Raw genomic sequence first — 144179 nt, 5'->3', positions numbered from 1 at the left:
ATTGACGTGGCCCCAAATACACCCATTACTGGGGAAGCTGGGGCTGGGGTCTGCATAAAGGATATGGCAGGTGCTCTACAGAGTGATCTGATCCCAGTTAGCTCCTTCCACCCAGAGCTGACCTTGACCCTGGCAGAAGACTAGAGACTAGATCAATTCCAGACACTACCTTTCCTTAACTGATTATTGGAAAAGAGAATTTCAAATCTAGTTGTGATTTTGTCCAGCAGCAGGTATTTGTCTTTGTAGTCTGTTGTGAAACTTGGCTCATTGCTTTTTATGTTCTGATTATTTTTTTCTAGAGCTGTACTCTGTACAGTTGTCAGTGTTAACCAAATACACTTTAGAATTCAATTTGGCTTCCCCTAAGGAAGAAACACAGGAGTTGGAAGAGGTTTTTGCATAATGCTGGGTCATACTAGGCAACTTCTCAGCACTTTGTACATTTAGCAGATTCTGAATCCTGGTTCTTGTAGAAGGAAGTAGTAACCCTCACAGGTACTGAATGCTCCTGTGACTGAAGACAAAGAATTACCAGTGGGTTGCATGATTCATCTCTACCCTCACTGCTGAATATATGAGACAAAAATAAACTGTTTCAAAATCATATATCCTATCCCAACAAAAAATATAAAAAATCAATACTAAAATAGTACATTCTGAGCAAAGTTCCCCTAAAACAGTAGGACAGCAGTTTCTATTTTTAAATTGATTGTCTGATTTAAATTTTTTTTTTTTTTTCAGTAGAGGAAACAGCTGCACTTTGCTATAAGAAGGGAAACTCAATCTAATAAAATGGAAGAGAAAAGTATCTTGTCTTTACATTAAACACATCCTAGAGGTTCTTTACTAACATAACTGTGTTAACAGTTTCTCATCATCACAACTGCTGACGCAAGCCATGGACTCATTCTGACTTAGAATACATTCTGAGAAAAGATATGGAGTGAGGTGACACCAGCCTGGACATTCTGCTCCCGATGTAGCAACCTCTGGAGTATAAATTAGACCTTGACTTTATTTTAGCCACATGCTAAATACCAATTTGATACCAATGCTTTTACTCTTTTGGATGTCCAGAGGACACCATAACAGTGTCCTACCTGCAAAACCTAGACTAAACATCAATGGATTCATAAGGATGTAAATGGCAGGACAGATATAATCTCCTGCAGATTGTCTTTAGAACAGGTTTCCCAGGAAACTGAGTTATGCCCCGTCCCAGACCTACATTCCTGAAAGAATTAACTTAGTGGGCTGAGGAAACATCCCCCCTACTCTTCTGTGAGCAGCCTTTTTGTCAGCCCCAGTGGCTCTTAGCCATGTTTCCAGCACACAAACCTGTACAATGCTCAGCTTGTTGTAAGATGGAGTCTCTACAATTCCATTGCTTTCCAGACATCCTATGCAGGCTATTCTTTGGTCTGCTCCTTTTTAATGCCTATCATGATGGTGGTCTGAGCTATGCCTTTAGCTCCATGATTACTCTTCACCTCAGTGGCTGCCCACCTGTAGCTGTGAGCTATATCAATGCATCCTGCTGTTGCTGTTTGTCCCTGGGAAGCAGCATTTTGCTTGAGATTGGACCTTGCTGTGTTTCAGTATCCCTCCACTTTCTTTAAGGCCTTTCACTTAGGCCCAGTTCTCCATGGCCACTATAACCCCAGTACTACAGACAAAATGAAAAAGATGAAAGAAATAAAGAGTAGAGAGGGAATGTGTTGGTTTTGACAATGATCCTCTATCAGGTGATGATACAGCATGCATCAGGGGTGCTCCCTTCTCCCTTGCTGACTGCAATCATCAGGTGTTTGGCTCTGTGCACTCTGGGAATTGCAGGCAGGTGCAGGTGAGAGCACAGAGGGAAGAGCTCTTTATTTCAGTATACTCTATTAGCAGAACCTCCTGCAGTGAGACAGTGCTGGCTATGGCTTGTGTAGGTTTCTATCTGTAGGCTTCTGTGATTAGAGCTCTAGGCTTCTGACATGTGGCTGCCCCATCCTACTACATCCAAGTTCAGATATCAGTTCTGGAGCACTTGGGAAAAGTAAATGCCCTCAAAATGTGAATTTGCCTCCTTCTGGTATTTCCCTACTTCATACCATATATTTCAGTTGAGCAGCTCAGTTCCTTGTCCTATCTTGCCACTTTTTCTGAACTGATTTAATGCAAACAGCCCTTTAGGTAATATGGAAAGCACCTAGTAAATGAGCTGTACAATGAAGGAGTAAGCCATTACCAGCACTGGTTACAGCCTAGCAAAACACTCTACCTTAACAGCAAGAGAACATTTTAGTTTGTAAGAATTAGAATCATATAGTTATCATAGTACTGACAGGCAATTATGATGATGATCTCTGGTCTGGGTGGCAGTGATTGTCTCCAGGCTCTGGCATGGATTTTGACCTCACTCAGTAAGTCACAGAAGGGCAGAAAAAAAAATGTGCCTTTTACTGCTGCCAGCAAATGCCTTGACTCTCCCAGAACTGCATTGCTGAAGATCCGTGTACTAGCAATCAGTAAAGAATATCCCCTGATGGCTGAGATATTGCCTCTGTATCATGTTAAATAACCAATGGCAAGACACAAGCCAGGTGAGCTGGGAAGTTATCAGTTTGTGCACAGGTTATAATCAAGTGGAAGAAGTGCTTTTGTTTCATCTTTGTGGGTGAGTCCCTTGTGAGCTCTGCTCTGCCTATAAAAAAGTAAAGAAATTCCTGGGAAAATGATAAATACAATGTAGGAAGGCAATATCTTGGCTGATTGAGGGTTATTTGTGCTGCTTTTTTTTTCTTCCAGCCTGCAGTGTTATTTTGAGTAACAGAGTTCAAGATAAGGACTCTTTTGGAGATTTAAAACATGGAATTCTTTGTCCTCAGCTAAAGGCCTTAGAGCCTTAATTTGTTTTCTCTTTCTCCAAATGAACTACAGCAAAAACACATGGTAGTTTGTTTCCCATTTGTTATTTAACAGCCCCAGGTGAAGTGTGTACTCTGGCATGGCACCAGCTCAATTGGTTGAGCTACTGGCTAGAAGGAGGACTGCTCCCATCAGGTGACTGAGGTCACAGCTCCACTCCCCAGAGATCCCCAGCACTGCATTATATGACAAGTATAACAGAAATAAACATACTTACCTCATGTTTTTCATGCTTGCAAAGCGAGCTGTATTTAAAACAAAGCAAAACAAAAGTGGTTAACATGGGCAGGTCTATTCAATTTTCATTTTGATTCTGGAACTTGGCTCACATTGAGGATTTTAATTCTTTTCTAGGAACACTGGTATTGCTGTCAGGAAGACCCTGAATCATAGGATGGTCACCTTATTAATGATATCTTCTCTTGAACTGAGAAGGGGTAGACAGAGGACCCATCCCAGATGGTGTGGCACCTTCTGGAAGGATTTGACTAGTGAAAAGGAAAGGAAAGAGGGGGTATGTATGACGTAGCTGCTTAGGTCTGGGTCTGAAAACTCAAAGAGGAGTTCATATGGATGAAGGCCAAGTAGACATATCTCCTTGGAAGAATATACACACAGTCTAAACCTGTTTGGCATAAATGACCCCAAGTGGTACTCCCCAAAATAGAATAGCAGCCAAAATGAGCACTTTTTGTCAAATTTTGCCAGCAATATATATCTCAGTCATGCTGATTTGCTGATAAAAACTAGATGACCTTAACTACCAGTGCTACAAAACTAATCTCAAAAACTTTGTCCAAAAAATAAAACTTGTCCTATGTGCTCATAATCACCAACTGCACCAGCTGTATCTATTTTGGAGGAGGAGTTGTTATACCACCAATGATTGCAGCATAATCAAGAGGGGAGGGGACATGGAGACATAACATGGAGGGGAGATAAGACAATGTGACTGCCACTTCAGACTGTGTCTCAAGTAGGGACCACTGCCACTAAAAAATGCCAGCAGAACTTTCAAATCTGTACAGTCTTCAGATACTTCCACTAATTTCCTTTCAGTTTCAAGAAACATTGGTCACACCATCTTCTTTCAGTGCTGATGGAAGAACTGTATATAGCTGAAAACCTGCACTTCTCCTCATCAGTCTTCTAAGCAGAAAAGATTGCTGATATTGAAGGACGATGGTATCTTGTTCAGTGTATCCTCAGCTGCTGCAGGCAGTACTGCTGAGGTCAACAGGATGGCCTATGTCACCAGCAATAGCAGAAAAGCGCAGAAGTGGATCTCAGAGTGTCCCCAGAGTAAGGGTTTTCTGAAGAGCCTTGCACTGTCTGCTGTACTGTCCATTTGCAGACAGGCCTGTTCTGGAGCACCGACACTACCCTCCCTTAAGGCATGAGAATGCTGTCACAATGCAAGTTCTCTCTCTGTACTACCTCTGGAAAATACCTCCTTTTCTCACCAGCCTTTCACCCATTTGGAAGCACTGAAAGTTCTTTTCTGGTGTGATTTTTTTTTTTTTGTTTTGTTTTGTTTTGTTTTGTTTTGTTTTGTTTTGTTTTGTTTTGCTTTGCTTTCTTCTGTGTGTGACACTGAGAGCAAGGAAGAGGTTTGTAAAAACTTGAGCCTAAGATGCATTTTTATGCTTGGTTCATACCTTAAAGGGATTTAACTTGCATATTAGAACCAGATGCTTGCTGTAGCTGAGAATTTTGCACAAGGTCAGTGCCAAAGAAATTGCTTCTTTTGTTTCTTAGCAAATGCATGCTGCTCTCCTCAAATAAAGTGTTCAAGAGAAAGGCATAGTAATTCTGTATTTAGACAGGTATACAAATAATACAGTCATGATACATTGTATTTCCCTGCTCCCTGCTTATAAATTATTTAATTTTTAAAAAGAACTATAAAAGGTTAATAGGTGAGGAGTTTTCTCTCAGCATTTCCACAGTTAGGCAATTTTCCTTTTTCCATCTTCTTTGGTCTGTAACTGGATCAGTTATACAATATAATTTTAATTATCTGAATGCAAAATTTATTTCAGATTCTCATGACTCAGAAAAATATGAGCCTTCTGAGTCTGCAAATGCTACAAGGAAAAGCTCAGATACTCTTAGAACTGCAGGGGAAAGGGTTTTGCCTTGTTTTGCTAGGATTATTTGCTTGTTTTGATTTGGTTTTTTTTTGGAAGCATTATTATTGCTGTTGTCATCATCATCATCATCATTATTATTATCATCAGACTTGTTTGGATTTTTCCTCATCACCCAGGGAACTAGAGTTAACCTGGGTTTGGATAGCCAAGGTTTTCAAAGTACACAGTGACTAGGAGACCATATTTTTACTGCAGAGGGTACAGCACTCTGCCTCACCTGCCCCTACTATAGCAGCTCTACAGAAACTTTCCACTGTGTTTAAAAGATAACTGCCTTACTTAAAAGATTTTTTTTTAATTAAACTATTTGTTACTGTGTCTTCAGCCAGAATGAGACCTGTAAGTAAAAAGTGGAAGCCGTTTTGTGCCTGGAAAACAGATGGTCTTTTTTGTGTTCACCTATGCAGCTATGTTTGTGCTACAGCTCAAAGCATTCAGTACCAGCAAGTGGCAAAACTTACTCTGCCCTTCTGCCTTTAAGCCCTTCCCAAAAGATGCACTTTAGGGTAAGAGGATACAATGGCAGGTCATTCCAGTATTTCTGAGGGCATTAAACACATACATTTGATATTTCTGTTTTCACTGAGGCTTTCTTCATGAAATGAGACACAGACTTGAGGTACTCTAGAGAGGCTTTGTATGAATATGTAGGAGTATCAGAGGCTGATATTTCAAAGCTCTGTACCAGTGCTGTAAGAAGCCTGGAAGACCTCCTGCTTGGCAACACTGCCCTTAAATGGCAGGTGAGTTGCAGCCAAGTAGTGTTACCTTCACCAGAAAAAGCCCAGCCAAGTACAGATGCAGTTTTCAACTTAGTAGGCACTACCTCTTTTATGCTTTTATTGTCCATAGAGCTATTATTGCCTCCATGACTTAAAAGAAGTCCTTGCTTTGAAAAGTGTGGATGGATGTGTTATCCTGTCTTTGATTCTCTTTTCTGCAGGGCTCCTTTATTCTCACTTTAGTGTCTCGACCCTGTCCTAGTGGAACTTTTCTCCCACAGAGATGGATAGGTTATGCTTACTGTCTAAAGAATCATTTGGCTCTTGGATAAATTATCCAAGATTATGAAGAAATTTCCTGTTGTTTTTGCATTAATTTGCTTACAGTTGGCTTTGCAATATCCTTTAAAAAACACCCTTCTGCATGCACCTAATCTTGATATTGTAGTGTGTAATGCTTGAACTTTAAAGAATGATGAAAAATAGTTTTCCTCCACAAATAGAAAAAGGAAAAAAAAATAAGGCTGCAGAATAACTTACTGTTGCAATTCAAGACTTCAAAATATTAAACAATCATTTTTTTCAGTATATTTTAGTACAAGAAGAGGTACTTATCACAAATAAAGATATTTCTGAGGAAAACCTTATTAGTGAATCTTTTGATTATGATGATGAAGCATTATTGTCATTCCAGTTCTACTAAAATGGCTAGGAAACATAATCAAACACCACTTTGGAATGTCATATACATTGTACTTCAGTTTCACAGTAAAGCATTAATGTTGGTCTGTCATTTGCAAAGAGGAAGTCTTAGTTATTGCTTCTGAATATAGGATCTTAGTGTACATTTATGACTGTTGATTACATCTCACTGCAATGCAGGACAAACAGATATAGACATGAGCATCCGGTGCTTTGTAAGAAATGCATTAATGTTATATTAATGTGTAATATATTAATGTGTTATCCCTCTCCTCTCCACTTAGTGAAGAAATGAGTACCAGTGCTGTCCTTAAAACCATTAATCACACCTTTCTTTGTTTATGTCAAGGTTAATGTTACGCTCCCACAGAATACAGTGATTTGAGGGGCATAAACACTCACATTATAGGTAGACTGTAAATAATAAAAGTCCTAAAGTCAAAACCTTACACAGTTTATTGATAACGTCTGTTACTTTTTAGATAGCCTTTCAGATTCTGTAATGCTACAGCTTTTGCCAAGTGTGTTATGAGACTGTAAAGTGTGTGTGCCTGTTGAGCTTCCCTCTGAATTACCTTATGGCTATTTAGTGCAGCGAGCATGTGCCATACTCTGCCAAACACCAGGTGACGTGAAGCTGGGAAAGCAAACAGCAAAATGATTTATTATCAGTCACAGGGCAGAGAAAAATAACTATTTACTGTCTTCCATCTGAGTGATGGTTTCAAACATTTTGTGATATATATGGTTGCCTTCTTACCATGCAGGGAACTACACTGCTAATATCCAAAAATATTTACAGAAACAAAGCATGTTCTTCCCTGTATGAGACAGGAATATATTCCTGTGGTTGTATTTCTTTGAGCACATAAAACATTCCTCCATTTCTTCTATGATGATAGTTGGTCTGGAATTTTTCACTGTAAAGTCTGAACTGCAGGGAAGGAATGGGCAGCCAGCAAGGTACCTACTCCAGCATCAAGTGCTAAACTGTGTAATGTCAGGCCTCCTTCATTGCAACTGGGAGTTGTCCTCAGCAAAGGTGCAGTAGTCTGCTGTGGTGTTTAGTGTCACAGAAAGAGTGAGTGACAACTAGTAATGGATCTGGATACCAGGATTTATATAAAAACCACAAAGATTAGAGCTTTTACGCTTTTTGATATCTTACATGGACATTATTTGCTCTTTGGCATTACATTTTTGAGGTCTCAACTGCTCTTCCTGCAGTGAGGTTTTTGCTAGTGCAGGATAGTCAGGCAGAAAGTTGTGTTGCTTTGTGCTGTACTACTACACAGAACTTCCTAACTCTGGCACCAGCAGCTGAGGACTGTGGCCATTTAACTTCATTTTTATCCATCTGTCTCTCTGATCTCTAGAATCCTCCACTACTTTCAGGATCTTTCATCCAACTAGGCGCTTTAGCTTCTTCCTTTCTCATCCCCTGTTTTCTTTCTAAAACCACCTCTTTTTAGAGACCTCTTTTGGCAAGAGGTCTCCTTTCTGGAGACTCTAGCACCTGATTTTCTCAATTCAAAGTTCTACCTGCAGAAACATAATATATAATAAACCTCCTAACTGGTGGTGCTGTCTTATCACCCTGAAATTACAGCCTTCTGATTGTATGGCGTATTGTATTTTTTCCTGTTATTTATCTTTTGATTGTTTATAATGTTGCTAGTTTCTTTGTTCATTTTTCTTTTTCTTTTCTTTTTATTAAACTGAAAAGGGTGAGATGTCATCCTGAAAACTCAGCTTCTGAGCTTGCTAACATAGTTTTCTAAAGACTTTCCCAGGACAGTAACTGTAAACATAGATATGTGTACATTCTTTCTGTTACACATCTTGTGATGGACATCTCTCATGGCCAGTGCAGTGGAAAAGTGTTATCCTGACCATTCAATCCCTGGCGGTGGTCAGAAGCCTAGAAATCCTGGGAGGAAAAATAAACTCTCTCTTTCCTTCACCACACCTCGATCTGTGTCCGTGTGATCTATTCATCTTCAGCGGCAACACTGTCTGATGCCTCTGTACTCATTGGGTGATTTGGAATGTGCCTCTTTTCTTTAGTCCAGCTGCTGCCAAGTTCACAACCAGTCTGTCCTGATGGTGGATAGTAACTCTCAGGCTTTTGCCTGTGCATTCAAAAGACAAATTAGAGTCTGTCTTACACACCCTTACACATAGGCTATTATTTGCCACCTGTGATACCATGTCTGCTCACTTCTCACCACAATGCAGCACAATGTTTGACACTTGAATATTGGGCCACCATCTGCTCAAATGGCTTGTTATTCCTGTGCATCTGAAAAGGCTCTGTGGACTTCTGCTACTACCAGCTATCAGAATGCAACTATATTCCAGCATCATCTGAACACCTCTCTAGGCACCACAGCCTCATTGTAGGGCTCCTTGAAGCCAAATGCTGCTTGCCACCTTCATGGAAATCCTGCTTAGGTGTATTTACAGCTTATTCATGGAAGACAACTGTAGCACAGCAAGTAAACTCTAGCAGGTTTATGCTTTCTGTCACAAGACAGCAAGTGAAACAAGGTTTCCTCACACCATCATTGTAAACATAACACTATGCCCTGGAGAGACATGGGGGTGAGTGGTGAGAAACAGCCAAGAAGAAGTTCCTTGGAGCTGAACCAAAGCCAAGTGTCTTTTCGTGCTGTAGAGCTAGATGACTGGATGGGCCCTGAGAAGTTGCCTGGATCACACCAAGAAAGGCTTCAGGACAAATGTAGTCACATTTATACTGAAAAAAGTGAGGATTCAAATCTATGTATAATGTGTTCTGAAGGACGCTACATTGACTCCTATTAAGAACATTTTTTCTAGGGTCCAATAAAAGTTTTCCTGCTGAATTATTAAACTGTGACTTTTTGTTCTGCCCAGGAAGGATAAGAAATCCTTTTTCAGTTTGCAAATTACTCTTATGCCTTTTATGTGGCTTGTAGGTTGTTTCTGTTCCAGTCTCTGCAGGAGTTGTCCAGTCCTCCATTTATGCTGTAGAAGTTGACATGAGTCACAGTAACATTCTGAAAATTTTACTGGTTTGAAGATTTTTGGTTCAATGGTTTTTCCAGGTAGTCATTTCTTTAGAAAACTATGCAAGGTATTAACTGTGCTATTTTCAGAGAACTTACATTTTGGATAAATGTTAATATTAAGCTTGCATTGCCATTGCTCTTCAAAGCAATAACTCTGTGCAATTCCTTTCAGGTAGTTCAATCCCTCTATAAGAATTGCCGAATATACCTTACTATAGCACAGTAATTCCCTGTAAAGACTGCTATTCCAGACAAAGGGCTTGGTTATTCTGTAGGTGGAAACTGTTTTGCAGCAGGCTCTCCATTCCATTTCCTCCTGCGGTTGTTCTTTGTGCACATGAAGTGCAGCTTCATCTTAGAGAATTTAAAATCAAGCTTAAATATCCAACTTTAAGACAAGTAATAGGGTTTTATGTTTTTGTAGGTCACCAAAAGTTTGCAGCTTTATGTTTCTAAGCATCAACTTCTGCATGGAGACAGCTCTGAAGATTTGTTTCCTCAGATTCCGAGAAACTAACTTCTTAATATCTCCTTACCACAAAAAGTACAGAAAATACCTGTTCAACTGAAGAAAACCTGGGTTTTTTTCAGTTTTCCACTTGATCTGAAAATAATTAATGAATGAAAGCAAGCATTGGATCTCTTTCTAGTTCAGAAATTGGAATTACATGTCCAGTGGAATGGAATGGAAATAACATGCAAACTCACAGAACAATTTTCCACCATCCCTGAAAACTGCTAATAAGTTCTCAATGACTGTCTTGGAAGCAACTAGGAAAGAACAAGGTATATCTCATAGTTAGCCAAAGCATTAAATTTCTATAATGACATGACATCAGTGTAGCTTCATCAGTACTAGAAAAATTCTAATCCTTATTCTTGTTATTGTGCCCTTGCAAAAAGTCCCCCTCTGTCTTTGCTGCAGGCTCCCTTCAGGTACTGGAAGGCCACAGGTAGGTCACCCTGAAGCCTTCTCTTCTCTAGGCTGAACAAACTCAATTCTCCCAACCTTTCCTTATAGGAGAGGTGCTCTATCCCTCAGATCATCTTCATGGCCTCATCTGGACTCACTCCAGCAGTTCCATGTCCTTCCTGTGCTGGGACCCCAGAGCTGGATGCAGGGTTCCAGGTGGGATCTCACCAGAGCAGAGCAGAGGGGCAGAATCCCCTCCCTCCCCTGCTGCCCACGCTGCTTTGGATGCAGCCCAGGACACGTTTGGCTCTCTGGGCTGGGAGTTCCCATGGCTGGGTCATGTCCAGCCTCTCATCCAGCAGCACCCCCAAGGCCTTCTCACAGGGCTGCTCTCCATCTCTTTATCCCAGCCTGTGTTGATTTTGGGGGTTGGCATAATGAAGGATAAATAATTGAGTCTACAGAAGAGGTACCACGGAGATAAGGGATACATAAATCACAAGGGATTTTGGATTTTAGTTTTGATGTGGGACAAGTAAGGTTTTTTTTTTTTTAAAAAAAAAGCAAGGATAAAGAAGGAAGGTCAATATCCTGGAGGTTTCTAAAAAGGGGTTAGACAAATACATGTTGAAGTTGAATTTATATTCCCAGGAAATAAATTACATTACCTCCAGAGGGATTTTCAAGAGTTAGATTCCGGCAGCACACTTTCATTGGAAGCTCCATCCATGAAGAGACTGTGTGGAAGCAGGTTACCTGGGCCAACATTAAAATTCAATTCCCAAAGCCAGACTGTACTGTCCCTGCACCAGCCTCTCCTCCTCATCACAGGACAAACAGATAGAATGACAAAGGCTAAGCTTCACACTGACGACATCAAGGACACTACTTTTATAAAAGCAAAAGATAAATACTAGATTTTGCTCTCATTCAAGTCTATCTCTTTCTCTGTATCCGCTTTCCTGCAGACACATTGCTGCAAATGACAGCCCATCTGAACCCCTTGTGCAGGGAGGACTTTAGCCCATCCATCATATCCCGAAGAATCAGGTAGTACTGGGTCAGTGCATCCCCACCACAAGCATGCTACACCTGCATGGTACAGAGAAGAGATTCCTGTGTATGGGATGTGTTGTGGATGGGTAGTGAAGCAAGCAGAGTTTTCTCCTTGTGTTGTCTCTTTCAGGGGTGTGTTTAGATGCTATTTTTCATTTTCCCAAGCATCTCTTCTGAAAGATGAGATGTGAAGGTCCTGGAGATATCACTCTAAATGCTGGGACACCACAACATGAAGGCAGTGCTTTATGATAAGCACATTTCTTTCCCTTTGATCTTCACTCTGACTTCCATTTCAAAGCCTCAAATCAAATAGATAATTGAAATAGTAATTAAAAAGCAAGACCTGGTCCTGCTTACATTCAGAGCTGTGCAAATCTGGTGGAATTCTGGTGCAATTATTCCTATTTAATTGCTGTGGAAATGAATTAAGAATTAAGTCTACTGTGTCTATGCCTTTTTACATCTGCAAAGATCAGTCTAACACTTTTAGATGTCTTTATGGCTTTATGAATCACAAAATCGTAGAAAATGGAGACTGTGAAACCCACAACAAAGTTTCAGAATCAGAGGACATTCCAACATTCAGTGATGCAATTGTAGTTTTCAAATGCCTGATAAAGCTGCCACTGATTAAAATGGGAAGACCTGGCACTGCTGCATATATATTTTTATACACATACAAAGCCAATCCTAAGCAAGTTTTGAGGTATAGGAGGGGGAAGTGACTGTATTTTTACATCAGATTTGTCCAAATTTCTATGGCTTTAGCCTTATCATTTCTCAGGAGAAAAAAAATTTTGATTATTTAGCAATAGAAGCACATTTCTTCCATTTTTATTTTTTTACCATTTTTATTTTTTGCTGTATACTGACACATACATGCTTTTCAAATTCTGCTTTTCTGTGCAAGGAAAGATACCCAGTTCCTATTATAAATAGACAATTACTATATTTATGCCTTGTGCAGAGGTGACAGTTCATAAATGTACAGGTGTGCTGTATTTGAACTATGCAATAAGATTCTACAAGCACTTAAAAATTAGCAAATACTACAGTTTTGTTTTGTTTTTTTTTTTCCATTCAGATTATAACAACTACTACTACATTTAATCTTAAGCACATTTTTTAAAAAAAAAAGCCACAGGGGAAATAGAATGCTTTGGAAATATTTTCATTGACATGAATTCTGTGCACTTAAGCTAGAGATCAGTATATTGAAAGGGAAATCCAATCAGCTTGTGTCCAAAGACACAGCAGTAACTGGGAAGTGCAGTGAGAGTGAGCAGCTGGGAAACGATAAAAAAACATGAGTATGGATGTTTAAAAAAACTAAATCTCTCACTGACAACATTTCTGTGATTTTCTTCTTAAGAGTTGAACATAGGATCATGGCACTTAGGGACATGGTATAGAGGTGAACTTGGCAGTGTTGGGTTAACAGTTGAACTTGATGATCTGAAAGGTCTTCTCCAGCCTGCATAATTCCATGATTTTATGGTTTTTTGATCATGTTGAAGTTACACCAGCCTTTCAGCCAGATTACTTGTGTGTTGAGTCCAAGCAAGAAAACAGCTGAAGTCTTCAGAAGAGCCATCAGTGATTTAATTAAAGGAAAATCTACTTTGTGCTTCAAGTGCAAGGCAGGCATAAGGAGGAGGTCAAGGACTTCCCTCCTTTGGTTTCCTAACATTCAGTCATAGCAAGCTCTCAGCAGCTCTGGTAAGTGCTGAAATTCAGACGGTGCTTCTGAAATGCAGACAAAACACAGTTTTCAAGAGAACTAGTGCATAAAGAGACCAAGAACTCCCTAAGGCTGGGTGAGTACCCCAGGGTCAGGATGAGCAAGGCTCCTGTGCAACCATGTGTGTTCACTTTGCTAACACTCACACATATTAATGACATGTTTTTAATTTTCAAGCAGAAAGTCTGAATCTGATAAACAGTGCAGTTCTTTGCACTGAAAGAGAAACCTCTAATGTGAGTTAAATACTAGATGTTAATAAATTATGAAAATGAAATGTTGCCATTTCAATCAACAGTCACAACAGGCACATCTCTATTTTCACAGCAATAATAGGTTTTCATGGTGATATAAGTGGTTTGCTTCAAAGAGATGATTATGCATTTTTAGAGTAGGTAGGTCAGACCTGCAGAGAGCAAGGGAATGGTAAGTCTGAGTCAGAAATGGCTTTTCTTGAGAAGGAAGACTGATTTAAAGTCAAAGTTAATGCTGAAGAGAATCTAAATAATTGTGGCAACTTGGTTTATTCATCAGCAAAATTATAAAAAAGAAAAGTCCTGGAACTTGCTAGAGCAGATTGTACCCAACTGGGAGGTGTTTGCCTGCAGACTTGCCATGGAACAGCTCCTACATAAACAGGAGCTCTCCCATCGGTGTGCGTGTAGCAAAACCCATACCTATTAAGCAAATAACATATGTTTCTAGATAGGTGTTGGTACTTGAAAGTAAAAACAAAGCTTACATATTTCTACAAGATTTCTGTCAAGATACTCTTTTAAACTGAAAGATACATTGCAATTTATACTATGTCTGCATTCAGATAGGCATATGAAAAGTTGGTGAGCAGTGCAAGGAGTTATAGGACTTGGTCATTCTGGTTGAGTGACATATAGGAGTCATGTCTGGCTCTTGGAAAGATACTGTTTTGTTAAATGATTTTAGTTATTTCAAATTCTTCTCCAAATCTTTGATGTTTATTGTGGCCATTATATATTTATACTGCAAGCTGTTGAGAGATGTGATGAACATCATCCACTAACCGCAGATTCTCCCTGCTGACTGGATGATCTTCAGTGGCAGGTAGCTCAGGAAGGAGCTTGGTGCTTTGCCTTGTTTTGTGTGTGTTTACAGCCTCTCAGTACACCCATGACTTAAGTTACATTATTTCAACCAGTTCAGCTAAGTGCACTGAACTGCCAGTTCTAGTCAAAGCTTTCCAGGAAAACTTCATGCTTGTTTTCAGAAGGGAATCTAGTGAATGGTCTGACTGACAGAAAGGAAGAGATTGGTCTCTCCTGAGGGCTACTTGGGTAAGCCACCCACGCATGTCCCCCATGCATACAGAAGGAGAAATCCAAAGGGACCCTTGATGCCTTCTCCTGTCATGCCTGTGGACAGCAAGACATGCCCATCATACCCACAGCTTACCTTTGGATATGAATGATTCATTCTGTGGGGAGACTGAAGGTGACGTGATGCACATACAGGGTGGGGAAAATTGTGTTCTGCCATTTGCACACCAAGTGGCTTCAGAAGCTGCAGTTACAGGTGTGGCAGATGGCTGCTTTCTCAGGGCTTTGTGCTAAGCACTAAGGAACAGTCATATAAGACTGCTGCACTCACTGTCAGGGATCTGGGAAGCAGAAATTTCCAAGCTTTCTATGAACAGACAGTCCAGCTTGCCTTGGACTTTTATTGCAACAGCTGTCACTGCTGCAAGATCTGGAGAAAAGTGTAGCACTGTGACATTCTTGAATAGTCAGCCTAGCACAAGGTTCAGCCTAACCACTTGTGGTGAGATGGGTCTAAGAATTTGAAGCATGGCATTTAGTAAGTATTGCTCTGCTCTCACCACTCAACACGGTCGTTAGCTGCAACAACTACAGATGATAAAATTATGTACAATTTACCTCTGTTTGCATGCTCAGCACCAGTAATGATATCTTTATGCTGTTATTCATTCAAATATTTTGAAATGTGCTATGCGTCACTGCTATATAAAAATTCATCATTTAGAAATGAGTTTTTGTGGTATGACTTTGTCTACACGTAGAAGAACAAATGCACTGTATACGTCTGCAAAAGAAAGCATTAAAAGTGCTTTAGACAGATAAAGACAATTTTAAATAGGTGACAAATGATGTTATGTATTTCAAAGTATTCTTTCTTCACATTTTCCTAATGTTTTATCATCCCAGATGTATAGCTCACTACCTCTAGAGAGTACCAGATATCCTTGGGAGACTTTTTTGGAGGACATGCAGGACATTCAGGGTTCAGAGTGTGATACAAATCTTCCATCAATAGAAAACTGTGTTCAATTTGAAGACTTCTTTTGCACAGTGTTTGGCATGCATTTCTGAACAGGCAAAATGTGTCTTAAAATTAATTAGGAAGCTGCTTTGCTCTATGGTGTTTAGTACTCACTGATCTAGAGCAATGGTGTAGGATAAAAAGCCAAAAAAGGAGAAAAATCACATCCTCAGGAGCTGACTGTTAATCAGAAATTGTGCAGGTTGACCTGGAGATCTTCCTCTCTCTCCATGTCTCACACGAGATAATGTAATTGGAGCTGCCATTCACTGGATCATGTTTTTGAGCTATGACTCATTTCTCTGTATCCTGTGATGGTTTTATTGTTGATTCAAACAAAATTGTCCGTGTCTGAAAGCTTTAGACTTTGGATATCTGGTATGAGCAGCACTAAGTCAAGAACACCATTGGACATCTGTCTTTTCCTCTAGCCAAGAAAATCCAGACGACATTGTACTCCTTAGTCACAGAAGATTTCTGTAAGTTACCAAAGACAAAATTCTTCACCTCTTTGAGGAATGTTGGGGCAGAATGTTGACTGTCAGGATAACAGTGTTACTGCAGAGATACTATAGTAAAAGTGAAATGGCCTTTATGAGGATTGGCATAGAATTTTTTTAAATTTTTTTCCCTTTCCCTTTCCCTTTCCCTTTCCCTTTCCCTTTCCCTTTCCCTTTCCCTTTCCCTTTCCCTTTCCCTTTCCCTTTCCCTTTCCCTTTCCCTTTCCCTTTCCCTCTTTCCCTTTCTCCCTTTCCCTTTCCCTTTCCCTTTCCCTTTCCCTTTCCCTCTTTCCCTTTCTCCCTTTCCCTTTCTCCCTTCCCCTTTCTCCCTTCCCCTTTCTCCCTTCCCCTTTCTCCCTTCCCCTTCCCCTCCCCCTCCCCCTTCCCCTCCCCCTCCCCCTCCCCCTCCCCTCCCCTCCCCTCCCCTCCCCTCCCCTCCCCTCCCCTCCCCTCCCCTTCCCCTCCCCTCCCCTCCCCTCCCCTCCCCTCCCCTCCCCTCCCCTCCCCTCCCCTCCCCTCCCCTCCCCTCCCCTCCCCTCCCCTCCCCTCCCCTCCCCTCCCCTCCCCTCCCCTCCCCTCCCCTCGAGCAGGGCAGAGCAGAGTAGAAAGAACATCAAAAGCACCTTAGAGAACGCCTGAGGCATTTGATTTGTGGGACACAAAGACAGGGTGCAACAGCTGACCATTACTACTGCAGCGAAAAATCAAAATAGACTTTGTAAAAAGCTTTCTTTCTACTTGAGAAAAGTTTAGAATTAAGTAATTTACCTTCAAGGAAGAAGACTGTCATGTCAGGTAGCTCTGGCAAGTCCTGGGAAGTAAATTCTATGTGTGGAAAGGCCTGTTTCCAGTAACACCCCCAGACAAGAGAGTTTTCACAGCACTGAGAATGTGATCATCAGTTAGTCTGTTGACGGTATATCCATAGGGCAGCCCAATTGGTTGGTTAGCAGTGAAACACCTAAGAAACACTGCCACAAAGGACACATCAGTACAGCAACTAAAATCCTGCTGCCATCTGCAAAGTCACAAGCCCCACATGGGATATGATGAACCGTCATGCCAGTAGGTTGCTGAAGATGTTTGGATTGTAAAATCTATGATTTTCCAGAAAAGAGTGGAGTCAAACTTTGGAAAAATCCTTGGAAGGTCTGGCCTAGAGGAATCAGAGGTAGAAAATGGTTTCCAGCTCATACAGAGGTGACCTTGCAAGAGGGGAAGTGAAATTGCCATGGCCAAGGAGTGAGGATGTAAATCACCAGCCATTAACCAAAGAAGGGAGAAACATTGTCCTTTTTTCCTCTTCTCCACCCTGTGAGGCTGGAGGAGGGAGAAGAAATGCAATTTTTCATGTCTGGAGACAGATGACAGAGGATTGTCTGACAGGCCAAGTCTCCTGACTCTGATTTAAATATAATTGTATGCCTTGTGCATACTAAGCACTGCTCTCCTTCCTATAGCTTAAGTCTCTCTACCCCCTACAGACACCAAGCACAAGTAGCCACTGCTGGAGAGGATGCAAGCAGCAGCACAGAAGAGAGATGGAGTCTGGATCCACATGAGAGGCTGGCATTTGCAAGCTGTGATTGAGCCCTGCTGTGAAACTGAAGTCTGCATCTCATTGAGCAGGTATAGCTCTCAGTGTGCATTTCTGAGGGCATAGCTGAGATACCGTGCCAGCACAACACTCAGCAGCAGCAGGATGTTCTGGGGTAACCGGAACTCAGACTGTGAGTCTGAGTATCTCACTGGACTGCCTTTCCTGTTACGTTGCAGATAGTTACGGTATTACTGTGTACCAGTTTGTTTTCTAAGCCTATTCTCTGGAGATCTTACACTTTCTGTGACTTCTATGCCTGAAATAAGAGCATAATAAAGTTATGTGTCTCCTTCTTCTCAATCTGGATTGCCCCTGCAAGCAGCCTAAATTGCTTACAGTTTGGAAAACCCTGGCCTATGGGTATGAGGAAGGAGGAAGCATTAAATACAGCAAAGTTCAGAAGCATTTGTCTCAGGTGATTTAAAGTAGAAAATTGTTGGAGTCTGGAATACAGTGTGCCCTTGTTTCTGATACTTAGTTATAAGATCCAGAAAAACACTGAATTTCATATAATATGAGATTCATGAGCATGTTTTCATGGTGATACATGAAAACAACACCCTAAATCCTCCATCTTGTCTCTTGTTCTCTAAACTAACCTTTTCACCCAGTGATTTAAAAAAACTTTCTAATCTACACACTTACACTTTTAGCTTTTTCCATCTAACTTTAACATTTGTTTTCATGTATCACCATGAAAACATGGTCATGCATTTCATATTATATGAAATTCAGTGTTTTTCTGGATCTTATAACTAAGTATCAGAAACAAGAGCACACACTCTGTATTCCAGACTCCAGCAGAAAGTTTGCAAATCTGAATTAGCCCTTCCAATTTGCTACATTTGAGACCCACTCCCACTCAAGGTTTTTGTGGACATTGTCTATTAATTGGCAATTGCTGAAAACAGTGAGGTAGGATTCCTGAGAAAGAACTGCTTCCTTTCGCTAAGAAGATAGTATAATAATGTTACATGCTGTTTTATACAGTTGCACAGTGTCAAGGTTTACTGCCTGAAAGTCTCTTTCACTTCTGCTTAATCAGTAGTGGCGTTTACTGAAGATCCCTAGGAATTCATGCTGAGTCCAAAGTTCAGTAATGTTAGTCAGATTGATAACACACGACTTTGGTATGATCCCATGGTCTTCATGAGGAATTTGAGACCACATCAATTTGAGTTCAGCTCCTGGTCAGCTTTCATAACCTTGAATGTAGGCAAAATTGTATTTTACAGATGTATTATTTTTGAAAATTTCCTGTCTGTCTGATGTTTACCCATATACAAGTAAGTGCTTAGATCCCCATATGAGGTACAGATTGGCAAAAGCAGCAAATTGTCTGACAAGGCTCTTTGCACCTCAAGGAGTTTCCTTAAGGAGAAGGTCATGCCCTCAGCTACTATAAATCAGCGCAAATCTCCTGCAGTCTAGCTGAGCAGCTCTGGAGAAGGATTGGGTTCAACCTTGCTTGAACCTACTTTCAAGCCCATGATGATGGTGCTGGCTGTGGACAGGACAGGACAGTTCTTCTGGAGAAGCTGTGTCAGTTTTCACCAGCTGGGCACACAGCCCAGGGCCCTCTCTCTTCCATCTTTTCCATGCTCAGGGAAACACATCTCAGTGTGGAAATAAGCCAGAGACCAGGGGGCTTGCGACGTGCAGAATATTCTCTCAACATGGGAGAGTATCCTCTCCCTTTACTCTTTGAGGGAAAAAGCTGATAGCTGAAAAGCTTTGTTACTTTGCTACGGGTTCAGCACCTTCCTCTGCTCATCAGTGTCCCTCTGGGAGCAAGGGAGTTTCCAAAAATGTTTCTGATTCTGGGAAGCACACAGAATTTGCTGAATTTTTTCCCTGTCAGCTCCCTAATTGTGCTCCCACTGAAGCTGGCAGACTGTCTCTGTGCACAGAAGTGCATCTGCTGAGGTGGTACCTCCACTGTATGCAGACAGTGAGAGAGTAACCTCATCCCACACCACACACTGTTTAGGGGGTCAGGAAGTGAGTGCTGCTTGCAAGCTGGTGGCATGATTTGTTCAAGGTCTCCATACTCTCACAATAGAATAGCAAACGTGTCTGGAGTTGAAAAAAGGAGTGCCTAGTCTAATCCAGTCTCGCAGAGCTCTTGTGCCCCTGGCTCCAAACCCTGTAAGACCGACAGACAATCTGACCTGCATCCCTGCTCTGACTGAAAAGCTGATTTTGAGCTCTGCAGGTACTGGAAGATTTTAGCCATGTAGAAAATGTTCCCTCTTCACATGATTTCTTTCTTCTGTGTCTTTGTTTCTCTCTTTAACACAAGACATGATCAATATTTAATTTTTCTCCTTATTATACTCTGCACTGCAGATCTGGCTTTGCTTCCAGTGTTGCTATCTGTTACTCTTGGTCAAAAGTTAAGGGATATTTTGCAAAGGGCATTTTTCAAAGCATGCTTTCCTGTTTTCCACTCTTCCTCCCTTGAATGTTTTGAAAAACTCCTGCTCTCTCTTCATAATCCTCTTCCCTGAACCTTAGTGAGCTGGGCTGTTTTTTCTTGCAGCAAAGCCCAGACAATGAATACACAATGGTGAGAACTGGCTGAACAAAAACACCAACTTCAGTTTATGTCAATTGCAGATAGAGTCTGATAAAGTGAAGGTGCTTCCCAGGTGAGGGGAGCAGTGGGTAGAAACATATGTTTGACACAAGCCAGGCAGCTATCTGCATGTTGAGCTAATCATCTGGGTTGCTGCATGATGATCATTATTTATAAGAACAGCACAATACTGTGAAAAGAGGGCAGTCTGTCACAGTTTGTACATTTCCATGTGGCCTGCTGAGTGTCAGTGTCTGCTTTGTGCTCTGGCAGAGTATCCTGCTGCCTAAAGATGGTGCTGACTCACTTTTTTTCTCTTCTAAGTAACACAAGTGAGAGGTGAACCTTTTCCCCCCCCACCCACTTCTTTTGACTTCTTTGGCCCTTGCTATAGACAGTTTCTTCTGTTGTGCTCTGCAAATATGTCTTCATAAACATGCGTGCTTGTAAAAGTGTACACTTTCACTCCATCATACACAGTTTATTTGCACACTGGGATTTCAGGGACTTCCACCTGTTAAGTGTTTTTCCATGGCTTACATCTGGATGAAATGAGCTATGGGGAGATGAATAGTTTATTTTGATATAGCTTAAAAGAGTTTGGTTAATCTTCCTGTAGGGTTTTAAAAGCATTTTTGAATCAATGCAATGATTTAACTATGTATCTAATCCCTTTGTAATTCTTTGTAAGTTCTGGAATGTATAAACTTTATTTATTTAATACAGAAAAATTTATATTGGCAATATGGGATAATGGATAAGGTATTTTGGTCTGCAGGAGGTACAAATCAGAAGGCAGACTGATTTCCAGCAGCTAAATTACTTGCTCCATTGACTGTCTCTTTTGTAATAGGCTGAGCTGAAGGCTCAGAAGCATAAATTGGTGGAGCTCAGAAAATAACAAGGAAAGGGGAATGCAAAACCTGACTGGAGAGAAAAGGTTTAGGAAAAATTATTCTGGGACATTGAGAAAGATCTAAAGTTGAGAGAGTGTCACTACTTTCCAAGCAGCACAAATAGGGATGTAGGCAATGATAATGGTGATGACAGGACATGAGGCTACTGGAGAAAAGTACTGTCAAGAGACCTGCAGACCACACCAGTGTCCTGGCTCTGGCTAGAACGGGGCTAATTTTTTTGCAGTAGCTGAGAGGAGGCATGGCTGGAACATTCTGTACATTCTGTACAACCTCACATCATTGCTGGGGCAAAAGAACTCTCTTCTGGGGAGAAGTTCTAGTTCTGTCTGGAGGAGAAAATGTGGTGAAGGGAGTTGTATGGCTTTGTTTTATAAGGGTTTCTTTGTGTCTTATGCCTTTTGTTATTGATATTGTTGCTGTTACTGTTTGTTTTCTTATCTCATTACTATTTTCAGTAAATAGTTCCTATCTCAACATAGTCTTTAGTGGTAATACTAAATTGGAGAATACCATTCCTAAATTACAAAAACCAGTTGCCTTCTAAGTTTTGTCTCAGCTTTCTCATGTTGCCAATGTGGACTTCACTTCTTCTTAGTGCACTGCAAACAGAGAAAAGAGGTGGGGACAGGCCTTTCCTTCTCCCTTGCTCCATGAAATATGCCCATGAAGAAAGGGGAGAAAATTGTGAAATATGTAATAGAAACATTTCAAAGACATGGGACAAACAGAGAAGATGTAAACACAAACTCCCTTGTCACCTTTGTCAACAGTAAACCTCTTAGTTTCTGCCCTCCATAATTTTGGCATCATCTTCTACTTGTCTCCCTTCTTGCAAAGATACCTCTCTTCACTTGTATCAGGCTTATCAGCCACCCATGTTATTCTGTTGGAGGACTCTTTTGTCAGTTTACTCCTTAGTATGCATTAGTATGCATTAATTTCTGTTGGATTGAAATGCCAAGATCCTTTAATTCACTTTTCTTTTTTTCCCTTTTGTTTCATGGAGCTCTCACTCTTCGATGAAAGTTAGCATTTTTTGAAATTTCATGTATTTCAACCCATTTGCAGCTAACTTCAATCTCTTGATGATACAAATTCCCAGTAATTATTCTGAATTTAAAATGTCTGGTATTTTGGGATTTGGTTTGTCACTTCCAAAAAACAGGTTGAGAGTGTTCTTCTGAAATACCCTGAGTTGCCTTACAGACAGTTGCAGCCACAGGTTGTTTTCAGGATCCAGTACAGGACTCTTCATTGAGATACTGTGGCTGAAAGTTAACATTCAGAGAAGCATGTGTGAATTATAAATTTAAGATTGAATCCCCCATCACTGGATCACTGAAACAATTGCTCAGCTGTCAGTTTGGAGCCAGAATTGTCATCTCCACTAATGGTTTTCATAGGTAGCCATTCCTGTTGCTTATTTCAGAAAAGGGCTTGTGAAGGTGACATTTGAGTTCTGACAAGCATCCCTTTATTTTTCTTGTTCAATCCTCAGGATCTGACAGCTCATTTTCAGCCATTAACTGGTCCTGGATTTCTGGTGTGTCCAGATTTTTTATTACCTGAGAAACAGACTTGGAGGGTGTTGAGGAAAGCCTCAGTTTTGACATGTTTGCTGGAAGTTATGTTCATTCCAGACCATTATGTAAGGTATGGTAAACCTAGGGAAAGAAAATGGTTTTGCACCTGCATTTCCAGGTGACACACAGTTTTTAGAGTGTCTGAGAAAACAAAACCAAGCTAAACCAAACCACTCTGCTCAAAAGCATTGTGATGTTAGTTAAGGAAAAAGGTGATTTCCCTGCTCCTCAGTAGGAATGAACTCACTTGGTTGCTCCATTTTTAATTGTCAAATGAAGAATACATATATGTCTACACTTGGTGTACTTTAATAAAGTCATTAATTTACAAAGCACTGTCTAAATAGTAAACTGTAATCATTTATGCAAATGAGTAGCACAAACATATTGAAGCCTTTTCTAACTCTTTTCCTGATGAGTCTCCAAAGCTCTTTTCCCTACTGCATTTTTCCCAGTTACACTAGCTGTGCAAATCCTGAACTCATTTGTATTACCTTCCTGAAGGAAGCAATGCATTGAATATACAATTTGAGTACCTTCTACATTTTTTTCAATTCCAAAGCATGTGTTAGGCCAAGTTTTGTGACTATTTTTTTGTTTCTTAATGTTGCTGCTGTGATTCTTATTGAAGGAAGCAAAAAAATTTCAGCCGTTGGTGGAGGTTTTGCAGCCTTAGTAATTCAGTTGATTATGCTGAAAGATGTGGGTTAGCATTCACAGCAATAAATGAATGGATGACTTTGACAGTTGTGATTTACATAGCAAACTTCAAAATTTAGTCTTTGAAGCGAGAGTTGTTTGATTTGGGATGGCAGGAAAGATTGTCTGGTTTCACTGATTCGTTGGTTATGTCTTTCTAACAAAACACAGGATGACATGACTGGTGACTGGTCTCAGCGAACTCTTCTGCATGCCACATGTGCTGTGCCTCTGTGCTTTCCTTTGAATTTGTGTATCATGGACCCCAGGGCATTCAGTTGACACATGCTGCTGCTAACAGGAAGTTCAAGTAATTTTTCTGACCTATTTTGAGATTGCTAAACCTCATAATCAACTGAACCTGAAACACTTCACAGTCACAAATCTTGGCATCGTGCTCCTTCTTTTAGAAATCCTTGCACTAGATTGTAAACACTAGGAGCACAGGGAGAAAAAGTAATTTAAAGACAAATTTGTTTTGAGAAAGGGTGGATGTGACTGGGATTACTTTAGAAAATGAGGAGGCCAGCACAACAACACTGCAGCATTAATGTGGTATCAGCTGCCAGACTGTCAGTGGTGGTGGCCACAAAAGTCTTGGATGGCTTTGAATGCCCAAGTCTAACTGTTTCTGAACTTTTTTATACCTGCAAAGGCAGGGGAAATGCTGCTGTTAGACAAAGTAGAAAGACAACCAAAGGAGGGGAAGAGGATGTACCTACCTTAATGATACTGGCACTCACTATAATTGCTACCATTTGACCACTTTTTCCTTCATGAGGGAGTACTTTGAATAATAGAGATATTCAGGAGTATGAAGTGCCATGGGACTCTTTAGTGTCAGACAGGACTTCCATTAAAATAGGTGTGAGGACTTCTGTGTACTTTGATCAGTAAACATATGGATATGGGATACAGGATCTCCTGTAGTCTGTATTTTGTTACAAAGTTCAGCTTCTGGTTTCTGCTGGTTTTCCATGTTCTTTTAAAGATCTCCTGTGTTCTACAGCCTGTGGCAGAGTAAAACTTCCATGTGGGTGAAGAACATATTGAGTAACTTCTGTCTTTACTGCTTTATGTCAGCAGACCTGCATCTAGAGCAGTTTAGGCCTAGCCTTGCTGCCGTAGGAATGGCTACCCTGCATGGATTTTTCTGTGAAAAGTGCTGACTGCGGTATCTGGTCCAATGTTGGTCTGGATTGACAATGGGTTGCAAAGGTCTGAACTCATCTGCAATCTGTTCTTCCTCTTGCAAGAGCATTCCAAACATCAGTGCCTTCAGCTACACAGTGTGAGAGTTCTATTGACTGTCTCACATTCCCATCTCCATGGCTGGCACTATGGCCCCTTCTCCATATTCTATGGCCAGGTTATGCACATATTCACTGCTGTGCTTTGTGGAGTTTTTCAGGTACCTCTGACCTATTCAGCAATCTCAGCTTCTCCTTCCTCCTACCCTGAACTTCCTTTACATGTCTGTGTTTATCCACAGGCCTTTGCCCTGTCCAGCAGAGAACAGTGCAGCACTTCCATGTACATTATATCACCTAGCCAGCTGAGATACAAGTGCCTCTGCATTAGCAAAGCTGTAGATGAATTTTGTGTTTCTGCTAAAAACAGGGTAGTTTATGTTTCCAGACATCCACACAGTCCATTATGAAGATTTCTACCTCTTTGCTTCTTGATTTTTCTTCACTATGTAATAGCACTGTCACCCTGAAAAGTTAGGTACCTTAGTACTGCAAATATGCTACAGATGTGTTTTAAATCTCAGTACAGATTTAAATGGAGTATTTGTGTTCCTGTATCTGTTTGGTCATGGAAAACTGTGATCTTCACTCTGTGGAAATTCTCAGCAGAAGGCACCAGAGTCAGCCATAGACAACTGGAACAGGACAGAGGAGAAGGTCTGCTCTGACACACGGATGTTCCAGGTCTGGGTTGGGCTGTATCCTTGGGGAAGCAGCCTGAGATTCTTGCTTTGCTAGAGCCTGTGATGTTTCACTGCTAAGGAATAAAGACTTTTATCCCTTGAGTCTGCAATTCTTCCCTTGAGACAGTACCGGCAAGTGGGATTTCAAAAGCACAGGAAATTGCTTTACCCTCCTGCCACTGAAATCACTGAGTGTTTTACCCTTGGGATCAGTAGGAGGAGAATTAGGCCCATACTGAGCTCTTCTGAAAACCCCATTCTTTAATGAAAAGAAAAATGGGATGTTGATGGTTGTGTTCTAAAACCTCTTCATGAAGAAGGAAATTAAAAGGCATGGACGGGTGCTGCAATTCCCTGTGTGACCTGCCATTTCATTCCTAGATGATAGTTTTTCCTTTGTGAATGATACTTTTAATTGCTTGTGAGATACTATGCATCATCTACTGAACATTAATGTGACAGAGCAGAGACCATGGAAAAACTGGTACTCTATAGTAACAGAATCTGGCTATTCTGAATCTGACTTTGTGTTGCAGCATGATAACAGAGAAAAAATAGGCCTATTTTGTGATTAGCACTGAGACAAATTGCCCTTTTTTTTTCCTCTGTGAATACAGTGGTCAAATAAGCAGTCGTAGTTCCCGTAACAACAGAAAACAATTTTGAAAAAGCATATGTTTCCTCTTAAAATATTCTCTAACGAAGCACATGTTATACATTAATTGAGAGAACATCTGTCTAGGTGAAACTGTTTGGCTCCATTTCTGCAGAAATATAGGCTAAGCAATTATACAAGTGGAAAAATTGATGTGCTGTTCTTCTGTTATGAAATGGAACAAAATGAATGGCATCCACCCTTTGAGAACCCATTACTCAAGACAGTCAAGAATAATACAGCCCCTATACCCTGAAGTTTTTCTGACAGTATCTGCAGAGTGAAAGATACAAAGTCTCAAGTTTATACCAGTTCATCAGTGTTTTGGGATCCTTCCTCCACAATGAGCTGGAATTTTGCTCTTTTCCCCCAAGCTCAGTGGACTTCTGCTCAGCAGTGTGGCCAATTAAAGTTTTCTTCAGATGGCCTCCCCCTTCTTCCCTCATCTTCTTTCTTCTCATTACTGCACACTTCCTTCTGCAGACTGATCTGAGTGTCAGAGTTCTGTAATGCACAACTTATGCACCAAGGAGGTGCATCTGGCACATGTGCAACCCCTTCAGTGGTTGTTTGCTCACCTTTTCTAATTTCCAGCTAAGAAGCAATGAGAAGGAAATTCCATCTCAGTTAAGGTAACGGAGAACTTCCTGGTATCTATGCTGTTGTATTCACTCCCAGTGAGCAGAGGAAAGAGTTAAGAAAATCCTGTGCCTGACTTCTGATTCTTTTTCAGACAGGTGAGCAGCTGCCCTGGAGAAACGTTCATTAATGCTGATAATGTTGAAACAAGACTCCAGGTCTTAAATACTCACCTTGGCCCATCTCTGCCTGATCCTGGACTCTGTTTGGTAAAAGACAGCGTGTGAATCATCTTTGCCTTCCAGCTGTGCTTTGAATGCATTATGGGTCAAGGCCGGCTCATTAATTTTTCCTGCATGTTCCATCTTACTCTTAGCTTGAGCTGTCATATGTCCCTCTCTGTTTGCTTGAAGACAACCAACTAAATCCCCACTGCACAGATATACAAATGCATGAGAGCTGCACAGTGTGGTTAAGATTCAATCAAAAAATACCAACAAGTATGTAGAAACTTGCATAAACTACATCAATTTCTTCCTTCTTGTAATTTGTTACTCACCTAGGATGTCCCAGTCTATGCCCTATCTCACTGGGACATGCAGGTGGCAACAGGGGCTGAATGTGAAAGGGTCACACAAGAAAAGGCTACACAGTCTGTTAGAAGAGTTCTGCTGACTTTTTTTTAAAATATAATTTTGCCAGTGAACTTCCTGCAATGTTCTTGGTTTGTACAACTTAGTTCTCTTTAATTCTGCTGTGCCATCCTGTCACTGCAAGCCAACATCAAAACAAGGAAGCATTTTAACATTTTTAAATGTCAGGTCTCTGCTGACCTCAAGGTGACAGACAATCCACTTTATGTGTAAACCCTGATATATCAGGCACTGGGAAGCCCAAAGGCTTCCTCCTGGGCTGAGTAAAATAAATATAGTCTGGAAGTACAGTCTGTGCTCATTTGTTTCTAAACACACACAGTGTTGCAAACACTTCAACCTCTGGGAAGAGGTCAATGTGGAGCCAAGTTTTGACCAACACAAGATTAGTTTGTGAAGCTAAGGAGAGCTCAGTCCTTCCCTTGCTTTCATAGTTTCCCTTCCCTTCCCTTCCCTTCCCTTCCCTTCCCTTCCCTTCCCTTCCCTTCCCTTCCCTTCCCTTCCCTTCCCTTCCCTTCCCTTCCCTTCCCTTCCCTTCCCTTCCCTTCCCTTCCCTTCCCTTCCCTTCCCTTCCCTTCCCTTCCCTTCCCTTCCCTTCCCTTCCCTTCCCTTCCCTTCCCTTCCCTTCCCTTCCCTTCCCTTCCCTCCCCTCCCCTCCCCTCCCCTCCCCTCCCCTCCCCTCCCCTCCCCTCCCCTCCCCTCCCCTTCCCAAGGGAGTCCCAAGCGGCACTCTCAGCTGAGCTGTGGTTTTCACTCCCAGCACTCGAGGGCAGTGTTGGTTTACTTTTGCAGCAGCTGCGGTCCCACAGGGTTGTTAGCTCGTCTCCTCGAATTCCACGGGCAAGAGCCCAGCCTACCCTAGGACGTGCAGTTTTTCGCCTTCTCCAGGTAAGGAAGTCCCATTGCTGTGCTACTCGAGTCTGCCTCTTTAGTTTTGTCTCTTGATCCTTGTGGAGGTAAATGTGATTGCACCAGGAGAAACAAAAACTTCTCTGTGTGCTGTGGGATGCCTTTGAGGACTTTAAATGTTGGCAGGTTTGAAGCAGCTACATTTGCATATAACAAAGGCTTTACTACGGAGATCACTGCTGCAGGAGCAACTGGAGATTTTGAAAATACTGACGTTTGTGTTGAACAGAACACTTAGGAGCAATTATTATACGCTTGGACAATTTAAACCAATTTAAAGGGTCATACTACATTTCCCTGGCTACCATATAATAAGGTAGACTATGTTTATGAGGAAATGACAGCCTTGAAATCTTACAGGCCCTTGAAAAGACACTCGGGACCTATGGACACTCTGGATGTCTTCAGGAGCACGTTGTGTTTTGCCTTAAACTTAGCACCTTCACAAGGCGTTAACTGCTACAGACTCCCAACACTAGGAAGTGCCTGCTGCCCTCATTTCTTCTGGACCAGCCCTTTACAACCCTACAGGCTGGCATGAGACATACCTAGGCACAGCCGGTCAGCGTTCTCCAGTTAGTACTGCACTATTTAGTGAGGTCTGGAGAAAGTCTGGAGAAAAGCTGTGGTACCAAATCTGCTTTCACCTGTCAGAAGGCTAATTGAGATGCTGAATCACCCAGTATTTTGGCTGAAATAGGAACAGTCTCCATGCAGATGTGCGCAATCTGACTTTCCCCTTGCATCCATACCCTAGTCACTTTATCTGTGCTTGGATATTTGTGTCTATTCATGCATAGATGTAGGTGGTGATCTTAGCACTAAGTGGCAAAAACCATTCTCTGGAACATGTTTGCTGGGCATCAGGGACTGCACAATTATTTCAGCCTTTTTCATTTTTCATGAGTCCTGATTTGTGTTTGAAACCACCTGTGTGGCCTTATGACATTATACCATATTACTTAGTTTTATTCCTGGAGATGGAACATAATATTTCTAACAGTCAAGAAGGCCATCAACGAAAGTGGTAACTGGTGTATTTATTGATGACTTACCAACAGGAGCCACAGGACCAGATATATGCATCAGCTACACCAGCTACATGGTCTAACAGATGACAGATCAGTCAGATGTTCATATGAATGTGCTAACAAGATAGCACTATTAACAGCACTTCACACTGCACTTCCTCCTGAAGCTGTTTTTAAAAATAGGTAAAACTCATAAAATTAAAGTGGAACTGGAGGCCAAAATAAAAGTTATAAGGTCAAGTGGACCTGCTGTGTTTTAAATCGCAAAGGCTGATTTTCCAGACATCCTAAAAGCTTGGGAGTTTTGAACAGTGGGAAAACAGTTCGATATTATTTACTTTAAGTGCATCTATAAGCTTGGATATATTTTCAGACAAAGGCTAGACTTGTTGGTTTAGTTGTGTTTTTTTTAATCAAATCCTCAGTCTTGAGCATTTCTAAAACCAGACATGGACAATACCATCTATAAGTCATGAGGTATGGAAGTGTGTTATCCTAGTGGCACTAGTAAAACTAAGCATAAATCCAAAATCTAGTTTTTTCACATCTATACAGGAGGAAACATAATTATTTTGTTCTTCAAAAGAAATCATGGCTCTACCATTTTGAATTTCTCAGAAGACTTTGGTTCAGACCTTGTGTATCTTACAGCCAATAGACTGACTCATCATGACTCCAAAGATAGGGACAGGGGATGATTTTGTTGTCCTTCTTATCAAAGGCTTTTTGGTTTGTCCTCAGCTGTGGGAATTGCACACAATTTGGACTTGTTGACATTTTTGAAGGAGCAGGAAGCTGAAGCTGCTTTGCCTGGTGCTTGGCTCAGTGAATAAACCTTCCCCTGAGTGTTCATCACTTCCTGCAGCCACGCTGTGCAATGATAACATTTCTCCTTTGAAACACAGAGACTTTTTGCACAAGTTCATGAGATTTTTACTGGTAGTATGGTATATTGCTTTTCAGACACTGGAATTGATTTTTACTAGTACTAAGCTACTCAGTGGGCTGAAATGAGTAGCAATCTCCACCAGTGCCTAATCCTACAGCATTCAGACTGTGTTCTTACTGAGAGTTTTCCTTCTTCCTCATCTTTGGGGAGCCTTGTCATGCACTCTTTGTCTTCCAGGGGTTTGGGAAGATATGGCAGATTCAATCCCATGGAAGCCAGAGGCACCTCTGTGTGAGGGGTAGGGGGCCAGGGGTAAGGTCGGGGGCAGGAGTAGCTTGAGTGGCCTTCAGGGGTCTAGTTATGCTGCAGCACAGAAAAACTTGCCCAACATCAGCCCTGAGGATGTAAAATCTGGAGGTTAAGGTCTCCTAGGAGACATGACTCAATAGACAACACCATGGAAACAGAAAAGCTTATCAACTCTCAGACTTTCATGTCATGCATGTCACTACCCTCAATAATTGTGCTCAGTGTATTTTCCACCAATAAAGTAACTTCCAGGCATCTTGGAGGAACACATATACTATCATACACTGAAAGGTAAAGCATTCCTCAGAAAAGTACATACAACTATCAACATTTGGAAAGGCTGACTTTTCCTGTAGGAGTTTTTTGGAAGTATCTATCGAGGGATACTTGGCTTGCCTTACCCAACAAAATGAAGTCCCAGAGAAAGCATGTTTCGCAGTAAACATTCTGGGAAATATGCAGAGGAGAAAGTGCTGCTCAACCCAAATGACATGCCACCAGTAAAAAAGGTGTACGCTATCCTAGGATAGAAAAAGGGTGACAGTGGAAAGGCTTCTGGTCTCGGATGAAAGAACATAGTGGCAGGTGGGAGGATGAGATGTTTCTGCGTTGTTGAGATGGGACTTGATCCCTCAATAAGCAAGCATGCCACATGTTAGTCTGCAAAATAAGGTGCAGGAGTTCTATCCTAGATGTCCTGCTAATCTCCTTTCCTGTATTCACCAAGTGATTCAGCACATGGAATGTCCTTGTTGTGCACAAGAATAGTGCTTGGAGCACTGAGAGCAAGGAGAACCTAAGACTTGTCTAGTATGAGTAGCTTGAAGACACTTCAGCACTCCAATACAATTGTGCAAGTTTCCTGATGCAAATGTTATTTCATACCTCAAAAAAAAAAAAATAAAATCAGGCAGTACTCAAGCAGCTTAGCAGCACAATGTGAAATGTGGGGTGTTTTTTGTAAAAATTGATATGTTACAGTGAAAATCGGATGGCAGTCCCAGAGCTCTGATAAACTGTTGAGACTGTGATGTCACTCAGCCTAGCTGGCAAAGACTGGTAAGGACCACAGAATCATACCGGGGTGCTCATCAGACTGCTGCTCCAGCTGTGTCCTGCATCCATACACACCACTCCTTCCCTCCACCTCTGCTCAGGTGACTTAAAGCAGCTGATTAGATAAGAGGCAGGCCTATGACCTAATGCAGTCTATCAAATACACCACAAGTCACACCTCTGCAAGTACATCCATATATCAGATACATCAGATGATTCAGGTCTTTTAGGCCAAATACATCAGTTTCATGCTCAAGGTTAAGGATGCATGTCTGGCCAACCCACAGTGATTTAAGTCCTGTCCTGTGTACTTCTGGAGTTTCTACCCTGCCTCTGGATGTTTTGGTCCATTTCTTCCTCATTTATTAAGTAAATTTATCATGGCATACTGAGATGCAAGATGTGCCTGAAGAAGTCTACAGACTGCTTCCATGGAAGTGTCAACATTCTTCATGTTAGTTGGTGTGATTTCTTGTCTTTCTAAATGGTGATGGCTGTATGTCACACAGCACAAAGTGACAATACACTGGAAATGAGAATGACACCACTGAGGACAAACAGCAAGCCCAGACCTATCTGTCTTTCCTCTTTTTCCCTAGTCTTGAGAGCAGGTGCATTACAAAACCATCTCTAATAGACTCCAGGATAAGATCTTTTGGTAGGTTACCACAGCACTGGTGTAATCAGTTCATAGAAGACTTTTTCTGAGTATCCATCCTTTCTAGGCAATTTGTCACAAGCTGAACAGGGCTGGCCTGCAAATTCATAAAACTGCAGAGAGTTATTGGACTTCTGGAGATCTCCTTGGGCATCTGCTTCCACATGTTCTGAGTTCTTGCTGGTAACACTGACTGGGGACACCTGCTTGCCCTTGCATCTTAGATTTTACCTTACATTACATGTGAATGGTCTTCAACAGATCTGCCTGCTCTAGCTGAAAATTCCACTTCATCAGAACTAAGCAATTCTAATGAAGTTCAATAGGGAGAAAGGGAAGACAAAAGAGATAAACATTTTTTTTTTAAATGTTGAAAATGTGATCTAGTGAAATGTTTTAATAAGAAATCCATATCCTCTAAAATGACTTCTCATTCATCAAGGTTCATGAGGTATGTCGGTATAAGATTGGCCCTTCCAGAAACAGGCAATAAAGAAACTAATTTCCCAGAATTGAAATGAAAACATAACAATTGTTATATTGTTCCTTTCACCCGCAAGTAAATAAGCAGTGTAGACCCAGTTCAAGATAACACAGGGAAAAGTTAGTATTAGTAGGAACTCCAGCGTTATCCGTGAACACTTGAACTGCAAAACAGTGGTCAGAATGTCAGCTTTTTCCATAAGCTCTGGTCTTATGGAAGAAAAAGAGCTGCAAATATATTTTCTCTGTTGAGCAACGAAAAAAGGTCACTTGATTTTGTGTGTCATACCAGACCTTAGTATTTACCTGATTTCATTCCTGCCTGCAGTTAAGTATCTTTCCTTAAACAAGAGCACAAGCTTTTCTGGGCCTTCCTAATGACTGTGATATCTGTTCTCTGCACCACATTTCTGGTTCAAATTTATCTCAATTTGCACTGCCCAAGAGACTTCTATGTCTATGCTGCTGCCAGCTCAGAGACCTTGTTATGATCAAATTTCCCATGGATGCATTTTGAGCCTGTTGATCAATCTCTCCCTCCCTTTATGCCCAAGGAGTCTCTTGTGTTAATGCTTCTCAGTTTCTAATTGTTCTGAGATTTCTTACTAGATGTCTCTGCAGCTAAATGCCATTCTTCTGGAAATGCTGCTTCCTGAATTTGTTCCTGTACTTTTCATTTGTACCCTTTTGCACTTCTTACATGAGGCTACAAGACTGGAAAAGTAACATGAATATTATAATTGTTTCCTCAGGGAAGACTGCCTCTGGAAATCAAGATCTCTTTTTTTTCTTGCTATACCCTTAATTTTTATTTTTTTGGGGGGGAGGGTGGGGGGGGGATGGGGAGGGACACCTTTGGCAAATCTTATTTTATCTCTTCCTTTGCCATATGGGAAATAATCTTCCCTTCACAGCAGAAATTATACTCCATGCACAAGTATTTCTTTTGCACTTAATGCTCCCTATAAATGCAGAAAAAGTAATATTCCCTAAGCTGCAACTTCACTACAATGCATCTGTCATTGAGAATGGTGAAAACATCTGACTTGTAGTCATGTCTCCTGAGCAAAACTCATGCCTATAGCTGTAACTTTAATGGCAGTGCTTTCTCTTGGGACAGAAGTTGGAATAAATTCCAGAAGTCCACAACTCCTGCTTGTTGAATAACTTTGGCTGAGTCTACATGTCTCAAACTTGTAGGCACACTACTCAGCTTTGAGGATAATATTGTTTTCACATGCCAGTCTTTTCCATGCAGCAGATAACTTTTCTAGAGCATCCATGAACTTTCCACTTTGTTGACATGACTGATATTATAGAGAGTCACAGAGAAGTTGTGGATGTCCCATACCTGTAAGAATTCCCTGTCAGAGGACAGACTGAATGGGGCTTTGATTGCAACCTGGTCTAGTGGAGAGTGTCTCTGCCCATGGTGGGGGAGGTTGAAACAAGATGATCTTTAAGGTCCCTACCAAACCAAGCCATTCTATGATTCTCTGAAAATTCACTCTCTATACAACAGAAGTGGTGAGTTGTTCCAATTATTTGGAGCTCTATTCTTTCCTGCCTCAAGGCCATGCCTCCCAGACCTGGCCCTTGTGACAAGCTTCCCTCACAGATAAATATTTTTTCTGTCACTAGTTTAATACACAAAATGGTTGTTTTGCAGATTAATTCCCAACTTCAGAGGCCTTGCATATCTTGTAATGTCAGGCCCTCTCACTGCATTGCTGACACAAACAGAAACATACACACAGAAGTTGTATACAGACACTTTGCTGTGGTGCCCAGTCACTGGACAAGGGACAGCAATGAAAAATGGGAGTTTCCTCCTGAACACCAGGAAACCCTTTTCCACTGTGCGGGTGACCAAGCACTGCACAGGTTGCTCAGACAGATGGTGGAGTTTCCTTCCTTGGAGGTATTCAAAAACTGTCTAGACATTGTCCTGGGCTACTGACTCTTGATGGTCATGATAGAGCAGTGGTGTTGGACCAGATGGTCTCCAGAGATCCTTTCCAATTTCAGCCGGACTGTGATTCTGGATGGTTTAGTGTCACTGAAATCAGCGAAATCAGAATCAGAAATTTCTCTTCTGGAAATATTTACCTTTTGGTAACTGTGTTACAATTATGTTATGGAAAGGTTCTGCCTGAAAGGTTCATGCTACTGTATTATAAGCACACCACACATGTAAAATATATATATTACTTTGAAGTACATGCTGAATGTCATACCAAGTAGGATACTGCACAGAAACCACTCCTGGGATTTCATGCTATAAATATATTAATGAAGCAACTACTGTCCTGAAAATAGATAGAAAAGAACCCCTAGCCATTGCCAATGTCTCTCAAAAGTTATCTTTAGCAAAAAGTTAAAATTTTGTAGCGTTAAATATTTATAGGCATATGGGAATGCCAGTACTGCCCATCATCAAGATGGCTTTGAAATAAGTTATTTGAGATGGCAAATCTATATGACAGGACTCAGGAAAATGAAATAACTAAATGAGGTGAAGCACATTTAAAAGTGTAGAAAGAATTTACTGCAGCGTGTAACGGAGCTGTCAGGCTGACTAGATCCCTCACTTCTTGTTACTGTTGCTTCATTGCACTTTCATGTGACAAGTCTCTGCTTTCTCTAAGGAGACTGACTGCTGTGTTCTGACTGCATTGGATTCTGTAACAAACATCCTTCCCCCAATGCAAGAAACAGCTGGGTAGTGGCAGGAATTGTCTGCGTCTCAGTTAACTTGAGAGACTTGTCAGAAATGGATGCAACTGTTTAAATGATCCTGTCAGTGTGAGCAGTTTCATCTACAGCAACAAGATGATGGAGCAGGCTCCTGGTGCAAATAGGAGGTTGGGCTCCTACTTCATAAACGTGTGTCTTCAGGGTTTGGTGAGATGTTGAGCTTTTTTAGCTGTCTAAGGCTGTTTGAATGGCTTGACCATGATGCACAGAACATGAGCTGTCAGTCACCAAATACTATCCAAACCACCATTTCTCCTTGTAGCCATTTGGGACTAACCTACAAAGACTCCAGGACCATAGGGCATGGGAGAAACAGAGATTCCAGCCAGTCAGCAGCTGTTGTAAATGCAGCCAGTAAACTGTTGGCTAGTAATCAAATGAAAGCCACAGTGGGCAGCTGTTCACAGTGCACAGACTTTGCTGGTTCTGCAGGACCTGATGACTGTGCTGCTATCCCTTCTGGAGATTCATCTATCAGGATTAAGTATATGGAAGCAAAGTGTACTCTTGTAACAATGGCGTTTTTCACTGTTGATAGATCTTGTCACAGAATGGACTTTCTTGTACTATAAAGCAGTTGGATACAATGGGGCTAAGCATAGTGTAAATACCAAGACAGATTACAGCAAAACAGAAAATTTAAAAGGGCTGGACCTTGATCAGCCACTGCATAGCTGTGATAGGAAACAGCTGGGGAGACCCACAGCTCCTGACTCTTTTCACACCTATCGGTCCCATATGGTAGGGTGCAGCCAGCTGAGTGCACCCCTCTCCAGTGAGACTGCTGTGGTTTGCCTTTGCAGTGGTCTTCCACACCACTGTACTGGCCCTGCTCCCTAGAGGCAATATTGCATGTAGCTTGGTTCAGCTTTTCCCACACAATTTAGCATGGAGCCAAGCATTCAGCCCTGCTGCTGCAGAAACTGCCTGACAGTTGATGCAGGGAGTAAGGCAGCAGTCAAATTTTTCATTCCATTAAGAATTCACACTTTCTTCCCCTGTCTTGCTGTTGTTGTCTCTACACATGACAGACAATAATCAGAAAACGAAAGCATTTACATTCTCTCTGCTGGCAAAGCAGCACATTCACAACCAACATCAAAGGTGGGTTTAGCGATCATTAGTGCAATACTGCACTTCAACATGATCAAAGCAATCAGTGCCCGAACACAATAAAGAAAATGGAGCTCTGATTCAGCTCTTCCATAAAAGGCAATGATAAAGTGATCTGGGGAGAAGGTGAAAGCACAGTTAGTATATGAGGGCATGTGGCTGAGATATTCTTTTACATCAAAACAATTTCTCATTTCATATCCAATTACACCTCTGAGCTGTTCAGACCAACATTTCTGTCATCTCTGGCTTTCAATTGACATTGCAAATTGAAGAATTGAAAAAAATTACAATAAAGTATGTCTCAGTTGAAATAAGCATGTCAGTGCAGATGGATAACTGTTTGAGAGCTGGGATACTTGTGGCCTTACTGATGCTGCCAGCCAGCTTCAGTCATGTTTGGGTGAGGAACTCTTTACTTACCACCTAGTCAATGAAAAAAACCTTTTTGCTTTACTTTCTTGCTTTTTGCTTTACTGTCTAAATCACAGAATCGTAGAATGGTCTAGGTTGGAAGGGACGTTAAGAATTGCCTACTTCCAACCCCCCTGCCATGGACAGTGACACCTTTCAGTACACCACATTGTTCAGAGCCTTATCCAACCTGGCCTTACACACTTCCAGGGATGAAACATGCACAACTTCTCTGGGCAACCTGTTCCTGTGCCTCACCACTCTCACAGGAAATAATCTCTTCCTAATATCTAATCTAAACCTACTATCTCTTTGACATTCCCCTTTGTCCCTCTCCATCTTTCTTGTAGGCTCCTTCATGTACTGCAGAGTTGCAATTAGGTCACTCCAAAGCTTTCTCTTCTCCAGGGTGAACAATCCCAATCCTCTTAGCCTTTCCTAAGAGAGGAGGTGCTTCATCCCTCTAATCAACATGGTGGTCTCCCAATCTTTCCTGAGCTGGATGCAGGGTTCCAGGTGGGCTCTCACAAGAGCAGAGGGGCAGAATCCCCTCCCTCCCCTGCTGTCCACACTGTTTTGGATGCAGCCCAGGACACGTTTGGCTCTCTGGGCTGGGAGTGCCCATGGCTGGGTCATGTCCAGCCTCTCACTCTGCAGCACCCCCAAGGCCTTCTCACAGGGCTGCTCTCCATCTGCTCAGCCTCAGCCTGTGTTGATTGTTGCCCCGAACCAAGGCAGAAGGTTCAAAGTAGAAAGCTCTAAGTGCAAGGACAATTGACTTTGTGATGTTGGGCATCCATAGCCAGGGTAACAAATGTCATTGAAGGCAAAAGTGTAGATAACACATTAATCAAGCCACTGTAATGGACTGATCTTTTTGTCTCTTGGACTTTTGCAGCTCAGGCCACAAAAGTGCATCTTGAAAATCCCATAGGAAGCTCTCATTTCCTGCCTGAGTGTAACTCTGAAATTCTGAATTCAGCTTTGTCTTAAAATCATTGAAACAGTCTCTTCTATGTGAGAGAGGCATAATTTCAATGCTTTGCCACAGCAGTTATGTCTTTTCCCTGAATCAATGCTCAAAATTACTGAGCGGGGGTGGGGGAAGGGAGGCTGTGAGAACTTGTGGTTTAGAGTTTGGGAGTGGGAGGGGCTTTGTAGAGGGCAGGTTAGATGAACAAGATCTCAGATCCAGGAGTCCGGTCCCTAAGTATGTTGCTTGTGACTGCAACTGAGTCACTGTGTCTTCTTTCCTGACTTTTCTATATAAAAGTGACTCTCCCCTGGGAATCTTGCCTGCCTGTGTCGGGGAAGCAGGCTGCAGCTTAGGTAGTGTGTCCTTCTAGAAAATACTCTGCTCACATTATTCTTTAGGAATTGTCTGCTTATTTCTGTTACCCTCTGCAGGAAATACTCAGTCAATAATTTTTAAATTATTACCAATGATAGTCCCTCTGCATTTCTGGTATGGTGGAATTCTGCCTAGGACTTGATTTCTGTGCAAAACAGTAGTATGTCCCCACCTTGATCAGCCCCTTTTATGCTCAAGTTCCATATCCAGGCAAAGTCTATATAGCAAAGATTCCTGTCTCCTTGCTGCAAGTGGGGAGGAAGTGATGAAGCACTGGCACAGAGGGTAGCTCAGCTCTTCTTTCTCCTCCTGAACTGTCAGAGAAGCAGAGGCCAAGTGCATTGGATTTTTGCTGCAGAATAGTGAAGCAATACAACAGAGAAGAACAGACCAGCAAATATCCATTTTCCAAGAAGTGGGTGTTTACCAGCTGCTGTCTGTTTATGAATTTGCCCAAAGCTACCTTCAAATTCAGATTTTGTGTGTAGTCTGTTCTGTGCCCAGAAAAAATACAGAAAGTTTCCCTTTCTGCCACCTATTTTTGTGAATCTTACCACCATATGAAAAGAGCTGCTACAGCTATGGGACAGATCACCCTTGAAAAGTCTGTATATACGGAAGAAACATTTGGTATGGTCCTGCAAATAGAAGAAAGGGGCATGTATCTCAAGGCTTAGCTCACACATGATTCCATGTTTCTTATGTTGTCATCACAAATAGGTCCTGCCCCTCAACAGCAAGGGAATTTTAATAGCACAGTTTTACACAGCAAGGGTGTGCAGAGCTTCGCTTCAGGCTTGTATTCGTGTAATTGCTGAGGTAGTGTGACTGCTGCTGTCAGAGGTCTGAAACAGAGAGTGAAGCCTTGGGGGAACCCGTTCCAGCCTACCCATTCTCCCAAGCAGATTTTCAAGTCCTCTGTGAGCACCAGGTTATCTAAATATACTGTTGCCTATTTACATTGATAGACAGAGGTATAATGCACCTATCTCACACAAGCTGAATCCCTGTCCTGACAGCACCCTCATGAGCAGAGCTGATGCTGTAACTCAGGTCTAAGTACAGTGTGGTATATATTGTGGAAAAAAGGCAGGCCCTGTGCCATCTCTGGCTTTCCCGTTGGCCTTTCTCATCTCCATCAGCTAGGGAGACTCCAGTCTGACAATGGAAGTATATTTGCCTGTCCTTTGATGGACAGCTGGAGGCAGAGGCCTGGCCTTTGCACGCAGGGTTGGAGTGCGGATGTGCTCATGTGTTATCTCTGTATGGATGTGGGGAGAAGGCCACAGGGAAGTGTGGGTGGGTGGGCTGCAAAGCCCACCCACGTGCCAAGCAACCCCACCACAAGGGGAAGATGTGCAAAAGCAGCAGTGGTTCTGCTGGAGGAGCAGAGTGCTTTCTCCACAGAAGAAACAGGCACCAGCTGGAGTTCCTGGGAGGCAGATGCACTGTGATGGAAGAGTGACACCACCAACAGCAATTGTGTATTATCTTTCAGAGCAGTGGTTTATTTGAAACCTGTTTCCAACTGACCTGACAAATTCATTTCCAAAGCAACAACAGATGGCAGCAGACAGATGGCTCAGTAATTTCAAAGCCTCTCCAGAGAAAGGAAGTGTCACTATAAGCCTGCACTATCTTAACACTAAGAAAGAATGGGATCTTAACATCTGCATTAGCTGAAAATAGTGTGAGGACACATGTTGTAGGCTGGATTTTTCCAGTTATTCTTGTGGTTTCCATTGGCATAGCTCCACAATTCTCAGACTTTCTCCTTATCTCAAAATGGCATTTTGAGCCAACATTTAAATTATTTATTTCATGACTGTATATGTCTATCCTTCATCATCTTGGTCCAGCCACATAGTTCTCGATGCTTCAGTTTCTTGCCTGTAAAACGCAGATAAAAATCCTGTACTGGTCCTGTGCTTTTAGACAGCAGTCTCCTTGACAAAGTATTTTTCCACATTTCCATTTATTTGATTTTTTCGTTTTTTGTTGGCGCTGGACTCTCCTTTGCTGGAACGTTATCCCTGCAAGAAACTATGCTGAGAGGGCTGTATTCCTTTGCTATCAACTGATAGTAAGTATCAACTGATGATGAGTCAGCGAGCCTCAATTTTGACTTTTTTTTCTTTTTAATTTTTGCCAAGGGTTTGCTTTTCTTAGTTGCAATGTTACTGCTGCCTGCCCCATGCCAAAACTGAACTCTTCTGATAGTTTTTCTTTTTTCATTTCTTCCTTCCCTTATATATTTTACTGCTGCAATTTTTGGAAATAATTAAATTTATCCTCCCTTCTGCATCCTCATGACAGAAGGCCCATTAAATGCTAGAACCAATAATTAAAACATAAGATGTGACCTCTTCTTTCTGAAGCTGAGTCTAATACATTCTCTACTCTGACCTGTCCTCCAGAGTACATGTAACTTCCTCATCTTCTGAGAAGGTAATCAAACATAATCAAAAGGAATCAAAAGGTTGACTCTGTCTTGTCATCTGGTGCATACCCATTAAGCAGAATCAGGAGACAGGAGGCTTGTGGCACAGCATAATTGATCTTTGGAGAAATGAAGTCATGGGCATGGATAAGACTCTTATTTCTCTCGCTTGAGACTATTCACAGCTCAGCCCAGGGGAGTTATACCCTTATGAAGTTTGTATAACTGAAAGGAGCACCAGACCAGTTTTCCTTGTTCCAGGAAGCCCAGTCCCTCTGTACCACTGTGGCTGTACTTCAGGGATTACAAGGCCATTTGCTATCCTGAATTTTCCTTTCTCATTTGCTAGTGAGAGCAACTTAGGCCTGTTGGAATTACAGAGAAGGTAAGGCTTTGCCTGGTGGTGATGGGGCTACATCAAGCTCAAGCCCACAACTCCATGAGGGTTTAAAAATCAGGAAGGGTAGAAGTGGTAGCGTGGGTATTGTGCAGCCAGAAGGAAAGGTATAAGTGTATAGACTAAATGAACATGAAAATATCCTCACTGTCATCAAGGAGAAGATGATCATTGATGCAGGAGAAATGTCTTGTAGGAAGATGTAAATGAGGAAGGAAGGAACCAGTCCTTGTATGAAGACCGTGAGTAGTGGGATAAGAAAGGGATAAGCTGGGGAGCAAAAAATGGCAATACCTGTTGAAACTAGCATGCAACAAATGAACTTCAGCAACAAACAACTTCAGCAACAAAAGGGTTGTTTGCTGTCCACACTTTAGACAACCCTTGGTTAGGTGTCGCAATACAGGCCTCCAGGACACAAAAGGACAGGTCACCCCAAAATGGAGCATGGCTAGCGAAGATTGGTCTGGCACAGCTGTGACACAAAGGGGCAGAGGTGCACTAGGATGGCAATGCCAGGCCTCCCATAATGTGGAAGGGGTTATCTCTGCCTCTTGAGACACACAGGCCAGGGAAAACTTCTGGTTCTGCAGAGAGGATATACAAGCTTAAAAGACAGAAGATGCTGGGACAATGTCATTTCATTCCCAAATTTTACCAAAATGTACTTAGCATTCTCTTGCCTCTCATTTTTTCCTCATCAGCTCTGAGTCAGTAAGAGCTATTCTGTTTTCAGAATGTACCCTACGATCAAGCAGGATCTGGGGACCAGCTGTATTCCTCTAGCAGAGATCTGTGCTCAGGCTTATGACTGCTCACCCAAGTCAAAATTTTGATGCTCAGTTGGTAGCTAGATGAGATTAGTGGGTTTCCACTAGAAAGCAATTGTGTCTCCTATACAAAGAAGTCTGCCTTGACAGCCGAAGGAAGGACACTTAAAAAAGTGTATGAATAACCATGGGGGTTGGCACCAGCTGCTGTAAATGGAAAAGACACCAGTCCCTGAGTGGTGGTAAATCCCAGCCTAAAAGCACAAGGACTGAGTTCACTGTTTCTGGACCAGGAGAAGGCAGGGGGAAAAGCATAGCAGTCTTATTTTCTGTGAAGCCAGCACTGCATAAATTGCAGTCTTAGGTCCAGCAAATGTTCATCTGTCTCCACAAAAGCTGTGAAAACAGAGAATTAGCTGATGGGTCCATCAGAAAGATCCTGAGTAAAACAGAGACATCAGAAAATATGCCATAAACCCAAATGTAGACTGTTGATACAAATAGAGCTTCCACCATTAGGAACAAAGTGTGGAGGGGAGCCCAGTCACTACTCCAATGACTTCAGCAAAGTGATGTAAATGATGCCAGGTTATTTTTCAAAACTTGTGTTACTGACTTTTTCCTGAAAATTACATTTCTGCCAGAAGTCTTCCTCCAGTCAGGATCCTTTCCTCAGCAGACAGGAAGCAGGCACTAGTCTCAGCAAGCATCTGGCTGTGAGGCTAGCTGAATATTACAGCAGAGCAGGTTTGGGACTCATCAACTCCCATGGGATTTAAAATGAGATTACACAGTTCTTCAAATAAAACAGTTATATTCTAGTCTCTAAGAAAATGCTACTGCTGGATGAAACTCTTCTGGTTTTTTTACAGCAATAAAATAGAGCAAACATGTTGTCTCTGCTGCCCAGTGCGGTATTCACCAGTCTTGAACATGTGCTTGGAGGTCTTGCAATCACCACAGGTGAGAAAGGGAACTAATTCATGTCATATGACAGTCATGTTCTCCTGTTAAACCTTCCTAAGAGAGGTGTTAAAGTTTCAGAGCTCGAGAGAGAAAGTCCGACAAGAGCTGGACTTGACAGGATACTCTTCTGTAATTACAGAAGTTGTCAGTAGTTCTGCCCACAACCAAATGAGACCCGAGTTCTTTCCAGGCAATAAAAGTGACTTGTTGGTCATGAAATGTGTGTTTTGCATGTTTGTCCAGAACTTGCCATCAGTCTTGCTACCTTTTGTTTCTGATAAGCCAGGATTGCATAACTCACTGGAAAAGAAATTAGCATGGCAGATGATGGGAAATTTTTAGGGTACGTTTAAACACACATTTTTGTTTAAATATAAAAGAAAAGTTTAATGAACAGTTGTGGAGGCTAGCTTTGGAGCAAGCTGCAGGCCCCATGGCCTGCCAGCCCTGCCTGAGAAGCTAGCCTGGGAATTTAATGGGAGGATTCAAAACAATCCTCAAAGACAGAAAACAGCCTGCAGGTGCTGTTTATCTGTTCCCGTGTTTTCCTTGCAGGAGAGGGTCAGGGGGTGGTGAACCCCACTGACCAATGATGGTCAGCACTTTACTAACCAATGTAGCACTTTACTAACCAATAAGAGTTTCCTTTCTGTACTTTCGACGAACTAGTCTATATAACATGGCTGTAGCAATAAACTAGAGATTCTCTCCTGTTCTGACTCCCTTGAGAGTCTGTGTCGTTCTTCCTGCCGTTCCCAATTAGAACGACAAACAGTACCCTGAGCAGAGTCCTACAGCAACAAGATGTTCTACATAGACTGCAAAGCTGTATCACAAGTACACTTTTTACATACGCTCACAGCAGCACTGATCCCAAGAGCAGATGCATGGGACATCTCAGCCCCGCTGTGAGTATATTCCCCAGCCTAGTTTTGCTGGGTGTTCCTTGAGCTTGGGCTCCTCCTGGATCCCATTTTACGATGGCTACATACTAGTGCTGACGCTGTTGATTATCTCATCGCCAAGGGAAACTTCACACCCCTCATGAAATCTTTTTGTTTCTGTCATTCCTGCTTCCAGTCAGATTAACACCTCCTTCCACATGGGCCTTTTTGTCCTCTATGCCACATCATACTTTGGTCACAAATTCCCACTACTGAGCAGTTACAATTAGATTTTCCCCTTCCCCTTTCCCCTTCCCTAGATCAAACTGGCTGATGAAGGGAGCTTGAAGCTCTCTTAAGGTCTCTCAAAAAATAATCATGAGGGGCATTTTCAGTAGGGGGACAGACACTCTGACCTGGATTTTGTGCCAAGAGAAGAAACAATGTATACTTACTTTACCCAGTACTGTTAAGGAGATGGTCACCAGCCATTCACAACTTTAGGCCTGCTTAAAGAAAAAGGAAAGAAAAGCTGAGACCAGGCTGTTGAAATTGCTTGGGAGGCAATAGAAACAGTATATGGGAACCAGCTCATGCACAAACAGGCTGTGACATGCCATGTACCCCCACCTCTAACCCCTGTGGTATAAAATGGCACTGACAGAAGCCTCAGAGAGGCTGTGTGCATTGCCCAAGTTCATAATTGTGCCTGAGCAGAAAATCATGCCCTTGTCCCCTGGGACACCACATCCCTACTGTACCAACCTTCCTGCTATCCCGAGCCTGGCTTTTCTGTGCTTAAGCAATAATACATGCTCCCATTCCCCTATAATTAATTAGCAAGAAATAATTTATTCTCTGAGAGAAAAACATCTTTCTCAGCCTGCTGTGTGTTTAGACAACTATAAATCTCTTGAATAAATTCATACTATAACTATGCTGAACTTCTAAATCCTTATGGAAAATAACCATTACAGTTTTTTATGTGTTTATCTATTAGCTCAACACCTCCTCAGGGAAAATGAGAGATGTCAGCTCTGAATGGGCAGCGGAATTCCAGGGAAGTGAGAAACAGGGCTTCGAGTGCCTTGCTGGCACCACTCATTACCTACCACTTTGCAGGAGAGATGGTGCCTTATGCTGCCTGGGGCTGTCATCTCATCCCCTCATAGGCAGGGCGATGCAGCCCACGGTGCCCCCAGGTAAGGAACAGGTCTGAAAAGCAGTGGGTTTGAGGGGCACAGAACAGAGCCCTGCCCGTGCAGAGATCCCTGTGGCACACGGACCATAGCGGCCACTACGTGCTGTTATCCTCTTCATGGCTGTGCTCATTTCAAAGCAGCTGCATCTTCATTCTTTCAACAGAGTGACGTCCCTGTGTTGACAGGGGCGTATTGTGTTCTCACGCTGGTTTCTGGGCCCCACTCACTAAACTCAGGCTCTGCAGTCTCAGAATCTGTTGCACGAACCAGAAGAAAAACATTAGTGGAACAGGTGGTGCCATCTACCGGGAATCGAGATTTTTACAGACAAGACCACAGACTGATCTGATGCAATCAGTTAGACCGCCTCCAGACCTCTTCGGACACCTGTGCAGCAAGATGTTTATGGAGAGCCCAAAGGCACTGCTGAAACTCAGAATCCAAATCTGTCTGTTTAGAAATTTCTATGGGGCACCTCCCTCCACAAAATACTAGTGTAAGAGCACATGGAAGGGCCAAGAAGAACTGCTCCTGGCTTTTGGACCTAGGAGGAGAATATATTCATGCTGCTGTGCTAAAGTGGAGATTAAATGCCCTGTAGATGTAACAGACAGATGTGAGTTGTTTTGGGCATCTCATAGGAGAGCAAAGTATTGAGCTTTCAAAAGAGTCTTGGAGAGATTCTCCCTTCTGCTTTTGCCAAAGTTGTTTCCCAAAAAATTTGATATAACACCCTTATAAAACAGGATATAATTTTGTCACTAACCTTTGCCTCAGTCCCTAAAGTGTGCAAGAAACAGAGAACTCTGGGGCCTGGTCCAGAGTTTCGCAGTCCCCTTTTCTAGACACCTGCATTACTGGATTTGGCCATAGTTTTGGTTATGGAATAGAATGGGGCTCACACTGCTAAGAAATTCCTCTGTCATTTGGAGCAGCAATTTCTCTTTTCTGTTCAATTAAACTCCTTCATGTTTATAGTACTCATAGCCAAATACTGAGTCAGATTTTTGCCGCAGTGTGCTATAATTTTGTCAGATCCCAAAGCAGAGAGAAACCATCAATAAGCCATTTGCTGCTGGCCTAAGACTGTCCATATTTGATTCAGTGGGTGTTTCATCTCTGATTTCTGTGGGAAAATTATCATGAATGTCTTAGAAAAATCACTTCTGAACTGCAAATTTCTCTCCTGGTAATATTTGAAGCCTCCCTCCCTGCCTCCATTCATTGCTAACATATTGTCAAACAAGCTAAAACCAATTAACTGCTAATATTTTAAATGCTGTCTCCAGCAGTTATTTTAGATTAGCTATTTGCTGTATTTGCTGTATTGCTGCAGGGCCCTGTTTTTCTTTCTAAAAAAAAGTCACAAATTCATCGTGTTGGCCTAGTAACAGAAATTAATCAATGCTTTAATGCCTTGAGAAACAGACCTGAGACATTCTCAGAGCAACAAGTTAACATATGGTTTGGATCCTGACTTGGACTGCAAGGCAGATAGAGCATGGATGCATGAAGGTTCACTCCAAATCCTAATCTAAAAAATTTTTCTTTAAGTGAAAGTCAATGGAGGGACTTGAAAGCAGCCCTTTCCAATGCTTTCTCCTGTGAGCTAGGATGGGCACGCTTCACCAGAACAGGACTTCGAAGCTGGCTTTCCTCACTGATGGGCTCCTGTTTAGAGATGGATCATTCACCCTTCTCCTCTCTGTTTTGCAGGGTTTGCTAGTTTTTTGTGGGGTTTTCTGTTTTGGTTTTTTGTTTGTTTTTTTGTTTGTTTGTTTGGTTTTTTTTTGTTGTTGTTTTTTGTTTGGTATGTGTACCCAGAATAGGGGCTTTTGTGTATTTGGGTAGAAAAAAACCCCAAACCCCAAGACTGACTTGAAAAGGTATTAATTCTATTTGAGACAAACCAAGATAAAAACTGAGGAGCCCCCTGGTCTGTAAATCAGTGTAAATCTGTAAGTCAGTGTTGTGACTTTTAGATGTGTAGGTGAGTGAAAAGCCCTTTCAAAAGCTCTAACCTCAAAATCCCAGCCTGAAGTACTAGTGTTCCTAAGAGAAGCCAAAAGCATCTGTAGGGAAATTGCCTTTGGATCTCTTGTGCTACTGTTTGATGTAAATGGCAATATTCTTCCAATTTCTGTGCTGCAAGACTTCTTCTAAGAGCTCCAAGGGTTTTTATACCTGAGACTGGTTTTCCTCAAATCCTGAAAGGGAGACTTGTAGCCTGCCTCTTAGAAGCATTCAAATGCATAGTCCCATGTGGAAAAACACCCTTAATGTTCTCCATTTATTAATCCTTGACTTTGAGAGGGTTTCAGTGTGTCCTTAAAAGGAAGAGCTGGGAAAAAAAATCTTTATTTGGGAAAGAAATATAATGCTACCAGCCCTAGGAAGTGGAAATGCAGTGCTCTTCTGAAAATCATATGTAAGAGGAAGAGGGAACAGGGGTGAGTGAAAGTGAACAGGATGAGAAGGCTGGGAAGGGCAAGTGGGGACAGGATACTTTAAATGATTTCCTGCTTAGCCATGATGCTAATCTGTGTGTCACAAATCCTCTTTAGATAGAATTTTAAGTGAAAACATGTCTGAATAATATGTGTGCTTTCTTTCAAGAGGATAAGTAATCTCAGAAAGAAAAAAAAAACTTGGGTTTTTTCTGGCTATTAGAAGTGATTTATTTTCAGACTCTGATGCCCGATGCCATTCTTGTTTATGCAGCTTTCACATTCATGAAAATTATTTCACCAGAACTAACAACTTTGCTCCTGATTTGCACTCATGTCCAGTGTTTCAGCCAAAGAACAGTAAAAAGATTTAGAGGGCAGGAGCAAGGGTAAACCCAGAGGTGAACAAGAATGTCCCCACAAGCTTCAGAGCTGGAGCTTAAAGCAATGTAAAGCATATGTCACATCCCATGCCCTGTAAGCCAGTGACCTCAGTTTATACACCTTCATCCTTCATTTGCTAAAAGGAAAGGGAAAAGATTGTCATGGTACATTAACATGAAGGCTATGCGTGCGAAAGGCTCAAGGGAGATTTATAACCTTGGAGCTTTCTTTACAAATAGTCCTTGACACAGTCATTTGGGAGGGGGGATGTCAAATTTTCCTCCAGTACCAGATGGAATAAGCAACTTAGATATTTTTTCTCCTCTTTTTGTGATCCAAGGAGAGTAGAGCTGATCTCGTCTGAGCAGCCTTACAGAGGCAACGGTAATATTGACACTGATTTGTTCTTAGATATTGCTGGAGTATTTTCTGGGAAGAAAGGGGGATGTTGTCTCCTCCTTGCCCCCTCTGAAGAACAGCTTTTATTAAAAATTGCTAGGGGGAAGTGGACCTGTTCTGAAAAGCATGGTATGGGGTATTAGGAGCAAAGAAGAGACTTCTACTGCTTTCAAGTGCTTTTGGGCCAAGACCGTAATCCAGCCCAGTTCAGGCTGAATTGTGTATGTGTGCTGAAGGTCTGCCAGTGCAGCTGGCAGCACTGCTTTACAGCAGCAGCCTGGTTATCAGTATGTGCTAGCAAAGACCTTGTGCTCTGACTCCAGTAAATGGTTAACTCTGTGTCTCTGGCAGCCATGTGGACCATATGCCTTTGCAGGGTCCTGCTGCCTGCTCTGGGAGCACAGTGTTCATTTCCCTTACCTTTCCTCACTTTGCCCGAGGTGGGACTTTCGTGCTGCTTTCAAGAGTGCTTTTGCTAAAGGTGGCCTCATTAAAGGGTGAGGTTTGCTCCAACATGCATGGGAGTCATCAAGAGCCACAGAAGCCTTCACATTTGGTGACACAAGTGTAATCAAGTGGAGAGCTGAGTGAATGCACTACCCTTTATTTCAACAGTTTTGTTATGGCAAATGATGTCACAGGTTGCACACAATCCCTCCTGCTTATGACTCTGAGTGGCACCTGCACCCCCTTTCACAGAGAAGGCTTCTCTGGAACAGGCTTACAGCTGGCAAAACTTTGTGGAACATGTGATGAAGAGAGAGTACAACAACAACAACAACAACAGGAATGCTGTATTTGAATCACACAGAAAAGGGCATACAGGACTTGAGTCATCACAGGAGCAGTAACATAATACACACCTTGGAAGTGTTCCACTTTCAGTGGGTGAGTAACTCTACTGGATATGGCACACTAGAGGGGAAGGGAGGCTGGTGATATGTATCTGCTTTCCTTCCCCAAGTAAGCTTTCCTGTAGTCACAAACACCATTCAACAAGCCTACGTGAAGCTGTGTCAGACTAGTAACATTTCTATGCTGTACCTGAAAATTATGCTTTGACTTCCAGTACCTTCACACAGTAAATATTTGCATAATATAAAGTAGCATGCAGAGGTCCCAGCCAAAAGCCTTCCCTGCCCCTTCTTCATATGATACATTTTGGTGTAGCCACACATAGCCCTGCCCATTCCCCAGATGGCCATGCTTAGAGTTCTCTAGAGACCACGGGATGTAATTTCTGGTAGGACTCAGTGAGTTAGCCACCTTGGAAACTGGAATTCAGGTTAGCAACATTGTAGGACACATTTGTGAATATTGTGTTTAAGTGACAAACAAGCCATGTTTCAAATGCAGTGGCTTATAGTCTCCTTCAGGTGTGAAGATTCCCAGTTACAAAACTCCCCCTTCATGTGAAGCCTCTCATCTTCCACTGGGTGCTTGGTCCCAGTAGCTCTCCCCACGCACTAATGTCTCTACCCCCATCTTCAGGCCAGCTGGTGGTCCTCCATGCCCTCCAGGGTCACTGGGGACTAAGGGGGAGTAGACACAGCTGTATGGATGAAGTAACTCCCTTTCGTAATTGCAAAATTATACGAATTGGCTTCCAAGCACCTTTCCTGTCCTCTTTCTCTGGAAGCAAGAGCAGGCTGCCTGTCTCTGCACACCAATCTCTTTGCCAATGTGTTGACTGCACTGTGAAGGGCCCAGGTCCCTGACATGTCCCATGCTTCCTTCCTGCAGCTATTACCACCTGCCAGCTCCTCCATTTTCTGGGAAAGTGTTTCCCTATGTGCAGTGTGTCTTAAGCATGGCAAAACAGGTGCTTGCCCTTATTCCCTTGCTCTCCCTATGGCCTTTAGCAGCCTAGGTTGGTTGTAGGAGTCCTGAGCAACCCAGTAATGTGAGACTGCAGTATCACAGGGCCAGGTTCCCAGCTCTATCTCAGCAAAGCACTAGCACCCATGTCTAGATTTTCAGCATGTGAAAACTTTTGTTGGCTACTCTGCATATTTAAGGAGTGCAGGGAATGAGGGGCAAGGCCAGATAAAGCCAAAACGGTTATCTGTACTTTTCAGTGTGATGGATAAAGAGCATCCATTTCCCTTTCTGGAATAACAGTGCTATGCTTGCAGATTCATTCATGCCATCAACTTTTTGCTACCAGGTACAGCAACTTGGAAGTGGGTCTGTTTTAGCTCTTACTGTGGAGGTAACACTCCTCAGACACTAAAACCTACCATGCAACTTCTGGAGAGGTCTGCAGAAGTGGCATAAGATGAAAGGACCTGGAGGAGATAATACTGCAGGGATGCATTGTCATGAGGTTTGTCTGAGCGCACCACACAGTACACACTTTGGTGTTTTCTTCTTCTGCTCTGACATCCTAGGTATGTATGGAAACCACTGGAACTCAGGAATCTCTTATTTAATTCCTTGTCTGTTTCACTCTGGTCCCAGGTGCCTTCACTTCCTCATGTACTTTCTGTGATCTTTATCTCTGTGGGTACATTGTCACAGCCAGGACTTGGAGACCATGTCCAAGGGGCTTTGTAGTGAAGGTGCAGCTACACTCAGGGCTGAGACATGCCATCAGCCTGGCATCTGGGGCACCTCTACAGAGAAATCACTAAGCAGGAATTGCATTTAAGGGACCAAGTGTTGGAGGCCTGGCTGCACATCACCATGCATTGATTGTGTTTTCTAAGGAAGGAATGTGAGTACTTTAGCTTGTTGTCTGGAACATTTCTGTGATGAAGAGGTGATTTCTGATGATCAGGAAGTGTTCAAATAATATTAAGAATTTCAGGAAAAAGACATCAGATGACTTGGTCCTTGATGAAAGTTCTTTGCAATGCTTAATTTCTACATGGTAGCATGAATGTAGGCTGTACAGGGCCAGAGCATAACTTCTGTCAATGGTGGCCTTTGGCTATGCCTAGTTGTGTCAGGAAGAGCAGGTTTGTCTTAGATATCTGTCTAAAATCAGTATCCTGCATGTTTGAAGGAGAAAGGGCAAGACAGATCACTTCTCTGAGTAACACACTGGCATCACAGTGAAGACCCATGCTGTCTGCTTTAGACCCTTACAAGCCAGGTAGGGCAAGAGTTGAATTTCTATCTTCTGGTTCTTCTGTGGGAGTGTTGTGGGTGCAGGGAAGGCCATCAGCCTACCACTTGGATACTGTAAGTGATCTAGGACACTTGCTCTTTGGGGGTCCTGAGGCAGTCAGCTGTAGCTAATATCATGGTTGCCTGCCACAGACAAGTAGTTTTGATAAGTATTTTTCTGTATTTAGAAGTTTTTTGGTGTAGGATCTGTTAGCTCCCATGAAGGTAAATAGGTAACACGTAAAAATCCCAGAATTCTTGGTGACAACTGGTTTTCATAGAGCAGGCTCTGGTAAGAGCTGTGATCTTGAAGAAAACCGAGAAAACTTGATTCATCGAGTATTCAAAAACATAGAAAGCAAATTCCAGCTGTATTTATTTTCTATTTGATATTTTCAAGTCTACTCCATGATTTTTCAAGAACCAGATTGATGGCACAGATATTTTTAGTGCTAAACTAAAGACTTCGGTACTGCCAGGCTGATGGTTTGTCACACCCCAGCTACCGTCCTGGTTGTAGCTGTAACTTGCCCACATCGCCCCACAGACATGCTCCTCAGCGGTCTGGCTGAACCTCCCCACTGAAAGAACAAGCCAGTTAAGCAGCTGTGACTTTGATTTCAAGCACAGCTCTCAGTATTGGCTGATAGTCGAAATTGCCTTTTGAACAGCTAAAACAGTTTCACATGCTTAAGCAATGGCTTCAGGGATCTTCCTTTCATAGGAGCAACACCTACAATGCAACCAACTGCAAAATCCCACCATCCTAGCTGAGAGTCCCACTTTAGTTTTCCTAAGAGACTGCTGCTCTGCCTGACCAAAGGTAAAATGCATTAATTTATAAACTTATTTACAGCAGGTGGAGGAATTTCTTTCTTTTTTGCAACATCTGTGAATGATCAGCATCAGAATTCTGTCTGATTGCTGGATAGCTAGCAAATCCAAACTGAAACATCTGTGCATCAGATATGCATCATTGCTGATCCATCTGCAAAACACATCAGATGTCAGTTGATTGATTTGAGCTTGATAGGGCTGGATAACCAAGCAGTAAGAAAAGAAAACTACATGGCACAGTGTCCATTCCCCTCCTTCTTTTCAGCTGTATATAAACTGTTTATCTTTTTGCAGTTATTTTTCTTACATGGTGTCCTAGTTTAGGGCAAATTAGGGAGGAAAACTCCAAAGGGGGGTTTCCCCAGGGAAATGACCCCTCCCCACCAACTGGTCCGGGAAAGGAAAAAAAATTCCTTGGAGAGAAGTGGAAAAAGCTGTTTATTTAACAGAAATTTAATAATATTAAATAATAAAACCTCTCGCTGTTTGATGGGATGGCACATCCAGGAAGAAAAGTCCTTTTCATGTGGTGTAGCTCAGCTTGCTCAGGTTCTTATCAGTCCCTCCGGCGCTGGAAAGTGCCGAGGCCCAGGCCCCGGTGGGCCACAGGTGTGAGCTCCCGTGGTTTGTCTGGGTGTTCAGTCCAGAGCAGATTTGAACAGATCCAAGAAAAAAAAAGAGAAAAAACAAAGGTCCAGGGAACTCCTCTGCCTCAGCTAGCTAAAGCTAACTAAAAGCCAGAGAGAAGCTCTGTCCCGCTGTCTGTCCATGCTGCAGACACCACAGTCCAGGAGCGGGATGTGTGGGAGTGATGTTTTTCTTTAACACAAACTGCGGCTTCTTCTTCCCCCACTCTCGCTTTCAGAGCCAGTCTTAAAGGTGCAGAACTTAATATATAACATAAACCAGGTGATTGGGGATACCAGTATCATAAAGTCACCCCAGGACACATGGTGCAGTTATTGGGTTGAATACAGATAGGAGAATGAAAGCCCACATCTCAGAAATGTGGGAACACATCTGTCCTTAGCAAAAATAACTTTATTTGTGACTCTCATCATCAAAACCATAAATGAAATTTATCACAAAAGCTTCCAGAAACTGCCTGTGGGATTTCAGTGGGAATGTGAGGGGTTGCATTCAGGTTCTGTAACAGGGATTTTAACATTCTTGGGTGTTGTGTCTTTTAGGTTTTAAATCATGTTTATTCAAATGCAGTTGTGACACTAGAGATTGTTATTTGAAGCTGAAATCTTATTTGTCTTCCTAATCCCTGATTGCATTTACACTGGTCACCACCATTCCTCATTGCTTCATACTGCCCACTTCCTATAGCATGTGCACATGCAGTTACTGCTTTTCTGTCTGCTTCTTTATTGACTTCTGGAGGTGCAGACATGCATGATGATGATAAGGAAGACTCTCATTTTTAGTATTTTAATGTGGTGTGCAAGGAGATGTGGCCTGTCCTATGACTGTGTTATCTGTTGCAGCAACTACAGTGTTCTCCAGTGCCACAAAATCAGCCTAGACCTTGGGCTTGTTATTGCCCTTCCAGCAGTTAGCGAAGGATTCAGCACTATGACTTGAATAGCAGGCCTCCAAACAGTGCCTGAGAGGAGAAAATGAAAATCTGTCTCACTTAGCCTTACATTGCATCATCATGGGAAGTGATAGCAGCAGGTTGCTGTGAGGTTTTCAGGCAAATGTGACTACCCAGACATGACACAGGCAGCAGGAGCAAAGTTAGAAAGTGCCACCTTTATACAGACATTTTTTCTGATTTTAACTGCTGTTGATGTGCCATATCTGGATAGCCAGCAACCAAATCCTCTGCATCATGTCATGCTCTAGTTTTTTTATGCTGCTCTGAAAGCAATGAGTATAGAGTGTTTCTGCACCAGCAGTACTAGTAAAACCCCATTTCTGAGACAGGGAGAGATGAGAGATGAAGCTTGCTTTAGCAGCCTTGTGGGACTCTGTGACTATTATAGCTGACAGAGGGGATCTGCCACACAGTTTAAAGTCACAGCCATCAGCCAGCCTGCTAAATGATCTCCCCTCTGTAATTCAAGGGTAGCTTGTTAGCACAGTAGTTCAAACTTCTCAGTATGACTGTGATGTCTAGATAAGTGCTTTGCAGACTGTATTTTATTCCTGGTAGGAGCAGAGCAGTCACTGAGCAGCTGGCTGGCCTAGCAGATGAATTCCCTCTTATGTAGTCATCCCCTGTGTGAGATTACAGATGTCTACACAAGAAAGGAAATGTTCTCCTTGAAGGCTGTGGCTCAGGTATTATGCATAAGCTGTTTAATTAGTATCATGCCATCTGGAGGAAAGGTCCTTCTGCATCAAAAGAAACAAGTAGAAAATCACAAATGGGGAGAAAAACATGGATCTCATAACTGTGTATAAATACCTGAAATGTGCAAATATTTTTGAGCTAATCTCTTTTCAGTGATCCTGAATAAAAGGACCAGACACAATGGTCACAAATTGAAAGAGGTTTTCTCGGAACTCCAGGGAACATTTTTTTTTTTACTGTGAGGGTGACCAAACAGTGGTACAGATTGGCCAGAGAGGTGGTAGATCTCTGTCCTTGGAGATACTCAAAAGTCATCTGGACTCAGTCCTTGGCAACTGGCTCTAACTTGCTTTGCTTATCACCTCCAGAGTGATTCTGTGACAGTGAGTGAGGGCATCTTTTCAGACTATGTGAGCATGGTCTTCACCCAGGTAATGGGAGTCCACCAGCTCGGTGCCACATGGCAGTGAAATGCCTTAGCCATGATCATCTTTTAGCAGCAATGCTTCCTCTTGTGCAGCTTCTCTTTGTTGCAGACAGAGAAGCACATCAACATTTCACAACCATGGGAAAATGAGGCCCTGGAAAGTTGATATGGAGTTGTTTAGGTGTAAAACAGCTCCAGAGGCCAACACACTAGGCAGTACCATTTAGCTTGTGAGGTGGTTATGCAATGTTGTCCTAGGGAATAAAAGAAGCAATGCATTCCAGCTTTTTCTCCTACAAAAACTCTGTGACATACCCTTTTGCTTCTGTCCTTTATGCCTGGGGGCAATTTAACTGGTAACTGACAAAAGTGAGATTGCTGCAAGCTGCCCTGCTCAGATCTAATAAATCACATAAAAGTAGAAGAGAAACAGAACTGGAAATGAATAATCAGCAGATGAAAAACCTTTTACAATCTACTAAACTTGAAACGCAGGCAAAGACTTGGTCAGTTTTGTTTCAGAACTAAGTAATTCTGTGGTATAAATTAAATAAAAAGCCAGCAAGAACATTTCTTTTCCACTGTGTGGGGGAAATATGCTCCAGATGCTTGCAGTCTCTTGGCAACAAGCAGCAGTGTGATGGACTGGATGGATTTTGAAATTATGCCTCTAACTGATCTAAAGAAAAAATAATGATAAAATGTTCAGCAACTGGTGAGGTGGAAACAACTAATGGAATGCTGTAACCCAGAGATGCCTCTTACTGTGCTTCACGTGTGGCAATTTTCAGAGACAAGACCCAAACCCCGCCCTAATACTGAGTGATCTATTCTCTCAAGGTACTGGTAAGTATAGGGAAAATTTTCCAGTGACTGCCTGGTCTAAGACCTAAACCATGGTTCTGAGCATGCAGCACTGGAAATGCAGAAGAGCAACTGCTCTTCTACTGCTGAGATAGCTTGCTGTCTGTGGAAATGAGCCCTGACTCTCAGAGCTTTTGGGATCTTTGCCACAGCAATCATCTTCTCTTGAAGAAGAACACAGAAGAAAAAACACTGCGAAGTGTTTAAGACATGAAGCTGATACAAAAGGGAATTTTGTCTCAGAGCACCAGCTATGTGAGGTATCAATGCCATTTTGCAGGGTGTTTCACCCTTCTGATGTTAAGCAGAGTTGGGAATTCTGGTGCCAGGATCAATCTAGACTGTGCATAATTGGTCGCACAGTAAGACCCTGGGATCCTATATTCTCACTGGTTTTTACTTACCGAGTATCTTTATGATAACTGTGTCCAGAGTTAGCAGAGTTAGCAGAGGTTTTATGGCGAGAAGACAAGCAACTGGATCAATGGGGTGACTTTGAAGAAAAGCCCTCTTACTGCTCAGCAGACTACTGCAGCAGGGATGTCCCATTTCTCCAGTGGCTTCTGTGGCAATTGACTTCTGCTAAACTCATCTGTGCCATTCACACTTGCAAAGGTGCAGCTACAATTTTTTGTGAGATTGAAAACTTTTTCTTACTATCACATATGTTACAGTTATGTAGTTACAGTTATCAGCCATTTTTTCTATTAAAAATCCCATTCCTAATATCTTGGTTTTGCTTATATCAGCACAAGATAATGATTGTGACAGTGGTGGTTGCCACAGATGTATCAAGATGCTTGACTACAATGCTTCACTTTGGCACACTTTTCATCCTCACTCTGGATAGGTCCAGGACCCTGTCCACCACAACAGGTGGTGAACACACCACACAACCTGGCCCCTGAATATGCTGCCGTATGTGCAGCCCTACCAGCCTGTGAGCTAGCTTTGTTATCTCAGCACAACACTACATGTTTATTTGATGTTCACCCCACTGTCTACCAAGGACTTTTGACCCCTCTATACTTCCAAGCAAACCAGCAAACTGGTTGTCAACTTTTCTGAAAACACAAACTGTAAAATTATGATCCATTCCTTCACAGGGTGTCTTCTATTGGTTAGTGAGGTGACCAGTCCCAAAGGCTGGTTAGACTCTTCTGACACAGCAGGCAGTTTGAAAATATGGATTTTCCCAGCTTTTCACTATGTGCAACAAGATCTGCCTATGGAGGTGTGTGAGAACAGACAGGTAGGAGAAATTGTTGTGAAAATGTTTCTGGAGGCCAGACCCTGTTCTGGGGTGACAAGCAGTGCCTTAAAACTAGACAACAAGGGGCAAACCCACACTAGGTCTCCTCCATCCCTTCATTGAAAATTTTCTTGAAGGGAATCAGAGAGAACAATCCCATAGAAATCTGCTGGAGTCTGTCAATAAACTGACCTCTTGGTAGGTGCTAGTGAGAAAAAAGGGTGTATTAAAGCCAGAAGGATTTGAATTCCAGGCAAGGAGTGACAAGGTTTCATTGTGTCCCCAGGAGTGATGGGGAGAATCCCAGGAAGTGGGGTGTAAATTATCCAGTTTCCTCCACTGGGGTCTAGCCAAGAATTTAACACCCTTGTTTGTTTAGGAGAGGTCCTGCAGTGCTTTTAGTGTCTGTAAGGGCCTCCACACTGCTGCTGTCTCATGCAAATGTGCTGAAAGAGCACTCCTGAACAAGTGTCATGAATCAGCACTGGCCCAGGCTCCCCAGGAAAAAAATAGTCAGTCCTCCAGACTTTACTGATGGTGTCTCTGTAGTTTATGGATGCCTGGAAGCATACCTCTTGAGGAAGTGCAATCTCCTCCTTTCGTTTAGGGTTACAGCCTGAAGGCCATTTTTAGAACTGGCAGGGATGTGTCCTGTGCCAGCACAGGAAGAACGTGTCCTGAGACACTGCATCTCATCATGGACTCCACTGTAGGCATGTTAGCTGGTCCTGATGAGCAATTGGAGGGAGCTTTCTTGCAGGATGACATTTCTGCACAGCCACAGAATTGTTACCACAGAGGTCTACTCTTTAAGTGATGATGGTTTTTTTAAACTGATTATCTTAGGTGGAAAGGCTGACTTCATGAAAGCTTACTGTAAGGAAAATCCCTTTCATACATATATAACTGGAATCCACACCCATTTAGTCAGCCCATAGTCACTTCAGGAAGCCCCGTGCCTGGGACTAGGGATTCTCCTGTGTGTGCAAGGCACACAGCCCAAAATCACAAGCCCTTCCAAGTCTGAAGTGTCATTGTGGCAGCAATGCCAAGAAGAATGGAGGAGCAAGAGGTTGGGAAAAAGAAATCCCTACCAGCAGAGCACCTTGAGAATGTGTTAAGCGCAAACAGGCAGAAAACTTCTCATTTTCTAGAGAGGGCCAGGAAAGCAATCTTGTGGGTGATGCAAAAGGTAAAAAGGCAATGCAAAGACTGGAGGATGCAGCAGATGCAGCAAGGCTGCTAAGCTGGTGTGCAGAGCGTTCAGGGGGTACAACAGGTGGTGAACAAAGCCAAACTCTGGCACCACAGGTTTTGTGACATGCAGAAAAATTCTTGCGCCCTAGTCCCAAAATACAAAATGAATATGTTTGGCTCTTTCGTCTTTCCTCACCAGAGGAAACAGACATTTGTCTGAATTCTCATCCAGGCAAAAGCTTTATACAGGCTGGAGTAAGGAACCATCCAAGCTGGTTTCCTACTCCAGCCTGTATATAGCTTTTAGAGGCCCAGCCTAGCAGTAATAAAAGTTTTTGTTCAGTTTTAGCAACTAATTCACTGTCAAGCATTTGGGGAAACAACACAACCTCTTCCTGCCTTAACTTCCTCATCTATCCATTCTTCTGACTTGACAATGACCAGGATATATCCTACAAGACTTGGTATTCATCCAAAAAGACTTAATAAAATTTTAGACAGGAAATGCTATTGTCTTTGATACTGCTTCTCCCCCAGATTTTCATATCTTTAGGACACAGTCTCTGTATTGTTGATGTTAAAACACTTGCTGTCTCTTCAGTTGTATGACTGCCACCCCATCTCATTGTTGTATCTATGCAGAGACAGACTGACACATCTAGATACTCATTATTCTTGTTTTATTGTCCTATTGCTTGATAATAGAAGGAGACACAATCAAGAAGACAGCAGAGGAAAGAAACATTTTTAACTGGATTTTAAAATGTTAAATAGGACCAGGAAGTTAGAGTAAAAAAAAAAAAACCCAGTGCCATCCTTATTTCTTCTAATGGAACCAGTCAAAATTGTTTCCTGTTTGAAATCTACATGGATTTTATTTGAGCATATGTTCCTCTTGACTTCTGTGCAGAGCTGTGAGAGCAGGTTTGTAATGGCACTGAATGTTTGGTACGAATCCGCACTCTTTGTGTGGAGTCTGGACGTTGCACTGCTATTGGGCTGTGATGTTGGCAGCTATTGAGCAGAAGGACCCAAAGACAGATGGTTCATAATGTCTAAGAGATACTGAGACCTGAAGCCTTCCACAGTGGGGAAGGCTTATCATCTCATGAAGATGGATAAGGGGAAAGAAACCATCCTAGGAAAAGTACAGTGCTATGCTTTAGGACGACTCCACAGACATCATAATGCCATGTTCTAGTCAGAATATCTTTATGGATCAGAAGAAGAGGAGAAGCAAACAACAATACATCCCAAATCTCTTCACCTGCAGAGGAAGAAGACTGGAGTCAATGTGGAGTGCTGTTCAAAACCCTGTCTGCACAGTATCTTGTGCAGATCCCATCTGTGCATAGGTGTGCACTTGGGCTGCAATCCTGTGCAGTCTGGGCTGGGAAAGTAGCCATGGCCCTTTGTGAGCAGATTGAAGGAAGCAGATGAGATGAGCCTATGAGCTTCTGTTACTGATGAAAGCTGACCCCATGGCCTGGGAAGAACAAGGGTGGAGCAGCTAGCTTGACTGCTTCTCAGGTGTGGAGAGGAAGTGGCCTGGCATATTCATAGAAGTCCTGCTTTGGATCTTGCATTTTTTAGTGATGGCTTAAGTGTCCCTGTCTGTCTGTAGGAAGGCTACAGGCCTCATGAAATGTCAAAGCTAATTCTAGCAAATGCCTCTGAAGCTTAAAAAATGAGGCTTTGGTTTAAAATAGTTGCAGATAGTCATGGTAATTAAGTAGGAGTGCTGACCACCACCGGAAGGCAAATAAACAGGGTGAAGTAGCTTCAGTGCATGTGCAAGGGTCAGGGGATGAATGGATTGTCTTGCTAATGGTTTGGCACATATGGCTCAGAACCTGGTCTTTAATCTTCACATGGGGAAGAGATATCCTTAGGAAAGAACTTTCTCCCCAGGAACTTCCCTCCTAAATGTTTTTACATGTATTCAGTATTAAACACACAGACCAATGGAGGGTTCCATTTCCTTTGATTGTTCTGGTTTGGGTTTGTTTTCTGCACAACACAGTGTTTGACTGAATTTCAGCCTTAAGCGGAGATCTGGTTCAGCTGTGGTACTGTCCATCTGCTCCAAGTTAAGCATGCTTCCAAGAACCCTCCTGGCTTGGAGGAACAAGTTGGTTTATGTCCCTGGTAACTCACTCACTTGAAAGACACCACAGTGATGAGAAAAATTTGTTTTATGTCATCATAGTGGGTGCAGTGGAGGTAATTTGGCCTGTTTTTGTTTTTGTAGTACATCTTTAACACAGGATTTAGGGAGTAATCCTGTGGTCACTGAAATTCTGGACAGAACTGTCAGTGGAAAGAGTGCAAATCAGATCCAGACTGGCTAAGAAAGTTACATAGCATTTCTAGCAGAGATGTTCATGGTGCCTGATAAGGTTTGGACAGTGTTTCAGCTCTTCAAGATCACCTGCCTGGCAAAGTGAGGTGCAACAGCTGTGACTAAAGGCAGTTATTAGTCCCTTCCCCACTCAAAAATGCTGTTTCAGCAAATAAATTCAGTATTTAGACTTGTCAAGCTAGAGTTATGCCATGTCTTGGAATAAGTAGAAAGCACATTTATTGCCTCTTTTAAGTTTGTCTTCTTTAATCCTGATGAAGAAGCATAGGCATTTCCTTCAGTATTTAGTGGAGAGAAAGAAAATTCCCAGTTGACAGAAAGCAAAGCAAGTGCTGACTAAAAGAAAATTACCCATGAAAATAGAGCTAGAAAAAAAACTTAATTTCAGCTCTGCTACACTTGATGGGCTGACAAGAAACAAGAATCTTTACAGTCAAGTAAAGGATAATCACTGACAGGCTCATATGTGGTCTCTTGAGAGAGATCAGGGCTAATCCAGAATTGCATGAAACTTTCTCAGTATGCTGTTTCTTGGTTTTCTTGGGAGGACATTTTGCAGTTAGTGAAACAAACTGTCTGTGTTACAAGATCTGAGCTTTAAACACCTTGAGGCAGGGATGGCCATTAGCTGTGCAAGTCTGTATAGCAAATAACTCAGCAGGATAAGCAGTGGCTCACTGCCGAGCAAGGACACATTCAAGTGCTTCTCTGAAGGCAGGTCTGAAAGGGTTGGAAAATACATGGCAATTCTGTGGTGCCACAAATGACTGATCTGACCTTCACCACCCCAAAGAAAAATTCCACCCCACTGAAGTCAGTATCCTGAAAAACACCAAAAATTGTTTTCCCTTGTGCTGGAGCTCCCAGGATGCACTCTGTGGCTCTGTTACTGCCTCAGTAAATGCAAACAGCGTTCATGATGCATTTATCTGCTTAAAAAAAAAAAAAAAAAAAAAGTCACCTTACACACTGTTAAGACCACATTTTGTAACAAGTTACTGTTGCATACATATTGTTTTAAACTCTGACATGCTTGGTCATATTTTTTGCAGCAAGTTACAAAACCAGGAGAAAATAAGTGTTATCTCTTGGAAAACTCCTCTCTGCTTTGTGGAAAATCCTTAATTACAGTTGCTAAAAAATGAGGATAGCTTTCCTTCCCCAAAGACATTCTGGAAAAAAGAGTTAATTTAATGGATAATCTGAATTCAATGCATATCTAAATGGTTTAAATTTCCTTCAGTTGTTCCAAAGCAAAGCTATCCTGATATTTCCTAGAAGACATCAGAAATAAACCTATGTAAAACAAAGATTTTACAAATTTTGGAGCCTTCCTGAGGGGCCCAGTCTTTCCAGCTGCTTCCCAGATGGATGCTTATGTGCACAGGAGTAGGGTTAATCCGAGTTTTCTGGAGTGATTTCTTCTGCACCTTTCCTCCAACCCAATAAAGGGCTTGAGAAGGGAGTGCAAAGCAAATAGGGACTGTTGCATCCCTCCTTTTCAAGACCCAAACAGCTTTTTTTCTGCCAGTAGGGCTGGGGACCATATATAGGCTAGAAGTGGAGCTCCAGTTCCCACAGAGAGAGAGAGACTAAATCCCTAATTACTGAATTTTATAAAATTATGCATTAATCACATTTATTTTTTTCAATCCTTTTTATTTTTTCCTTCCAACATAATGAACTACTAATTGACTAACTCACACTACTTTTTACTATTTTGTTAGCACTTTATTCTCAAATTTTAAATAGTTTGGGGTTTGATTGCACTCTTATAAAAATACTTTCAGATCGGGAAAAGCAGTTTGTGAACTGTCATTTAACTCCTTGCAGCCTGGCTTCAAAGGATCCTCTCCTTTATTTCAAAAATGCTGGGGCTTAGCACAATTCAGAGCTCCCTGTAATGGTCTTGTACTTTCTCTTCACCTCTTTTCAATGTCAGAGAGATTTATTTTTGTTTAGCTTTCTGTCTCCATTCAAACTGAGATAACTACTATTAAGATGCATTTGGAGAACAGAATTCCTCTCTTTTCTGTTTATTTTTTGGCTTTTCGCTAACTATGCTTGATAATTACATGTAACCACTTCACTCTGTAATATATTCCCCCATATTTCCCTTCCAGCTGACCTAACACTTTCATACAGTAACATACTACAAAGTTCACTAACCCTTTTTTATCTAGAAGCATAATTGGGACTCTGTGTTCATGAATCTCTGAAGTCCACATCAATCCTTCTAAGCAAACTTCCTTTCAAATGCAGATACAGTACTTTTTCTCAACTTGAAGAAAAAAGCTCCTTTACTCTTCTATTATGTGCTTTATGATATGTGTTTCATAATGTTAAATGGTGAAAAATACTCTTGCTTAAATGTCATGGTCTTTAAAATCAGTTTTGAATTCGTGTTCAACAGTGGGTGAATCAGAGCTGACCTGCCTGTTAAAGGACTGTGAATGTAATTCTGTCCTGAACTCTCTGCAAACCTTTTTTGTGGTCTTTCACTCAAGGTTCACTGTGCTAGGCTGTATGAGGTGGCTTTCTTTCCCACTGCAGGTTAATGTTAGATAACAAAGGCAGATGCATAATCTGGAGGTCTCTCAGGCATGTGTGTGCTGTGTCACATGTACACATGGATGCATGCCATCCCAATTAGCACGTGCAGGAGTTTTGGACTGTGATGCTTTGCAGATCTGTCATCAGTAACATGCACTTGAGGAGACTTGTGCCTCTGACAGCCTGTCACTTCCACATAAACGCTTTTATGGCCTGGGAAACTAACTGAAGTTAAGCATCAGATGATGTACAAAAAAAAAAAAAGGAAAAAAAGAAAGCAAGAAATATGCAGCCTGTTTCTGCACAACACAGTTCAGGTCACCTCTTGGCCCCACCTCTAGGCATACTTAAAGCTTGGGATGTGAATGTGAGCAACTGCTTGTGCATGACAGCTGCTTCAACAAAGTGCTCAAACTGCGCTGCTATAAGAGACACAGCTCCTTCAATCACCTTGAAGTACCAACTACTGACAATTCAGGACACAGACTCTCATGGTCCAAGATCCTGATCCAGAAAAGCATTTAAGTGCGTGCTTGTTTAACCTTTCTGTACAATGTTCATAAGCACATGCTTAGATGTAAGAACATTTTGAAGTCCTATTGAATTATTTTTGCAAGGGACTGGGATAAACAAATGCTGGCCATGCTACAGACAGAAATTGTTAAATAAAAATGTTGGGTTTATCTCTTAGGTTTCTGCTAATAGAGCTAGGGTGTGGCTTTCTACTGAAATGTTGCAACACAAGTAAAAATTACTTTGGAAGTCTCTTTAAGACACTGCCTTTGTCGTTTCTTGTTCCCTATTTTTCATTAGCAGCTCACCACAAAGAATGCATTTCCCACCAATTCAAAAATAAGGCCAAGCAGCATGTTAATCTGTATTGCCTGTAGGCCTGTGAGCTCTATTTCAGAAAGCACTGTAATCTATTTTGCTACTTTAAAACTAAAAGCAAATCAAATAGTGACACAGAAGGTACCTAATCAGTCTGCCAGCACACCTCTCTGACATGAAAAGTTTATTCTTATTCTCTATGGATTGATCAGGGTTGTATGAATGCTAATTCATGAATGCATGAAGCTCTGGCTTTCATGCTCACACATACATATGACCAAATGTGTGTCTGGTTTACAGCATTCCAGGGCAAAGAAAATGTTGTTGTTACGTTTTATACTGGGCTGCTAAGACTGATGTTCAGAAAACCTGCTTGACTATCTGTGACTGGTGGGAAAACTCACTATTTGAAGTTCCAGTGTTAAATCAGGGTTCTTTTTTGGGGGACAGATGAAGAAAGTACTATCTGCACTTCTTGCTCTGATTATTAAAGGGGGGCTTGAATGGCTGGCAAAATGCTAGTAGTATTTTTCCCTGCTGAATAAATAAAATAAAATAAAACAAATTATTATTATTAACAACAACAACAACAACAACAACCATAATAATAATAATAATAATAATAATAATAATAATAATAATAATAATAATAATAATAATAATAATAATAATAATAATAATCGTTTGGGACAACTACTACTATTCATTGCATAAATGCCATATTCTTGGTCATATCATGCTCTTTGCTCTAAATGGTTGATATGGCCTAAGAAAAGAAGATGTATTATTCCAGAATAATTCTCCTCATCAAAATCCACAAGATTCAGATATAAAGTAATGCACATAAAAGAAGGCAATATCATGAAGGGTCTTGGCTGTGCCTCCTTTCTTCTGGAGGTGGTTAATTTGCACCAAAAAAAAGCAGAGCTTCTTTCTTTGAGCTGAAGGAAAGTTTGCCATGGACTTTCAACCAGAATTTAACCTTGGAACAGATATCTGGATTTCTGGGGTAGAAAAAGATGTGTTTACAAGTACGAATGTGGGAAAGCTAAAGAGACAGTAACTATCTGAGTCTGCAAACAGCCAGAAATGCTTGTCTTTGTTGCTTTATGCATTGTATTTTCACATACACAGCTTTGGAAGGAATGGTCCACATTAATAAAGAAATTACAGTGGCATTTTAAGACCACGGGTAGGTCAGGACCACCAGCAATTTAAAAAAAAAAAAAAAAGCAAACTCAAATCAGAAGAAATGTCATTCAGCCCCTCAGGACAGTGAGCACTATGATCACTACTAAGGTAGAAATTGTAAAAATACTATTACTGGATACTGTATATGACTAATATATTAATACAATATATATTGCTAATATAATAGTATACATTACTAGTATATACTATATTAATAGGTAACATGATATGTAATCATACTGAGAAAAGATGGAAAAATTCATCATAGAGAAAGAGCGGCATAAAAGGAACACCTTATTCTTCTACTTAAACAAAAAGATACTGCTTTGTAGAATGGCATGCCTTTTACCTTTCATTTGACCTCTACTGTCTTTTTATTCAAGGCTTCAATAGATTCTGGCTTTGTTGTTGGGAAATAATTAAAACAAGTAGGAATGATGCAGGAAGGATTGTTCCATACAATAACACCATACACTTTAGTCAGAGATCTTTAGCAGTTTAACTTTAAAGGTTTACCCAATTTAAGCCTTAAAAGTGCTAACAGCTTTGCTATATATGAATTAGTTACATATGCCATAATAAAATTATCATGAGGAGACTACTGAATATTTTGAGAGCTATGAAGGCTCATTCTTTTAATTTGCACTGGCTTAAAACCTGGTACATTTCTGGATTTTCTCGATATTTTAAAGACTGTGCTTAACAGCAAGGTGTACTTTTGTGAAGATTTAAACACTAGCCTCTTCGGCAGGAACGGCTGAATTTCACTATTAGAGACTGATACATTCTTCAGCATATTTTTGGTCATATAAGGATCACACTTGAGCATGGTACTTATAACGGCAAGGTCACAGGTTTGATCCCTGTGTACGCCAATCACTGAAGAGCTGGACTCAACGGCCCTTGCGGGTCCTTCCAACTCAGAATATTCGGTGATGCTGTGAGCACTGCTTGTGCAAAGCACACTGGACGCACAACTTTGGAACGGCCGCCCATTAAACAAGAAGTCAAAATAATTCAAGCCGACGGACAATAAAAAAGCTTGTGAAGAACCACAATATTCCATTTTGCATTCACTTGAGTGGAGCCGTATGAAGGGCAGGGACACAGGCGGGCAGGCCCAGAGCTGCGGGACGGGGGCGCGGCCACCCCAGCCCCTCGGGGCCAGGAGAGGTCCCTGCGTGGCACTGCGGGACCCCCCCGCTGCCCCCTCACTGCCCGCCCCGCTGCCACGGGGCCCGCGCCCTCCCCTTCCTCCCCCGCCCCGCAGGGGACCTTTTAAGAGGAGGGGGCAGAGGGAGACTGGAGGGCTTAGCCGGGGGCCGGGGGACTGGGACTCTGCTCCTGCGAGAGTTCTGGGGTCGAGTCGGACGGCCAAACCCAAAAACTAACAGGGAGGAGAAAGAAAAGAAAAAAAAAAAAAAAGAGGCAAAAGAAGTAAAAAAAAATAGTATATCGGAAGGTGCGGAAGCAGGGAAAGGTGGGGGGACAAACCAGAAACCACAGGGGACGCGGTCTGCAGGCTGCGCTCAGCGCGGGGATGGTGCGCCCCGGCGGGCTGTGCCGCCTGCTGCTCCTGCTGCTGCTGCTGCTGCTGCTGCAGGGCTCCCTCCTCCTGCTGGCCACAGCCCGGCACGGCCGCTCCGCCGCCTGCCCGCTCCGCAGAAAGGTAAGCGCCGCCCGGGGTGCGCTGCCGGCCGCCCCTCCCCGCGCCGGCAGCGGGGAACGCGGGCCCGGTCCCCTCGGGGTGCGGTGACGGGAGGGGGCGGCGTGCTGGGCCCTCTGTCAGGCGGGCCCGGTGCGCCGAGCTCGGGCGGCAAGCGCTCGGCAGCGGCACCGCGGCTGCTCGGGACTGTGCAGCCATCCCTGGGTGTTGACGGAAGAGTGTGACGGGGGAGGAGGACCCCGGGATGAACCCCAGCAGGATCTTTTCCCTATGCTGAGTAGGACGAGCTGCTCTGCTCTCCAGGAGACGGACTGGCCGGGAGCGACTTGCTGCCATCATCCCATGCAGGGGTACCGCCTAGTCCCACTTAGGAACGCCGAGCGTGCTGGAACAGGTTCGGACTAGCAAATGGCCATTCGGTGTGAAAACACGGTGACGCGTTATGTGAGGTTTTGGTCGTCCCCTAAACTCAGCAGCTTGAGTGCAGTCGCCAGGAGCCGTGTACACTGACTTAGTTTCAGTGGGTGGTTAGCACAGCAGAGGATCCCTGCTGCAGATTAGGGGTGATGTTATGGCCAGTGTGAAGCTTGTGTAGATGGTGTCTGACCTTTCTCTGAAAAATCAGAAAAAGTCGTTCTCGTTGAAGCTTCTAAGATAAAAGTACCAAAAATCATGTAGGAAAAGCCTTCTTGAACTTACTTTGTGTTAACAGGCCATCTGTGCAGTCTGTTGGCATCTACTTGGACCTGACGTACTTCTGGGATATGTACCGCCACCTCACCTTCCCTCCCAGGCAGGGTTAACTCCGCCACCACAGCTCTTAAGGAAACTGGAAGCCCTTAGAAGTAAGTGTAGACCTGCTGCACTGGGGAGTGCCAGAGCCACAGCAGGCTCACTGCAGGGTAGGTGTGAGAAAGTCTTGCAACTGAGAAAGGTCTGCTCTGAGACTTTCCTCCACTCTCTCGCCTGCTCGTGCACCTACATGTAGCCCTTGTTCTCGGGGTCTTCCTGCCTCTGTGAGCATGCTGGTTCCTCAGAATATCTTCTCCTAGGATTTAGGACATTATGGACTCAGCCATATGCCAAGCTACGTGTGCTTCACTGGAGGTGTCTGCCTGAGCTTGAGTTAAACAGAGCCTAGCACTGCCTTGTGGGATGGTGTCTTTACAATTTCCTTGGAACCAGTTTGTCGGCTGTATTTGTAGGTGGCCGGCTGTGACACTGCCATAAAGCCAGGTCAAGCCTTTGGAGTGGATGCCCCCTTTTCCTTGAGGGCATAAGGTGCAAAAGCCTGTGGGCTGGTAGGAAACTACTGCAAGGAGCTAGTTGAGAACGAGGACAAAGAGGACAGCTCCTGGGCAGAAGTCGTACTTGTGGAAATGGATAACTTCACAGGTTGGGTGGGACATGCAGGAAGTTTTTCTCAGGAACAATTGAATGGACTTCTGCCAGTTGCTAGCAAGACTGGAGGTGCAATGTGTTAATGGTAGGTAATTATCTGCTGATTACTCTGTCATTAAAATGTGAGACCACCTGTAGTTCTGGAAGAGGCAGGCCGTTTCCGAGGGTCATTAGGACAGTGGTAATAACCACACTGTCTAGGAATGGCAGTGTCTGCCTTATTTACAACTCTCTTGAGTTTATCCTTATGAATATTTACATGAACTCCTTAGGAAAAATACACTGTCTTGTTCCTGCATCACCGCGGATGGCTTTTCAATTTACTTTAGGTCTTTATAGGATTGCTTTTCTTACCTCTCTCAGACAGGTCTTTCTTCTTTTTGTCAGGTTGCCTCAGTCTCTGCCATGAAAAAAAGTATGTGTGTTGTTGCTTGAAAAACTGCTGTTTTAAGGAATGACCCTTCAGTACTTCAGAGGGCTTTCTCATCATGAATCCAAATTATAGTTAAAGCTACAACCAATACTGTGCCTTATCATTCTCGAAAAAAAGACATTGAAAACAGTTAATTTAAAATAAAGTATGCTGGAATCTTTTTGGGTTGTATTCCAGATACTAGGTAATATGGTCTGGTACTTCTTTCCTTTTGCTTAACATTGGAGTGTATTGGCAAAATCAAAGCCAGAAATCAGGGATTAATTGTGGAATGCTTGGTGTTGTAGTTGGTTAGTATTTTATGATGTGTTTTTTCTGATAGAGGGCCAGTTAATTTATATGGCTACTTTTCCCCATATGTGCTCTTCAGCAGAGCAAGTCATTTGTCTGTTCTTAACCTGTAGCTTTTTAGTAAAAAACTTTATTTTTCATTTCTGGCACTTTGGATGTGTTCTTTTAGTTGCTGTAGCCAGTGCAGTGTTTATCCCCAAGTGAATTCTGCTTTAAATCTTAAGCTGAGTTTGAGAGTGTCAGTAATGCAGCCGGGCAAAAGCTCGAGATAAGTACTATTAAAAATGGGGCTAGCATTTTTGTGTGCATTATCATAGTTGCATGGGCATGTAATAGGAGAGTAAAATCTTTGCCTCAATTAGGTATAAAGGAACATGACAAGATAGGATGCCAGGATAGATAAGAGAGAGGGAGGAAGCCATATAGGGAGGGTTATAGGGCTGCCTGCTTGGGTGATATATTGCATGCCATGTGCTTTGGCTTCCGTAGCGAGCAAGAAAAATAAGGCATGAGAATATTGTGGATTGAGAAACAGTGCAGTTCTGGGCTGAGGTTTGAAAGGTGTGGTGGTGAGGTCAAGTGGTGAATGTTAGGGGTCCTGAAAGACAATGGAGCTACAGAGGGCACATACCTGCGCAGACAGGTTGTGCTTTGAAATGTGTAGTTTACATAGGTGAGATAGAAGATGGAAGGACGCATAACTCATGTAGAAGGAAGCAGACCAAGTGTAGATTGTCCGTGTCTGGAGTTCCCATCCAGTTCTTCAGTCTCTAGACAGCAGATTTCTTTCGCTCTGAGTCTTCATTCCCTGCATCACTACAGCCTTCTTTCTGTCTTTTCTGTTTAGTTTTTTATCTCCCATGTCCTTCTAGATGTTGGGAATGCTGTCACTAGATGAATTCTTTGTTCCTCCTGGTGTTTTTCTGAATTGTTTTCTGGAGGTTTGCCTATTTTGCTTTTGTTAGTACATCATTCAGCCCAATTTGAGCTAGTTTCTCTGAAAAAAAAAAAAAAAAAAGACACTTTCTCTGATTTTCTTTGGCACTTCTCTTCCAGAAGAATCATTGCTGCCTCACTTGAAGTGATGTATGAGATCTGACAAACACTGTAGTATTTGTGTGTTTGAAGACCACAGGTTGCATCCTCTAACGGATCTATAAATAGTGCTGCAAAAGCAGGCTGTTAGTGCTAGTTAAAATGAACAAAATCTGAGGCTTGGGGCTTTTTAATCAAAAAACTGGAACCTCACCTCCCAAGGAAATAAATACCCTTCATGTGCACCATGCTTTTTCAGATTTTTGCAGTGGCTGACACCATTTTTCTGTCATGTTAGGGAAGTGTTGTCTGTCCCTGTGTGTCCCTGTTGCACCTCAGTGGACAGTGGAGTTTGTCTCCTGTGCAGCCTTGGTTGAGAAGGAGGCTTTCCAAGTCTTGTGGTTGGGAGTGGACCCCACAAGTCCCAGTGCATTCTCTGTGCAGTGTAAGCTTTTTCACCTGGGGAGGTAAGGCAGAGGAGGAGGAGGCACCATGCTGTAGTGCTGAGCATTCAGAAATACCGTGATCTCATGATTCCTTGGACCTTTGTGTGGCAACAAGTTGGGAGACCTGTTTCTCTTGTGAGACTGCTGCTCTTTCCCCTTGCTCAGGGTTATTCCCGTGATGAGTAATGCATTGAGTACCACCTGAAAATCATAGTGGGGACAGAAATACTGTATCTATGTGTCTTCATCTATTTATGAACCTTTTTGTTGCTACATGCTGCTGGAACTGAAATTCCTTGAGCTTTACAGCCCAGCTGCTGTAAGCCTCCAGGACAACACTAGGACTGTAAATTGTTTTAAAGCAACTTTTTTTGTTGCAGCAGCTATGTTAAAGGATCTTACTGCAAAGGAAAATTGGGCTGTAGCACTTTTATCTACTGTGTGCTCTCAGGGAAGTGAGGTGCTGCTGTGATGGTGTATGGTGTGATGCTGAACAAGCTTTGGCACTGCTCCTGTGCTATTTCATAGCTAAGAGCACTGTTTAACAGCTTCCCTTTTATGGTATTGGGGTGAGATTATATCCTTGCTTTTCTCTCTCTGAAGCTGCATTGAGACATGTGAGAGCTCCAGGAGGTGGGCAGGGAGATTGGAGTGCCTGAAGGTACAGTGGGGAAACAGACTTGCTCAGGCACACCAAGGGTTTTGCTCCTTCCCCACTCGCACAGAGCAGTTAACAGGAGGCTGTTTTCAGGGGTCTGGCACAGAGGCAGAGCAGTGGTGGGATTCCAGTCTCCACTTCGGAAGGAAATGGAAATGCCAAAGGGGTGTGAGCCACTAGCATGTCCGGAGCAGCTGTAGTGGCACCTGTTGGAGGGAGAGTGAGCTTTGTGAGCTCCTCCTGTACCATCACTTGCTGGTGCCCGGAAACTGATTCTGGGGTATGGGGAGTTTCCCATCAGTGGTGAGAAACTGAGTTTTCTCTGTCCCCTCATGCTTGCTCCAAGCTTTCTGTGAAGGAAGGTCTGAGTGGTGCTTAGGGTGGTTTCTCAAGTTCATGACTACTCCTTTTGACATGCAAGTGCCAGCAAGAGTGCTCAGCTGCTCTGCTTTGTACTGTCAGGCTCTGGAGAACTGTGTGAAAATTTCTGTTATGTCTCAGCCTGCTGTCCTTCTGCCTGTGCTACAGGCTCTTTAAAGGAAGACTTCATGTACTCTGTGCCTGATGGCCTGTTTTATTTCTTCAGAAGTACCACTGGTGGCTGGCAGTATTTCTCTGCTTTCAGTATCTGATTAGGAAAGTCGTGGGGATAAGCAGAGAAAAAAAAAAGAGTATAAAGCCAAGTCTTTCTAGCTAGGCTGTGTGCAGTCCAGAGCGGTGCTAATGATCATGTTAAAATGTGATACCAGTCATCTGGCCTTGAGCCTTCTTGCTGGATTTATTGAGGAGCTGAAAAGCTGGCTGGTGACCATGTGTTCTGTACAATTCCTTGGAGTCATAGCTGGTTTTGTGCACTCCCACATACATGGTCAGACTTGTGTGAACAGAAGGAGAATTGACCTCTTAACCTCATGCCTGTCCCAGGTGCCTCCTCTGTCTTTATACTTGCACTAGATAGAAAGCTAGTCAGGCTAGCTCCATGCTGCCTGACCACTACTTCCAGTTCATTTCTCACCACAGTAACATGCCCTTCCATTTTCCCCTTCTGACTAATGTCGGGGGGGAGCCCTGTGTCATCTTCCCTCTTGTTTTACATATTAATTTTCCCATATTCTTCCCAGGTCTATGTTAATTTTTATTCACCTGTTGCCCTATATCTTTTTGTACCCCCTGGTGCTTCTTCATGTTTGTTCTCCCTTCTTCCTATGGTCTTCAGGAGAGTTTTTGTGCTCTGTAATTTAAGTGTGCATTCCATTTCCTGTAGGATTTGGAGTTGTAGAATGGTGTTGCCAGGGTCTGAAGTATTCTTCAGACTCTTGATATGCTGCAGAACAGTCTGAAAAGCCCTTTGGAATATATTTGGCTTGTACAATGCTCTTGGGGCTCTCCTGAGCAGCTCCAGGAATTGGACTTCAATGATCCCTTGTATCCCTTTCAGCTCAGGCTATTCTATATTCTGCAGTCCATGCAGGCGAAGTGGACTACAGAAAGTGGTAGCACTTTGCCAAAGTGCTGCCTGATCTGTGGCCTGATTTTGATGTACAGAGCTGCTGGAGAAGGTTGTCTGGGATGAGCTGTTGCAGAGCAGTCTTTAAGATTAACCTTTCTGACCCTGAGTCTTTAGGGTCAGAAATTTATAGGCAATGTGCTTCCAGTAGATTCCTCCCAGCAGCCTGTTCTGCTTTTGGCAGTCAGGCAAGCTTCTTAGATCAGCCCACATGCACAGTTAGCCCCAGTGCTGAGGTTAGAGTTATCTGCTGGCTCATGACTGACCAGATGTTTGAGTGCATCTGGAAGCCTGTTCTCTTACTTAGACATGCAAAGGCTACCTCTTCCTGTCTGTGCAGACAGACACCGCTTGTGCCCATTGCTCCAGTAAGTACTGCTGCACAGTGGGGTGCTGTGGGTGATGAAAGCTGTGCCTGCTGCTGTTGTAAAGTGAGTTGGAAGGATTCAAGCAGGATCCATGTTGTCCTGTCTGCTCTTCTGTCCCATGGGAACACCACAACCCTGTATCGAGGTATCTCAGGTGATGCTGTGAGGTGTATTTTCCAGCAGAACAAATTTAAATCTGATTCTGACTTCCTGATGGCTGTGGGTTTTGTGACATTATAAAAGCTAATTTAAAAACAAACATGCTTTTTCTTCATTCCTCTGTGTTTACAAGTGTATACCCTGATACCACAGGCCAAGTCTGACCTGCAGAAAAATGTTTTCACTTATTTTCCAAGGTATTGCATGCTCTTCTCTGATACTCAAGAATGAGTACTGGACTGTGAGGGGTCTTTCCTGGGTGTCTGTCTGCCATGTGCAAAACTTTATTTCTGCCTGCTCCAGCAACTCTGCCTGCCAGCTGTGTTTTGTGTTACTCATTTTCTTGGTGTCTTGCTGTTGTGGTTTTACTCCAGCTGTCCACCAAGCACTGCACTCATTAAATTCCCATTCCATGCAGGAGAGGTTGTGAGAGAGCACTGGAAGGGTGAAAGTGTTGGATTCAGATAATGACAGCTTAGTAGCTAAAGCAAAAGTCATGCACACAAACAAAGCAAAACAAGGAATTCATTCACCACTTCATGGGGCAGGCAGGTGTTCAGCCATTCCCAGGAAAGCAGGCTCCGTCATGCATAGCAGTGTCTTGTGAAGACAAACCCCATCATTCTGAATGTCCCCTCTCTCCCCTCCCCATCCTCCCTGGTTTTTTGTGCTGAGCATAATGCCATATGGTATGGAATATTGCTAGGGTCTGCTCTCCTGGCTCTATCCCCTCCCAGTACCTTGTGCACCCTCAGCATGCATGCTTGCAGTCATACAACAGGGAGAAATGGCCTTAGCTCTGTGCAAGCACTGCTCAGCAGTAACAAAAACGTCTCTGTATTATCAGCACCGTTTTCAGCACAAATTCAAAACTCATACCAGCTGCTGTGAAGAAAATGAACTCCACCCCAACCAAAACCAGCATGCTCAAAGTGGGAAGTTCACCCGTGATGCTGTGCCACCTTCTGAGTGTGACAGCAGTTTCTTTGATGAAATGTGCATTCCTGTGCTGAAATGAGAGGTAAAAGTGGGAGAAACCTTGCTGTCCTGCTTTGCTTTAGCAAAGTGATGCCAGTTTTTGACTTGATGAAAGGCAGAAGTTGGGTAAGTGGTGTGCTTGAATCATGGCGTGCTAGGCCTACGCTCTGCTGCTGCTTTTGGCAGATACCCAGATAATGTATCAGGTGATGCTACTGTTGAGAGGATGCAGTGTTACCTTTCAGGAGGAGAAAGCCAATGCCAATATCCTTATGTTTTTATTTAATGAAAGTGGAATTTTTACTGCAGGACCTGAGAAAAACAATGGTCAAAGAGGACTTTATGTGAACAAAGTCACTTTAGGAAAAGTCCATGCTGGCAAGCTGCTGAGCCAGGTGACCCGCTGGCTTGGCACCATGTTTTCCTTAAGCCCTCTGCTGCAGTGGCCTGGCATAAATGTGTGTACTTACTCAGCTGTATCTCCCTCTCTCCCAGCAAAATGAGCTGAACTCCTTCCTGTGGACAATCAAGAGAGATCCCCCATCTTATTTCTTTGGCACCATCCATGTCCCATACACACGTGTCTGGGATTTCATCCCAGAGAACTCCAAGAAAGCCTTCCAGCAGAGCCACATTGTGTACTTTGAGCTGGATCTCACTGATCCCTACACCATCTCGGCTCTCACCAGCTGCCAACTCCTGCCACAGGGGAAGAACCTCCAAGATGTGCTGCCCCATGACATCTACCGCCGGCTGAAGCGGCACCTGGAGTATGTCAAGCTCATGATGCCATCCTGGATGACCCCAGATCAGCGGGGCAAAGGGCTGTATGCTGACTACCTCTTCAATGCCATTGCTGGCAACTGGGAGCGGAAGAGGCCGGTCTGGGTGATGCTGATGGTGAACTCCCTGACAGAGGTAGACATCAAGTCACGAGGTGTGCCTGTCCTGGATCTGTTCCTGGCCCAGGAAGCGGAGCGGCTGAGGAAGCAAACGGGCGCTGTGGAGAAAGTAGAAGAGCAGTGCCACCCGCTCAATGGGCTAAACTTCTCCCAGGTGAGGCGGAGTGGTGTTCTGGGTGCCAGGCTAGCTGCTGAGCTGGATATCGCAGCAGCAACAGCATGGGCTGGGGCGTGGGGTAAGTGCTTTCTACCCAGAGACTTGTGTCTGCTCCCTGCAGCCCCTGCCTTTGCCTGCATCTTCAGGAGAATTTGCTAGCACAGGAGATCAGGCCAGAAATGAATTCATCCAAGCTCGGCCTGGGAAGACCCCCTGATTTCTTCCTTGGGTATGTTCCACCCTCAGAGACACTGGACCTTTTGGATGTGCTTTCTGACCCTGACTGGGCTGCCCTTCAGGATCTCAGGGCTGGGCCTCAATGTCCAAACTTGATTTTGTAATAGCAAGTTAAAAAGAAAGGTGTGATTACTTGGGGAAAGCAGGCATGCTGTGAGTAGTGCTGAGAAGTAATTGCTAGTTGGAAAGCGACACAATGAATATCTTGATGCCCTCAGAAATAGGGGCCCAACATCCACACTGGGAAAAGGGAAAAGTTGGGGTTTTTTTGTGTTTGTTGGTTTGTTTTTTTTTTCCCTTCGTTACCAGGGAAGGGTCAGCACAAGACAGCTTTCTTCAGGGAGCTTCACAGACTAGTACAGGCCCTTGTGCAAATGCTGTTGTATTTGCAAACCTGTTGGAGTTCAGCACTGTGTTCATGCAGCAGAATGACCTCTATGTTGTCCATGGGTTGGATGAGGTGCTTCTCTCTGAATAAAATACACCAGGCAGTAATGTCTGTTGTTGTCTCTGCCCAGTGGGATCACAGGCATAATGTTGCTCTCTCATGTGTGGTACCTTCACTGCAGGGCAGTGCTAGTTTGGGGAGTGGAAGTGGCATTTGCTTAGGAATAATCAAGACCTGCATTTTGCAGTATGCCCTAGTAGCACAAGATGGGAGGACCTTTAGTCATAGGGCTGGGGAGTTTTGATTGATGCTCTGCTCTCTCCCCTGCATCCTGAAGCCTGTCCTGTCACTGATGTACAGTTTGGAAGGGAAGGAGGAGAAGGGAGGGCGGGGACAGCAGCTCAGGACAAATGCCTGAAGTGTCTGAATGCTGCTACCCCAGACAACGATGGTGGGGGGACCATGGTGCAGGGAATGCACAACAGCTCATCACCTGAGCAGTCTTTAACTGCAGGCAGGGCTTCTTCACTTCTCTTTTCCATTGTTTGGAGCTGGCAACCTGTCGTGGTTTTAAAGCAGTAACTAAAAGCTATTTACTTTTTTGCTGTGAGATATGGATTAGAACAAGAGCAAAACAGGCTTAAAACTTAAAAGGAAATAAAGAAAGTTTATTAACAAAATTACAAGAATAAAAACACCAGAATAAACTTCCAGAAACCCTTTTTATCTCCCACTACCCAACCATTCCCTCATTTACATGACAACATAGAGACAAAAAACTTTGTAACTTTGGTGTTTAAAACAGTCCCAATTCCTGCTACAGTCTTTTCATCAGCCTTGGTAGAGAAACAGAAGTCTTCTTCTGCTAATCTATGGAGTTTCTCACAAGAAAACTATTTTTGTTATAGCTTTCTATTTCTCTGATGTCAGCTGCCCGGAAATCTGTCATCAGAGTTCACTCCTCCCATTTCACATCACTCTGAGGTGTGTATGGGCCATGAGTTTAGGGATGTCATTTTAAGGAGGAGTTATTCAAAGGCAAAAGTTCTCTTCATCTGTCTCTGTGAGCTGCGCTGGAAAACAGTTTTCTCATTGCCCCCAAGGCTTCAAATCTTCGCTTCACTCTGTTCCAGCACCTCACTATATCACAATTACTCTATTTTTTGCTCAAAATCCAAACTTAGAACACTCTATTCCTCCCTATATACTCTGTAATGAATTAAAGGAGTTTTTTCAGAACACTATTGTCCATCTCCATAGCTTTAACAGAAAAATATTACAGCTTATAAAGCATCTCCTTATTCTCTACCTCTTCTGAAGCTTAACTCTTTTCTTCACTGTTTTCTTCATGTTGATTGTCTCTCTCTCTCTCTTTCTGTCTCTCTGGGAAAAAGGAGTAATCTGTATGTTTTATCCAGGTAATAAAAGAATTAAAGTCTTGGAAAAGCTGCAGATGTTTATAGTGTCAGGTTTCAGTCCAGCAGCAGAAAGTACAAACTAAGCCAAGCCGGCCGGCTCCGTTTCTCTTTCTCCCCCCCCCCACCTCCGTCCTCTGCGGCCTTGTCCGGCCTTGTCCGGGGGGAGGCCAAGACAGAGCCTTGTTACCTTGTCAGAAGCAGGAAACACAAAAAGAGCAAAAGAGCTCTGACTTCTCATCTTAAGGGGGTGTTCACAAGTTGATCTCACTTTTCAATGGTCAAAACTGCTGTCAATTCTTAGAAATGACCGATAATTGGTCAGGAGAAAAGACTCCCATCAGCCACCAGCAGCTTCAACTTCCTTAGCTCCCAAAACCATCTTAAAGGTAAAGTCACCCCATGACACAACCTCATTTGCATCTCCAATCTTTTGCTTAACACCGTGCTTTGAATCCTTATGCTGTTGCTGTTTGCTCCCAGCTAATCTGGGAATAGACTGGGAAGTCCCTTCTTTTCCACCACTTACCTGGTTAAGGATTTATAGACATTATTGCCCATGTTTTTCTTTTGCTGGCATTGCCCCTAAAGTTTATCATGATAGAAGTGGAGGCATGGGCATTTTTCTCCACTGCCTTGTAAGAAAGTGGTAGGGAGACTGAGAAATTTTGATTGCAAATCATGTCCCTGCTAAGCTCATGTAAGTGTTGTCTCTTAGGCCTTCTTTCCTCAAAGAGCAGCTGTGTTTGTGCTGTTTTGCAGATGGGATAAATACCAAGTGATCCATAAAGCTGCATGGGCAAAGGACACAGAGCTGCAACATCCAGAATTACCCAGCCTTCTGACAAGGCCAGAGAGACAAAAACTGCAGGAGCAACTTGCCTCTAGTTGGGAAAATCATACCCCGTGTTTGCCCCGAGGTTAGTGGAGGTGTGCATTTGCATCACAAGGCTGCAGCTCCTCCCATGCCTGCTCACTTTTCGGGGAAGGAGTGTACTGTTCCTTTACTGCAGCAGCTACAGCACTGCAAATTCACGCCTCCACTCCTGCCCACTATTGGATTTCCAATACAGGCAGCTCAAGGAGAAGGAGAACCAGAGGTAGATGATTTCTGGGCTTCTGAGCCAATTTCATGGCTGTTTCAGAAACTGACTTGTGAACTCTTGTGGTTGGCAATCATGTAAGTCTTTGACTTCAGAGCTTTCTTGTCTGTTTGTACAGGCAGTAGAGTTAATTAGGTGTTTAACAGAAACCAGACAAATAGGCTCTTTGAAAATTATTTTCTTTGGTGTGATGTTCTTTGCAAACTCCCATTACTGGGCCACTCCTGTGACTGCTTTTCAAACAAGCAAACACACAGGCATGACTTAGAAACTTAGGTTGGGAAAAGTGGAACAAAATCCATAAGGAATAGTCTAACACAGTACAAGAAATATCATAGAAATATCACAGAATGGCCTGAGTTGGAAGGGACCTCAAAGATCACTTAGTTCCATCCCTTCTGCCATGGGCACAGACACCTTTCACTAAGACCGGGTTTCTCAGAACCCCATCCAACCTGGCCTTGAACACTTCCAGGGGTGGGGCATCCACAGCTTCTCTGGGCAACCTGTGCCACTGCCTTACCACTCGCAGTAAAGAATTTCTTCCTAATATCTAGTCTAAACCCACTGTCTTTCACTCTGAAGCCATTTCCCTTTGTCCCTTGTAAAAAGTCTTTCTTGTGGGCTTCCTTCCCATACTGGAAGGTGCATTACAGGTCACCCCGAAGCCTTCTCTTTTTCAGGCTGAACAATTGTCTCAGCCTTTTCCTATAGGAGAAGTGCTCCTTTCTTTTAATCCATCTTGGTGGTCTCCTCTGAGCCTACTCCAACACATCCATGGTGCTGGGACCCCAGAGCTGGATGCAGGGCTCCAGGTGGGATCTCACCAGAGCAGAGCAGAGGGGCAGAATCCCCTCCCTCCCCTGCTGCCCACGCTGCTTTGGATGCAGCCCAGGACATGTTTGGCTCTCTGGGCTGGGAGTGCCCATGGCTGGGTCATGTCCAGCCTCTCACCCTGCAGGACCCCCAGGGCCTTCTCACAGGGCTGCTTTTGACCTGTTCATCCCCCAGCCTGTGCTGATGCTGGGGGTTGACCCAGGTGCAGCACGTGTCATTAAGTCTTGTTAAACTGCATGAGATTCCTGTGGACCCATTTGTCAGGCTTACCAAGGTCCCTCTGGATGTCATCTAGGGAGATGCTTTTTTTTCTTACAGCAGAACTACAGAGAACTTATTTACTTAGCAGAGAAACAAGGTCAGTGTTTTCAGTTTGTTTCTGCATAGGGTTTACTCTTTCTTTCACATCACAAATTATTCTTCTGGCTGGTAAGGCAGACTCCCAAGCCACTTCCAAGCCATACACTGTTACTAGCTAGGTCTCTGTTCTAATCCATTCCATTGAACAAGGCCTTGTTGGTGTATGTTATTGCAGGTGAAGGTCTGGAACAGTTTATTGTTGTCTACCTGGGCACAGTGCTCTGTAACTGCAAAGTACAGGCAAACCCGTATTAGTAACTTCCTTCTCCTTATGAAGAGGGAACAGTGAAAAAAATCAAACCAAAAAAACCACCAAAAACGCGCACAACAGCCAACAGTGCCTCTCAAGTGGCTCTTTTTTCTTTGGCTTTTTGTACCAAAGGCTTTTGGTTTATGACTCTCTTATTTTACCTGCCAAGTCTCTCTGTTCTTGCTCAGTTCAGGCTGCTGCCCACATTGCCAAATCATAAAAGTATCATTTCTGTTCAGTACACGATGATGTGTACACAATCTGTGAAATACTTTACTGCCTTCTCAATCCCTCTCGTTCCAAGTTCTGTGCAACTTCAGGAATATATAAAGACTACTTTGCCTCCATGCCATGGCGTTTATTTTTATTCTTTCATGCTGTTTCCATCCTAGTTTGTCTTACAGACTTGTTCTGCCGCTCCACCTTCTTTGCTGGGTAGTGCCTCTCTTGTTGCAATACCCTGCATAGGTCCCATTCCTAGCTGTGTTTGGACTTTTTAGCTATGTACGATTTTCCACTGCTGACTTCCAGCATGGAGTCAGTCTTTCCCAGCTGTTCCTTTCCAGTTATGCATATGCCTACATGTTTGCTTTACTGGGGGCATTAGCGCTCCAGCCCAAAACAGTTTTGCTGCTGGCTTCAGTAGTGTCAAGAACATCAGTTTAAGACTGGCTCAGAAGACAGGCAAGTGTTGTTTCTTGTACTGTTCCAGGCACTTGCTTTGGTGCACTAAGGTGGTGTCCAAGATGGTATTCCTCACAAACTGGTCTCTGCTTGAACACAAGAATGTCTCTTATGTCCCTTTGTATGGACCTATGGCTAAGTGTGTAAACACTGTCCAGCCATCACGACTTCCTAGCCATGACCCTGGCCAGTTTGGCTTCTCCAGTACTGGGACACTTGGTGAAAGATTCTATTACCTGTTCTTGATTTGAGAATTGTTTCCCCACATGACTTTCCTGTGGTCATGCCTTGTCACAGCATTCTTCCTAACTGAGCATCTGAATACATTGCTGCATATTCAGACACAGTCTTCAAAGATGCTTGGGATGCAATAGGAAGCCAGTGGCCAAAAGGGGCTGACTGCTCATGAAATCCTGTCTCCAAATCTGGCACTGAACACTTGAAAGTCTTGTCATTTCCATCTTTCAGCCAGTCCCTCATATAGCTCATTACAGATAGGAAATGGAGCAAAATTTTCTACATTGATCATTTTGTATTAATTAGGACATTATGTGTTTATGTTTCTACTCAAAGAACAGCCTTTGCAAGCAGCAAAGTGCTGAGAGATTCTTGCTTTTCCCAGCACTTCCAGGTTCTGGATCACTAACTTAAGTCTCTCAACTATGTGAGAGCTGTAGACTCCTGCTTTGCAAATACAGCCCTTCTGACATAATAGTAGCATAATTTTTGCTGCTTAAACCCTGTGCCCACTTGGGTGAAAGGACCACCCTTGATTACCCCTTGTACAAAGTTATTATTTAGGAAAAGCCTTTATTTGTGGGGAAAGTAGGAAGCAAAGACACCATTGCTTCGTTACATAGTTTATTAGTTGGTTTGGATTTTTTCCTGTTCTCAGGGATGTGATGCCTTGAAACCTTTGAGGTGCAAAAGGTACAATATGAAATTGGTGAGATTTGTGCTAGTCATTTCAAGTAAAGGAGGTTTTTGCTGTACTTGGTTGGTCAGTTACAATAGTGGTCTTTAATTTCTGGGATGATGAGGCCAGTTTTGGCAGTTTCCATTCACAAGATCTTGGTTCAGGCTCATCTTTGACAATGACAATAATTGAGATTCCAGAAGAAGGAAAAAGCAAGGAAAGGCACATAGTACAAAATCTGAAAAGAAGAGATTAAAATCTGTAATTTAGGTCCAAATTTGGAGCACAGCAAGGCAAAGAGCCGTTACTTGATGAAGGAGCTGACAGAGGAGCAGACCATTTTATTGCTAAACAAGGTGGATGGGACACTGCTTGCAGTAACCTGCTGCCCCACAGGTGTAACTTCCAGGCTTGTTAGGACCAGCCTTCTTTTCTCAGGTGATGGGAACATCAGGGTTTGGTGCACATGAATTGGAGCTGGAACAACTGAAGTGATCCTATTTGCATTTTTGGCTGCTGTAGTCTGTGACCTAGATTTGTTTTTGTTTTCGGTTTATATGTAGACAAACCTGCAGACTCCACTTCTAGCTGTCAAGGATGGGGAATGGGCTGGCTGGTGGGACTGAAAATAACTAAGGCTTTGCATATTCATTGAAATAATTACAGTTTAATTAAGACCTTTTTACCTCTCTGGGAATTTTAGGGTTCTTTCCTCAGTGAAAGTGGCATATAGTGATGATAGGCCGTTTCTGCCTTCAGAAGGGTGGGGAGTTTGTTTCAAACAGTCTGGGCTCTGAAATCCCTTGCACTTGCACTCTGTATGCCTGTCAGCTAGCTGGATTTTGCCATCAAATATGTCCTTAGCTAAGCATATTACACAGCAGAAACTGAATATGTCAGGTGGCACATGTGGCTTCTTCTTGCCCTTGCTGCTTCCAAGGAGGTTCCTTGCAAGTGTCTGGCTGCCAGTTTTACAGTGTGAGCATGCCTGTGCACTTCCCTTTTCACTCAGCGAGCAAGGGCTGGGCAGTGAAATGTGTGCACTGCTCTGAGCTCTCTTGTGACTGGCTTATCCTGCTAACTTCTAGCAAGTGCACTAGGCTGGGTTATCCTGCTGTCCACTGGCAGGTAGTGCTGAGCCCGTGGGCTGGTTGGCAGGTGCACTGCATGTCACTTGAGATCCTCCAGCTCTGGGTGAGTGCACTGTTGCTGCAGAGGAGCATAGCCCTGTCAGCGGGCTGAGGGGTGCCAGGCATCAGTGGCCACTCAAGGTAACACACAGAAGCTTTTTGGAAAAGCTCAGCCAAAAGTAAGGAGTGTGTAGCAGGGCAGTGATAATGGCCTTGGTGTAATCAGGAGTTGGGTGCCCTTGTGCAAAGCTTTGTTCTGCACGTTCTCAAGTTTTGACAGAGTTACAGTGATGGATCATGGTGGTCTGATGATGTGGCTCTGTCAGATGCCTGATCCCAAGAGCTTACTACTTACTGCCATTACAGAACCCAAAGCATGGGACTGTAGCTGCCAGCTTTTCCCTTGGACAAAAAAGTTGTGACCGGTCTGGACACCTTAAAGGCATATGCCTGCAGAAGCTGTGGAAGACAGCTTCCTTTCACACCTTAGAATTGGACTGCAGTCCTGTCACCCACCTTCCTGTTCTGAAGACTGAGTTCTAGTTTTCATCAACAAATTCAGATGAAAAATAAAGTCCAGCTTTAGTTTTCATCTTTTTGATTTTGAGGGTTTGTATTTTACTGAAGAGCCTCTGCTGTACTTGCGTGAGCATTACAGCTGTAACCAGTTTGTCCTTTAATGTTCTGTTTGTTGAGCCTGTCCCAGAAGTGCACATTTTCTGTGTGCTAACTGTTGACTGAGCTCTTCCCAGGCCTAGCAGCATCTGTCTTGTGACATGGCAGTCCTGTATGTGCTTGGTGCAGTGGTATTGTCACTGTCCTCATCCTTCCTTGTTTCTGCATCTGTGTTTGGCTGTGGTTCTTTCAGGCACAGCGGTTTTCTGAGCGCTCATGCCAGGGGCTGTCAAAGTCCTTTTTACTCACAGAGCTTCCCAGGGAAGAAAAAGTGTTGCTGTTGTTGTTGGTCCAGTCTCTGTTTGCTCCCTAGTTAAGGTGCACTTGCAAGCCAACTTACATGTTCTTTCGCATCTGCATTTACATTTTTAGGTCTTCTAAGTACTGTTTCTGTTCCCCATGTTTTCAGTATGTGAAGTGTTGGTTTTGTATTTTTATAAATTCCCACTGCCATACACTCCCTTGAGAAAACTGTTCATTGATGCTGTCTTATTGCAGAAAATGTTATCAAAGTTTTTGGAAAGGGTATGGTTTCCATTATACTTGTTGACTTAAAATTACTATATCATACAATTATTTACAATAATCTTAATGAAGGCCTTTATTAGATAATTTGAAGGATTGATTGCAAGTAGGATCAGGCTGAACACAGTTTTAAGATAACTGGTTTTCTGACCTAAGGCAAAAAAGAAAGAGTAGGAATAATTCTTTATTTTTGTTGATAATGGAGAAAAGATTGGGTTCCTCAATAAAATTCTTATAATCCAACAAGTTTAGCAGCCATATGCACATCCACACCAGACGTCATCCATTTCTAGCATGCCTGGATGAAAGATGCTCAGACACCAAGGTGTGTGAACAGTTTCAAAGGGATTGGACAGATGGATGAAGGATAGTCACACCAGGGAATCTCATACATGTCCCAAGTGCCATCTCTGGCTCAAGACATCTTTTAGCCCCTGGCGGCTTGAGTTGAGGGCAGGTGTGAGTGGAGGAGTTGTTCCATAGGTTGTAGGCTTCTGTTCCACTGGGCAGATGTGGAAAGCTTGTTCCCAAAATGAAACTGAGATGGACTTGGAATCTGATATGTAATGGGTCAGCTGAAGTCAGCTTGGCAGTGTCCCTCCCTGCTGGAGCATTCATTCAGATGGCCACGTGTTCTCTCTTTTCACAAAACTTACCTTTCTTGAGCATGCAGAGGTCACATGTGAACAGACGAGTATGTGGGGAACAGTTGGCTGTGCAGTCTTAAACCAGGGAGAGGTTTAGGAGGGTTTATCCATGGATCTTGAGAAAAGTCCTGTCAATTAAGACCAAATATGTAACAGTGTTTAGTGTGCAATTAACTGGGATGTCAATCCTGTCCTATTACTGTTTGAGGGAAGATTTAGGTAACTAACCTTTTTCATGTCTTAGTCTCTTTTTTTAAATCCGTATTATCAGGATTGCTAGCTTCAGCCAGGACTCAGATTAATCTTTGACAAAAATAGTTATACTCCCTTGACCTCTGTGAAGTCAAGTCTGGTAAATGCATTACAAGACTGTTCTAGCAAATAAAATTTTATTTTTTTAATGGCAGATTTTATGTGGTTTTGTGTGACCTGTTTTGCCTTTTGAGTGTGTTTGTTAGCAACACATAGTGTTAGAGACTGGTTTGCATCTTACTTACTCAAACACTTCATTTCTATAAGGATTATCAGTGTATCCCAGTATCTCCATATTCCCCAGAATACCCTGATAACCCAGGATACACCGATAATTCCCCAGCACCATGTGAGAAAAATATTTATATGTATTTTAGGACCATCAGGCTGTCAAACTTCAAATTAACTGGGTTTGCAACTGTGCATCAAATCTAGCTGAATTAGCTGCAAATAAATCAGTGCTTCCAGGTGCTACTTGATGCAAGCAGCAAGCCTTATCCCATTTTCTCCAAGGTAAAAGCTGAGATTCTGGCTGCATTTGCTGAGTATGTCTGGTGGATAGGTATGCTCACACTAGCCACTTGTAATAGATGTAGGGAGCGACCCCAGTGAGACATGGTTTGTGGGGAGAATATCGGGCCTTGTTGCCGTCTTGAGAGTACCCCAGGCAGAGTTAGCCCCTCTGCCTTTCAGCTGGCTCACTGGGATATCACACAGGATGAGCCATCCTGCTGCCACCGAGGACGTGACTTTCATGGTGTGCTTTGCTTGGCTGAGTGCACAAGCCTTTTTTCACTCCATGAGAGAAGTCAGCACAGAATAGTATCATACAGTTCCTTGTCTTTGGTCTTCCGTCATCTTTTGGCATTTTGAAGAGCTCCCTCCAAGCTTAGGGGAAGTGTTTTGTTTCTCATGGGAACATATTGTATAAATAACACCAGATGCTCTAAACTAGCAGGAGAGCTGCAGCCCTGCTCTGGTGTGCTGCTGGAGGTATGCCAGCACAAAGTGTTGTTGAGAACTCTGGTGCTGACACTACAGTTCCCCTGATTCAGTGTAGGCCAAATTTTCACTTGTGTCAGGTAAAAGATTTACCTTTGTTTGGGGTACTGAACTAACTGCTTAAATATTTTACTCACTGACAAAATTTCATCTAGACATTGTCCTAAACTTCTTCCTCTCCAACTGCAAACCTTTGAGTCCTGGCTCCTGCACACACCTAAAGAACCAGGTTAAAAAGCAGGTTTTGGTACTGATTTGGACTTGTTTTGCTGAGGGGAGCTGGCTAAATCACTCAGATACTGAAAATCCACTGGTTTCTTCCCACATTTTTACCTCTCTGCTTTCTGAAAGGCAGGTAAGTTATGTCAGAATCCATTGGTAAAGAAAATGAAAGCAGCTGAGCTTTCCATGGTTACATAGGATCAACACAAAGCTAATTCCCCAGTGTTTCACTAGACATCTCACTCAGGGCTGTACAGCTTTGGGACCTCTGTGGTTGATAGACTAGACTAGAGCTGTCTCAGCAGGAAAGACATGCCCTTAGTCCCTGCTAGACAAATCTGCTGCTGTTCTGAGCTCAGATTTCAAGCTCCTGCTTTATCTTGGCTAGAACAGCCCATTCTGCTGGGAATGTGCAGCAGTTTGATGACCTGATCAGAGCCACAATTTTCAGATTGCAGAATATTCAGAGTTGGAAGCAACTCACAAGGATTATCAAGTCCAGCTTTTAAGTGAATGGTCCATTCAGGGTTGAGCCATAACCTTGGTGTTATCCGCACAGTGCTCTAACCAAATGAGCTACCTATAGGGTCGCCTGTGATAGCTAATGCCTGTAATCTTACACAAGCTCCCCTGACTTACATGTATGCCTGAGGAAATTCCTGCCCCTGGAGTTTCAGGGTATCTACCAAAGTGCAAACAGATCAAACATACCTCGGTAGCTCATTGAGAGAGGAAATAAAGTCCTGTCAACTGTTGATATATTTAGAAAAATGGTCTCTGGAAGTTTTTAGGGCTGAAATAGTTGCAGATATCCTGAGATGAGGTGTATCTATACTCTCCTTGAGACCAGAGTGGGTAATATAGATAGGTAATGTACCTTTCAGTCTTGTGTTGGCCTCTGCATTTCCAGTTTCACAGCAGCCTGTGTATATGGCTTGACTGTGTAAAATGCGGGCATGACAGGAGTGGTTGGAAGCTTCTAACAGGCATTTCTGATGAAAGAAATCACATGGTACAGCCTAAGTCTCAGCTCCTGTACAGTCTCTGCTGCTCAGCCAGTGCACAGTAACTTGTTATGCTAGGGTAATTTGATCACAAGTTTTGCTCCTGTGTGAATTTATGAGGCCTGTTTATAAAGATAAATGGGCTATTGTCATAGATGGAGTCCCATGGGATACACTGCATTTTTGTAATGTTAAAAAACAAAGTAGCTGCAGCCATGTTTTCTAGGCAGGATGAAATGGAGAAGGACAAGAATATGAACCTCATGTATTTTTACTTGCTTTGAAGCTGTTGGTAATTGAAAAGAAGGCATGGAAAGCTCAAGGTTTTAGCTGATCAGCAGTGATGTTACCAGTACTGCACAGTGCATGGGTGAGCATCTCCTTGAAGCTTTACCAGAGAAGAACAAGAGAAAAATCCTATTTAGGTACTTCAGGTACTTCAGCACTCTGAGATGGCTATTCACCTAAAACACATATGTGAAAAACACTGTCTAGAAAGTATTGATGCTGTCTTGGAGTAATGCAATTTCAGACCGACCTCACCCAGGCTAATAAAAAATGAATTAATCACTGAACTGAAAAGGATGCTTGCTTAGATACAAATAATAGTGACTGAACTTTATTTTTATGTGAAAAGAGAATATATAGTCCCAACCAATAATAAGAATGATTGGTACTCTAAGGAGTGGGATCAGTTTTTTGAAATGGAAAAGAATTATAGGCCAGATAAAGTAGAAGGAAGAACTTAAGTATGAAATAGGAATAATAATTGGGAGTTGTTCAAGAATCCTGATTAGGTTGCTGAGAAACCACAATTCAGCATTTGCAAAGACAAATTTTTTTAATTTTGAAGAAAGCTGGTTTGGTTAACAAAGGAGATTAAAGCACCAAAAAACCTCAAAATGCAATGAATAGAAAAATAAAGCAAGCAACACAAACAAGTAATCTGCAAGCAAAGACGATGGGGGAACTGAAGGGTACCAGTGAAGAGCTTTTGGGCAGCAGATTTGAGTAATAGAAAGGGATTCTTTAAATGTATCAGGGATTCCTGAATTCCTAGCAGTGGTGTAGGCTTCATACTGACCAGGAATGAAAAAGCATACTGAAAAAGCAGTGTCAGAAATAATCACTATTTATTTTATGATGTTTTGAAAGGGAAAGACCCTGTATTTGTAGCTTGTTTGTAAGAGAATGTTTGCTGCTCTGCTGACAAATTGCTTCCAGTATTTAGGAAAAATGTTAAACGTCATTGTTTTTAAATGTTCAAAACAATGGTTAATTTGCAGTCCATAATTTTTAGAGACCAAGCCAAGGAGCTCTTTGAATCATTAATTGCACTTGAAAACATTCAGGGGAGTGGAAAAAAAAAAACCTACTGTAAGAGCATTTTTCTGGGACAATGAGGGAGTAGCCTGCCAATCTACCCAAAGTTCATTTTGGTCAGAGCACAGAAAGTCTGACAAGCTCTGCAGCTGGTGAAGAATTGATGGAAGACAGTATTCAGTTTTCCCTGAATAGCAAACTGGCTTTGTCAGAGTCTTCATATGAGTATGATTTTTGGTAATAATTGGTGACATAATTACACGTAGCTTTGTCAAAAGCTTGGCTTTGTTCCTGGTGATACTCTGATACAGGAGTACACACCAGACAAAATCAAAGTAGCTTATTTTAGGTAGCCCAGAGTATTTGTGTGTTCTTATGAAACAGCTGCATATGGGGAGTCATCCTCCACCAGTGAGTAGGGAAGCTAAAAAATCTTGTAAAGCTGTACTAAAGGTCTGTGCTCCTGGCCCTGCATTACTCAGTGGCTTTGTCAGTGATACAAATACTGCATTAAGTGTTGGCACAAGCATGGAGATACTGTGGTTGGAGGGGATGTAAACAACAGGTCAGCTGTGGGAGCAGAGCTGAGTCACCTGAAAAGCAGGGTGGGTCTGGTGCTCTTCTGTGCAAGGCTGTACATCTAGAGCAAAGCACAAATATCAAGCTAGCAAGACTGGGGCCTTGTCTGGAATATCCTGGTGGTGCAACAGGCTTGGAAGCTATCACTTAACAAGACTGCCAAGCTCAGTAGTTCAGCTGAGAGGGGATACACAGTCCTTAGATGAACAATAGGAGTAAAGGAGAAATGTTCTGAGGACCCTAGTGCGGGAATGCTGCCTAGTCCTGAAGTGTCAGCACTTCAGAGATCATTGAAGAGCTGGATATAGGCAAGGAAAGAGCTACACCATTATTCTGGAACCTGAAGACCATGCTTTTATAACAGGAAAGTAAGCAAACCTGATCTGAAAAGTTGTGTCCAGAGGAACAGACAAATCATTCCTTGAGTTTGGTTGGGTATTTGAGGCAGCAAGACAATATAATAAATGCTGTATGTGTGGTGGCCTAGATGTTGAGGAAACATGCTATCAATGTAATTGGTCTCTAGTGCAGGCAATTAGCCAGTTTAACAAATTTCCTCAGGACCTAGTAGAGCTGCCAATATCTAGACTTTAAGTTGCCACCAGATACCTCTCTGAAATAGAAACTGTGACTAGGTAGCTGCTGATTTGTGCATGGTATCAATGTACATTTTGATCTAACTGGCCAGTGACTGTCTTTATGCTAATGTGAAACCAGATTTTTTTCTTACAATGAGGGATAGGACAATAAGATTTTCTAAAATAGAGGTACTGTGACTTCAGCAGGCAAGAATGGGGTGGCAGCTGCAGGTCAAAGCTGTGTGCTCTTTGCTGAGCTTTTAGGAATATTTAAATGAATGTTGAGAAGCGGGGGTCCTGAGGTACAGGAGGCCCTTGCTAGCTTGCTGGAAATGCCCTCAGGCATCAGCTCTGTGTGTGTGTGTGTGTGTGTGTGTCTGTGTCTGTGTCTGTGTGTCTCTGTGTCTCTGTGTGTCTCTGTGTGTGTCTCTGTGTGTGTGTGTGTGACGGAAACCAAAAGACTTGTAGGTCTGCATGCAATGAAGCAATGCCTGCAGAGAAAGATTGTTAAGGAGCAGGCACCACCTCTTCTGGACTCTGTTTACCTGCTTAGCAAGGAATGAAGTGGGACCTTAAAACCATAATACTGCCTGGAAGCCCCATTCCTGTCTCAGCTTAGTCAGGAATGAGCCACTGGTGTTCAACAGCACCTTCATCTCACTAAGGCCTTGCCTTAACTTTAATGGTTTACATCTGTTCCAGGACTCTCTAAGGGGCCTGTTTCTGTCTGGCACAGGGTAGGGGATGCCCACCAGAGTGTGGTAGATGCAGGGATGCATGACAGGTGGACAGAGTGCCCTGTGAGCATGTGGTGTGACACTGGTCCCCTCATATCCACAGAAGCCCTGGCCATACCCTGTGCTGTCAAGTGTGGGGCTGGGAATTTGGTAAGTGGTAACAGCCTCAGCTTGTCATTGATGTGTGGCACTGAGTACAGGGAGCACCAGACAGATGAAGAATGATTTAAAAAGCAGCTGTGTTTCCAGGTACCCTTAATTTAAGGCTGTCCTGGAATACTAGACACTTTCCTGTGTGCTATTGTTAAGATGGCTTGTCTTGGTTCCCAGAGCGGTGCTTTGTGAAGGTTACTGGGACAGCAACAGTGCCAGGAACCCTGTGATGCATAGAGGTGGGAAACTCTGGCAGCAGTGGTGATGGTAGGTAGCTGAATTCACTTACTCCTCTTGTTCATACTCTCAGTATTTCCTCCCCAGTTGAGGTTCATACTGTCTGAGGAAACTGCAGCATGTCTACATGGTGGCACTGTAATTAATTCTCTGGGAGTAATCTAGTTTCTTTTGCCCAAAATTTGGCTATTATTTTAGGCTTGTCCAGTTTGACAGTAAAAGTTAAAATTTCCATCTGACCAGAGGAATAGTTGGAGCTCATTACTACCATTGCAAATCTGCTTCCAAAATGTCATTGTGTTGTCACTGTTACAGATAGCATTGTAGTTAGGTGGAGGTATCTCTTCTGTTCTCCCCATGCTCAGTGAGGATTGGAGACCTCCAAAGACATTGCCTTGCTTAGGTAATTTTCTAGGTAGTGTCTCAAGGCTATTGTGGCGGTTTGAAGACCTGTCTTGAGCATATCTACTCTCTGCTGTGGTGGATTAGGGAAGATGGGTTGCCTGTATTGCTGGAGCATAATGTTTTTGTAACTTCCAGAGATCATGGGCTTGCAGGGGGAAGTCCATGGCACTGCTTTCATGTTCCATTTACCATGTATGATTGTGCACATGCAGCTAAGCAGACATCTAAAATTTAGATTAATTATGTCCTATAGCTCAGGAACATAAATGAATTAGAGCTTGGTTTAGCTTATAAAGTGGTGCTAGGCCATAGGTTGGACTTAATGATCTCGAAGGTCTTTTCCAACCTAGTTAATTCTGTGATTCTGGGTGACTATGAGAAAGGAGAAGCAGGTGTTTCCACATACCATTGTCTTTAGGAGATGTATGGTCATCCATAATTATTGCTTCTATGTATCCTACCAGCAATACCTCTCTGGAAGGAACCACCCTGCAGGCTTTTAGCTGAACTCAGATCTGTGGCTGTGGTCTGTCAGGGAGTGCAGGACTGGATGCTGGCATAAAGCAAGTTCTCAGGCAATGCAGTGGAGTGATGGTGGTGGTGACTCAGTAGTATCTGCCTAGTTTACACTGTGAGGCCATGTGCTGCCTTCTGTTCTGTTCTTGCTCTTAATAGAGATGCTAGGGATCACTTGAGAGCCTGTTGGTTCAAGCAAGTCTGTGGAACTGCTGCATGGTGCTAGACCTCACCAAGTCAGGGCATTTGCCATGTGATGTAGAGACAGAGTGGTCAAGAGCTTTGGACGCAGTGTTAGAGGAAACACACATGTTCAGTACTGCTTTCTCTTGAGCTGTGTTTTCTTCTTTCCCAGTCAAAACAGCAGTGTGGTTTAGGGCAGATGTCACTGCTGATAGCAAGAGTTCAATGAAATGCTACTTTGTGTTCACATGGTTGTATTCACAGCAACAACAAACCCCAAGGTGTGTGTGTATAGTCTGAGAAGGGGAGAGATAAAAGCATAGGGATTTGACTTACTCCCATTTTCTGCTTCAGATGGTCGTTCTTCCTTTTGTCCCACATTCAGGGCCTAGTTTTATAGAAGCTCTCAAGTCAGGTCTGATTTTCCTGGTACTATGATGATCTGTATAATCCTGCTGCTGTCGCTTTCTCCACTGCCTCTGAACTCCACAGGCATCAGAAATTCAGTCCTGTTCCTCTTCAGGATGAGCAGAAATCTTTTTTCTTCCCTTCTGCCAAATTCTGGGCTCATGCTATTTTCTGGTGTAAGCTCAAAGGGGAAGAGGTAGAACTGAGTTTTAACTGCATTCCTGCCTGGCTTCTTTTTACGATTTAACGTCAACACTTGGCGAGAACTTTGTTGGTTTGGTTTGGTTTTTTTTCCCTTTCCTGTATTTTTCCTGGAATACACACTGTTATTCACAGTTGGATAGGTCTAATGCAAACCAGTGGAGTGCCTGAGCTCTGATTGTAATCAAGTGAGCACTTTTGCTTCATGTTTAAAAACAAAGGCAACCATTAGGCAAACTTCCCTGACTACTGGGTGACAGGCTTCATCCCTGCAAAAGTATTGCTGCTTTAACTCCTTGCTGTGGTGGTAGCAAGCCTCCTGGATGCTGGTGTATACTGAAGGTTTCTTCCTCCAGAATCTCATGCAGTGTGTGTGATGTCCTCACAGATGGGTGCAGGGCTCAGGGCAGCAGCTCTCCCCATTCGTCTCCTGGCCGCAGTGTGAATGCACCAGGTGGTGGTACAGCCTGCCAGGAGATGACCAAGAATGAAGCCCAGATTCCTGCCAGTCTGACTGCCGTGACTTTGCTACACACTGCGTTGAAAATACCCTCCAGGCAGGACTGCATTCCTGGCTGGATTTGTACATCTGCATGCTCTGCAGGTTGCACAGCCAGAGGTGCAGGGAGGGGTGGGGTAAGGCTTAGGTTTCCACTCCCTGACAGCCCCTTGTGAAGTAAAAAGGAATGCTCTTCCTCCAGCTGGGAAACAGAACAGAACACAGACTGGTGATGTGGGTTCACCACGGTACATGCTGTACATAGTGCCATTTCACTGAAGGTTGAAGAGCTTCCCAGGGTCTGGTGTTGAGAGCTGTGCAGACATTTGTCATCTTCTACCTGGTAGAGGGATCAAAAATGTGACTTGTTTCAAGGCTGGCAGCAAGGCATTTGCTGTAGTGCTTCTGCATTTCTCAGTTATTTTCTCCCTAGCTGAGGGATCCTGTTTTTATATGCTCACCTGCCTTTCTCCAGGACTTTCAGTGACCCAGAGGTTCTCCATGTTGTCACACTGTCCCAGGGCACAATGTAGTGCTTCAGTTCAGAGCCTTTTTCTTCCACTTCATTGTCCCATCTTTTTTTTCCCGGTCACCCATGCCAGGCAGAGGTGCAGTACTGCTGAATAAGGAGGAACTTCTCCTTTGAAGCTGGGATCTCATACGAAATGGGCCATGATCTTCTTCAGTCTCAGCATCTCTGCTTGCAAATGCCTGCCTCTGCACTGTCGGAACTCGAGTGTTTGCATTAGCATTGCTGGTTTGCTTGAATTTCTGTTTGCTCTCTGTTCACATTGTGTTTTAATCCAGCCTGGCACTCCTAGAAACCAGTCAATTTATCACCAAAGGTCTAGCTGTATGTCATAAATGGAAACCTGGAGATTCACCAATGTATGAGTATTCATATTAGGAATTGTAAGTATTACATGAGGTTTTCAAACATCCTGTAGATAGCTTACTCTGCTTCTAATAACATTTGTCCTGGCCAAGATGCTTTCTTCCATCCCTTCAGTCCCCAGAGACAAGTGATTGCAGATTAGTTAGCTGATAGCAAGAACTTTACCCTGCCCACAGACAGTTCCAGCAGAGGATTTTATTGCTGGGCTTTCATAGCTGAGAGTTAATACAGTTGAGAAAGCACTCTTCTAAAAGCTGTACTGCATTTAGTTTTAATGAAGGCAGAAACTGTACTTGCCTCAGACTGATTTGAGTAGAAGCAGTCATCCCTTATCTCTGCTATGACCTCTAATAAGAGTGGCAGGAGAAAATTAAGGTGCTATCTTATTGCTAAGACTCACAGGAATGAAAATCTGGTGAAGTGTCTAGGTCTCAGAGAGTGGTGACTGAAGCCAATCCATTTCTCATCTTTAGCTCCAATCAGGAAGATGATCTTATCGTCAGTCACATGCCATCTTAGCAGTGGCAAAACTGTGGCAGGAAACAACTCTGTCCCAGCATGAGTCAAGCAGCAAAGGGATTGCTAGTTTAGACTTCAAAACTGCACAGCATGAGCAGCTGTGGGAAAATGGGTTGTGAAATGGTTGGTGCAGGAGTGCAGAGGGCTGAAGTCAAATTTCTCAAGGACAGAGACTGTAAGTCTGAGGGATATTGCAAACATTAAATGACAGCACATGATAAGTGGCACGGAACAGCTCCTAGTGTTGGCATCACTGCTTTCCCCTCTGGTTCTCCAAGCTATGTCAGTGGCAGGCACCTAGCGTGTCCTGTAGAAGTCTGGTTGCTCTAAAGTGTTTACATTTCACGCATATCTGGTCCTACTCTTTTTATCTGATGTTCAAGCAACATGTAACCTTGCAGAATTTGGCTCTAAGGTTTTTCAAGGTGGTTATTCTTACGCCAGGCTCTGCCACTGAGATGCAGGGGTGAGTCACTTGTTGTGCATCGCTTCATGTGGAAAATGGAGCAGTAGCTACATAAAGCAATGCTTAACTGCAGAGTTAAAGACACAGGGTACAGCTCGTGAGAGAGATGCTTGATGTTCTCCGTCACTTTTCATATATCACTGCAGGTTTTAGATGTCCAGGTCATTTGAGGTCCCCTGTGGAGAGTTTCACAACTTGTCCTGGTGAAACAGTGAGGACACCACATGGACTTGTCAGCCATGTATCCCCTTGCTGATTTATGGTTATGCAGGGCTTTGTAGACTCACAAGAAAGGCTTGTGTTGGGAAGAAGCAGACAGGTTGGGGTGTTAAAAGATGGGTATGGGACCCATTTGATGGTAGCCCATTATGGTTTCTCTTTGACAGCAATCTTGTAATGCTGTACAGCAGGTTGTCTGGAAAAATGTACCAGATTTTGCCTAGTACTGCATCAGTGGTTAGCCCGTGATAGCAGAGAGCCCTCTTCCTGTGTGATTGACAAAAGTATTTCTTACCTTTTTTTTTTTAAATTTATACTGAAACAAGTAGTAAATCTGTCCCTGATGTGCAGCCTGCTACGTCGTAGACTACTGAATTTACTTTGCAGTTCTGTGCTCCATCTAATCAGACATTACAAGGGGCTCTTCAGTTATGCCTTGTAGGTCAGTTATCCTCTCCTGAGCTAGCAGTTTGCAGCTGAAAATTGCACAACAAGATAATTTTTATTCACTTAGATTCTTTCCAGTGAGCAGTGAAACATGAAATTCCTGGATAGAGATTGAACATAGCAGTTCCCACTGTCGCAGTGCAGTCTGACTCAATAATGTCAATTTTGCATTCACTGCTTATCTGTAAAAACTAGGAATTATGAATCAAGCTTGTCATTCCAAAACCTAGGGATTGGATTATGCAGAAAACATAGAAGACATATGCTTCAAGGGCTTACAAACCAGAGAAGAGTCCAGTGGTGACAGGCACAACATAATGGAAAATACATGCAGGAAACTGCAGTTAGGAGCAAGGAAATTAGAAAGGATGATAGGAGGAGCCAGATATAGTCTTAGCAGTGATATGCTGTGAAAAATCATTTTATCTTCTACAGGAGAATGAGACACGTTAACAGACTTATCTGTTGTCTCCAATGATCTTTCAAAGTGGACGTAGATTCCCTAGAAATGGGAAGGGAGCACAGGAAGAGGGACTGGTTTGGGACTGGATCTACAAGAAAAGTATCCATTCAGCCGTCTTCCTTGTAAGGTGATTTTTGTATCTGCTGACCTGGACCTTCTGATATATAGTGTTACCTATTCCAACAGGTCAAAGCATATTAATCAGGTCAGGTGAATTACTAAGTGTTGGCCTCAAATGTTTTCCAGCTTTTCTATCCTCTGAGCTCACTGTTTCCTAGCTTTTATTTTGTCTGCTAGAGGCAAGCAGTGTAGTATTTCACTAGGTAGCTGGGATGCAGTGCACCTACCAGCAGACACTACAGCTGGTGCATCCTCCAAGCCTGGCTAGCTTCTTTCCAGCTGTGGCCAGGAGGGAGAGTTGAACATGATGCAGTCCCATAAAGTACTGAATCAGAATGCATCAAATGCTGTTGGATAATTAGCTCACTGTAATAGGTTCAGAGGAACAGCATGCTGACATATCCACGTCAGCTGTTCACATGACATAATCTTAGGCTGGCTTGGACCATGTAGTGTGGCATGTTTTGCAAGTTCCCCACCTATACACAATAATCTCCCATTGAAAAGAGGTCAGCATTGAGCACTGATGTTGTTGTAGGACTGGGGTGTGTGCAGTGGGAGAGCAGAGATCAGAGGCTCCAAACACATGCTCTTGGTGTCAGAACACCTGGCTGCATAGTCTCTTCTCCCTTACTTCTGCTCCATGTTTGTCTCCAGTGATTAGTTCTGACACATACCAGAGACTTGACATCCAGTGAAAATGAAAGAACGCTGAGCCCAAAGGATGTGTTCCAGGATGCCAGGCAAAGCTTGCAAGACAAGATGTAGAGTAGGAGCAGGCTTTGGTGTTCAGGAGAAGGAGAGTCTTGCAAGTGGTGGCTGGAGGCAAGTTTCTGCAAACAGGGCCTGTGTGCTACAGGGGAAGTGGTTGCTGTTGCTGTTTTTCTCCTGCAGACTTCCATATATCTTGTATAGGTTGATCAGGTGGTAGTGTCTTCCATGTCTCACCTATGCCCTGTATCCTGGGCTCTGTGGCAGCACTGCAATTCCTGATTGCCAGCTCTGTAGTGAGCTTTGACTAGAGCTGCTCAAAGGATCTGAGGTGAACTCTTTTCTACCAAAAGTTTTGTGAAAAGGCCAGAGAGGCCTAAGTTTGGAAGAAAATCATGAACATGTTGATGTAATCTTCTTGATGGTTTGAAAAAGAGTATATTGTGACTCTTATGTGGGTTTGGGTTTTGTTTGGGGTTGTTTTTGGCAAAAGCATTCTTTTCCATTGAAGGATGCTTGGGATAATACGTGATGGAAAAAGAACCTGGTGTCTCCAGGCTGAGAAATTATAGTAAGAAGACCTGACCCTAATTCTGAGATCTGCCATTGTCTTTCTGCCTCTACTGTGCCTTCTGTCCCTTGTATAGCTACAGGATTACAGGGCGGTGTGGAGCTATCACGAAGTGGTTGCAATGCATATGCTATGCCAGTACTTGGAAATATCAGTAGCAGAAGAGTTCACAGGAACAGAGGATGGTAGCATGCTGCTTCTGCTGTTGGCTTTCCTAAACAAATACCTCCTGGCCACATGCTGTAGTCACACTCTAGGTTCATTGTTTTTTGATCCTTTCCCAGCCTGAGAATCTAGTTCCCTTATTAGTTACAAGCCATTTCAGTAGGCTTTTAGGGAGGTAGAACTGGGTTGTTACTGCAAAACAAGCTGAGACAACATGTGAGGTCGTCCATCTGCTTTGAGTGAAGGTGGATTTAGTTCCCCAGGAAGTCTAGGTTTTTCACATGCAGGGAAGCTGTGTTAATAAACTAGATTTGAATTTTTTTCTTTCAAGAGGTAAGAATGCCTTTTTGGTAAAAAAGTAGAAAGCACGCTTCAAGATTACAACACATACATTTTCCTGGGTGTGAACAAAATCTGTCCTGCAAGCAGCAGCCAAATAATTATCTAGGAGAAATGCAAATACCAGAATAGGATTATTTTGCTTACTCTCTACTGATCTGTTAATATGCTTTTTTTAATCTCAAGTGATTCTGCTTTTGTTTATGATGTTTCCTGTTAAAGGATTTAGTGAACATGGATTTTGTTAATTTATGTTGGTTTAATTTTAGCGCCAATTTCATTAAGGTTGACAGTGGCCTAGTATTGCAGAGACGCAGCAGTAGCTGGGTGCTTTGTGTTTTGCTTCTTAACAGGCCTCTGTTTCTCCAGCAGGAATTTGACTGTCATGTTTGAGATTATATTCTAAACCACAAGTGCTTCAGAGGATAGTGCTGCACTAGTGACTTTACATACTTTTGTGGAGGGGAGGATAGGTGTTGTCTCTGGATTTCCTTCTTTTCCGGCTCTAGTGAGTGTAAATTGAATTATTTTGGAGACAGGAGGAGTGTTTCACACTTCTGTCACCAATGGGCCTGTTAAAAAAACAGCAGGAGGGTAAGTGCCTTTAGACTGAGGGAGAGGGTGTGTTGGCAGATGCTGCTATGTGGCCTGAAGATAATGTTCTCGAGAGTTTTGTCTCATGAGTGCTTTGTCGCATGGTTAAATGAGTTATGCTGCATTATGGCAAGTTTCAGGTCAAGCCTATGTGTCATGTTGATGGGTTTGTGTATAGTGCAGGGGGTGATGCAGAATTTTCTGTAGGCTTCTTGCAGCGTGAAGAGCATTTCTTTGCTCCCGGATGTTTGCCAAATAAGTAAATATGTATTGGCTGAAGCAGATTTTGAAAAGTGTCAGGTGGGTTACAAGTCTTCTTAGTGTGAATATTGCTTGGACTCTTATATTCCAGTTTGCATCTAAAAGTCTTTGCTGGGATAACCCAAATTCTGTATAATTCTGGATTTTTGAAAGAGCTACTTAAAGGGTCCCATTTCTTTTCAGTGAGATTGTTTGTTAGAAGATGCTAGGTCTGAATCTCCTCACTGCTACTTTGCCTGTGTTGTGACAGCCCCATCATCGATATCACTGCAGAAGAAGTGTGAACAAGTAATTTTTCCAGCTGTTAGTGCAATGCAACAGAGTGCTGGCGGTGAGAAGATTGCTTCTTGCTGGTTTGGCTGTGCTCTCAGCTGTGTTGCTATGTAACAGAGATGCCAAGGAAAAGCATCACCACGCTTTCTGGCCTAGAGCAGAGTGGAGGTTGTGGCTTACTTTCCAAGTGCTTTGCAGAGTATCTTTTCCATGGATTATGCTTACAGCAAAGATGGTGGGATAGACCAAGTCAGGTGCAAACAATCCTCTTCCAGTGATCTCAGGAGGTGGCTTTTTTGTCTTTTTTAAAACATGTGCATGGTGTAACTCAGGTCAAGGGAGATTTGTACCTTTTGGACATACAACTCACACTTTCTGTTGTGATATAGCATTGTTATCACAGGAAATAAAATGGGAGGAAGACTCTCTTGGGAAAGACAAGCCATGTCCTGGAGTTCTGTAGCTTAAAGGGTCTTTCAGCACAGCCCTGGTAGCTGTTGCTTGTTCTCTCTTCCAGCTGGATTTTTCACAACCACAGGCCAAGGAATCATGTTTTCTCAGGTTTGGCTTTCAAAGGAACAACTAAAAGTGTGTGGGAAAGGGTTTTTTCCCACTAGATTTTTCTAGGTTTCGGGAAGATCTGTCTTGTTTTGAATTGCAGTGTGGCTTTAATTTTGTGACAACAGGAAACCTAGAAGGACTCTGACCTTTTTGTGCCTTCAAATTTTTTAATTTTAAATCTCATTATATTTGTATGTAAAAGTTAAATTTTGTTTTAGAGGTACTGACTCCCAATGATTTTTTGAATTGGGCTGAAAGAGGCACAGGACTTTTGAAATGCAAAATTGTATATACAGGAACTCAAACATTACTCTGATTTTCAGAAATCTGGATAGGTATGCTTTGTGCTTCTTGGGATCTTTCTGAAATTCTGATAGCTTTGATTTCCTTCTGCCCAGTGTTTCCAAGAGCGTCTGTTTGCTTGCTGTCTTGGCAGTCATTAAAAGATCCAGCTGTTCTACACAGATTTCTCATGCTTTCAAGTTTTTGGCAGTGTAAGTCAATAGGGGAGGACTAGAACTCTCTACCTGTGAATTCCATGAGGCTGGAATTAGGAGAAGTTTTCTTCACAGAAAGGCTGAACAGTGGCTACCCAGGAAGGTGGTGAAGTCACCATCCTTGGAGGTGTTTAAGGAAAGATGGGATATGGCACTTGGTGCTGTGGTCTGGTTGACAAGGTGGGGTTTGATCATAGGTTGGATTTATGATCATAAAGGTTTTCCAGCCTAGCTGATTCTGTGATTTCTGTGATTCTGTGATACACATTCCTGTTCAAGTGTGTTAAGCTGAAGCAGCAGTGTGAAGGGAGGTGACACATGTAAAAGGGATCTGAGAAAGACGTGGAGTTGAGAGATAGGGTTTCGCAGAGACATGATTTGTCAAGAAGGATTGGAGTACTGGGAAATCAGAACTCTCTTTGTGAGACATTATTTCAGTGGGATTTTTGGGGATTTTTGCCCTCTGGCAAAGAAATAAAGACTCGTTGATGGGACTCATCTGTGGCAGATATTAGTGCAGTCCCTTCTCTGCAGTCTTCACTTTCAGCAGCCTTTTCTGGTTACTAGAAATACCTTGAGAGTATGTCTGCTACAGGAACAAGTTGAGTGGCCTCTGAGCTTGTGAGTATCCATAAATTATTTCTGGTAACAAAATTAACAGCTAATTCAACAATAACACTTGGTATATTAAATAGGTTTATAAGATAAACTGACAGATTTCATTTAATAAAATTGAAATTGAAGGACCAGTTAAGTGCTTGCAGTTGGCAGTAGGCAGTTATTAAAGTTCCTGACTGAGCTGTTTTGCAGACAGCTACTAAGCTCATATGTGTGGATGATTTTATTAGCATCAGGTCTCAAGATTCCAAGAAAATTAAACCACCACTATGTAAATAATCTCCAAGATAAATTATTGTGTCATGTAACAAACAGAAACATTTCAGATCTTGTGGGTTTGCTGAGTTTAACAAAATTATGTGGGAGCATATGATTTTCTATAGTCTGTCTTCTCAGAAATTAATCTTTGGGAAGATTATCCTATTATTTTGATCACTGACTTTTTCTCTGAATACATTTATTTTCACTGCTCTAGATGGCTCTTAATTATTGTGCATACAGTATTTGGTTTTTACCCAATTTCAGGTTTGTATTTGTTGTGGTTTAATCCCAACCAGCAAATCAGCAACCAAGTCCCAGGCAGCAGCTTGCTTATTCCCACATGAATGGGATCAGGGAGAGAACTGGAAGGGTAAAACTCATGGGTTGCGTTGCGATAAAGACAGTGTAAAAGGAAAAGCAAATGCTACACATTCACAATTTCCTGTCAGCAGGCAGGTGTTTCACATCTCCAGGACAGGAGGGTCCTCTCACACTTTGCAGTGACTTCAAAATACAAATGCCATCACTCAAAACATCCCCTCCTTCCTCCTTCTTCTCCCCAGCCTTAAATACTGAGCAGGATGTCACATGATCTGGAATATCCCTTTGGTCAGTTTGGGTCACCTGCCCTGGCTGTGTCCCCAACTTCCTCTCCATCTTGGCAATATGAAAAGCAGAAAAGACCTTGGCTCTGTAAAACCCCTGCTCAGCAATAACAAAAACATCTCTATGTTATCAACCCTGTGTGCAGCAGAAATCCAAAATACAGTCCCATGCTTGACACTGTAAAGAAAGTTAGCTCTACCCCAGCCAAAACCAGCACAATGTTGCAGGCTGCAGCTGAAAACTTTTTAATAGAGAAACACAAATGTGCAAAAAAGACTAGAAGCTGGAGCAACCTATCAGTCAGTAGAACTCTAGCTTTCATTTCAGCAATCACTTTTTCAGGGCTGGTAAGACCTGGTATTCTGGTATCACATGATACAGGAAAGTTCTGGACAAAGTAGCCTGACCTAGGAGATGGGGAGTGTTTCAGAAATAACTGGGAAAATAATGCAACAAACCTTTTAGAAACCTTTTAGAAAGCAAAAATCCCCAAGTCAATTCAAAATGGAGATGGACCTGAGCAATTCAATTGATCCTACTACTGTAGGAAATGAGTTTGAGGCACCTTACTTGCTTTTGTCTGGGTGTTCTTGTATGGCTTGTAAAAACAGAACTTGTTTCCTTTTTGCCTTTTTTTTTTTTGGTCTGAATACAGGTCATAGGTAGTATCCTATTTACTTTCTGAAATGAGCCATTTTTTTGAGCATCCCTTCCTTAAGAATATAGCTTGACAAGAGTGGTAAGCACATGAAGGGTTAGGCATCAAAGGCTGAAAAACTATCACATCTGTGTTGCAACTCAGCCTTTCCTCACAGTCTGTCTAGTTTAACTCTGTCTAGAATTGCTGCCTTCACACCTGAAGAAGCAGATACTTTATACTGTGAGAGCATTTGGGTATGACAGCTAAAAAGACTTGCTGAGTCAGTGGAAATTAAATTTTGTTTTCTTATCCCAGGGTAGAAGTAAACCAAAATGATGCACGGAAATGAAGCTAATGGTGTCTTAACTACAGTGCTGGAGACTGTACAGTAACTCAGAGAAATCCACTCCTCTTTTTTCCTTCTTGTCTTTGCTTCACCTCATACCCAGCACACTTGCTGTTGCAAGCTGACGTCTTCTCCTTGTGGACCATAACTGGTGATGTTTTTGTTTGTTAACAATCTTACATTCCCTTCCAAATGAGGAAAATTAGCTACAGATTGGTGCTCATTTAACACCTTTTTTCTTTGACTTGTTAAAATAGGAATTTGCTTCTAGGGTAGATAAAGCCGTGAAATCTAATGAGTGCAATAAGAAAATGGAATGGACATAAGTAAGAAATATATAAAATAATTTTTTCTGGTGGCCAGAGGAAGATGAGAGAAGGATTTGAAAGTACAGCCTTGGACTATCTGAGCATGGCAGAAAGGCTGAAGAAAGCAAATATTTTTGTTAAAATCAGTGCTCTTGTGGACGATCAGGAAAAGAATAGAACTCATACTGGTTTAGTCAGAATGAACTGTGGTGATGCCTGTCTCTTTCCTCAGGCTTCTCTTCTTCTGAATTGATTAAGCCAATGTCTTCATCCTTTCCTGTAGCTTATGTTTCCAAACCTCTGAACAGTCCTTCTTTTCTCCTCTGGACTCTGCATTTGTTTCTGTCTCAGTAGTGTCCAAAACAGGGTGCAAGAGACCAGCAGAGGCCTTGACAGGACTACTTAATTACTTCCCTGTTGTTATGTGTTACATTTATTGGAAACTGCTTCGGTGAAAAACATCATGTTGATTCACAAGTTTTCTAATGCCCTGCCACCCCCCGATCCTGTGATGATATGGCTACCTTCCCAATAATTCCTCATGTTTATCTTTGTACTGATCCTGATTTTTGCTTCCCACATTTTGCACCTGAGATTATAATTTCATTTTACCATAGCTGTTGTGAAATTCTGCTCCATCTCCAAAGAGGACGTTCTGGTGACCTTTTTGACCTTGGAATTAAGAACAACTCTGGCCAGAAAGGAAAACAAAACAAAACCCCACCAAAATCTGTCATAATAAATCTTCATGTACTGAGATAGAGACCCAGGAGTTCACAATCAATTTTGTTATTTTTAGCTCCTTAGCCTATTACAGAAAGGCACATTCAGTTTGCAGTGAGAGCCCCTGTCCTGGGAAGACCTCATAAATTAACTTGCCTAAACATACTGCCTTTTTCTAAGTCTAAAAAGTCCTTTGATTTCTGTGCCCTTCTGGTTTGGAAGCTCAAGAGATATGACAGGCTTGAAACCTAAATTTGTCAGAAATGTTACAAATTTATTGCAACAGTGCATTTATTCCTTAAATGTAGTAAATCCCATAAGCATTTGCCAGATATGAAATACTTAATAAATATTGTCAGAACATATGAAGAGTAAAATGAAATGTGGAAGGATTATGGTGTTCTAGTTCATTCAGCTGTGCCAGTTTGTGCAGTGATCCTGAATGCAGTGTGTTTTGTGGTGCTGCACAAGTCCCAAGCCATGTGTGACTGCAGACTCCTAAACAGTGGTACAGCTCTGCCCAGTAGCGCAGGGCAGTATGTGAGCTGTAGATGAAGTCCATGTTTCATGCACATTGCTTGGAAAGAGAAACAGAAAGTGTTTTGGGAGCTCTAGCAGTGTGTCTCAGACTGCGATATTTCACATCTGCAGTGGAGGACTCTTGCAGTTAGAAGCTTTAGTGCCAGCAGTGAGCCCATGGTCCAAGTTTCTGGTAGCTCCCAGTGAGCTGTTTCAACAGGCTTGGTGCATCCATCTGGGCACTCTGTGGAAAGGGAACCTGGTGGTAGTACTTGGGCTGTTTGTTAACTGTGGGGTTTTTTCCCTCTCACTTGCAGAGTGTATGCTTTTTTGCAAGGCTTCATTTGTGTGTTAGCTGTAGTGCTTGCCAACAGTTTTGAAAAATACCCCATGCTTGGTTTTTAAAGAGAACGAGGCTGAGGATTAAGGCCCTCATGATAGAAGCAGATATTTTTTTGTGTCAGCAGTTAAGGATTTAAAAGACTATCAAAAACTCTTTACAGAAGACAAGCATGGAACTCCCTTTCTACTGCCTCTCCTGCCCCCTCTAGTAACCTGTAAAATGTCTAGCTGCCACTCAAAACTAGGATAAAAGTTTCAGAGGATTTTCTGGGTTTAGGCAAAACAGTTACTGATGCAGATGATGCTTTGTTACTTACGTTCCCTTACAAATGAAGGAAATTGACTGTACAGATTGGTGCTTATTTAACACTTCTTTTCTTTGACTTGTTAAAAATAGGAATTTGCTTCTAGGGTAGATAAAGCTATGACGTCTAATCAGTGTGATAAGAAAATGGAATGGACATAAGCAAGAAATATATTAAATATTTTTTTCTGGTGGCCAGGTTTTTGGAGGACTGCCCACCAGCAGGTCTGTCCTGGCGCAGAATCCCTCGTTATGCATGAATATTCATTGCACCATTTTGCAGGAGGGGAGCAGAAGCTGTGGAGATAGGAGAGGAAGATGAGAGAAGGACTTGAAAGAACAGCCTTGGACTGACTATCTGAGCATGGCAGAAAGGCTGAAGTAAGCAAATATTTTTGTTAAAAAACAGGGCTGTTATGAATGATCAGGAAAAGAATAGAACTCATACTGATTTAGTCAGAAGCTTACTGATGAAGGGAGGGTGAGAGGATGCCTGGTAAAACTAATAATTTCAAAACCAGCAGAAGCAGCCATACACAGCCAAGGCTTCTGAAGGAACTAGCACAGGATAATACAAACTGCTAGGCAGCCTGATTAAACTTCCATGGAAAACAAATGAGATCCAAAGAAACTGAACTAGGCAAATATAGTAATATTATATTATATATAGACTATTATATTATAGAATATTATATATCTATATAGAATATAGAATATTATATTATATAAAGACTATATTATATAGTAATATAGTCTTTAACAAGAGAAAAGCCATGTCCCTGGACATTGTTAAGCAGAAAGTTGAATTAAAACAATTTTCAAATGTTACGAAGGTCAAACATGTCAGCACTTACATCAAAAAGTTTTTTAGCTATTTTGAACTGAAATTGAATTAGGCCTTTCTGCTGGTAGAGAATTGCAGACCATTCTGTGCAGTGCTGTTGCAACAATTCCATCAGCACAGAAAAAAATTATGATAGGCTTAAAGTGTGGATCAATTTTATTTCATGATTGCTTAGGTTTGATTTTTGATGGTGGTTTTCAAAATGTGCAGCCATTTAATATACAATCACTTGGTATCCCTGGATGACTCCTCTGTCTGACCGAAATTTAAATCAACACTGTGCTGCACCAAATACATCTTTGACACAATGTACTGAGGGTTGGCCTGGTGGCTTTTGAATTTCATGGAGCCATTCAAGATAAAAGGTTGTGCTGACAAAAATTTGGGGCTCTAGAGCAGGGCTATGTTATTACTGAGTAAACTGAAAACATGGGCCTGGATGAATTGAAACATAAGTAAGATTGTATCTGTGTTTCATCCTGGATGAAAAATAAGTGTGCTAAAATATTTCCTAAGGGCCTCTGCAGAGGGGTGATACATTCCCAGCAGAGGGTGTGTATCTCTAGCAGACAGGCTGGGAACACATTTATGATTTTGATTGACATTTATCTGACTGTCCTTGCAAAAAGAAAACTTCAGGGAAATGCCATGTTCCATTGCTGAAATGTCTTGTTTCCCTAGCCAAGGATAGAGGATGAGGTAGTTACTTGCTAGGGGGTACAGCCTTCAAGCTTTGTTTTACTTGATTTGAGCCATTCAGGACTGTGCGTGCAGTTAGACATGCTAACTGAGAACCTGCTGTATGACTCAGGTTTGTGCCTTTTGAGCAGCGGCGCTGCTGTTTTTGTGTTTGTGGGCTTGCACTGCTCTGGTGTGAATGAGACAAGCAGGACTCTTCTGAGGTATCTGTTCTGTCCACTTCATCTGAAAGGTGTCCTGGAAGGAATCGTACAGGGGGATTGTAGTAGAGGCTGTGGAGGATTGGGGTTCTAGGTTTGGTACTAACTAAGCTTTGATCCTGACCAGAGGACATACCAAAGGAGTGAGTTGTTTCCCTGTGATCTCATTCTCACCATTTATGGATGGTTGTGCAAGCACTTCCTTCCGCAGTGCTTCTTATCAGCAGGCAGAGAATCAATATTGCCATGTCAGGAGAATCTGATGCATCACCTTGCAACTTGAATTTCATACTGAAATATTGACACCTTTTGCTGTTGCGTCAAGGAGGTATGGAGAGCCTCACTCTAAAAAGCAAATGTGACAGCACTTAGCATGTGACCATCAGGAATGGATCCTACCTTTCTTCCCACCTCTGTAGCAGCAGAAAACTGGGAACATTGAATTGAGTGAGCTCTTGACTAGACTTGTCAGGTCTTCAGCCCACCAATGGCACTTTCATTGACTCAGTGGCTTATTTGGATAGTCACACAGTCAAAGTGGATGCCAGCAGGTCACAAGCAAGCAGAAGAAGACTAAGCCTGGAAGAGGAGGTTTGGAATGGAAGAGAATTTATGAAGAGCTCTGGTTTGTGCAGCAAGAAGAAAGGTTTCAGCCACTGTATCATGACTAGCTCAATGTGCTCATATAGTGTGAAGTCCTACTTTTGAGTGCAAGGAAGCAAGTAGAAGCAGCGAAGTGAGACACAAGCAAGTGTCTAATGTTCAGCACTGTTCAGCTGGAAGTACGTAGCTGGTTAGGGCTGAATTTTTGGATTGTGGTGTGCATGCACATGACAAAAGGCTTTACTGTCCCCTTATGCTTGAATTTCACATGTGCACTCACTGTAGTTTGGGCTCATACAGATCACAGTGGGGCTGATGTGCAAAGTATCCAGTGGCTTCTAAAATCCCTTAAAAAACTCAGGAGGTTCTGGAAGTGTGACCACGTTTGGGAGTTTTTTTGGGATTTATATAAGAGCTTGAAATGCAGTTCTGAGGGATGGTGATTTCTTTCCGCATTTGATCTGTCACGAACAGATGTTATTCTATATAAAGTTTCCAAACAAGATGTTTGATGTGAATTTACTTTTCAGCATCAAGTGCATTGAACAACACAATAAATACGACATGTTCTGAACAGGAAATCTCTGTTGCCCTATTAGGTTTCTGTTTAGGTTTATTAAATCTTGAATGGTGCAGAGCCTGAAAATCTGGCATAGTTGGGAGAAACACAAGTCTGATTTTGGTTGAGGAGTGGTTTTGGATGAGTGTTCTTAAGGCAATGTCTAGGAAGATTCCTACACTAGCAGGGCCCCTGTGGGCTTATCTTCCCAGATGAAATACTGCTCTGTCTGAAAAAATTAGGCAAGAAGTAATACTGACATTTCTCTGTTGTCAGTGAGTCCCTGTCCTGCTCATGTGTAAGGAGGCAAAAAAACTCCCAAGTGTGGACTTGAGTAAAAAGCAAGCCAATGCATCTGAGAAAGGAGTGGCTGCTAGAAAGGAAGGGGAAGTTTGGAGTTAGGGCTGCTTTGGAGGGCAAACAAGCACAACTTTGGAAAGAGACTGCTGGCAGAATGCAGTGTGAGAACATGGCAGTGTTGAGGTGCACTGTGTGTTGTGGCATACTGGTGTGTATAGTGCTGGAGAAGGGCTGTGACACAACCTGGTCCATAGGGGCCTGCACGGATAATGACTCTGGTAAGAGATTGCCTGCCCGCCTCGCTGGCTCTCAGCCACCACATGTCCTATTCTTAGGAGGCAACTTTGTGTCAGAAACGGTAGTTAGTTAGAAAGTTTACAGATGAGTAAAAAATACCAACAGGGCAGCATTTTTCCTACAATGATCAAATTAAGAATTTGTAGTTCATGTTTATAAAAATTTCTTTCTTCTGTGTGATGGATTTTGACACAAGTTTTTCAATTCCAGCTTTATTTTCCTTGTATATGAGTTTGGGAGGAGTGTTTTAATCCTTTCATGCATATGAATATTTTAAAAAACCCTGTAGAAGCTATATGGTGTGGGATGTGTAGAATATTGCAAGGGCTGAGTATCTGCTTTATGTTATTTATTTTGTGTCACAATCCAGAGTGAGGGAATCTCTGAACTCTTTTATCCTTAATCCAGTGTCACAAGAGTGCATAAACACAAGGCTTGTGGACCTGCATCTCAGATTTTAACTGAACAGACCGAGGCGTAAGGAGCTCCAGTAGGTGTTGCCTAACACTGAGAAGGTGCACACTGCTAACAATGTAATGATTGATGCAGGAGGGAGACATACTTCAGATCTTTGGGGTGGATAACAGTAGTGAAATTTAACCCAAGACTTTGTATGTGGTGTGTTCTCATTCAAATGTGAGTTTTAAGAGTAGACTTTTTGTAGTACAGGTCTCATGCCTATGCTGTACAGTTGTTGTTTGCTGTTGTTCAAAACTATGGAACTGAGTCACATGGTAATACCTGGGAAAGATCCCATAGTCTAGTCTGTAAATACAGCTTGTCAGAATTTACCTAGTTTGGGCAGGGTGAATATTTCAGCCGCCTGAATTCTTTTTTCCTGATTATCTGCTTGTTTTGTTTTTGTCACAGATTTAGCAACTACTTCCTAAGCAACTGCTCTACAGTGTTGTTCATTATTTTCCAAATTGGGTCTGGAGAAAGACAATTCACATCCCATCGTACCTTTTCAATCTTTTGCACCAAAGCTTGTTGATTTTTCACATAATTTCTGAAAAGCGTTGCCCTGCCTAGCCCAGGAAAACTACCCAGTAATTCACTTTGAGGCCGAAGTGTAACATGCCCATAAGATAAATCCTGACATCCTTTGTTCTTGCTGCTGTTCGTTTCATCATACCCCAGAGCCTGCCTGCTTGTCTTGGACCATTTTAATCTTGACAGTCAGGCTTATGTAATCACGGTGACTTTGCAAAAATTCTGAGCTCTTGGCAGATAGTTCTGTTTTTCTCAGGAATCTTTGAGCAAATGTTTATCTAGGACACTTACCCTGACGGTGTGTGTGACCATGTGTTGGAACTGCTGTGGGACTGCCCTGGCCTTTAAAAAAATTATTTGACTATCTAGGGCTCAAAAGTGCTAAAGAAGTTAGCTGTTGGAGCAGTTGTCTCTCTTGTTCACTGAGATGATTAAGAAATTTCTGTTCAATAGTTCTGAAAGGTTTGAGTTCAGACATATTCTCATGGCCTTTTTTGCCCTTTTTGCCCCACAAAATCTTGTGAATCTTGCAATACCTTTTTTTTTTTTTTTGTCCATTCCAACTGGTACTGATGGAGGATACCTTTAATAAAGGTTCTGCTATCCAAATTGAGCTATCATCCTTCTGCCTTCATATCTTGGTGGACTGCAGTTACATTTTGATGATACAACACTTTTATTTTTAAATGTAGGCAGCAGGGGAATTTGAATAATTAAGGCATATAGTACAGTGGACAAGTCTCAGGTGTAGCAAAGGAAAATAAGAATCTTTTCTTCTGGCTTTGAATGCATTGAAACTGGCTCAGAAGTCCACAAGTTAATATTTTCCATATTTTGACAGCAACAGCTTACCTGATACGTCTTGCAAATCAGTTGAATTTAGACAGCCACTTAAAATTTCTGAGGGGTCCTTGTTGGCATGCAACAATCCTTTTCAAGAACAAAACAAAGAGAAAAAACAAAACTGCCCAGATACTTTCTAGCCTTTTGCTCAGAAGTGCCAAACAATCAGCAGTTTCCCGATTGCATTGGCAGCAGATGGATTTTCCTGGTTCTGAAAATCAAAATATTTTAGATTTTTTTCACAAAGGCAGCCTGGTGTATTGGCTGAATTGGGACAACTGGTCATGTCCTAATGTGGACAGCCAGGGAGGTGAGTGGAGGTGCCATCTGGCAGTGGATCTAGGTGACTCATTCCAAGAATATAATCTCAGAGGGTTCTCACTGAGCAGCTGGTGGCTTGTAAATTTCCATCCTACCTTGGGACACGCTATTTTTTTTTGTGTGACTGAGCTCACAGTTACTATGAAGAACACATATTTAGGCCTGTGTCTCACTATTTGAAAATTTTGTCAGCTATTCCTCTTGTAAGGCTTTTGCATTGAGAACTTCCAGGCTTTGGTCTTCCTGAAACCAGCTAGGGACCATTCCCTCAGTTCTTGTGTGAAGTTTTTTCTTACAATTCTAAGAGCATATATATAACAACATAGAAATATAATGTAAATTCTCCCTTTCACTCCTGTACCCATCTGGTTCTCTGCTGTGCTTCTTTGGAAAGACAAAACCTTCTCTTAAAGATGCTTCTAGTTGACTACAACTAAACATTGGTTCAAAATTGTTCTGTTTGGAACAGCAGCCAAAGTCCTGGCCTAATTGCTCCATTGAGTGGAAAAATGTTCTATCAGTGCTGAATGTTTTATACAGAACATGCTTTCCTTGCTGGCAGAACTTCAGGAAAATCCAAAGATCTTGTTGCATGGTTACCAGAAGACATATGATAACTGTCTGGGCCTGGGCCTGTTCATGATGTTGCTGGGTTAAGTTGTTTACCCTGGTAACCTTATAATCTTGATTTGCTCACATATACAGGAACCTCCCAAGTAACGTACATCACTCTTGCAGAAAGAGGGGGAAGCATCCCAGCCAATTAAAAATATGTGTTCTGAATGATTCCATTCCACAAAAAAAAAAAAAAAAAAAAAAAAAAAAAGGCATAGAGAATATGTTTGGTATTCTAAATTTCTAAGGCATGTTTACTTCTGGGAGAAATCTTCCAAACTGTTTAGTCCTACGTTATACATGGCCTGTGGAAGAGAGGACAAATGAAAAAAACACTGAAGACAAGCAGGGACTTGCAAGAATTTTTCTTTCATCTAGCAGCACTCCAAAGAGCATCTGTGAGGACTGAGTGAAAAAAACATGGTGGCTAAATCCCAGGTCATTAATACCAAGTTTGTTTATTTTCTCTAATTGGGGGTTAGGAAGATAAAAAGTGCTTCTAAGTGTTGTCCTTGAAGCTGTGAAAGACAGGTAGTCTTCAGCAGTTTTACTAGCTTACTCCCTATAGTTGCAAACATAGTGAAGTGTCATAATTTCTACAGTTTTTACATGCTTTCTACAGTTGGAAAGCCAAATTGTTTCCTTTCTAAGAGAATTTTCCTGTATGGATGTTAAAAACTGTAAAAAAACAAGTCTGTTTTATTAACCTCAGGATTTTAGTTTTTCTTCAACTGCATTTAAGACTATCCAGTGGAAAGGAAGAAGGAAGTGGATCAAAGCATCTGTTTTAGCAGAAGATTATATAAAACAAACAAACAAACAAAATGCCAACTAAAACGTCGTTGCAGATGGTGAATTTTGAAAGCATAGCTAGTCTCAATTGAGGAAACCCTAGTTTCAGGTTTTTTGCTATGCAACCTGGTTATTCTTTTAATACAGTGTTGAGATGGTTCTGTTAGTAAGTAAGTATCGGGCAAAAGAAAGAAACAATTGCGACTAGTGTACTGGTTAGACAGTTCTGTGAACTGGAAAGTGAGTATATTCTAAGAGAAATCAGGATTGTTAGTATTTCCTTTCCATTGTTCCCAGTCATTCTGAAGCTGGACCTTGCTAACTGAAGAAATGCTTAGTAGGAGACAGGTAGGAATTCTAAGTGTAGTAAAATAGAAAATAGGGAGGGATTTTTTTTTGCCTTCAACTTTGCTTCAGGACTGTAGAAAGCTGAAATTAGATAAAGGGCTAGTCCCTAGTTCTCTGTCTTGAAGTAAAAATGTATCTGGTGAAGATTTGAATGTGAAGGTTTTAGAAACATACTTTGTTAACATTTACAAAATCTTTAACAAAGATGGAATTAAAAAAAGAAGACAAGTTTAATCTTTCTGTAGTAATGTGCAAATATGGATCACCAGTTCAAGGATTTTCTTTATGTGAATACACTTCATGAAAGCTTGGGAGATCCCTGCAGACCGTGGAGGAATCCCAATAAGCTTAGATGGAGAGTTCTCAGGATAAGTGCAGCCACAGCTTCATAACCACATAATTAATCCTATAGAAAGATGGGAGCAAGTTCCAGCAAGGTCTTGGCAGTGCCCAGGTGTGAATTACAAGCCATCCTAAGAAATGGGAACAGTCTATACACTGCTGGTCTTATTCCACATTCAGCACATAGTGGGGTGTTTTTTTCTGCTGCTGTCAATGGAAACATAAAAATTATATTTACACTATAAATCAGTGTAAATTTCTCAGACAAAAGGCTATGTATTAGTGCAGCCTATTACAAGTAAATGGGCTTCACTTCTTCCAGCAGTGCTGTAAGAAGTGTTCCTTTGATTCAATATTATCAGCCATTCTTCTGCAATAGGAAGAGAATGAAAAGTTAATTGCTTCTAAAGCTGTGTTTTTATAGCTCCTAGTTGAAAATGGGTTAGTTTATGTTAGTTTATGTTATGGGTTAGTTTATTCCCACTTAATTTCCGGGCAACGACTGAAAACTTCCAGTGTCTTCTGTTTGGTCCTGGAAAGACTGCAAGAATTTAGCATAAGATGTGGTAGTGTGAGTCGTTGTCAGCAGAGACTGAGATCATATTCTTCGCTGCCTTTACCTGTGTCAGCATCTTTTTGTCTGACTTGGCAAACTGGATGTCATCTAAGTGACTTGGATGATCCTGCAGAAAAGGTGCTCCCTCTACTTGCAATGCTGTCTTTGAGAAAAAAACACAAATATGAATAATACTAAGCCCATGGGAAATGTGTAACTCATAAGCAACCCAAAATAGTTTCCATTTCCTTTTGTTTCATTGACTTCCACTGTTTGTTTCTTGTCTGCTGGGTGGGTCGAGGGACCTGTCTCTGCTAATGCCTTCAATCCAGTCTTTCTTGGAAGTGGTCCAAGTTTGAGAATTTGCTTCATTGTTTTCTCTTCATTACTAAAGAAACAGTTCTGAAAATTACTTTTTCTGCTCTGAATGCTGCAGATGGTGGGTTAAACCTGGTTTTGCCATTTTCAGCCCATGCCAAAATCAGACTTCTCCCACCTGTGTGTGCAGGAGCTCCTCATGGTAAGTGTGTTCAGGCTTCCAGCTTTTGGTATTGCCAGTCCCAATCTTCTGCTGAAGGCTCACCAGACCTCTAAGGAGCTGCATTATAGAGGAGCAAGAAATCCTGCTTTCTTCTCAACACTTGGCCTCCTGGATCATTACCGTGACAAAGGAGGATTGTTGACTTTGGTAGTCATGATGCTTTTGATTTAAAGCCTGCTTTGATTTGGGGCAATAGTGTTCATTGGCCCAGAGAAGCAGTGGTCTCCTCCAGGTGAAGAGCAAGGAGAGAAACATGCTTTTGAGAAGGAGGAGAAAAAGGGAAAGAATTGGCTGAAGAGGCTGAATGGAAGCTGTAATGGATGCAGTTAGTCTCTGGGAAGTACCCAAAAGCTGCCCATGATTCCTTAAGACAATTAAAAGCAAATTGTCCGGCTGAGCGATCCCAGAGCAAGGAAGATGCTCCCCAGACTATAATTCAAGGGGCTGAATGGCCCTCAAAAACTAAGAGCAGAAAGAAAAAAAAAAAAACCAAACCCGAAGATGAGGCAAATGATGGAACAGATGTGAGTGCTTTTGTTGGGAAGATTTGGAGGCTAGCGGGATGGCGATAGGCTAATTTGAGGCGAATAATACCAGGTTCCTTTCATATGCAGAATAGCACTTTGATCCAATGTGGATGAAAGTACTGAAAAGTGGAGAGGATGGCAGGGGGCCTTTTGTCTTTGACAAAAAAGGCATCTGCCAGGCTCTAACTCTCTTTTCCCCGCCCCCTTAGCCTAGCAGGCTACTCCAACAATGCTAGCAAAGGGGACAAGTGTCTCTTGACAGCTGAAGAAATCTCCAGGACGAGAATGAGGTTTGCAGCAATATGTATACTAGAGAGCTTAATCGATTTTTTCCACAGTGCAAAAAGGGAGAGGGTTGGGGGAAAACAGAGATCACAGTGAAAATGGGAGGTGGGAGATAAAAAAAATCCCTTTCTAATAAACTTGTTACTTTTGTTCTCCGAATACATCTTTTCAGAAGATGCTTTGATGCTAGTATGAATACACTTAATGGAGCAGAGTAGGATAGAGTTGCTGGAGGGGGTGTGTGAAATAAGGAAGAATAGTTTTGCAAGGAGGATGAATGTAGAGTGATTTCTGTGGATTCCAACACAGGAAGGATCTTGGAAACAGTAAAATGGTGTAATGAAAAAGATACCTGCAAGACAGAGGCGTACTTTCTGTACCACCTTCTGGAGGAACTCAAACCTACCCAAATTCTTGGGTTTGATTTCTAAGCAAAAGTGAAAATTTCTTTTTAACCTTTCATATTTGCTGTTTTCTTAACTGCCTGGAATTAGTAGCAATGAAAGGACTGCAGAATCTAATGGGGATTTCAGAAGGCAAGCAGTGTTTGTGCCTAGCAAATATAGCAATTTCCCACCAGCTGCTGATCTGGTCCCTGCTTTTCATGCTCTGTTGACTTTCTTCAGATTTTCACATCTGGTAAACAAGACTGATACCAAATTTACAGAGTTTGATGTAGAAGGCTGTGGTCTTCTTTAAGCATCACTTTGCACCTAATCTGATGTTTTCTTTGAGAGGTAATGACAGATAATGAGTTACCAACTTCTGAGCAAGACCCATCTCAGTAAATTACATCCTTTAAGAAAAGTAGGTTCAGGAATCTTCCCGTTTCTTGAGACCCTGACAATGTTTATCCATTACTATTTACTGAAGATAACCTTCTCACCAGGGAAGAGCTTTAAGCAACATCTGATACCGAAAGCAGTTCCTGCCCCTTTACCCTCACATCCCCTGTTCTTTCTGCTGAGTTTAAGTTACCCCAAGAAGGTAGGAGTGATAGAGGTATTGAGAGGAGCTATCACATTGCTTTGAAAGGCTGTACACTCATGCTGATGGTAAATTGTAATCCTGTGTAGTTATTCAGTAGGTGTGCCATCATCCCCTCTCCAGCAGATGCCATTGTTCTGTTCAGACCAGCTGATGTGGAGAGTATTTTTGACAATAGAATTTCCTGTACTCCAGCTGTGCAAAGCCTGATGAATGAATTACTGTCACACATTAGAGAGGGCTAATTGTCACATTGAAGGACATTGATGCTCCCTTGATTTCTGCCTCTTTGTTGTATCTTGACTTTTCTTGATGGTACAGAAGGACTTGAGCTGCTGCTGCTGCTGTCCTCAAAGGAGTGGAGACCACCTCTGTCCCTCACAGCACTAAGGTGGAAGCCCACTCTTCAGGTAGTTTTTGTGTGGCTTCTCCCTCATGTACTATGTACAATGATAGGATGCAGGTCTAGGTCTGAGTGGGGAAAGATGTTGCTTGTGGTGAAGTCTGAGCTGTCAGGGAACAGTTTATAGTCCTCCATGACAAAGAAAAATGGCTGATGCATAGCTACACAAACCATCAATATGGCCATGGCATCCAAGGCAGGCTTCTGGATGCTCTGTCCCCAAGCAGTTGTGGTTAGGATGGGATGTAGGAGCCTTGAGCAGCGAGCTGGGACACTTTGTTCTTCGAGATGAAACATGAACAACCTCATTGTAAAGGGTCTTTTATGCTTTCCCATTAGGGTAGGCAAGTCCTTCAGCTGCTGCCATCCTGAAATTTCTTCATATGTCCATGTCAACTCTCACATCTCCAAACAGAAAGGTGTAGTCTTAGTAAAGGCCATAGAGCTGCCAAAACTGCCTCACTGGGGCAGTTTTTTGTCATACCAGCAGTAAGATTAGCGATATGGAGGAAGAGGGGGTGAGTTGCCTTTATTCTTGTGAAATGTGTGCCGTGATCCTCCATAACTATAGGTCATCGTTGAAATTTATGCTGTGGTTTTGGGGCAGATGTAGCTCTTCGCAGCTTATTGTGTGCTCACAGGAAGGAAGATGCCTGTATGGCTTGGCCTGGCTGCTGCAGTCCAGGCCTGGTCTGTTTGGAGGCAAGGGAAGAGGGAAGGGATCTGTATGGACCTGAGGGTAGAATGCAGAGAAAGTGTACAGGCTGCAGGGGTATAGCAAAGGGAGGAAGATTGGCTTTTTTCTCACGTCTCACCCAGCAGTCTGGTGTTTTCTCCCCAGAAGCCAGTTACCCTCTGCTGGTTTGTGTTTGGATGAAAATCAAACAGTAAAGATTGCAAAGACTCTTTGATGTGCTTAGTCTACATTGAGGCAGAGCTACCTGACTAGCTCAGGAGGCTGCTGCATTTCCTGACTTCTATCTGGACAGGGAATGTCTGGTTATAGTTTCAAAGTCTGGAAAAGGACATACAGCTTTAATGGTAAATAATCAAGCAGATGGTGTCCAATAGCTTGAAAATAGGCCATTCCCATGGAAATGCTTTCAACTGGATTGGCTGATTGTACACATGACATTTTCCTGGCATGACCTAGCAGTCATGGCTGTAGAAGTCCCATATTTTCAGCATGGATTTGGCTTGTCTCTCAGTGAATGTTGTCTTGTCAATAGCATCCACTAGGAGCTCTCTGAAGCCAAACAAATGGAAAATGATTACTTTAGAGTATGATAAACCCCAGTCTGCATTCAAACCTTTGTTCAGACATAAAGTAGTTTCAATTTGTTTTTGTCCAGTTTACTTTAAAATGTAACAGACATCCTTTTCAAGATAGCCAGGGCTTAGTTTGATGTAACTTGCCAGAGTGTCTCCCTGGAGTTATTATTTTAGTTGAGTGCAATTTTTACCAACAAAGTGAATTCTTTCCCTTTTTACAAACATGAGATATGAGTGAATATTGGTATTCACCCTCCCAGAATTAATGCTATGTTGTGTGCTTTCATACTGGGTTACATACACAGTGATTTGGATCCAGAGGTAAGTCTAGCTGTAGTGTGGGCTGCATGATTTCAAGTCTGGTGGAATTTGCACCTTTCTGTAGAAGACAGATGGTTATTCTAGGGGAGGAAAGTTGCACCTGTTTGTTTCCACATCTGCTCTGTAATCCCAAAATTTGTTTTACATAGTCTCAGTACATTGAGTATGCTTACTCATGTGTGAGTTTCACAGTGTTGGCAAATACTTTCAGTTCTAGAGTGCCTTTGATGGTGTTTGAGGCAAATGTCTAGGAGGAGTTAATTACACACAGAGTAACCAGATCTTAGAAAATAAAACTCTCATGAGTAATCTTTGAAAAAATTCAAAGCAGTATATCTGAGCTTACTTCCTTTAAAAATAAAAATAATAAACCAGTAGGTAGTTGGAAAGCTTGTTATAGTTGTTGAGTTTTGGTGTGAAAACCAGTGGTGGCATGAGTGTAAGCATGAAGAGATGTGCTCAGAAGAGATAGTAGTGTTTTACTTGCCAGGTGCTGAAAGAGGGCTGCTCCCTGCACGGGACTGTACAGCTCCATTCAAAGGTGCCCACAGGCATCCCATGTTCAGCCTGGGGAGTTTCCACCACAAGTCCTTCCTTGGCTTCCTGCCTTTCTGGGGCTTGGTGACCAATTTCTGCAGTGGTTGGAGCAGCTGACTAGAGGTACAGAGATTCTACATCTGTTTGGCTTCAGAGACACGTGTTGGTGAAAAGTGCTCTCTTGTCCCTTTTAAGGAGCTGCCTTCCTCATGGGCTGTGCATTGCCTGAGGCAGGGGAGAGTTGGACCAGCAGCCAGTGTCTGGGTCAGGCCCTGAGGCCACTGCCTTGGGAGAGCCCTGCTGTGCTGGAGGTGGGGAGGCAGCAGCTTCTGGAGGGTGATCTTCTCTGATCTCTCTTTACTGACAACAGAAAGATCCCTGGGGTAGGACCTGTGGCAGCCAGATAATTTCCTTGAGGCAAATGGGATGGGAATGTTTGCATTCTCTGGCCCACTCCAGAGAGCCATTCCTGCCTGAAATAGATGCAGTGTCTTAGAGGAGACACAAAGCAGGAAACAATAGCCTGTGACTGTTCTTGCAGATGAGAAAGGAAGGGCCTAAACAAGGAAAAGCCATGTTTAATTCAGATAGGTGGCTGAGGAGCTGTGTGGCTAGGAGCCTGTCAGGCCCTGGGGCTCTGTGGTGGTCAGGCAAACTGTCTTCTAAGGGAGCAGGATTGCCCCTGCTTCAGCCTGCCCCTTCGTATCATCTATATTAATCAAGTCACAGGCAAAACCCCATTGAGTTAAGTGTGGTGAGTCTATTCCCTCTGAGCAGCCAGGATCCAAGATATGAGTACCTGTGGAGCCATAGGAAGCAGAGGATGCATGGGTTGGTGATGTCTAGACTGGCAGGCTCAGAGCAGGAGCAGCTGCTGAGAGCCTTCAGCAGGTGGCTGTTTGTCTGGGACCTCTTCATGGGATGAAAAGAGAACTTACCAGGAACTCTGTCTTTTCCTCCCTTCTCCCCCTCCCTCAGGTGGTCTTTGCTTTGAATCAGACTCTCTTGCAGCAGGAGAGCCTCCGAGCAGGCAGTTTCCAGATCCCCTATACGACAGAAGACCTTATCAAGCATTACAACTGTGGGGACCTCACCTCCATCATCTTCAACCATGACACTTCTCAAGTGAGTCTTGCCACTGCAGCCCTTGTACTACACACATCTCCCTGTAGTGCTAATCCCTGTAACACGTGTGCTCGTCCCTCCTCAGGCAGGCCCTTTCTGGGTGAGGGCCAGGGGCATGTTGCTGGCTCCCTGGCACATCTGCTTTCCCAAGCCTTCTCTTCCAGAAATCTGCACCAACTCAAGCTCTCTCTTGCATGCAAGCACTGAAGGTGCAACTGGCTTTCACTTTTGGATGAGTGCCATGTTTGCTGTAGCATCAAAGCTTTATGAGTTAATAATTTACTTTCTTAAGGATCCTGCAGAATTACACTAACTTACGTATGAGCAAACTTAATGCCAACAGAGAGCGACAGCAGGCTCTCTTGTCTGAATAGGAACAGAGAAATGCACTTGTGACTTGGACGGTTGTGTAAGGCTGGGCGAGTTACAAGGTTTTTCGTGTCCTCTATCAGTATGGTTGTGTGCTGTGGACAAGGCCCAAAGAAGAGAAATGGTGAAGGAAAAGAGACCTTCTGAAACCTCACAGACTTGAGTTTATGGGGATGGTTTCCTAAGCAGCACAATGGAATGCAACGCTGATCTTTAAACCATGAGAAAATGCCCAGCAGGGACCAATTTGGCCTGTTTGGGCGATTAACTAACCTCAGGCCTCTCTGTTCTTGTCTGTGAGGTATTGCCTGGCAATTTGTGCACATCTGTGAAAACACAAGCTCTGTCCTTAGAGTGCTGGAAAGGCAGGTGTTGATACCTGAGCTTTCTGTGCTGAGTAACCATATTGCTATCACCCTTTGATACATACGGTGCAGAGCTGCAGAGTCAATCCTTGCTTCTCTGGTGCCAAGCTTTGCGTCTGGTGCTGCCTCTGCTGCACCCTCCTGCAGGTGCAGGCATTCTGGTCATTAATACTGCCTAGCTTTTACACCATGTATTCCATGCAGAGGTTTCAAAGGATTTCTCAGAGAACAACAGCATTTTAAGAGGATGCAGATGCTGCATCACTGTCCTGTGGAGATGTTACAGACTGCAGACATTGCCCCTAGGTCCTTGGAGAGAGCAGCTCTTTCTGAGACATGCATGTTGCCAAGGGAACAACTGTCCTTTACTTAATGTGAGGGGCTCCACCTCAGGGCACTCTGCTTGGCATCAGAGCTGAATACTGATAGTTTGCAACACTGTCAGTATATGTTTTAAGCAGAACTTCTGAGTAAGTTGTATTTGACTCCATGCTTACCCAGTAGATGACTAGTGTCATCTGTGGGCTAACTACCCTTTGGAAATATTCCAATGGTCTCTTAGTGGCTCCAAAGTCTCTTCATCTGCTGCAGCCTTGCTAGGGAAAGCTCCTGGCTTATTAGTGGCTCTGCTGTCCAGAAATCATCATTTGCAAGCCTTTCAGTTAACTGTCCCCATAACTGAGTGCCTAAAGCTACTTTCAAGAAGCCAGGATTGTTGCAACTATTGGAGACCCATGTTTACTCTCCACTGGCAAGAGGTCAGGGTAATGTGCAGCCACAGCTGTCCTTGGGGGCCCCAGGTGAGGAAGCCAGCTTTTTAAAAAGATACCGTCATGACAGGGCAACTGGAGGTGGTAACGTGTTCTTTCCTGGAAAAATCTGGCCCTCTTAAAGCGTAGGGATTTTTTTTCTTTAACTACTTCAAATAGCACAGTTATTCTTTGGCAGCCTGAGGGCTCTGATAGCAGTCAAATTCTCTTAGAAGAGCGTAATTATCATTATAGTTATGTCATACCTATGGCAGTTTAAGAAAGAGGTATGTAGTTGAAGGCAGTTAGGGGCAATTACTTATTTTCTTCAACTGAGCAATCAGGATTTAGGATCTTCAGTGCGGCAAAATGATAGTATTTGTTGACTTTGAATAAAAAAAGAAAAATCCATCTGGCTAGCTTATGAAATGATACTTTGAGAGAAATGAATCACCATGCATCATTAGAAGTTTGTTAAGTGATTTTTTAGCTTGCTTTGGGTTTTGTCCTACTGTTTGTGCCTTGAGGGGTGAAGTAGTTGCTACACTCTGTGTGGAGCAAAAATGCCTGTGCAAGATGGCTGGCTGTGAAATAAATTCCCCTTTCATGAGGTCTTTTTTTTTCTACCTTAGGTCCCAAATTTCATTAATGCTACACTTCCAGCCCATGAACGCATTACTGCCCAAGAAATAGACAGCTACTTCCGGCAGGAGCTCATCTACAAACGGAATGAGCGAATGGGCAGGAGGGTGAAGGACCTGCTGGAGGAGCACCCAGACAAGAGTTTCTTCTTTGCATTTGGAGCTGGTATGTGACTGTGGTCATTGTGGATATTCAATCTGAACTCATCCTTTGTCCTTCAGAAACATTTTGCAAATGCTTGCCTCAGTTTAAAGAGGGGTCAGTATTTGTACCATGGTGGACATGGAACTCAGCTTTTCCCTGACAACAGAACCCTAGTAAGAAAACCTTTCAGTGTAGAAGACTGTTTTTCTTCAGTGTGCAAAGAGCTCACGGTGCATGTACTTACTGCAATATCTGTTAATTACAGACATATTTGTTGTATGCAGAAACAAAGATACTACAGTGCATGCACAGGAGGAACAGGTCATAGACAAACACACGTGTTTATTGTCTGGGCAAGAAATGCAAGAGGATAGGAGCAATAGGGAGCTGAGGTGAAAGGCAGCATGTCTGAGGCTGCACCAGTGCTTGAATGAGCTTTTCAAGGACATGTTGAAAAGAAGAATATGCCAAATTGTGTGAATCTAAGGGACACAGTAAATGCAAGGGAAGAAGCAAAGTACAGTTTTGCCTTTCATTTCCTGCTGCAGCTCCTTACCTCCTTCACTGCACTCTCACAAGGAAGTTTTGTCTCCTACTATTTTGTAGCAGCACAGTGGGCCCAGCTGGGGAAAACCTACTCCATTTTCTGCCTCTTAGCTGTCAGCAGGACTCTACAGGCACATCCAGCAGCACATCCAACTCAGTAAGGTCAGCATCTACACTTCAGAGTAGGGCTGGATGGAAGGTATGAACATGATTGTTTTGCCATGATTCCCATCCTTTGTTCTAGCTCCAGGGAAAGGAAGAAGTTAGGATCAGTGTTAGAAAAGACAGGTGCTAATTCCCAGAGAAGTATTGTTTCCCCTCCGCCATAAGCCATATGGCCTTTGGGAAAGTGGGAAAACTGAGACTGGTGTCAGCATCCATGTGTGGTTTTCCAGTCTCAGTGCTGCTTTAGTGAGGATGAAAGATCTAGACAAGGCAAGGAAAATATTTATTTAAACACTAAAAGCATTTGTATTCAGAGTCTGTGAGAATTTCTGTACTTTCAGCAGGGAGTTGTGCTTACAAGCTTAGCATAACAAGGACCCAGTGTGTGAGAGTTGGAATGTCAGGAAAGGTGGCTGACCATGTTTGTTCAGATGTGTGTGAAGATTATAACCTGCAATCTTCCTCCAGTATCACTGCTCTGTGCAACTTGCTGTCACAAAGAACAGTGAAGCAGGCCCTGGTTGTGTAGGTTCTGGTCATGTCTTTCTGTAGGCTAAGACCAGGGTGTTGCCACACTCCACTGCTGAAGTTCTGACCACATTTGAACCTGCTGCACTGATGTTTCTGACAAAAGCATATGCCAGCCACAAGTCCAAGCTGAGTCTGTTGTGGGCAGCTACTCTTCCATCAGGCAGCCAGTTGCAGATATTTGGGCTTTGGTTACTGCATCACAGCTTGAGTGATGAGCAGCCTGTGTAAGCAGACATTTGTGTCATTCTGACATGACTCAGGACCAAGATCCTTTGACAGGAGAAAGCTTCCTTCCCCTCCTTGCACACACTCTAAATCCCAGATGCTGCAAATCACATGTCTTTAGATGGTTTTGTGACGTTTGTTTCCCCTCCCATCAATGTCTTTCTGTTCCTGCCCTTCTGCCCCAGACTGTCTCCATTGTCACTGGTGTGCACAGCACTGCCCCAGAGTCCAGAAGCACAGCAGGACCAGGACAGATCCCTGTCCTTCTTAATTTCTCAGCATTCTTGTTCTCAGCTTTCATGGAGTACTAAAATCCTTTCCCAGGCTTCCTGGAATCTTGCTTTTCTTTTTCCTTTTATTTTCCTGGTTACCTCTTTTCCGTGTCCTTATTGCCAACATTTCTATACTGCAGCACTCCTGGGAGCCTTGTGCCTAAATGAATGCCCTTGATCTTCAGCCTATGTGTACATGGCTTGATCTCCAAGCACCCAGTGTGCTCTTTTCATGATTTTCCATCATCCTTTTGAACCCAGACAGTTTCCCTGTCTTCTCTGGGGACTTTGGACAGATTTTGAAATTGTCTCTAATTACTCTCTGGCTTTGACACCAGTCTGTCTTCTGTTCTCATCTGCTCTTCCAAATAGTTCTGTTCAAATGATAGTGCCAACCTCCAACATTTAGCAGCACAATTCTTGATTACACCCTTGTTTGACTGCATGACGTTTTTTGGTGGGTTTTTGTTTGTTTGTTTGTGTATTTGTTTTGTTCATTTCATTTGTTTCTTATTAAGCATCTAAACGAGAAGTAGCATCATAGGATATATTGCAGAAAACAGATCAATTTCTACGGATTTCTGAGGTTTCCTGTATGCATATTACAATTATGAATGCAGTCTTTCATTGTTTTCCAGCAAGCTAATTCAGCCTTTTGCTTATGCAGATTGCTGTATGTGATAGATAATTATGTGGAAGAGTTATTTTTATGCCAGCAAGCAGTGAACAAATATCTTGTGATCAGTTTTAAGCATTGCTTTGAATTGTACTGCTGTTAATTACTGTGAAAAGGTTCCAAGAAAGTGTTCATACAAGGCAGTTTAGAATGAGCAGCAGGAAAAGAGAAGAAAAAAATTATAGGAATGGAAAAAATCATGACTGTATGGTGATTTGCCATTTTCTGACCACCAGTGAAGAAAGTATCTGCTAGCAGTAGCTGATAAACTGCAGGACAAGGTTGTATTCAAATGGTAGTAGGATATTTAAGGGTCTCCCAGTTAGAAAAAGGGAGAAAAGATTTTCAGTTGTTTTCTTTCCGTATTTTTTCCCTGTATTTATTTTTTTAAAAGCTAGGCTTTTTGTAAGGAAAGTTCAATTTTTCCATTAACAAAACGCCATTGAATAAACAACTTTTATCATCAATTACATGCATACAAGACCATGGTTTGTGGGTGACTGTGGGATTACATATACCTTCTCTTGTTACTTGAAATACTCTTGGTATTTTTATTTTAAATGGAGTAAAATCAGAAAATACTGATTTATTTTATGTTCTTACTGGATTGATGGGATTTAGGGATGTGTAATACATTGTGCAAAAGTAGTCTCCTGTCTTTTTGGGTCGTGATAGAGCTGCATGGCTACAGATGCTGACTTCTTACATAGAATTATGTGTGGTAATTTGGGCCATAATCAATTTGATCATTAGATTCAGCACATTTTATGCCTTTTTAAAATAAATCAGGCAAACTGTCCCTATATTTGGTCAAAAATGCTTCACAGTCAGAGCTAATTTTGTTTGGAAGTAATTTGCACCAAAGTGGAAATCTGTTAAAAAATAACAGATTTTGCTGAAAAGATCCAAAACACTTTCCTTTTGGCTAGAGTGCAAACAAGGAAAATTTCAAGCCACAGTAAGTCTCTTTGAGGGAATTAGAGGAAACCATAAGAAGGGAGAGTTGGCAATGCCAGCAGCATTCCACTATGTTCAGTAAATATTTATCTTAATTGTGGACAGGCCTTTACATATGGCGCACCAGCGTTGCAAGCTAGGCCTACTTCCTGTTCCCACTGATGGAACTTGTGAAGAAAGCCAGAGATAATCTTTCACCAGCAGTTTCCTTCCATGCATTTTTAATTTCTCTGAATTCTTGTGTGGCACAGTCAGGATCTGGATGCTAAGCCAGTGTAAGTGATGGCACACGTGATTCTGCAGTTGGCCAGGTAATGCTGTAGGTTTCTGGTTTGTCTAGGAAGGGAGCACTGATGTAGTGAGAACTGCATTAACCTGCTTTACTGCGGAGAGTTTTACCACTTGTCTAAACTACCAGGTTTTATAAAGGTGCTGCATGCTGGCTAAACCTTCCCAGAGTCAAGGGATAGTTGATAATGACATAGGGCTCTGGAAATTGTCTGATTCATCCCTCTGCTCAGAGCAGGATCATATAGAGAGCAGTTTTCCTGGGACTGGACTCTCCTTGAGTAATCTCCTCTAGTGTTTCATCACTAAAGATGCTTTTTCTTATGTTTAAGTGGTACTTACTATATATCAATTTTTGTCCATTGCCTCTTGTCCTTTCATGGGGAAAAGTTCTGCTCAGTCCATTTTGCAACCTCCTATCAGGTATTTATGCATAAGTTATGGCCCCCAGGCCTTCTCTTGTCCAGGTAAAATAGTCTCAGCCTCTCCTAGTATGACATATCTTCTAATTGTTTCATCATCTTTGTGGCTCTTTGCAGCACTCTCTCCAGTGTGTCCTCATCTCTTTTGAACTGGGGAGCTCAGATCTAGACACTGGATGGACCCAGATATATGTTACCAGGGCTGAGGAGCAGGGAAGGATCACCCCCCTCAGTCTGCTAGCCGCACTTCTCCTCACACAGCCCAGGAGGCCATTGGCTGCCTTTGCCACAAGGACACATTGCTGGCTTAAGGCCTACTTGATGACCACCAAGATGCCAGATATTTTTCTGCCATACTAGTCTTCAGCCAGTTGGTGTTCAGCCTGTTGTGGTGCCTGGAGCTATTCCTGCCCAGGTGCAGAACTTGATTTGCTGAGCTTTATGAACCAAGTTTCCCCTCATCATAAATCCATACTGACCGCTCCCAACCATTTGCTTATCCCTGACACACTTGGAAATAGTTTACAGGCTAATTTGCGTCATCACCTCCCCCAGGAACAGAGGTGTGGCTGAGCAGTTTATAATTCCCCAGATCCTTCTTCCTGCCCTTCTTGAAGACAAGAATTATACTTGCTTTCTTTCAGTTGTCCAGGACCTTCCCCACTTGCCATGACCTTTTGAAGGTAATTGAGAGTGGCCTCTAGTGACATTAAGCAAGCTCACTGTTTCTCTGGATGCATCCTGTAGGGACTTGAACATGGTTGGTCTATTTGACTGTTCCTTAACCTGATCCTTCTCCACCTGTAGTGAACCTTCTTTGCCTTGGATTTTCCCCCTAGTCATAGGAACTCAAGATTCCTGAAAGCTGGTTTACCACTACATAAGGGAAAAAAGACATTTAATACTTGGCCTTTTCTGCATTCTTTGTCATCGGGTCTTCTTCCCTTTTCAGTGCTTAGATTATATTTATCTAGTCTATGTTTTACTGCTGATGTGCTAGTAGAGCCATTTCATGTTCCCCTTGATGTTTCTAACCAGATTCAACTGAAAATGGGTTTTGCTTCACCATGGTCATTTTATTCCATTTTATTTCTTTAACTTATGATTAATTAATTAATTAATTAACTTATGGTTTCTGTTGAAAGGGCTGAAGAATAAGAGAGGGAAAAAAAGCATTGGGAATTTATTATGTAGGAGGAAGCATACTTAGTGGCTTGAGATCCTGACTTTATTTTGACAGACGAGACCTCTGGTGAAGCCAGGTTTCTAGAAGCCAAGTTAAAATTCCCTCTTGTCTCTTCTGCCTCTTTGAACAGTAGAGAAACTCCAAAGTGTCAGTTCATGAATAAGAGGTACAGAGGGATCTAAGATTCCTTATATCCCTCTGGAAGAAATTACTGACTTCAGTGAGAGAAACTGGCTGATTTGACAGCCTCAGAAGCTGGTCTTCTTAATCTTGAGAACACTGGAAAATTCCTTTTTCTCTTAGAGCTGTTTTTCCTTTTTGCTCCTGAAAAAAACATCATTCTGAGGCTTCAGAGTATATTGGATGTTGGTAAGCCACCATTAACACAAAGTAAAAGAGGATGTTGGTGAGAAGTTCTTCAGCTGCCATTTCTTCTAATTACTAAAGGAAATAACAAATGTGTTTATTTGGCATTAGTCAGACTGTATGGAGTCAAACCTCCAGGGAATGACTGTTTTTTTTTTCCCAGACAGAATGTGTTACTACCAGTGGTTACCCCAGTCTGCTATAGTCCACCAAATGGCTTCTTTCAGCTTCTCTAGGTTTTGAGGCAATCCTTGTGATGTGAGAAGTCAGTTTTGTGTCAGCCTTAGGTGCCACATGTGTTGGATCCATAGGCATGTCTAAACCCTTTTCCATCAATCTTTATGCTATTAAAAAAAAAAAAAAAAAAAATCAAAACTCTGAGTGGTGTGTTAGGTGATGCTATTTCCATGTAGAGCTGTTCAGTCTTCTTGACATTTTCTGTTTCATCTGGAATCTTTAGATATGAAATTATGCAAGAGGAGCAATATTTATTGTCTCAGGGTAAGAAAAGATGGGAGAAAGGACCTATCAACAGTGCCAAGCCCAGGATGTCTCTGTCCAGCTTGTATGAGTGTTTATACCCATAAAACAAAGCCTAACAAAAACCTGCCATGGGAATATGAAAGTTGCTCAGGGAAATGAAATATCACTTTGAAATGTGGTGGGAATTCAGAATCCACCATGGAAAATTTGAAGCTGCCATCAGTGCATTTGGAATTGGAGATATGGGCTGCACAGGAAATGTAGACTTCCTATGCCTTATGTAAAAGATCTGAAATTTTTAATGAATGACTCATGAAAAATCTATAAGAAGGTGAGTATTTGTGGATTCTATAAGGGTCAAAAAAAAAGCTGGGGGGAGGGGCAGGAAGAACGTAGTGATAAAATAGATTTAAAAAACAGATTAAATGAGTCTTGTGGGGCCATGTCACTTCTCCCTGGGCTCAAAGGGTTTGCTGATTGCCTGCATGCCTCTGTCTCTGGAATGCAACAGCATTTTAACTTCCTTGGGTGGGAGGAAAGGCTGAATGCCTGAAGGTGTGCCTGTACCTCTGTAATCTGAGAATGCCAGATACAACCCAGCAGTTCTGAGACTGTTTTCCTTAGTAGCCTCTTTGAGTCTTCAGAATGCTAATGACAGGGTTTATTAGAACAACAACCCCTGAAGGGGAAAGATAATGTTGTGTGGAGGCAGGACCCACATCCAGTGCCCCAGGGTTCACATGAAGGGCACTACTCCTGACATCTCTGACACTGAAATGAAAAAAGCTTTTCGTTTCTCCATTAGAGGCAGTAACCTCTGTTCTAATATATTAGTGCTGCTGTCAAAATCAGCCAGGCCAAAAACTTGTACTGTTTCTGCTCAGGTAATGACAGTCTTACCAGTGTTGGGTTTACCCATTACTGCCTTTACTGGGCAGTTAAAGTAGGAAAACTTGTGATGTAATATGTGTTTTGATCTAGGGGGATTTCAAGTCCTTAATAACTTTTTTTGCTGGAAAGGAAGGAATGGTTTGTAATGGAAGCAGGTCCTGTAGCAGAGGTGGCTGTGAATACTGTAGCTCAGATATGACACTGGTAATTCCTTCTTCCTTTACTGTGACATAACAACAACTGCTAGCATAGTCAGACCCTCTGTAAGGGTCTTCTTGTCTCATTACCTACGGCTTTATCAGTGGAAAACTCCCAGTAAAGAGAGTTTTGGATACCCAGTAGCTAAGGCTACCTGAATGTAATCTGTTTCTCTTAACTAATTTTTTTACAAAACAAGCAACATGGTCATGTAAACATATCTTTTGTGTTGATTTAATCATAAATTTGCTCTTATAATCAGTGAAAAAGCTTTTTCTAGCTTCAGTTTTGGAGATTGCCAGGATGTTTGACTTCGCCTAAGGCTAAAAATGGGAATCCCTGGGATAAAAAATGCTCATATCTTACATTTAAGAGCCCTAATTTTCAGCAGAAACAGGTAGATGAGTATCTTCTTATCATTTACAAAAAAAAGCCTTCATTTTGGCTCATGCAGATTGTCACTCCACATGTTTCGTTTCCATGGTATTAGACCATTTTTCCCATGGTCTACTACTTTGAGAAGTTACATAGGTGAGTTGATTAGCAAAGCACATCACTTTTGAAGAAATGGAAGATCATATTTTTTCCTCCTGAGTGAATTCAGGTTTGAGGCACTCTAAGTCTTTTCAAGAGAAAGTACTTTCTTGGGCATGGAAAACACCACTTTTCTTCAGTTGTGCCCACCAGATTCTCCTTTTTGGTTCGAGAGTAGTGAAGTATGATATACTAAGGTTTTGTACTAATATAAGATTTCCAGGAAATTATGTTTTTGTGTGCAAACGCTTATCTCAGTAGGATAAAACCTTGGGTTCAAAGTTTATGGAGTAATATTTCATTAATATTTCATCTTGTAGGTAATCACAGGAAGAATTTTGTTTGGAGGTCTGCAGTCTGAAAAATACAGGAGGGCATGGGAGGGCTGTTTGTATGGGATTTGACCTGCAAGCCTGCAGAAGTATTTTGATGCAACATCCTTATACCCCTACACCTATTGTGAATTCAGGGGTTCTTCAGGCTGACTTACAGCATCACTGGTGCACCTCATTCCCTATTTCCCTCTTCCTGCAGTATAAAATTTGTGAGAGTACCAAGCTCTTTGTCCTTTGGTTTCTGACTGGTATGTGGACTTTTCTGGACTTGGAAATACTGTAAGAAACAAGAATTTACTAGATTTGGTATTACATGTTTTGCATTTGATGCACTTAAATGCCAAATTTGGAATTCCAGCCACTTACGACTGATCCCTGTTTTCCATATGTTGCTTGGATTATCTAAGGTAACTGTGCAAATTTTCCTCCTCCTGATTCTGGGAGAAGTGAAGAGAGAGCTCACTACACCTGGGTGCGTCATACTCATGCTTGAAAGCAGTGTCTTACTCTTGAAAAGTGTGTGCAGAAAGAATATATATGAAGGAAACTGATTTGTAATTTAATTGATCACATCACCTGCTTTCCTTCTTTTGCTTTGGATCATAATAAATATTTTGTCTAGCTTGTTTCCTCCATAATTGTACTAGCTGGGTTAAAATTACTCCAAGTTCTGCATGCCGGTGTGTACTTAAAAAGTATAACTGTGTTTATGTTAAAGGCAAAGTTATGAAGAATGAAAGCATTTGATAATTGCCATAGGCATTTCCAGGAAGTTTTTAATAATTGTGAGATACCTACCTCTAAAACTTTCTTAAAAATACTTGTTTTAATGACCCATAGGGTATCTGGCACCAAAAGTCCATTTGAGTGCTTGCAGTCCAAATAAACATCCAGCTTTATGATGTCCCCAGTGGCTGGACTAATTTGTGCTGTTTTGTGATTGCAGTGCTATAATCCTGTGCTTTAGCTGTTCCCATAACATCTTGGAAGTCAGCAGTCAAGATCAGGTTTCCTAACAAACAGTTTGGTGTCCTTACATATATGTCCAGTGATTCATTGTCTTGGGATGTTTGTAAATGGTGAGGTCTTGACATGCTTTTGGGGCGGATGAGAAGTGCCATTTTCCTACTAAAGAAAGCACAGAATTATGTATACTTGGGAGTTTCCTTTTACATAACTCTAAAAGGTCAAAGAACTTTATTTATCTGCTTGAAATAGTCGATTTTATTGAAATTCAGAGAGGAGTATAGTTTTCATGAGTCTTACAGATTTGCTTTCTGTGAAAAATTAAAATTTAGGAATGGAAACAGAACCTTTGTTTTGCAATATTTCCTAGTTCCTTTCACTAGACGCAGAAATATTTCAGACTCACAATGGCTCAAATTTGGGTTCAGCAATCTCTGCTGAAAGCCACAGTCATCTAGATAAAAACTTCCCTAATCTGACAGGGTTTTAGAGGCAGCTCTGCATGTGCTGACAGTAAAAACTGCAATCAGGAGACACAGGTTTCAGGGCAGCAGTAGCAGCCCATGTTCTGCAGGATTGGGTATGGCTACTGGGGAAGCTCAGAAGCACACAATGCGTGGTCAAGTCTGCAAGTGCACATTGGTCAAACTGCGTTGTTCTTTGAGCATATTGCCTGTTGTGGTCCCTGCATGCCATCTCCTTTCAGTGCAGATTAAAGGCCTGGGTCTTATTTACTCTCCAGTAGAGTGCATGGCTGAGCTGGTCCACACAACAGCTTCTTAGTTTCTCTTTGAGCTTGAACACAGAAGAATAAAGATTCATGACTCCCCACCCCCTGCCAGAGTAAATTGACCTCTTGGATGCATCTCTTCACCTAGTGGTGTGAGGATAATGCAGGGCTATGTGCAGAAAGAAAAGAGCAGGCTTTCTGATGGGACAGGGCCCAGGGTCTTTCTTTTGGGGAGCATTCAAGTGTGTTAGGCTGAAATAGAAAACAGGTGAAAGAGGCCTGCACCCTGTCACGTGACTTGTCATCTAAGTCTCCCTTGCTGCAATAGCTGCTTGATCTTGGAGAGTGAATCTTTCTTGTGCTTCTTACCGTTGTTTTTGGCAAACTGATGTCTCGGATACCAGTGAGTGCTCTTCGTGGTTGTCCCCAGTAATTAGGCAAAAGTTCTGACTCTAGAGAGGTTCCTGGTGGGATCCTGTACCTCAAACCCTCACCCTTCTGCCTTTTTAAATTTAGCATCTCACTTAGTTGTACCTGTAGATCCTCTGGGCCACAAACAAGCTCTGTCTTGCGGAGCATGAATGGCACACTTTTTGGATAGCGCATACTGCATCACCTAACCCTTTACATACCTAGCCTGAGCGGCTCCTGATTGATCATGTCTCGTGAACAATCTAATATCATGTGCCTCTTTGTATTTGTATGCATCTGTTTTACACATTCATTTAGTCTGTTCTCTTTGGCACAGTATTAGCACATCATTTTTCTCTCATGTGCAGACATAACTCATTGCCTTGGCAACAATGAGCAAAGGCACTCTGTGAAACTGTGTATGGATAACTGTGATAAAAAAGATATTCTTATCACTGCATTAAATTAAATTAAAAATAAAGAGCCCAGCTACAGAAAATCACTCAAGCAGGATGACTGACTGAAATGGGATTCATCCATGTGCTACAGTGATTTCCTACATTCCACTCTAAATCACTGCTCTGAGCAAGGATGACTGAAGATTGATGGAGTAGTAGTATGTTTAATGGTGTGGTGTGAGCAGCTATTCAGTAGCTCACTCTTGAAATGCATATAACTGTAAGCTCTTAAACTTGCCTAAGGAAAATTATTTTAAGACCATATACTGCCCTATAGATTGCTTATCTTTCTGCCTTGTCCATTTCCTCCTGAAAGATTCAGATTAGGAAAATATGAGTTCAGAGACTTGGCACTGTTTTCACTTCTGAAGATGGGATTTAGCTCACGTGTCATTGCCTGCATGAGGTGAATGCCTCATCTGAACTTGAAATATATACTGCCCCTATTCTTGTCAGTTGAGAGGAGCTTCTCTACAAGTCCAAGTTGTCTTACCTCTCTGTCATTTACAAGGATTGGATCACCTATTGAAAGCACCCCTTCCTCTGCCGTGTCAAGGTGGGGAAGGAGAAATGAATCCCTCTCCCCTTCCCTTGGCACATACCTCTCTCTCCTCTGTGCAAGAAGGTGAGAGATGGAAACTAGGTCTAGCATCTTATATACCTGGTGTTTGTTTTACAGTAGCTAATGTTACTCGTTTGCAATATTTCATTGCAGTAATTTCTGTTCCCTGTTGCAACTGATCTTTTTCGCTGACATGAGAGAATTCTTGGTTAATTGTACCTGGAGCTGAGCCATTGGGAAGCAGTAGTTACAGTATTAGGTCAGGTCAGCATAATGGTACATAAGCTTTACTCCTGAAGACAAAATTCAATCTGAGGAAGTGGGGAAAAATCCAATTACTGTGAGAGAAAATATGGTACCCAATGGGTGTGTATTGCAGTATTCAGATGAAAGATTTGAGCTAGATTGGTTTATGCTCTAAGGCTCTGGGGGAAAGTTCATGTGCTCAAATGGTACCATCCAATTCATGCCTTGAGCTGGTACATCATAAGCACTTTGAATGAGAAAATAGAATTTTTGTGCTCCAATTCATTCGACCTCTTTTAGAATAAAAAGTCATGAATCCCTTACGTTTACTCTCCTGATAGTCTCAGCACTGTTAGAATTCTCTTTATAACTTCTTACTCTCCCTGGCTACCGGAATTATTCTGTTGGTTCTGTTGCCATGTATGAACAGTATAAAACTGTTTTTCTAGACTTAACAGTTTTAGCACGGTGTACAGCTACAGAAGCAAGGGATCACTCTAATGAGTAATTTGCCAAAAGCCAATTTTAATTTATGTGGGCTGTTAAATTCAGAAATGTTTTATGAAAGCTGGATCTAGCTGGAACTGATGAAGTGTGCAAACTCTTTGCTTTCTCTTTGTTCTCTTTTTCTTCTCTTTTTCTTCTGCTTCTCAGCAGCCTGGTCTGATGACCTGTTGAAGTGATGTTGGAAGACATTCTTTGAGCAGAGCATCCAGTCAGGAAAGTTCCTGCAGCCTTTGAGTAGTCATTTATTCACTGTGATGCCGAAATACAATCTTAGCAGCCACCACACCTGTCTGAGAATGGACAGAAATGTAAATCACAGAATTAGGGCAGAACTATATAAGTTTGTCTAAAACTAAGTCCATTTATCAACATGGCTGAAGTCAAGTCTTGCCCCAGTGGCATATAATGAAGAAATGAAAGAGGTGGGTCTAAGTCATTGGCTTTTTTTTTTAGGGTGATTTTCTTTTCTTTGCAGTTGGATTATTCTTAATCATTTAAAAATTGTTAGTGATATTGAGCAACAGCTCTGTGTCATTATGAGTTTGTTAAAATGTGACCAGGTTCTGACCTTCTTTGCATCACCACCAGTCGTTGACTCACTGCTGCTCTTGAACAGGGGTGTCCAAACTTGATCTCTTATTTCCTCAAGTAATCCACAATGGCCTGATAATCACAGAGTCAGTTAGGTTGAAAAAGACCTCTGAGATTATAAATGCAACCTTTGACCAATCACCACCATACCAACTAGACCATGGCACTACGTGACACATTCAGTCTTTCCTTAAATACCTCCAGGGATGGTGACTCCACCACCTCCCTGGGCAGGCCCATTATGCAGCTACCTGTGGGGCCAGAGTAATTGCAATCACATCTGCATTTTAGAAAGGCAGAATGTAGTAATTGAAGTGGCCTTGGGACAGTTCAGCAATCACTTGTTAGAGATCCTGTGTTTCTGGTGCATGTCGGTGGGGAGTGATAAAGCCCTGCCTGCCTTGAGTGTGGCACACCTCCTGTGATGAGGAAGGCCTTGGTTGTTCTTCTCCCTCTTTCCATGTGGTTGGTGAGTTCTGATGTCATTTTTCTTTTAACTGCAGGTCACTTCATGGGCAACAACACAGTGATTGATGTTTTGAGGAGAGAAGGGTACGAGGTAGAACACACTCCAGCTGGACAAGCCATCAACAAGTAATGCATATTTTTACCTAGCTGAGCAGCCACTGGGAGGGTGGATTTTTAAACAATTGTGAAGTTTGGAATGGTAGCTGGAACTGTAACTAAGAGTGAGCTAGGCTTTTTCTCTTCTTCCCAGCAGTTTACTTTTCTCTTCCATGAGCTAGTTTGGAAAGGGGGTTTTATTTGGTTTTGTTTTGGAGGGGTTGTTTGTTTTTTTTTGTTTTGTTTTTTGTCTTTTGTTGTTGGGGTTGGGGGGTTGGTTTGCTGTTCTTGGTTTTGCGGTGGTTTTTATGTGGTTTTGGGGTTTGGGGTGTTTTTTTTGGTGTTTTCGGTTTGTTTTTTGTTTGGTTGGGGTTTTTGGTATTTTTGTTTTGTTTTGTTGTTGTTCTTGTTGTTGTTAGTAAAATTTCCACCCTTAAGAGTTTTTAAGTCTTAAATGAACAGACACAGAGTATGCATACTTGGTTCATCAGATCTGGATGCTGTCTTGTACCACACAAGCTTCCAGGTTTCTTTTTCCTCTCTTTTATATGTTTGAGTTCCTGGCCTTTTAATAATCCCCTTCTTTCATACTGCTATTTTTTATTCTTTCTGTTTACTTTCTCCCAGCCTGGCATCTGATAGCCCAGAGTCTTTGCAAGCTGTCTCTATGACTGATTGCTCTCATGTCCCCTGCTTTCTTCTGCATTTTTAAGCTAAGGTACTTGTTGTTCTGGTTCATCCTGCAGCTGTCCTTTGGGATATACCCCTTCTGCCTCTTTTTATCTCTCACTAGATGCTTTTATCCACCTCCATGGTTTCAGTAACTACAGAATGCCAGATAATCTCCTCCTCCACTCTCTACCGAGAATTACTTGTGCTTTGACTTACCTCTTCCTGGAATTCTGAATCTGGAAGGGTCTGCAATCTTTGTTTTCCCCTTCTCCAGACTCCTACCAAACATGTAGCTGTCAGATATGTTTGCTCTTCACTGCTAAAAAATCACAAAGGAGAAAATTGGAAGTTGATCCCAGTTACGGTAGTTTCCCTTTTATCTTCTGAACCAGGCATAGTGTTCCTGTTTACATCTCTGTCCCTCCTCCCCTACGTTTCTGATCTTGGACTCTCAGGCTACCACCTTTTGACAGGATTTGTGCAGAGAGCACAGTGTTGAGTCTTGGTCTGTGCCAAGTGCTCTACTAGTGTGGTGCAAATTAGTAACAGCTGTTTTTCCATGCTCTGATTGTTCATCTTTCACTTTATACCACCTTTGCTGTTATCTGAAAACATGAGATTGAAATTCTGGTATGTGATGTTTCTGCAGTGATTCTTGACATGGACATGTATCATTAACTCTTACATGCATTGGAAAAAACTGATCCAAGACTTAGCCCATGATAATATGAATGCCAGCCCCTGACCCTGTTTCTACCAGTAGACAGGTAGTCTGACAATGATAAGCACCTGTGCTTAAGCACAAGACTTAGTAATTCTATAACACTTGAGTTGTGCTAGAAAATCCAGTGTATCAGTGTTTACAGGGATGATTTAAAAAAAAAAAAAAACAATGAAAAAACCAAACCCAAAACAGCCTGAACTGAAATTTTCATGTTGTTTTTTTCTTTCTGTAGGTATTCCTAAAAACAGCTACAGCAGCTTCTTAAAGCTTAAAGAAAGGTAGCTTAATAGGTAGTCTGACTGCACACAGTCCAGTCAGTAAATGTGGACTATTTCACTGTTCATAATTGAGACAGGATAAAAATGCAAGTGGTTGGACTGAGACGGAGGATTTAAATGACTGCTCTAGTGTCAGATAGTAGGAGTATTAGTTGAGAGGTCCTAAAATACAAGAAGGAGGAAGTCTGCAGTCATCTCCTTTCCCTGCAACATGATGTTTCACTGTAGCAGCACAGTCTGCCTCTTCCTGTACTTTGGCTAAACAAAAAGTCCCTTGTGAGGTATGTTTCTATCTGTTTGTAGGTACCAATAAGGTTTTGATGAACCAGCAATGATTTTGAATGATGTTGATAACCCAAGGTCCATTCTGCAGCAGTCTCTCTCATATAAATTTCAACATGTGATCATTCTGATTTTCCTTGCAGCAAATAAGACAAATTTTCTTTGTTTTCCATCTGCTCTCTCTATGTTCTGGTCTACAACTTCATTTCCCCTTCTCAAGGAACTACTCTCTATTTGCTTATCAAATAACTGTGCATACAGTGATGGGCTAGTTTGAAAACTGCAGCCGTGCTGAAATATATCTCCTTCCAAACCATCTCCTTTTCATGCTATTGGAAGCTGAAACAGGAGCACAGTTCTGGGAAAGTTACATTGATTAAAGGCAGGTTTCTGCTTGGTGGTCTGTGGTTTTCTGCTACTTTTCTGAATTTCAGCCGAAGCCAGTCTGCACTTTCGTTACAGAAGATGGTTGTGTCTCTTCTCTTTATGAAGTAGCCATAAAGATCAGTCAGATATTCCTGCTAGGTTCTCTGTATACACAGAGTGGTTTGAGTTTGTGGTTTTGTCCAAGATGCTCATAAACAAATAAAGAGGGAAAATTGTTCCAAACAATGAGAAATGTGGACCAGCAAAGCCATGAGTAAATAGGACACTTCAGACTGCCTGCCTTAGAGTACAGATGAGATGTTGCTTTCTCTAAGAATAAAGAAACAGAGCTTCAGTAATCAGAGTGGAACTGATTGTTGTTTTATTCAATTTTGCAGGAAGCTGAGTAGTCAAAGCCCTGAGGGCTTTTTTCTGGAAGCTCAACTTTGGGTTTCCAAGATTTGTTTTGTAAGACAGTTTGTACATGCATATAGTCTCAGTGACATATCTCACTTTCTGGAGCTCCTTTGAAATTCCCATTAAGGCTGGCAGCCTAATACCGGATCTGTGCATCTAGAAGGCTAAGACCTGACTTCCACTTCTTGTTACTTGCTATAAACGTGTGCAAAACCTGGTTCTGCTTATGAGAGAGATGCAATTTCTCAGTTTCCTCCCCTTCACGTAGACCTCCGTACTTGTCCATAAAACCCACTAAGACCACCATTTCATGTTCCTTGGTTTGCTTTATCTGAGTGTCAAGACAGTATTACACCCTTTTGCAGATCAGCACTGGGAGCCAGTGCCACAATGGTGTGTTGAGCTCTGGTCTCTCATGTGTGAGACATCCTCTGATGCAATATTTTGTAAAGGCATTCACTGCTTTGAACCATCTGCCCTAATCAAAAAGAAAATGAGAAGAGAGTGAACTTGGTGATGCCCAAACTAGTGTGCTTTCAGTTGATGCAGACTAGGTGGCCCAAAGGATTCCTTAATCATGGAATCATAGAATGTTAGGGATTGGAAAGGACTTCAAAGATCATCTAATCCTAATCCCCCTGCCATGGGCAGGGACACCTCCCACTAGACCAGTTTGCTCAAGGTCTTATGCAAACTGGCTTTGGAAACTGCCAGGGTTGGGGCATCACAACCTCCTTGGGCAACCTGTTCCAGTATTTCACCCCCCCTCACAGTAAAGAATTTCTTCCTGGCCTAAATTCATCCCTTCTTCAGATTGTATCTGTTACTCCTGTCACTACAATTCCTCACAAAGAGTCCCTGTCCAGCTTCTCTGTAGGACCCTTCAGGTAGTGGGAAGTTGCTATGAGTTCTCTACACAGGTTTCTCCAGAATGAACTGACCTAGCTTTCTCAGTCTGTCTTCTGTCTTGATATGGAGGTGGTCCAGTCCTCTTAGCAATGTGGTGGCCTCCTCTGTACTCGCTCCAGCAAGTCCATGCCCTTTTTATGCTGAGGACCCCAGAGCTGGATGCAGGGTTCCAGGTGGGGTCTCACCAGAGCAGAGCAGAGCAGAGCAGAGCAGAGCAGAGCAGAGCAGAGCAGAGCAGAGCAGAGCAGAGCAGCAGAATCCCCTCCCTCCCCTGCTGCCCACGCTGCTTTGGATGCAGCTCAGGATCCCATTGGCTTTCTGGGCTGGGAGGGCACATTTCTGGGTCATGTTGTATTTTTCATCAACCATCACCCCAATTCCCTCCAGCATGCCTTCCCACACTGCTTGGTGTTCATGCCAAACTTGCTGAGAGTGCCTTTGATCCCACTGTCTGTGTCACTGACAGAGATCTTGAGCAGTGATGGTGCTAGTACTGGCCCCTGAGAGAGACCACTCATCACTGGTTTTCATGTGGACAAGGAGCTGCTGGGCACAATTGTTTGCATGCAGTCATCCAGCCAGTTCTTTATCCACCAAGCAATCCATCCATCCATCCAGCCTATGTCTGTCTGTCTTGTTGGGAGACAAGGATGTTGTGTGGGACAAAGTGACAAACACCAGGCAGACAGTGGCAGTTGTTCTGCCACATCCATCAATACTGCAGCCCCATCAGAGAAGATAATCAAATTTAACAGGCATTGGTTGCCCTTGGTAATGCCATGTTGGCCACTACCAATCACCTCTTTGTTTTTCATAGTTTTCAGGAGAATCTGCTCTATGATCTTGCCTGACACAGAGATGGGACTTTTACTTTCTCCTTCTTAAAAATGAGGGTTATATTTCCGTTTTTCCAGGTTTTGGGAAGTTCACTTGAGTGCCACAGATTTTCAAAAATGATTGATAGTGGCTTAGAAACTTATCTGCCAGCTCCCTTAGTACCTACAGATGAATCTCATCAGGCCCCATGCACTTGTGCACATTCAGGCTCCTTTTAGATGGTCTCAAAGCCAATTCTCTCCTACATTGTGCTTAGGATCTTCATATTCGTATTTGCCTTTCCTGACATAGGCAGCTTGGCTGGAACACTTGCCATTTAGCACTGAGATATAGAGGTCATTGAGAACCTCAGCCTTCTCTGGGTCCAGCATCCAACCAGGTAACTGTCAATGGTATTCAAAGGTGGCCTTCAAAGGTGGCAGTTTTCAAGATGTGTTTCTGTAGCCATGACCACAGTCCATGGGCTAGCTTGTTTCTTACCTTCTCTACCAGTGAGAGTTGCTGATCCAGATCTGGCTTCATCAGCTTGTGCGCTTTAGTTGTTTTATTTGACCCTTCCCCTTGTCCCCCAAGTTAGTTTGCTCTGGGCAGGAATGTTGAAAGGAATAATCTGGTCTGTGTTCTGCAGCACATCAAACTAGAGGAGTGTGGTTTGACTCTGTCTTCGAAGTGATTCCATTTTTGTCACTTTCTAGATACACAAGCTTATTACCAAGAGTTACTCCACCCTTATCCAGACTGCATTCTTTGCTCTGATACAGACTGCCTCCTTGCCAATGATTTTTTTTTTTTTTTTTGCTAAACAGCACTATTTTGATCACAAAATCAATATTGGCTTAACGAAGAGGGAGCCAGAATACAAGGCAGAAAAATGAGCATCCAGGGAGAAACAGCTATCTTATATGTATGTGCCTTGATAGTATCTGTTACAGGATTTTGCCTCAAAGCTCTTTTAAATGTTATCTGTGTTCTCTCTTTCCTCCAGCCGAAAATCTCCCAAAACCTTGTTAGCCTTTTCATCATCACACAGTCCCTTTGTCATGTCCCATGAGCTCCCACTGCACCCCCAGAAGGAGGAGGAAGAGGAGGAAGAAGAGTTCCTGCCTCACTTGCTATTCCCTGACAGCATTGATGTACTCATGAAAGTAGACAGGAAGTACAAAAAGAAGAAGAAAAAGCAGCAGAAGAAGAAAGGACTGCGACAATTTAACGACCTCTGGATTCGCATTGAAGAAAGGTAGCTAATGGCTGGGGAGAGGGAAGATGGCTTGTCATGCAAACTGGACTTTAACTTAGATGGTTTAATACCAACCCTCAAACTTCCTCAGCGGTAGGTGCATCCTGTGGACAGGATCTGACCTTCTTCACTGCTGTGATTATTTCTGAAGCACTTGCACAAAGTTTCTTGTGCTTTTAGTGGCAAAAAAATTTGTTTGTTTGTTTGTTTTGGTGTTGTTTTCTTTTCTTTGCATAGTTAGATTTGTGGAAAACTGGGCATAAAACAAGTGGAAGCCTTGTCTAGATCATTCTGTGTTTGGGTTTGAGGGATTGTGAGCATATGGCAGTCCTCTCTTTCATGGAAGGCTGGGTCCAGTGGTAGATGATACAGATCAAAGCCTTGGACTGTTATCCAAAAGCTGCTGCATATGAAGAAACTATCATTCCTGGCATATGTTCTCCTTACGCTTGGGCAATACTCATGCAGGATTTTCAATCTCTGTACTCTTTCAGCCTGAAAAAGCATGGTAGCCTAATGGATGGCAGAGTTTATATAAAACAATTAGTGTGTTGTGGGGCAGAGGTTCATACATATCCCATACTTTTCATCCAAAAAGGCTTACTTACCTACAGCAACCTAAAAAAAATTAATAAAAAAAAACAAAATAAAAAAGGCAAGTTTTCAGCCTGTGGTGAACGTATACCTTAACGTTTCCCTCCTGTCAGATAACACACATGCCCTAATCTGCTTTGTTTTGTATTCTGTGTGTCTGTATCTCTGCCATACTTGGGCTGAAGGCATTAAATTTTTGTGATACCATAAACAACCAGACAGGTTGAAGTGATGGGGATAAGTCTGACAGTTCTTGAAAAGAAGTCTGTACATTATTTGGATTCTTTCCCCTCTAAAGAATGCTTCTTCCTGCTCCTCAAGTTACTGAGTATTGCAGGGTTCTCCTATGCCTTTCCTGTCAGGTCCCTGGATCCTAATTGTACCACTGCTATGAGTGATACATGGCTCAGGCTGGCCACAAGTGACTGCAGAAGCTGTTCTGTTTGAAGCATTCAGCCATTGTCAGATTTTTCAGACCACATTTCCTTCTTTGCTCCTTCCTTCAACCTTAGTATAAGTATTTGGGAGACAAATGCTCATGTAACATGTTTTCTGATACATCTACACACAGTCCAAGATTCACCAATGTACAAATCCTATATGATCACACTTGATTCCATCTCTTAGTGTACCACTTACTTTCTACTAATGTAGTTGATACTAGCTGAAAGTGAATGGATTTTTGGAGTTTCTGTTGATAGTCTTTTTAGTAGAGATGCTAAGGAATGTCTGTCTAATCTCCCACCCTGCCTCCACGGTGCCACGTTCAGTGTTTCATATGCAGTTGCTCCCACAAAGTTTGGGCAGGTCAGTGGGCAGTGACTCTTAGATCCTTGTGCACTTGGAGTATCAAGCCTTCAGAAGAAGGGGGAAGATGGGAAGATGTGCTGCTGTGACCAAATTGAAGGCACATTAGGGCTGCATACTACATTTCAAGTACTGCCAGGCAGTAGCGGTGCAAAAGCAAAGCAAAGGATGGCAGCCTAGGAAACTACTCCATAAATAAGGGAGCAGAAAATGCTGTTCTTCTTTTCTTCTTTTGATGTTTCCTTTCTTCCCCTACTATTTAAATCCTCCTTTGTGCTAGAAACTTACCCCAGCGCCAGGTGACATATGCTCTGTAGGGGTGACTTCGTAGCAGCAGAAAAGAGCTTAAACGTCTGGAGAAGGAGATGTTGCATGGCGGTGCTAGGAGGGACAAACGATGCCTGGAAGATCTCTGTGCCCATAGTGCCGAGGGAAGGCAGCTGTCCCTCAGGCAGGAGCCCCAGCCGTGCGCTGGGCTTCTGTAAAGCCTGGGTTCTCTGCTGGGCCCTGCCACAGCACTCGTGTCGTGCTGACAGCCCCACCTCGCGGCGCATCCCTTCCAGGGAAATCCAGCGCCTCTGGGCTCCAGCTTGCCTGTGCCTGGCATGTCTGCCTTCGCTCTAAACATTCCTCAGGGTGTGTAGGCACAGGTAAAGCTGGGTTTCCTATGAAATGGGCCACTCACAGCTTTCAGGTTTACAGATGGGCTTGATGACCTTAAAGGTCTTTTCCAACCTACATAATTCTATGATTTCTCCTGTGAGCCTGAAAATGTGAAAGGTGCAGCTCAAGTGATTTAATAGTGCTGTAGTGGGCTTGTCAGAATGGCCTTGGTTCGTGCCCCTGTATGCATCAGCTGCTGGCTGTATTTCCTTGATATGCTGCCAGCTGGCTTCTCTCCAGCTATTGTTCAGATTTTCTGGGGAGCCCTTTGGGTAAGGAAGAGTAAAGTGTTTTTTAGAAGGATAGTAAATTGCCTTCAATTTTCCAAAGCATTTTTGCTTAGTGGACTGAAATAAGACAAGAATGGTGCACAGCAGCTGGAGATTGGGTGCAGAAGAAACTGCTTGGTTTTCGTATTTGCCAGGTGGGCTTGCTTTTATTTTTGTCCAGATTTGTTTTCAGGTTCTACAAAGCACCATGTGGTCCTGGAGGGTATGTCAGTTGCACAGCTGTGGTGTCAAGCATTGCTTTCAGTCCATTACCAAAGAGAACAATATCCTGTGTAGTATCTGACCCTTCTGACTCTTGGCCTGCTGTGGTGTATGATCTCCCACAGTTCAGGTCAGTTTGCGTTAGCAGCCTGGAGCACATCAATTTCTCTCCTGCATCATGAGTTGCCATTATGGGAGCTCAACTCATGTGTGCTGTAATTCAGTTCTTGTTCATCACAATGTCAGAGTACTCTCTACCACTGCGAGATGCTCTGGACTGTGGTGATATAGGATGTGTTTCCAGAAGCTATTGTTCCTCTGCTTGAGGTATGTCATGTAAATCTTTGTAATTCCTGACCTGTGGAAGAGATCATACGGTATAGAAACAAAGTGGGTCCACTAAGGTGCATGGAGCATGGCTGAGGAACATACACTCAGAAAACAGATGCCTCACTCCAGCTCAGCAAGTGCCCTTTTAGTGACAGTCCTCTGCAACATCACTTGTTTTGCTCTTACCTATTTTCTGCTTAGCTGACTGGGGCTAGGAGTATGGTCATCTTACCCACTGGACTGGCTGTGTGGGAGCAATGGGCAGGCTGGGTAGACTTGAGACAGGGCAGGTATTTTGGTGCTGTCATCACCCTCCTCTGTCTTTTTGCTGTTCCCTCTCACGTCTACTTCACAGTTTGGCTGGGTAACACCTTGTCCTTGTGGGCTGGTGTGGGAGCTGTCCACATGTGTGAGGGAGGGACAAGACAGCACTCTGCCATTTAGGAGGCACAGACTTTTGGTCAGTGTGTAACTGGTACAAGAAACCATTTGCATGGACCCAGAAAACTGACAGTGGATCACAGAGGCTGACTGCCTCCTGCTCTGTGGCTGTAGGGCAGTTGTGGGCTGAGTCAGGACTGATGCTCTTCTCTTGCCTTGCAGTGCTACTGATCCTCCTCCCCGGATCCGCATCATTAATGGCTACATCACAGTCGAGCCCCAGCCCCGGGGCTATGGACGGTCCAGTCACACTCCTGCGGACACCAGCAGTGCTCAACAGCTTTCCCATTCTCTCTTCCTTCCACTACTGACTTTGACTTTGCATAAGATGATGACACATTGAAACACAGGAGGACCCAAGCTGCAAGACTCTTGCCTTAAAAATAATGAAAAAAAAAGAAACTTATGAAAAAAGAAAGAAATGGAAGACTATGAGTGTGACACCTATTCTTTGGGGTGTTCTTAAACTGCCTCCTTTTCCTGAGTCTGGATCATTAATTCTGTTAACGGGTTTGACCAGCCCAGTACAGGTGAAAATATTTTAATGAGAGTGTTATTTATCCTTCTCTTGCAGAAGAATGATTTCTTGTTATCCCATAATGCTTTGGGGAGATTATAATGCCGCTATAACATAGCTGTTGTTTAGCTGTTTGAGCCCAACTAAAGTGCATATTTTTGCCTTCAGTGCCTTGTAAAAATATTTACACACCACTGACTTATTTATTAGAACAGAATATTTTGGTCATATAAGCATAGCTAGGAAGGAGAGTATTTTATGTCTCTACTGGTAATGCTTGTAATTCTTGCTTTTTAGGGCTCCAGATTACATATAAAGGTTCACAACAACACCTACAACAGAATAAAACAGTGAAGACTTGTGAACAGGATGTTTCTGTTGTTGGTTTGGTGCTATTTAAGATGGGCCCTCCTGAACTTCTAGTGGCCAGGCAAACTAATGTGCAAATTAATGTACATTTAAGAAGAAACCAATTCCATGGGAACTTCACAAATCATAATGTTGGAGTCTTCCAAAATCAGTTCTCAAGAGGTGATTTGCACAGTTAAGACTTAATTCTAGAAAATCCTTTTGAGTTTTCTACTGAGTTCATTGCTCTACTGAGTTCATTAATTCTAGAAAATCCT

The 144179-nt window shown here is 42.6% G+C and overlaps 1 protein-coding gene across 1 annotated transcript; it reads left to right on the top strand.

Moving 5' to 3' along the window:
• The first annotated feature begins 66509 nt into the window (after window positions 1-66509).
• Window positions 66510-143959, top strand: TRABD2A (TraB domain containing 2A). Its single transcript, XM_058826442.1, has 7 exons — window positions 66510-66733; window positions 74502-75062; window positions 118463-118609; window positions 120725-120899; window positions 133928-134018; window positions 139459-139710; window positions 143199-143959. Exons 1-7 carry the CDS (start codon window positions 66605-66607, stop codon window positions 143377-143379), a joined length of 1536 nt encoding a protein of 511 aa, XP_058682425.1. The 5' UTR covers window positions 66510-66604; the 3' UTR covers window positions 143380-143959.
• The last annotated feature ends 220 nt before the right edge of the window (window positions 143960-144179 follow it).

The sequence above is a fragment of the Poecile atricapillus genome, chromosome Z, assembly GCF_030490865.1.
Source record: "Poecile atricapillus isolate bPoeAtr1 chromosome Z, bPoeAtr1.hap1, whole genome shotgun sequence".
Lineage (NCBI taxonomy): Eukaryota > Metazoa > Chordata > Aves > Passeriformes > Paridae > Poecile > Poecile atricapillus.
This window is presented reverse-complemented; position numbering and strand designations above follow the sequence as displayed.

Coding starts and splice junctions, on each gene's coding strand:
- TRABD2A (XM_058826442.1), top strand. CDS start 66,605: ATGGTGCGCCCCGGCGGGCTGTGCCGCCTGCTGCTCCTGCTGCTGCTG. Junction 66,734..74,501: donor CCTGCCCGCTCCGCAGAAAG/GTAAGCGCCGCC, acceptor CCTCTCTCCCAG/CAAAATGAGCTGAACTCCTT. Junction 75,063..118,462: donor ATGGGCTAAACTTCTCCCAG/GTGAGGCGGAGT, acceptor CCCCTCCCTCAG/GTGGTCTTTGCTTTGAATCA.